The 144,179-nt window shown below is 40.9% G+C and overlaps 2 protein-coding genes across 2 annotated transcripts; both read left to right on the top strand.

Moving 5' to 3' along the window:
- The first annotated feature begins 18,192 nt into the window (after nt 1-18,192).
- LOC148015268 (chaperone protein dnaJ GFA2, mitochondrial-like) lies at nt 18,193-77,514 on the top strand. The gene is made up of 20 exons (XM_087665408.1): nt 18,193-18,300; nt 18,373-18,519; nt 18,838-19,025; nt 25,379-25,454; nt 25,538-25,624; nt 25,733-25,818; nt 25,908-25,991; nt 26,153-26,191; nt 45,926-46,033; nt 47,251-47,301; nt 47,426-47,507; nt 47,617-47,681; nt 47,792-47,866; nt 47,969-48,041; nt 48,137-48,228; nt 48,376-48,447; nt 74,450-74,506; nt 74,690-74,738; nt 76,591-76,654; nt 76,818-77,514. The coding sequence occupies exons 3-20, from the start codon at nt 18,939-18,941 to the stop codon at nt 76,906-76,908; spliced, it is 1,338 nt and encodes a 445-aa protein (XP_087521534.1). The 5' UTR covers nt 18,193-18,300; nt 18,373-18,519; nt 18,838-18,938; the 3' UTR covers nt 76,909-77,514.
- An 18,903-nt stretch (nt 77,515-96,417) lies between these two features.
- Nucleotides 96,418-98,676, top strand: LOC148015269 (protein MOTHER of FT and TFL1-like). The gene is made up of 3 exons (XM_087665495.1): nt 96,418-96,873; nt 98,308-98,390; nt 98,497-98,676. The coding sequence occupies exons 1-3, from the start codon at nt 96,453-96,455 to the stop codon at nt 98,635-98,637; spliced, it is 645 nt and encodes a 214-aa protein (XP_087521621.1). The 5' UTR covers nt 96,418-96,452; the 3' UTR covers nt 98,638-98,676.
- The last annotated feature ends 45,503 nt before the right edge of the window (nt 98,677-144,179 follow it).

Consider the following 144,179-nt stretch of genomic DNA (forward strand, 5'->3'; position numbering starts at 1 on the left):
TGGCTTAAATGAGCCCCAAAATCATATCCAAGTCATGTGGCATCATCCCCAAATGTTCAACATCCAAGAGGCATAAGTATGCATCAAGTATCCACCTCACAAGCATGATCCATGAGCATGTAACACCAGCTACAAGAAGGTAAGGCATCAATGAGCTCAATTATGCCACATCATGTTTGTCAAAATCGCAAATGATGTCTCAAGAAGCTTTCGTGTGTACTTCTCCTCAACATCAATAATTTTTTCCACCCCATTGAACCCTTGCTTCATCCACACATTGCTATGAAGAACTAGACCGGCAGTCTTCTAACTATGTAATATCTAAGTATGCACATGCACTAACATAATATCTACATCACAATCTATACACAGTTTGGGCCCTCAAGTGTAGGACATTACTCTCGACTTGCTTAGAGTTCGTCGACCTATTTGCCAAACTAATCAAACTATGTCTTGTGCACGATAAGAAGACTAGCACTACCCCTAGGGAGAGACTACATATGAGAGGTTTTTCAATCGCAGGCATTGAAGACTCCAATGAAAGTACCATCAGCTCTTCATCAACACTCAACTCTAAACTCTTATCCTTTATCATCATGCAAACCCATCAAAGAATCGTCATCTACAAAATCCCCAAAAACCAACACCTGTGACAGCCATCAGTGCAATTCCCAACAAAGAACAACCCTATCACCAACTCCAAAACCCCTACCACCAACTACGTAGGCCAACAACATGCCCCCAATGACCTTCATCTGCACCACCACCAAAACTCCTCCAAGGCAAACCACAGATGTCCCTTCCACCCACACCTTCGGTGCATGCCAAAGCCTGCTATCTATGATGGTGAGTGCCATGGGACTGGCACTCGTCTAGGGGGGGGTAATGTTAACCCTTAGATGAACAAGGTGGAGAATCCAGAAAATCTAAAGCAGAAGACAAGGCCAAGGCAAAAGTGAAACAGAAGACGAAGGCGCGCCAATAAAAATCTAGAAACACAAGAAGTGCAAAAAAGTCCTAAATCAAGGAGAAAGGCACACGAGAAAAAGCACAAGTCAATACTTTTGTAAAAAAGCGTAAGGTGCACCATGATTTACTTTAAGAGTGCCGGCCTCTCACCCGTGCAATTTGTAAAGGTAGACGGGCAGTAGGAAGGGAGCTAGGAAGATAGGAGGACAATGGGAAAAAGGGCCTAGGCCACGACTGGCCATGTAAAAAATGGGATAAGGGGATGACCACCCAAAAGGGATTTAGGGTTTTGTATATAAAGTTGAAAAGTAAATGAGAAGCTCATTCTTGTGTGTGGCCAAAAGTAGCTCTTCTCTTGTTCTTGTTCTTGTTCTTGTTCTTCTTCTTCTTACTTGCTTGAGCTTGTGCTTGAGAGAGGGAGTGTGAGAGTATGAGGGAGTGAGTGTGTGAGGGTGAGGGACCATGGTAGAGAAGCTCTCCATCTTCTCCTTTCTTCTTCTCTTCTCTTCTCTTCTCTTCTCTTTCTCCTGGCAATGGATCTTGGAGCATGGAGCTTGAGGATGGAGCTCGCTTGAAGCTTACACTTGAATCATGAAGCTATCAGAGTGCTCAGGAGAGAAGGCAACTCGATTGGGCATGGAGGTAAGCTCACTATACCCGTAGAGATGGATAGTGTGTCAGCTATGTGAGAGGTAGCCATTAGTGCTCAGCTTGAAATGTTTGAAACAATAAACGGTCCATGGGTCTCGGCGGTTGATCACCTCTACAGTTATACAACCCCTCGCCTCTATATCGTGAAAGATGGTGGATGATTAGCAAAGGATATTGCTATATCGATGCAAGTCGTCTAGCTTATCTTCAGAATAATTTGAAAATGGTAAAATGGATGGAAGATCTTAAAGTTGTCAAGATCTATCTATTTTATGAAGCCAATGTAAATTCACTTCTATATACTAGAGGCAAGAAGATCAAACTAAACCAGTATATCTATGAGAAAGTTACAAAGATCCTTCCATCCGACTCAAAAAGAACGGATTTTCTGAACTCCTTCAAAAATATAGATTCCTAGATATCTACTCTCAGAATCCAAGTTACTTCATAAAGGATATATCAGAGTATCATGCTTAGATTATAGTAGGGAATTCTCTTCTAAAAAAAATAAGTTGAACCTGTGAGCTATATGAATGATGTATTTCTTCCCATTTGATTACCTTGTACATCCATTATAATAAAGATTGATTGTTACTTTATCAATCACAAAAATAATGGAACCTTATTTTCCCTTAGAACCTCTGAAATTGCAGTTTAACTTTAGCAATGAAAAAAAAGATTTTTATTTGAAATTGTTTTAATAAATTAAGCAATAAATAATTTGAGGATCAAACTCTAATATTAATGCTATATAAATTTCCTAAAGTTTAACTTGGGAATTGTTAAACATTTCCCTGAATTTTGCACCCACAATAATTCCTAATAATGCAGCTCAATAGAAAATGAATCTTTTGAAGCAAGTCAAACCTCCAGAATTTGACAGGAAAGGAGAGAATCTGGAAGCCACTGTAGAAATTTGGATCGAATCCATGGAAGATTATTTTACTGTTGCTGAAACTGTCCCGGTCAACCAAGCCATGATAGCTAAGCTAAAATTAATTGACGACGCTCAACTCCAGTGGAAGCAATGGTAGCGATATTAAGGTATCCCTGAAAATACCATTACTTGGGATTTTCTAAAAGAAGTTGTAAGAGGAAGATATTTACCTCCAACTTATCACACCTAGAAGATGAATAAGTTCTTTAATTTGAAGCAAATGGGACTGACCTTGGAGGCATATTACTCCAAGTTTGTTTCACTTCTTAAATATGCACCCTCCATGGATATTGCTCAACAAGTGTCCAAGTTCTTCAATGGGCTAAATTCTCCTCTGAACACTTGTTTGGAATCAATGCACCCAATAGACCTCCAAGATGCTTTGATTTGAGTTGCTCCTATTGTGTAGGAAGTGCAATCAAAGCCTAAAAATAATAAGTTTTAGAGCTACAATAACTAGAGCAAAGGAGGATTCAAAGATTGAGAAAAAAGAACCCAATGCTAATTTTACCAAGGTCAAAAGAAAAAAGTAAAATTCAATGCAGTTGAAAATTTTGTTCCCACCCAGGGAAACAAGGATGGTCTTAGGTGCTTTCATTGTAATGAGCCAGGACATTTTAGGAGAGATTGTCCAAAGCTTGGTGGAAACCATTGCCAAGGCCAATTTCGAGGTCAAGGCAAAGCTACCAAAGGCCATGGTTAAGTAGCTATGGAAAGAGGAAGAATGTCAAATATTTCCCTTAAAGATATTAATAGAGAGGAAGACCCTACTATGAAAGAAGATATTGAAAAAGCAACTGTCCATGCTGCATTCCATAAGAAGAGCCCAAATCGTCAATATTCGATAATACAAACACCATCTAGTCACCAAGGTAAATCATTTAAAGTTTTGATCAATTGTGGAAGTACACACTCATTTATTTCTCCCAAGTGTGCTAAGAAGCTAAGAATAGATACAATAAATGCATCAAAACTGCTTGTGGAATTAGCAAATGGAAAAGAAGTACTTTCTACATAGCAAATTACTAAGGTAGAGTTTAACCTATGAGAAAATCTTTCAAATATGAGATTCAGAGTAATGAACTTAGGAACTTATGAATGTTTACTAAGAATGAATTGGTTGATCCCCAATGATGCTCATATCCATCGTGGAAAAGGTCAAGTCACATTTCAAGATTTGAATGGTGAAATAGCAACTACACAAGGTGAAACATGGAAACCTAAAGTTCAATTAGCAAAAGCTTCTCGAATTGTGAAAGGCTTGAAGAAAGAATTACTTGTTTACTTGAACAAGTTTAACAAGGTAAATCAAGATGGCCAAACAAAAGAAGAACCATCCTGATTAAAAGAATACACTGACATATTTCTTGAAGAGCTAACTGAGTTACCTCCGAAAAGAGAAGTCAATCATGAGATCAAACTTGTTCTAGGAGCCGCTTCAGTTGTTGCAAAAATACCTTACAAAATGTCTATTCTTGAAGCCATCAAACTAAAAGAGCAACTCAAACAACTGCAAGGGTATATTCAGCCAAGTAGTTCACCATGGGGAGCCCCAATATTATTCCAAAAGAAGAAAGATGAAATTCTCCGTCTTTATATTGACTAACTACCGAGGGCTAAACCAAGTAACAGTAAAGAATAAGTACCCGATCCCGAGGATAGACAAGCTTCTTGATTGTCTACATGGAGCAAGGATCTTTTTTAAGATCGATCTTTGGTCAAGATATTATCATATCAAAATCAAGGATGAAGATATTCCTAAAACCACTTTTAACACAAGATAAGGTCATTTCAAATTCATCGTGATGTCATTTGGATTGACAAATGCCCCAGCTACCTTCACAACAAGTTAATGCATGACATTTTTAGGCCTCATCTCAATGATTTTGTTCTTGTATTCTTTGATGACATTCTAACTTATTCTAAGGAGGAAGAAGATCGTGAACCACATCTTTGCATTGTCCTAGAGACAATGAGAACACATAAGTTGTATGCCAAGAAGAAGAAGTGTGCCTTCTTCAAAAGGAAGATTGAGTACTTTGGGATTCATAGTGTTTGTTGAAGGTCTATCAATAGATCCTGCCAAAGTAAAAAATGTTTAAGATTGGCCACCCCCAACCACTATCTAAGGAAGTGAGAAGTTTTCTAGATTTAATAGGATGGTATAGGATATTCATCAGAAACCATGCCCAAATTGTAGCACCTCTTACAGACCTACTCAAAAAGCAAGTTGCCATTATCTAGATGCCAATTGAACAATCTAGCTTTGAGAAATTAAAACATAGTTTGGTAACTACTTCTATTTTAAGGCTACTTGACTTAAGCAAGGAATTTGAAGTTGTCACAGATGCCAGCTCTCTTGCATTAGGATGCATACTAATGCAAGAAGGTCATCCTGTAGCTTACTCTTCGAGAAAATTGAAAGCCCATGAAAAGAAATATGTTACTCATGACCTAGAGTTGTTAGATGTGATTCACGCTCTCAAATTCTGGAGACATTACTTGCTTGGAAATAAGATTTCCTTATCATAAAAGTCTTAAGTGGATGAAATTATGTTCAGACCTAGTAAAGAAAATGTAGTAGCAGATGCCCTTAGTCGTAAAGCCTTCCTTAATGCTCTTATCTTGCTGAAGAACCATCTAGGGCAGAAACTCTAGCTACAATGGTATCAATGCCAACTAATCCTACCATCGAGTTGACTAAGGATAAAGCAAATAAGGACCTAGACTATCAACAATTGTTTTGGGAAGTTCAGAATAAGGAACAAGATCCCAAACTCAAGACTAAGTATCAAGAATTCTTTACAGATGCTTTGGGAAGCACATGACTCTCCTTTTTTGGGACACCTGGGATATGCAAAAACTCTTAATGCTGTCAGAAAAAGCTATTATTGGCAAAGACCCAAGGGTGATGTACTTAAGTATGTCACTGAATGTCTAAATTGCCAAAGGGTAAAATCTGAATGTGTCAAGTTACCATGAAAACTCTAGCCACTTGACATTCCCCAAATGAAATGGGAGTTTATTAGCATGAACTTTGTAGTTGGATTGCCTTCTGTGTTGCAAGGAGGATATAACTTAATAATGGCAATAGTAGACATGCTAACAAAGGTTGCTCATCTTATTCCAACATAAACCAATTATAAAGCTTCAGATATTGCAATAATTTTTGTAAAATAGATTTTTAGGTTACATGGGTTACATAAAAGGATCATCATTGATCGTGATTATCTTTTCACATCACATTTCTGGAAGAGTTTATTTGAAGCCATTGGGACCCAAATCTGTTTCAGCACTCCTTATCATCCACAAACTAATGGGCAGATAGAACAAGTTAATCAAGTAATTGAGGATATTCTATGCGCATATTGCAGCAAGGAACCTAAAAGGTGGATTTAGTATCTACCTTTAATGGAATTTGCTTATAATGCCTCCTATCATCGAAGTATTCAAATGACTCCATTTCAAGCACTATATGGTCAAGATTGTCATATGCCACTTAATTTTTCCAATCCTACTCTAAGGGTAGAAGCTTTGAGAAAAATGTTAGAAGAAATGGATGATCAAATTAAGATTATCTTACAATATATTCAAGCTACTAAGGATCGACAAAAGACATATGCTTATCTAAAAAGGTAAGAATGAATCTTCAAAGAAGGAGACATGGTCTTCGTCTGTGTCCATCCAAAGAAGATTTCTTTGTCTTTAGGAGAATTTATGCCTCCACAACCCCACTTATTGCTACTTATGCTGCCCACAAGAGACCCCAAGTCAATGGTTATTGTGGCTAGGGGAAGGCTTGGAGCAAGCCTCAACAAGTATTTGATCACTAGGAAGGAGAAGAGTACCAACTCATACCTCTCCAAACTGAGCCATGGCTGCCATTGAAGAAGAAATGTTGTAGGTATTTGAATGCAAACTAAAGCAATGTCGGGTCAGTGGGCTCGAGCTCTCGGGGAAGATGACTCTAGTACTAGTTGAAGGGAGTGATCCTTGAAGTGGAAGCATAGAGCAGAAGCAATAACTATTATGGAAGGAGCAAGAGAGAGAGAGAGAGAGAGAGAGAGAGAGAGAGAGAGAGAGAGAGAGAGAGAGAGAGAGAGAGAGAGAGAAAGAGAGAGAGAGAGAGAGAAGATGTGGGAACTTCAACATTCACAATGTGTGATCGGAATTTCCTTTATTCAAATGTCACTGAAAGAATAAAGAATGAAGTGATCGTGATGGGTGCCCGCCATCTGCAATGTACAGATGTGTAGGTAACTAATACACGGTGTGGGTACTATCAGTGCAACTAATACACATGTGGTTAGGCATAGGCACCTTTACCCCCAATAGGCACTCTTTATCACTTACTTGTATATGGGTCTATTGACCATGTTTTGGCCATGGTTGCAATATCACATATATCGTTATAGCATGGTTGCCTTGGACACATCATTAAAGGGAATGAAAATGCTTATCCTTTGTAATATCTTCTGTCCCTTGACTATAAATGTTTTGTTTCTTGTGATTATTATCTTTACAGTAAGTAGACACACAATTCACACAAAAAGTTTGGCATTACATGCATGGGTGAGCCTTTGGCTCTTATTCATTCTGATGTTTGTGTATGGCTGAGCACATGAACATGACGATTTAGGTGCAAGTCCATAATATGCTTAGCCAGGTAGGGTTATTGCAACATTTTTGGACTAAGATAGTTACTAAGGCCATACATTTGATAACTAGATTAAGGATGCATTGCTATCAGCTACTATCACGTTGCAGAGGAGGTCTAGACCATCATATACTCGTTTGCACGACTTTGGTTAAGAGACTCTCTACCAAGTTCTAAAGGACAAGCCCAATAAGCTCAATCTTAGTCAGTGAAATGCCTCTCCTTAGTTATGGGGATGCAAGTGAGATGGGCTATCACCTATGGAATCCATAGGCTCAAAAGGTTACTTGCAACCCCATGATGCTGTTTTCCATGAGGAGAAAATGCACAAGTAGCTTAAGCACATAGTTGAGGTACACAAGGCGATCTTTCAAGAGGAGCCTTCGTCTCCCGTACAACTAATTAGATAGCTTGTAGAGCAGTTGATGCTCTAATGGCCCATGACCATGATGTTAGACGGGATGTGCATGCCCCACAACCTACTTTAAGACATTCTACTAGAGATAGATATCCTCGTAACTTGTTTGAGCCCTCCATGGACTATGTTATGGTGATAGATGTTGGTGAGCCTCTTACTTATGGATGAGGCCATGTGTAGAGATGAGAGTCACTCTTGGGAGAGAGTCATGCAATCAGAGTATGACTCATTGTAAATAAATCATACGTGGAATTTGATTCTTTTGCCTAGCGAAAAGCATACTTTACCATGCAAGTGGATGTATAAGTTGAAGAGCATCCCTAGATGCCCTAAGCCGACATATATGGCTAGATTGATTGCTAAGGGTTTTAAGTAGGAGTACGGAGTTGACTTTGATGAGGTATTTTACCCTATAGTCAAGATGACTACCCTACACTTGGTACTGGCTTTGATTGCTCAATTAGATTTGGATCTTTATCAAATGGATGTAAATATGGCTTTCTTACATGGGGACTTACATGATGAGATTTATATGTAGCAGCCTAAGGGCTTTGAGGAATAAGGTAGGGAACACCTAGTATGCAAGTTGAGAAAGAGCCTTTATGGCCTTAAGCAAGCAACTAGAAAATGGTACCACAAGTTTTATGCTTTGTGTAGTTAAAGGGATATACAAGTAGTGATATGGATCCATCTTTATACAGAAAGAAGTCATGTGATGGTAGCCTTATGATTTTGATACTCTATGTGAATGATATGTTGATTTGCTGGGAGAGCTCATGATAATGAGTTGAATGCCTTGAAAAGTCAACTCAAGAAGAGCTTTGAGATGAAGGACATGAAACAAGCCTCACATATTCTTAAGATGAGCACCATGCACGATCACTCTAAGGGACTCCTTTACTTATCACAAAAGGAGTACATCCAGAAGGTCCTTGAGTTGTTTCATATATAGGATGTTAAGCCTATTGGCTATCCTTTATCTTTTCATGTGAAGGTCAATTATTCATAGTCTAATGAGCAGAAGGTCAAGATGGCCAAGGTTCCTTATGCATCTGCAATGGGCAATTTTATGTATGTCGTGATAGCCACTCGTCTTGACATAACATTTGCAGTGGCAGTTGTGGCACACTATATGGCTACACTTTGCAGGCAGCATTGGGATGCCGTGAAAGGTATCATGAGGTACCTTAAGGCAACTATAGATATGTGTATATATTATGGTGGCTAGGATATAGGAATCATGGGATACAATGACTCTGATTATGTAAAACATGCAGACAATAGGAAGTCTACCTTTGGTTATGTGTGCACTTTTGCCAGAACTATTGTTTCTTTGATATCCAAGGTGCAAAAATGCACAGCCATATCTATTATAGAGACAAAGTATGTTGTAGCTACACCACTGAGGCTCGCAAGGAGGCTATCTGGTTAGATCGTTTGGTAGCAGACCTTAATATTGCTGATGTGGTCCCTACATTACATTCAAATTCTATGAGTGCTATTAGTTGGCCAAGGATCAAGTCTTCCATGTGAAAACAAAGCACATTGTGTGTTATCATTTTATCATAAAGGTCTTTAAGGATAAGTCCATTGAGCTTGTCAAGGTTTCATCTGACCAAAATCCTATAGATCTACTCTCTAAAAGGCTCTCTACAAAATGTTTTGCCTTCCTTAGGAAGATGATGGGCATAGGATGAGATGACATCTTTCCTCACCCATGTATATTTTATATACATTTGTACTTTATCACTCTTTTTCTTGTTCTCTCCTCACTAGAAGCACATTTGTCTTTAAGTGGGAGGTTGTTAGGGGTAAAGGCAATGTGCCTATGCCACCCCTATATTTACTACACCTACAATATCCACACACTTGTACACTATAGGTAGCGGGTGCCTATCTCTATCACTTCATTCTTTATTCTTTTAGTGAAATGAATAAGGGAAGGTTGGTTACACATGGTGACTCCAGTGTAACTGTTGGAGTTTCCACATCTTGAGTCTCTCTCTCTTGCTCTCTTGGTCCATCCTCCATAGCTTCCATCTCTCTTGCTTTTGCTTTCTTGTGCTCCCACTTGGGCTTCTCCCTTCATTAGAGAGAGAGAGAGAGAGAGAGAGAGAGAGAGAGAGAGAGAGTGTGTGTGTGTGTGTGTGTGTGTGTGGAAGAGAAGAGAGTGATAGAGGAGTTCAAGGGAGATGTAGTGAGAGAGAGGAAGCTAGGCAGAGAGTATGAAGAGAAGAAGATACTCAGAAGAGAGGGAGTTAGAAAGCGATAGAGAGAAGAGAGAGAGTGGGAAGAGAGGGGAATAGGGAGAAAGATAGTACTTGGATTGTCCTTTCCTTCTAGCCTAGATACTCCCTTGCCTTGCTAGACTCATATTTGACACACCAAGCTTTACCTCAAACGCATACATGTTTGGAATGCGATGAAAAGTTAGAGCAGGACAAAAAGTTGCATATGTGAACGAAGTCCCATCTGCACCAACTTCTATATCAAGTGCCATTGAATAGATTTAATGTAATTTTGATTAAGTAAATGGATTGGTTGATTAAATTATAAGTTTATATCTAATTGACTATTCTTACTACATGTGAGAATGAAGGATAAATAGCACTTCCTATCCATCCTTGACTATTCTTATATTATTACACACTTTGGAGAGAATTACAACTTATAATTTTCTTAGAATATATAAAATAAATTGTCAATTAGATAAAGGATGGAAGTATTAAGATGGGCCCCTAATGTGAGAGGTCTCTCCATAGGGATGATGTTAAGCTATGAGACGACAAGGGTGCCAAGGGGGCTTTGGCTGTAAATTCCTTAGACATCGAGGACCACCCTTACCCCTATGAGCTTGGAATGGTCTTTGCGAAAGACCCTAATGCTAGATAAGGGCGGATTGAAGAATTATACCCATACATGCATATCCAAGTAGTTTGGATATGGGTCTCGATGTAAGAGACAAAATGCCAGTACAACATTGAAATTTGGAGAATGTATTGATAAATATATTGCTTGTTACTATTTTCAAAAGACTCTTTGAAATTTTATTTGTGTCCATACCTAATTTATGCAAATCATTATTATTTTAAAGGGTTAATTAATGAAGCTTATTCTTTTATGTCAAATTAAAGTGTGCTAGGATGAATTAGCAAACTAAAGAAAACCCTAGAGGAAAGCGGGTTGCTAGATCCCCAATGGGTTTTGCCAAAGGTAAGGTGGTCTTGTTTTGTTGAGAAGCTTTCATCACACACTTTGAGTGTTAGATTATCAAGTCTAGGAAGGACTAAACATTGACTATCCTAGCATGTCATCATTAGAAGCCAACCATTGCGTCTTTAGGTAGCTAGAGTGAGACTTTAATCTATAGGAGAGGGGTTGATGTGCATCACTCCCCCTCATTTCTCATTCTCTTTAATACCTAGTGTGGCAATGATCCACCTAGCACCAGTTGGGATGATAGTAATCACCTTAGAAGAGCTAATGCTAAATGGTTGATAAGAGACTATAGCATTTAAATTTAGATTTTCATTTTTAGATCAATCCTTGTGGGATTGAGATAGAGCTTTCCCTACAAGGTAGACTCAAGTAGCTCAAGATTATGAATGTTTGGTTATTCTAATGAGTTTAGGATATCAAGAGTCTGATTACTTCTTAATAAACTATTAAAATCAAGAAAGAGTTAGCTTAGAATAAATTATTTATGCCACTAATGCTTAATGAATTTTAGATTAGAGTGATGAACCGTAGTAAAGATTCTTAGTATTTCAAACTATATTCATGTTAGCCATGTATTCTCTAAATTTTGACAGGAGAGATTGATTCATGCTTATTTTGGATTGAATTTATAAATCATATTCGTTGTATGATTGAAGGCACTTGTGTGAAAGACATTGGACGCCTAAAGGCATACACGACATCATCAATGTTGATCATCTTGCTTGCATCCAAACAAACTTGAAGCAAATTTAGTGGATAGAAAGTCTTAAGGCTATATACTTATTTATTTTTAAAGAATTTAAATCAAACCCTACCCTCCACATAGATGGATACTAGATTCAACAAAACCACTATGTCTATGAGCAAGTGATCCAAATTATTTTGACTAATAAATTTGTTATCCTAGGCCACTCTCACCATGAAAATTGTTGTACTTCCATGGGTAAAATCTTCATAATAGAACCTCACCATGATGTAATACCTTTGGCTACTATTTTTTTTAAATAAAATATGGTTTTCTCTCTCCAATGTATACAAGAAACAATATTCCTCAAAGAAATTACGCGTATTAAACTAGCTCCTTATGTATTGAAAATCAGGATATTCTAGCCATCATTCATCCTCTCAAACTGCAAGAGAATAATTTTCGTATGAATCAGGTAAAACATCTCAAATTCAAGACTATTTTTGAGTTACAAGGACAAGCACCCCTAACCATGCCATGTTGGCTAAACTAAAACTAACAGGGGATGTGCCTCTCTGGTGGTGGAAGTAGTGGTGCAAAGATACTAGAGTCTCAAAACTACCACTACACAGGAACTCATAAAAGAATATGTGCATGGGAGGTATTTTCTGCCTTTCTATTGCACCTTGAAGATCAACGAGCTCTTTGAGCTTTGCCAACTAGGGTTGAGTTTAGAAGCATATTACTCTCGATTTGTAACTCTTCAAAAATTTACTTCAGCTATGGATATTGCCCAATAGGTGGCCATGTTTTGTAGAGGGTTAAATCCTCCCTTGGACTCTCAATTGGAATCTATGTGATCCAAGGATCTTCAGGATGCTCTTTAGAGAGCCAAAGCCTTTATCAGTTCCAATAAAGGCCATTGCTTTGGAGATAGCTACATCTCAATGTATTCCAAGGAAGACTCTGATGATCCAAAGAACTAGGGAAAGAGGTGCTACTAGTGCGTAGAGTTAGGACACATGCTGAGGAGATGCCCTACTCATTAATGTTTCCATTGCAATAAGCTAGGACATGTCTAAGAGAATTGCCCTGAAGTAGATCTAGAAGATGAGGAATGAGCAAAGAACCAAAGCCATACAAGTTCAACATTCAATACACTACAAGGATTAGATAATGATGAAGACCTAGAGGCAACTATACCCTTTGAAGATGGGTAGAAGCCCTAGAAAGATGCAATAAGCCTTATACTTGTAATAGGTCTTTCTATTTCCAAATTCAACCTCCATACTTTACAATAAATCATTCTTTGAATTCATAGTATTGCATTGAAGTACGAGTGCTTGTAGCACAAAGGAGACATGGTGGATCCTAACCCACGAGATGTATGATCCAACTTACCATAGGGAAATGATAATCCTTGTTTCTCTTGAGATGATGACATCTCGATTCCTCTAAGGGGGAAAGAATGTAATAACCATTAAATCAAAGGTTAACAAAACCCTTAATGGCATTGGATCCTCCCTCCTTACCCCATTGCCATCATTGTCAGTCAACATCTCATCATCATCTACATCATTAGTGCCAAGGTCATGATGATCATCTTTGTCAAAAAAGCTCGTAGCATGATCATTTTCGTTAATCCCAATAGCAACAAAGCTTGCAACAAGATCCATATATAAGCCTTAGAGGCTTAAGCCTATTGGGTATTATTGGTTCTTCTAGCATTGTGTTGCTCAGCATGAACAATAAGTTTATATCAAGTCAACTATTATTACTACTTGTGATGATGAAGGGTAAACAATAGTTTTTATCCATCCTTGATTATTGTTAAATTATCACACATGTAAGAGATAATTACACTTATAATGTCCTTATAATATACAAAATGAATTGTCCATTAGAAGCTAGTCTTGATTATTCCTTAAAGAATGGAACTACTAAGACCAGCCTTGGATGTGAGAGGTATCTCTATAGGGAGGATGCTAGGCTAGGAGGCGACAAGGGAAGTAGGGGGTTTCTAGCTGTAAATTCTTGGGCATCAAGGTCCAGCCTGGCCCTTAAGAGCCCAAGATGGCCTTCTCTTAAGACCCTGATGCTAGATAACAGTAGATTGGTGGATTGTGCCCATGCATGGATATCTAGGTACTTTGGATATGGATCTTGGTATAAGGGACAGCATTGCACCTTGGAGAAGGTTTTGATAAATATTTTGATTACAACAATTTTCAAAAAACTATTTGAAATTGTATTTGTGTATGTGCCTAATTTATGTGAATCAACATTGTTTTAAAGGATTGATTAATGAAGTTGATTTTTATATGTCAATTTAAAGTGGGGTGGGATTAATTAGTAGATTAAAGAAGACCCCAGATGGTAGCAAATTGCTAGATCCTCGATAGGACTTGCCAAAGGTAGGGTGGTCTCAGTTCGCCAAGACTCTTCCATCACAATCCAAGTATTAGATTAGCAAGTCTAAGAAGGGCCAAACATTGACTATCCTAGCATGTTGTCATTAGAATCCAACTAGTGCTATTTTAGGGGGTCTATCGTAGTGAAACTATATCCTATGGGGAGAGGAACCGATGCACCTTGCTCCCCCTCATTTCTCACACTCTTTGAACCTAATGTTGCAATGGTCCACTTCATCTTGAGGGATGATAGCAATCACCTCACAAGCTAAAGCTAGATGATTGATAGAAGACTCTAGTATTTAAAATTAGGTTTGTGTTTTTAGGTAGATCCTTGTGGGATTGAGGTAGAGCTTGCCCTGTGAGATAGACTCAAGTAGCTCAAGACTATGAATGTTCAATTATTCTAATGAGTTTTGGGTAGTAGTAAAAAGAAGCTGTGCATGGGAGGTATCTTGTGCCTTCCTATCACATATTGAAGATCAACGAGTTCTTTGAGCTTCGTCAGCTAGGTTGAGCCTAGAAGCATATGACTCTTGATTTGGAACTCTTCAAAAAAATGCTTTGGCTATGGATGTTGCCCAATAGGTGGCCATGTTTTGTTGAGGCTTAAATCCTCCCTTGTACTCTCAATTGGAATCTACGTGACCTAAGGATATTCAAGACACTCTTTTAAGAGCCTAATCTTTGATTGGTTCCAATAAAGGCCAATGGTTTGGAGATAGTTGCATCTCAATGTACTCTAAGGAAGACCCTGATGATCCAAATAACCAAGGAAAGAGATGCCACCAATGCATAGAGCTAGGATACATGTTGAGGAGATGCCATACTTGTTGATGTTTTCATTGCAATGAGCTATGGTATATCTAAGCAAATCACCCTAAATTGGATCAAGAAGATGAGGAAAGAGCAAAGAAGTAAAGTTGTACAAGTTTAGCATTCAATATACTACAAGATTTAGATAATGATGAAAACCTAGAGCCCATTATACCCTATGAAGATGGGTAGAAGCCCTAGAAAGATGCAATAAGCCTTATACTGGTAATGGGTCTTTCTATTTTCGAATTCAACTACCATACATTGCAATAAATCAATCTTTAAATTCATGGTATCACGTTGAAGTTTGAGTGCTTGTAGCACAATAGAGGCATGGTGGGTCCTAACGCACAAGTTGCATGATCCAACTTACCATAGGAAAATGATAACCCTAGTTTCTCTTTAGATGAGGACATCTCGATTCCTCTAAGAGGGAGAGAATGTAATAACCATAGAAAACTTAAAGGTTAACAAAACCATTAACACAGTTGGATTGTCCATCCATGCCCCATCATCATCATCACTAATTAGCATATTGTCATCATCTATGTCATCAGCTCCAATGTCACGATCATCTTTGTCAAAAAAGCTTGCAATATGATCATCCTCTTCAATCCCAAAAGCAATAAAGCTTGCAACAAGATCCACCTCCACAAAAAAGCTCATTAAAAAATAGAGAAAAGTGTGCTTGGTGATCTAGGTAGCCAAGGGCTATATAAGCCTTATTCTTTTCCAAGCTACCTCTCACAACAAAGAAATCGTTTGCCTTGGCCAAAACCATGTGGGAAGCCTGCTTCAAGTTTAAGCCATATATTTCTATCAAACAAGCCCCTAATCTCATTTTTCCATGGGCTAGCCTTGATTCCACTTGGTTCAATGTACATTGTGGAAATGTCCCTAATCAACACTTGTCAACAGCATCACATCTCTACAAGAAAGGTGTACAACTATGGGAAGATGGGACTTCCATACATGTCAAAGGTAGAACCCTGGGAGTGTTCAAAGAATGTTTCAAAGCTTCTAGGGGAAAAGTGCAACTAATTCAGGAAAGAATATCATATTGGCCAAACAACATTAATTTTGCTATATCCAACTTCAAGGAGCATTTAACTCGAGAGGCTTTTCATGGGAGAATGGGCACCCATTACTTCCTATCACTAATATTCCCCCCCCTGCTCCCAAGCTTACCTGTAAAATGAATGAGAAATGGTTTCTCAACTCGAGCCTTGACTAGTGGAACTACAAATTCTCTCACATTTGGTCCCCATGCATTGAAGCAAAAATCCACTCTTTTATGGTTAATCATTCATAAAGGTTTATGGACAAGTGAGTGTGATCATAAGCTTTCAGAGATGATTGTTGCCCAAGGTGTAAAAAGGAAGTAGAACCTATCTTGCACCTCTTCTTTAATTCTAGTTTCAACAAAGAGATTTCACAAAAGTGTCCAAAATATCAATAAAACCTTCTCCCCTCAACCTGTCAACTAGAAAGAGTGCTTAATTGGAGAAGCTAACAGTATATCTACTGAAATTTGGATGTTTATTTGGGTGATTTTCCCATGGATTGTTTAGCTACAGAGAAATGTTGTTATTTTCAAAGGAAGTTTCTTTTTTTATTAGACCTCCACTAAAGTTGATTATGTTAGGCAGACTAGTGCTAAAAGGGATGCTATAATTAATCGTATAAAGAAGAAACATCGTTTGGATAGGACACATGCTAAAGCTTAAGCCATTTTGGATACCATATCAAAGATGCTACACACAATTACTAATCCCTGCTCCCTTCCTACCCTCCTTTGCATTTGCTCATACTGCCTTTGTAGTACTCAACCTCATCTAGTCTACATAAGTGTTAAGCCTCCATCATATCTATATGTTTTCTAGCCTCCCGATTACAAAACCGTTAAGCTCACCTTTTTTGCTAAGCCCTAAGGAGTAACTAGCTTGTTGGTTCCTTAGCCATAAAAATATTTTGTCAACGAATTTTGATTGGCTACTTCTCAAATCTAGCTATACTAGCCGTATAACATCATGTAACTTTCTTAGTTGTTAATATATGTTTTTAAAATAATACAATAAGAATGTATTAAAAGGATATATACATGAATCCTCAAAGAGAGGGACACAATATAATTGAAGCAACTATTTACCCTTAAGATGTTGAGTTATAGCGTTGAACAAGGGGTCCTTTGTGCCAAGTCTTCAAAGTGCTACAAGTAATCGGTGCTTATAAGAATCCAAATCAGGGGGAGTGAGCCTAGATATACAATTAAAGACTAGCTAATTCCTATGATTCCGTAGGAACATGATAGTAACAACCCTCAAAACATTGCAAACTCTAAGAGATACTTCCTTAAGATGTCTAGATTCCCCAAACAAAATAGTTTTTGTGTCAAGCCTTCCATGAAAACTAGCTGCTTCAACTCAATCGCTCATTCTTCTCTAGAACTTCTTTACTTCTCTACAATCCTTCATCTAACCATCTCCACTACTCAAGATGCTAGACATCAAACCAACGATGAACACCTTTCGGGAATAAAGACTTTGCCATTCTTGCATTCTCATGAATTGGGGCAAAGTGATACTCAAAGGCGTTATCACAAATCTAGATCGCCAAAAGTGAGGAGTTGATTGGGATTCTAGTCAGCAACACTGATCACCGATTTCCAAGTAGCAATAGGACCCTCGATTACTTTAGAATTCTCAATTCTAGTTGTAGTGGCATTGCTTAGCAAAAGATCTTCCCAACCTAAACTAGACCACCTTTCTCCTTGGATGGAGCCTTGATCGATGAGATGTTTGCTTATAGCTATTTTAGGAGTGAGATGCTAATCAGTTGAAGCAAGTGCATTGAAGATGGAGATTGTTTCATCACATTTTCAAAGGATGAGTTGCATTATGCTCTAATGAGGATGCGAGTGGCAATGTTGGATTAATCAAAGTTATACCAAAGGGTGCAGCAAAAAGGAGGTGTTGATATCTTGTCTTCCACTGGGCATAGGAAATCACACGTAGAGTGGAAACAAGGCAGGGCTTTGAGTCACTACTACTCCCTATATAGGTGCAATCGGTAGCAACGGCATGGTATAGCTACAAAGCCTGATACCAAGTGTGATGAACCTGCACTCGTTACGCACTCAACACGGCACAGAAAGGTAACACGATATGAGCTCAAGGTATACTCTTGTATTATTCAATCCAAAAGCGGGACAACATAGACACATCCCAGGACTACACCCTTGTGACGCCGCACATAAGAGGGTTCACCACTGGGCATAGGAAATCACACGTAAAGTGAAAACAAGGCAGGGCTTTGAGTCACTACTACTCCCTATATAGGTGCAATCGGTAGCAACGGCATGGTGTAGCTACAAAGCCCTTACAACCCCCCCCCTCCCCCCGAAAAGAAAAAAAAGAGTGTGAGACCTAAAAGTGACATAGGTTTAGTTTTTAAAGTTTTATTTTCCTGTTAATTTTACAACAAAACACTCTTACGAGCACCTTGTTGCCGCTCTTGTTTGTGCGAGGGCGTCCGAAGGTACTTCTTCTCATTTTAGTCAATTCACTGTGCGCCTGAAAACTCTGATTAAGCTTTATTATGGCGCATTAGGTTCTTTGTTACCAAGAATTATTGAGATTCTCCTTCCGGAATCCGAACCTTTGCAGTGAAAAATTCTGGGTTTTTGCCATTCAATCAATCATTCACAGTGCAACTACCCTGGGCTGCTCTCCCGAAGAGGTCTTCTTCAATTTGAAGGTATTATGAAGTTCACTCAGCATTGCAAGTTAATTGAAGGATGTTGTCTCATGTTGGATTTCTGTCAGCTTGATTGTATCACACTTAACTGCCAAGCCATAACTTGATTCCCTGATCTTCTTTAAAAAACTCAATCATGAATATCCCTCTTTGATATTAGCCTGTTCTGTCTCTCCTAGATTAACCTTAATGTTTACATTATACTTGTTAACTAGCGACGGCACTGGTTTCTGTTCCTGATTGCCAAATCCAATTTATCACAGCATTACATGTTTTTTCCTTGTGTTCTCACTTTTCTTCCTTCTTTTTTCAATGCAGGGTATTGGGTTTACACTGAGCTACAAACATGTGTTTACACAGCGTCATACGATTTGTTAGCCGAAAGTAGCTTGAGGGCAAATACAAGTAATCACAAGCACATGGGCAGGGTGTCCTTGAGGAAGTACACACGTATCTTCAAGAATATTGGAGAGTATGGCTCTTCAAGGCTGTCTCATGTCCCATTAGTAAGTGCTGTAGTATGCTAGAGTTTTTGTTGTTACACTTTCATGCGAAAACCATCTACAGGTGCTGATTGCATGTTATCTCAAGTTTGTAAAAACACAAAATAAATACGTGATTGTGCTGGTTATTTAGTTTTTGAGCGTTGTTCCAGCACTTTTTGTTCTATTTTCCCCACTTGGACATTCACTGGATGACATATCATTGAGTCAAATTTAGAAGGATTGTGCTGTTTCCAAATGAAATAAGCTCCTTGTGCTTGAAAGATTCCAAACCCTTGGCAAAGGAGTTGAAGAAGGTAGAGCAGATGTAGGATTCAATGGGGTGAATGGGTGCTTCCAAGAGGTCCATTAGGATGATGAAAAACTGAACAACTAGGAGCACTTCTTTATCAAGAACTTGATGGTATTTGGTGATGAATGCTTTGAAGGTGGGCATTGGTTGTTTAGAAGAAGTATACAGACGATACCTTGTCCCCTCTCCATGTTTCATTGTCTTTTTGAAAAGGCTTGAAGAATGCAATTCTTCTAGGGATTAAAAATGGAAATGTTGAATATAAGAAGTTTGCAAAAACCTTGATTATGCATTGGAGTTAGGTCAAATGCCATGTTCTCATTTGCAAAATGCATGTGCTTTAGCGTGCATCTTGTATTTGGTGCCATCTTGTTGTTGTAATAAGTTGCATGTGTTGAGAAACCCTTCACCCTTCACCCGTAGTTTGCGTTTTTGCATTTTTGCGTTTTGCATTTAGGGTTTGCGTTTAGTGTTTGTAGTCCCAAAAAGGGGCGCCATCCTAGACTGACTGTGTCTATTTATAGGCCACTTTCTCATTCATTCCTTACGGTTGATTCATTCAGTCCGTCACCTCCTCTCGTCAACCTCTTCAACTGCCCTCACACCTCTTCAGGAGGACATTGTGGTTCGTGGTTCGTGGTTGTCTTCATCATCTTCCTTGTGCTACGACACCCTTGTTCCCTTGTATCACATTCACCCCATGATTCAGAACTTCATCATTCCATTCATTAGAGTTTATTCTCTCTTCTCTTCTCTTTTCCATGTTTACCGAGTTCACTCTGTGTTCCTCCTCGCAAACCCTACTGTCTCGTTGATACGTCATCTTTTGACATGGTATCAGAGCTGGATCTACTCAAATAGTGGCGAAGGTTCCCCACTCCAGTGACGGCAAAGACCGATGGCGGGTTCGGCATCCCCTTCTCTTCTTCTTCCACTGCATCAAAATCTCGTTTTTGTAGGATTTAGGTGTTTTCAGCTTGCTGTCCATACCCGTTTCGTGGAGGACATCACAGTCTCAGCTGTCCCTTGCTGTCATCTACAGTCTGGCGCCTGTTTCTAGCCTTCCACCCGTAGTTTGCAGGTGTTTACAGTAGAGTGATTGTTGTTGATCACTTTTCAATTAGAAAACAATCTTGTTTTTATAGATTTCAGGTATTTTAGCTTGTTGCTCACATCCCGGATGCGGAGGACATTACGGTCCAAGTTGGCCATTGTTGTCTACAACAATTTGGCACATGTTTTCAGCCTATCACACACCGTTCGGAGCTGATTTAGCAAGCTGATTGCTATTGCTGGTTTTTCTTTGCGTTTTTAGTCTCTCTCTTTCCTCACTTGCGTCTTTCTACTGGTTGCAACCTCTTACTGTTGGTTACATCCTCCTCCCACTAGCAGCTCACTTTCAGCCCTTCCACTGTCCTTCCACCCCTTGTGGTGGACATTGCGGTTCGTGCTTCACACAACTGTTACACCCTTTGAGGGAGACATTTCGGTTCATGGTTCGTGGCTGACCTCTTCCACCTTTTCCACCTCTTTCTTCTTCAGCAAGGCACACTGGTATCCATGGCTTCTTTACCAACAGATGACTAGACTAGTGGGTGTTTCTATTGTGGTATCACTGGACACACCACCAATGCTTGCCGACTTTGACATTTGCTCACCTCCTCCTAAGTATATGCGTTTTCCACCAGGCACTCCTTGTGGCACCTCTCCTTTCTGGGCCACAAAGATCGTTCTGCATCGGCTATTAGAGTACTATGCTCAATGCATTAAGACGCATTCGATGCGCACTAAGTCCTTTCGAGCACATGCAGGATCGATTGGCGCTACGACCTCTTGGAGATCGTCGCAATGCCAGCAGCAGTCTTCTCCCACCTATTTTCGGGTACAATGGCTACCACGGCCTGCGGTTCTGCAGTCCGCTCCATCGAGAGACAGTGATTGTTTGATACCGTCTCCTCATTAGTCCGCTCCTTTGAGAGATAGTGGTTGCTCAATTCCTTCCTCTTCTTTGGCTTCTCGGTCCGCTCCATTAAGAAGCAGCGACTGTTGCCCACTCATTGCTCAGTTTGAGCCCCACCCTTCACCCTTGCCTACTCAGGTTCAAGAGACCACCTTTGGGAGTTCTTCACCACCCTAGATAACTTCTTTGGTACGATTGACAGCACTTTCTTCATTCTCAGACATTTCGGAGTTCATGACCCATGAGTTTTTGGATTCCCTATTCACCTCAGAGGGAAGTTCAGAGGGGGCTGATCTTTCTTTGCCATCGGAGGGGACATCTATATCTATTGTGACTTTAGAGGGGGCTCTTATTCCTCGAGTTTCAAAGGGAATCCCCACCCCTTGCTCAATCCTTGGTACCCCTGGCAGAGGCCTTTTACCTTCTTCTTCTATCCTTGGATGGAGTGGCTTCCTTCCAGTGGTCATCTCACTTATTGATACCCAGGATCTCGAGGATCTACCTAGATCGGGGCCTTGGAGGTTTAGCCGCGACTTGGTGACGAGGCCTTCGTATTCCTTGGATGGATGCACGGAGCTAGTGGCTTCTCTCCTGAGGTTGAGTTTCAGGTTCTCTAGTTCACTCTGTCTACTGTTCTTTACTGTAGATTACCTTTCGGGTGGAAATCTTGTGGATCCTCTACATCTTCTTCCTCCTCTTCTCTTGGTTAGCATAGAGCCAACTCCTGAGATCGAGTATGGGCATATCCTTATGGTTCTTGGCACCACACAAAGTCCGACATTCCTCCTATGCATTGCATGTTTTCATCATCTTTGTACTAGGGCGCTTGGGCAAGTGAACAATTTTCCCACGCAGGACACTGTCCAAGTGGCACCTGCTGCATGAGCATTCTTCAGCATGTAGCATTCCATCTCCACCTCACTCTTCTCTTCTTCCTCTTTTTGGGCCTGAGAGGGGGTGCTGAGAAACCTTTCACCCTTCACCTGCAGTTTGTGTTTTTGCGTTTTTGCGTTTTGCGTTTAGGGTTTGCATCCCCAAAAAGGGGCGCCATCCTAGACTGACTGTGCCTATTTATAGGCTACTCTTTCATTCATTCCTTACGGCTGATTCATTGAATCCATCACCTCTTCTCTCCAGTCTCTCCAACTGCCCTCACATCCCTTCAGGAGGACATTGTGGTTTGTGGTTGTTTTCATCATCTTCTTTGTGCTACGGCACCCTTGTTCCCTTGTATCACATTCACTCCATGATTCAGAACTTCATCATTCCATTCATCAGAGTTTTTTCTCTCTTCTCTTCTCTTCTCCATGTTTGCCGAGTTCACTTCATGTTTCTCCCCGCAAACCCTAATGTCTTGTTGGTACGTCATCTTTTGACAACATGGAATCCATTGTTTCATTCACGTGTGAAGCACATTGAGGTGCACTATGATTATGTCAGGGAGAGACTTTTTATAGGAGAGATCAACTTGGTTTATGTGCCAACACAAGACAACCTTGTAGCTTTGCCTTGTTAAAAGTTCAAAGCTTTTCGTGAAGCTTTGGGCTTACTCCCCTTTTTGGATTGATCTAGTCTATTGGGCATGGCACTTTCCTATACACTACTGCTAGCTCTTGTTCATTGCATCACTCCAGGGGGGATTTGCTGCCATGTTTTAATAGTGATATATATGGACACACTCAGGATTGCTGCCGGGGCAGTTTTTTCCCTCTTTAGGAGGCTTTTCCCCCTATCCTTGAATATATGCCTATTTACTTTTAGGGTGGTTAGGAACTATGGGGAACCGACCTACCTATACTCTCTATTGTGTCTATTTTGTTGTAAGAAGAATAAAACTATCTCAACTTCAACGTTACTTTGGTGATAGAACATGCCTTTTCCGCCCAACATCATAGGCAAGCCCAAAACTAGCAAGCTTTCATGTTGTTCATACTTCTTCTTCCACTCGTTTTTCGAAGACCTCCCATGTGGGTTCATCCTTTACCAATCCTCCAAATGATACTACTTCTAAAACAAAGAGGTGTAATTATTGCCAAAAGCTAGGGCATGGCATCATTGAATGTCATAAGTGCATTGCATCGGAGAATAAGGAGTCCAATCTTGCTGTCACCGATGAGATAGTCAACTTGCCAAGCATAAGGACTACACTTTTTCATCTATTGTTTGTATAATCCTTCTATGCACAATGCTTCTTTTTCTATCATTGGTGTTTTGACTTGGTATTTTGATAGTGGTGCTTTTAAGTATATCTCATCTATTTCTCATGTACCTAAGGGATGCATTGTTATGTGTGCAAACAATGCCTCTTGTGTAGTTGAAGGCATTGCTAATGCACATGTTACTACAGTTTTTGACACTTCGATGTCATTTCGAAATGTCCTCTATATGCTAGTCATGCAGAAAAACCTACTTTCCATCTCAGCCATTGCCACTTGTAGCTATTGAGTTGTCTTCAATGGCCCTTGCTGAGTGATTTATGATGATTAGGTACCTTCTTCTATTATATTGACCAACACTCTCACATTGGGGCTTTATCATGTTGATTCTTATGATCAACAACATGTTGAAATATCTATTGATCATGCTCTTTCAGTGAGTGATCCTTTAATGGCACATGTTTCTTCAAGGCAACATATTTCAGATTTGCTGATTTTTATTACGTATATTGATGATCTACTTATTATTGGGATCAATGTTGTCTAGACTCCAAAATGCAACATTATAACATTATTTAGCAACCACTTGCTATCGTTACTTTGGGTGTACTTTGTCCTCCTTTGGCTTTCCAATTTGTCCCCATTGAGGGCAATCCTTATATTGTAGACACAATATTCAGCTTCCCAATCAAGCACGATCATTGTGGTGGGTAGTGAAGAGTGTCTTCACACGTTTCAAGGGCACCAAGGATTTAAGCCTATGTTTGTTCAGTTATTATGCATGGATTCATGGATTGTGATTGGGTTGGTTATTTAGAAGATATTTTGATAGATCTTTTTATGAAGGCTATTTCTCCATCAAAGTTTCGAGCTATTTGGCTATCTCTACATTTTATACCTTTTAAAACCTGATAGGTCATTCATTGTTTTATCATAGGCCGCTACATCCATTAGGATGAATATGTGCAACCGTGACCTTATATCTTGTTGTTATTTTATTGTCCATAGATCGGTGTGTGGCCCGTCCATTGCATGGAGGGGGGGTTGCAAGGCATCTCATGGGCTTCACATTGATGCCCTTTGATCCATGTTTTGGGCTTGCTAGGTATTTAAACTACTATTAAAATAGTTGTTAGCCTATCGCTCTATGATCCTAGTGACACTACTATCAGGGTTCCTTATGATAGTTAAGCTGTTTGGGGTTAGGTTTTTCTATAAAAAGCCACCTAGAGCAATCTTAGTGCATGAAATGTGGCATTATTCTTTGTGGTCTCTTCGAGCATTGTACTCTCATTCATCAGTACATTGGCTTCCGTTATGATTGGTAAATATTGTGCATCAATTGTCTCTTTCCCTCTCTCTCCCTCTCTCTCCCTCTTCGTCTCTCTCCTTTCTCTCTTATTTATCGACAATTTTTACTTCATACCTGGGCCAACAGGTTGGTGGCAGACCCCATAGATGAATGGACAGACTTTGAAAGTTCCTTTCCAAGGTAAGGTTCTTTGAGATAAATGGAGGACTTCCTATTGGTGCTCAGATGAATGGGGGTAAAACTGCTTGTGGGCATTGCAACCTGCATGGAAAGCAATATACATTTGTTCAAGGCATTCCGAGTTGCTTAAGTTGATGGAATATCACATTTCTGCCAACCCAAAACTTATTTGCAATCATCCCTCTAAAGTTTAGCGACATTTAATATGGGCATTGGTCCAAAACTCTTTAAATTTTTGTTCTGAACAGTATCGCAATTTAACCAGTCAGCAGTACATGCACACAAACTAGTCTCTTATGATTATGCCATCTTAGTTGTTGTTACTATTTGTTTTGGATATCCCAAGGCATCAATCCTTTTTGTGTGCAAGTTGCAGCTATGAAGGATTATATTCAAAATGTGTATTGGATATAGATTGTATGTTCTGTTTTTGAAGAGTGCCATTTCTTTGGTCAGGACACAGTCAACAGAGTGTTATCTGCTCATCAAGCTAGAGGGCGTCGAGAGTTTTGTATCTGCAGTAGTTTGCAAGGTAGCATTACTCAACAAACTAGAGTTTAGTAATAAAACTATTTTCCATGCATGAGTTTAAATTCTCAAGTTCATAATATCCAGGTTCAAATTCATCAAAGCTGCCAAGCAACCAAAGGAGATTTTCATATGTCAACTGTACTTCATCAAATCGATATTTTCATGCCACAGGTTGAGTTTCAAGATATGTGGATATTCTTGCACTTCGTGTTTTTTTTGGGGGTATACAAGGCATTATTCTTTTTGTAATTGTTTCTTATTTTTTAAATAAATGTGAAGCCATCAACCTTATTCGGGATTATTATGAAGTTCTTGGTATCAGCCGACGGGCAACTGCATCAGAAATCAAGAAAGCTTACTTTGCAGTAAGTCTGAAATGCAAAAAGTGTGTGCTGAGAAGGCCATTGCTCAGATATAATTTATATCTAAATGTGTTGCAATTATTTTGCTATAGCTGGCCAAAGTACATCACCCAGATATGAACCAAGGTGACAGCAAAGCAGAAAAGAGATTTCAAGAGATACAAAAGGCTTATGAGGTACATTGTAAATCAGGAGTGCTGTATTGCTGGTCAGTCTTTAGTCTAACTGGCTGCACTACAGTAGTTCTCTATCATAACTGAAACAACTTATGACTGGATCTGCTTGTTGGCCTGATAAAGTAGTTCTCCAGTTTTACTTACACAACTTTTGATTACAGGTTCTCAAAGATGATGAAAAACGCTCTTTGTACAATCAGGTTTGTGACTTTGAAACTGTTGAACTAGACTCTGTATATGCTACTGAGGCTGACTGAGCTCTCTATTCATACAATGAAAAGATCTCAGAGAAAGCATTTGCCACTTTTATAACCTGTCGATAAAGACTAAGTATAAAGGTTGCAACCAGCAAACATTGGTTAATATCACTGGTGGCTGAGAATGAGAGACCTGTTGAGGGCTATATTTACTTGTATTGTATTATAGTCTGGTTTCAGATGTTCTGGCTCCTGGAAATCTGTAGTTTGTGGTGAAAGTTACAAAGAGTTCTCTAGTGTTGACTCTCATATACAGAGCTCATGTTTAGCACTCAGAAGCAAGTTGTTTCGATCTCTTGGAGAAATATATCGTCTTGCCCCCCTCCTTTTTCCCTTAAAATGCTAAAGCAAGGCCAAAATCTTCTCTCTGTCCACAAAAAAATACAAATTTTAAGTCCTAGAAAACCAGGCAACACATATGTGACAACCAGTCAATGCCACAAAGAAGGAAGACTCCAACTAGCTCTTATTGAAATGTATCTATTTTTTGGGGTTTTCCCAAGTTACAAGAGATGGGGTAAAACTCTACAAACATCACAAATGCAATTAAAAGAGAGTCATAGCCTTTTGGTGATACTGTTGATGGTGATGACGTGCTGCAGCAGATCTGTTTGAAACTTCCCGTGCAGTTGCCTACCTGTCCAATCAGTCGATATCCTTGTGTTTTTGGTCGAACTGTTGCCACCTGCTGTCATCATGCTTGAGCTGCAGCTTGCAGCTGCCTCTTCCCTTGCGTTATTTCTGTGGCCTGTTGACGTGATATCAGCTGCCACCTCTTGACCTTTGACTCGATTGGTTGTCACGTGTGCCATTGCAACCACTAACTCCTTTTCACCATGTGATCTTTTGTGTTTTTATGGTAGGTGATACCTTTGATTACCTTTGTGCTTCAGAGAAGGTTCGTAGGTGTTGGTTGGGTTTGCTAGCTTGCCATTTTAGTCTGTTAGTCTGTCATCTCCTGGTTGTAAGCTCTGTTAGAGTCTGTAATGGAGACAGAGGAGCTCTGATTGTGTTTGTCATTCAGTTTTATGTGCATTTCTTCCTCCGGATCAGCCTTGTCTGATATTGATCAACTCTAGACTGCAGTGATTCTGCCCAGCAGCTGCCCCGTCATCATTTTCACTGCCTAGATAGCAGTCCGACAATGCAGTCGACTAGCTGGCAGCAGTCAGCGCTGGCGGCCAGATTTCAGCATTTATGGCTATTTATTGGCCACTGGCTGGCTGGGGTAGATCATTCTTTTCTATCTTCTATAGGTGCTTTCACAGATTGCAGCATTCTTCTCCATCTTCTCTGAGGACTGCTGGCTGCACGCTCCGTCTCTGTCATAGTCTTTGGTGCTGTTATCATTTTCCATCTTGATATAGTGCCCTCACTGATGCTTTGGGCTGCGTACAGGGACCGATCAGTTTGCCATTGTATTCAACATTTGTTTCAGATTCACTGCAGATTTCTCCTCTCTTCTTGTTGTCCTCTCTCTTCTTCTTTTCTCTCTGTGTTCATGTTCCTTTGCTGATGCGCACTCACATGGTATCATTGCCTAAGTGCAGACATGGAGGTTCCCTTCAGAGAATACCACCCTATTGCTGAAAATGCGAATTTTCAGCTTGCTATTTGTTACAGAAAGCACAAAATTTTTATGTTTTATAGGTGCTTTATGTCAGAAGTTGATGCAGTGATGGAAGCATGGAAAACTACTGTAGTAGACTGTTGAACACAAGAGATAGAGGAAAGAGAAAGAGAAACATTGCAAAAGAAAAGAACACTGCACAAAGAACTCAGAATCAAAGAGATACTTGGGAAATGGAATCCATATACCAAGATATGAGACAATACATAACGAATACGAGTCATCGGCTATGAAAGCATTGGCACCTGCTCCTCTCCCTCCACCAGAACCTACCAGATGATGAATGACAGATGATGCATGATACCAATTGTGGTGGAGTGCTTGATATAGATAGGCAAAAATAATGCCATAAATGATATCAGGTTGGCCAGCAATAAATTCTAAAATAGCCATCATAAAATGCCATATAAAAAACCTAAATAATCTAGAAATGTCCTAGTGTCCTAGCCCATTGACATGTAGAGGCGCAACCATGAATTGACATATTTGTTAACACTTTCGACAAAGGTGGGACATGTCACATCTACAATTGTTTCCTTGTAGGTGTAGCTGATTATTCTCTCTATTTGAGCTCTTCTACAAACAAACACAATGGATTTAGTGTGCTTGTAGGACTCGAGAGATGGAATATCACCGGTTCCAAGGCTTTAATGTCTCACATGAGGAGTTTCTTCATACTCTCTTTGAGAGGCGGCATGATCGTCGCGAAGATCGGAGATCCGAGCTCGGTTTTGAACAAGAATTTTTTTAACTTGTAGAAGAGTTCTCAATATTCACTAGCCTTTTGGCATCGAGAGTATGTGAGACTCTTCTTTGGGAGAAGTTAGCCCCACTTGTCCTATGTGTTTTGGAACATGACGAGCATCTTAAAGAGATAGAAGCTAGTGGATCTAGCTCCACTAAATCTTTTATTGCAGGTACAAGAGGGGGAAACAAGAAGAAGGCAAATAATAACAAGAAAAAGGATGACAAGAAGGATGAGAAGAATTCTAAGCCCAAGTGCCCATCGCATGGGAAGGGCACTCATCTCAAGGAGTAGTGTTGGTAGAAATACCCCCATTTGAAGCCAAAGGATGGTTTGAAGGACTTGAAGGCTATCCCGACGACTATGGAGTTTGTTTTTGTATATCTACTTGAGGTGGATGATACCACTCTTGCTTTCTCCATTGAAGAGAAGTCATGGCTTGTTGATTGGCTTTAGGATCTTCATTCTGTTGAGATTCAGCAATCACACTCATTGATAGCCTCTTTGTATGGAGCTTCAGGGCCAAGGACATGCAGGCTTACCTATCCCATATACACAGTGGTGCCTACTGCAGTTTCCTACTTTCCTATAAAGCATTGTACTTGCTTCCTTTTCTTAATGCAATGATAGTACTCTTTTCTTTTCAGTGAAGTGTCAATGTCATTATCCACATACACAAGATTATGTTTATGAGTCCAAGTCTCAATCTTGGAACCTAATTCACTTGTGTAACAAACAGTGTCTTTGTCTTCTCCATCATGAGTCCACACTTCTCCTTCCATCCACCATAACTCACTGCCATGTCCTAGATCCCGCATCTTTCACATGGTATCAGAGCACAGACGGGCATGGCACTGCTCCTCCAACTCCAGTTCACTCTCATCTAGCTCAGTTTGAGCTCAGTCCAGCTCAGGCCAAGTCTAGGACCTCATCTCCTACTCTTTCTTCTCACTGCCCTGCTTGGCAGCCATTGCTACATAGCACATACCCTGCTCTGAACACTTATATCTCCTCATAGAGACCATATCTCTTCACGATTCCTTCTAGGGGAATCTTCCCCAACACAAAGTCCTTCTCCCTGGCACCTCACACCTAAGCATTATACACCCTGGAGTTCAACATTGCCAATCTTCTCTGCTTCTGCTTTGGGTGCCCTCCATAGCCAACAGGACCCAGCTCACTTGGAGCTTCTTGATCTCCCTCCACAGGCAGAATTTCAACACGATTTCTTCTGGAGAAATGTTCCTTGGCTCAGGGCGTTGCCTCCTGTCACTTTAAACACCAACATTGGTGATCTACAGCTCCAGCATTGCAGAAATTCGCTATCGCTGTCCAGATCTGCGCCGTGTCTGTTCGAGCTCCCTGCGTGCGCTGTGCTGTCCGCGATCTGGACGATTTCCATGGGGCTTTGATAGCCCTTGACATAAGCTTCCTAGACATATAAATTTTTTTGAAAATGATCAACTACAAGTCCTGCAATCTGAAAAAAGCCAAGCCCCTGTCCTAGAAACCCTAATTCCACCATAGCCAAAATCTCTCAAGCTCTTTTTTTCTCTCATTTTCTCACTCTTGACACTTTACCAAGCTAAAGCTCACTCTAATCCATTGTCCCAGCATCAAATCAAGGAGGGAAAGGGCCTGAGAAGATTGAAGAACGACTGAACAAGAAGAATCAAGCTCAACATCAACACTGACATAGTGTGTTTTCTACCTGTGTCTCTTGACACATTGTAATCTGCTCTTCTACCGATAAAATCTCAGAATTCTGGAGTTGATTTGCTGCTGATCTTGCAACCTCAACATGGGAAAAGACTCTCCAAATGCTCGATTCAAGGGAGTCGGGTTTCACACTTGGCAAACCCGCATCAAGCTCATTCTGATGAAGAAGGGTCTTTGGGCCATCACAAATGGCAAAGAGAAGAAACCTCGAGATGCGGACCTTGCAGTTACTTGGCAGAAGAATGATGACAAGGCACAAGCCATCATCAAACTGGAATTGGACGACAGTTACATCCATCATGTGGATGCCTGTGACACGTCCCATGACACTTGGGATAAATTGGATACCTTATTTGGTGCACAGTCAAAGTCGTCTAAGTATGGTCTATTAATTGAATTTTTCCGACTTGATATGAAGCCTCATACATCCCTGGCATCCCATCTGAACTACATGGAAAGCCTGCTTACTCAACTTGCAGGAATAAAGCTAAAAATGGATAAAGATGTTTGTATTGGTGTCTTGTTAAAAAGTTTGCCTCCTGCTTATGATAATGTATCAACCACTCTAACCAATATGCCTGATCCTCAACTTGTTGATATTAAAGCCTCTCTGCTAGAGGAAGAAAAGAAACTTAAAAGCAAAGAAGAGCCTGGCACTTCAAAGGATAAACAAATGTTATATGTAAACAACAGATACAAAGGTAAAAAGGAACCGCTCTTCTGTGACTTCTGCAAAAGGACCGGACACACTGAGAAGTTCTGTCATGCTAGAAAGAGGTCCCAAAAGGCCTATCTTGCAACTGTGAAAGAAGAAGAAGACCATGGACCAAAAAATAAAGAAGAAGATGAAGATGAAGACCACCAGGATCAGAAGGACAAGACTCATCAGTCCTTCTACTCTCATTACTCTGATAGACTGTTTTAAAAACCTTGTATTTCCTTGCCCTAATGCTTCCTGCCATAAGCTTTGTAAACTCCTCATGTAACTTGGCATTACAGTCCCTGTACACTTTGTGAGGCCCCTGTTACAGCCTCTGGATGTGTCAGAGTGCAGCGGTGCGGAAGCGTAGGACTGAGAGAGAGAGAACGCAGAGAGAGAAGGGAGAGAAAGAGACAGTGTACACTGAAGATCTGCTGTATAAAGAATGTTGAATACAAAGATATACACGGGCGCAGTGCGCTGGACTGCGTGTCTCCACCTCGACGATGCGACCTGCTGTCCACCTCGAAGTCTGCTGCAGTCTGCACTGTCTGCTGTCTGAAATCTGCGAACAGAGACAGAGATCTGCACGGCACCGGTCTGTAATCTGCGACAGAGAATGAATACCAGACTGCTGAAAACGTCAGCAATAAATAGGCGAAAATCTGCCTAGGATGGGGCGCCAAAATAGGGCGCAGCCTGATAAACATCAGCTGCAGGCAGTCGGACTGCCACGTGGCAGTCCGACTGCACAGTCCGACTGTACAGCTGGACTGTGCAGCTGCTGCCTGCTGCTGCCTGCCTGAAACAGGCTATGATCTCTGTTGCCTGCCTGAAACAGGCTATGATCTCTGACACCCCCTCTCAGAGCCTGGACAAGGCAGAAGCCTGAGGGATCTGGAATATTGCCGAAGTAGAGCCGGAGGAAGCGCCTTCGTAAACAAATCCGCAAGATTATCCTCCGTCTTGCAATACTCCACAGTGATGGTCTCATCCAAAAGCTTTTCTCGGATGAAGTGGTACTGGATCTCAATGTGCTTCGTCCGGGCATGAAAAACAGGGTTCCTCGCCAAGGCAATGCAACTCTCATTGTCACATCGCAGCAATGTAGGACGAGTCTGGGGGCACCCAAGCTCCTCCAACAGTCTCCGAAGCCACACAACCTCGCATGTGGTGGAAGACGCGGCCCGATACTCCGCCTCAGTAGACGAAAGGGCTACCGTGGGCTGCTTCTTGCTACTCCAAGAAATAACACCTGCACCCAAAGTAAAGCAGTAACCTGTTGTAGACCGCCTGTGGTCCACGTCACCGGCCCAATCCGAGTCGCTCCAACCTGCAAGTACAAGATCTGACCCATCTGTCCCTGCGGGGTAATGAATCCCCAAATCAGACGTCCCCCTCAGATACCGAAGTATCCTCTGAGCAGCCTGCCAATGCACCGTCTTAGGTTCACTCATGAACCCTGCCAAGAGCCCAACAGCAAAACATAGATCAACCCTGGTGTTGAGAAGCCAAATCAAAGACCCTATCAACTGTCGATAGCGGGAAGCATCCGCCAAAGGAGAAGCTGAGTGGGAAGTGGCCTTCCAGTTCGGATCCATAGGAGTAGAGAGGGCCCGACAATCATCCATCTCAAAAGACACCAAGAGCTCCTGTACATATCTCTGTTGGGAGAGAAAGATCCCCCTCTGAGACTGAAAAATCTCATGTCCTAAAAAGAAATGGAGTAGCCCCAAATCCGTCATCTCGAACGTCCGATGTAAAGCTGACTTTGTCTCCTGGACCTGCTGTGCATCATCACCTGTGACAATCAAATCATCAACATATAATACAAACAGCACACAACCTTCCTCGGAAGTGTGCACATACAGCTGCGGATCGGCCTTGGACCGCCGATATCCCAACTGAGTCTGGAGGAACGAATCAATCTTCTCGTTCCAAGCTCGCGGGGCCTGCTTGAGACCATACAGGGCCTTCTTCAACCTGTAGACTTTCCCATCTGAAGAACCAAAGCCAGGAGGCTACTCAACGTAGATCTCCTCCTTCAAATCACCATTCAGGAAGGCCGACTTCACATCCAGCTGATAAACAGGCCATCTCCTATGGCCAGCCAAAGCAAGAACAGCTCTGATGGTTGCCATACGAGCTGTAGGGGCAAAGGTGTCATGACAGTCAATCCCTGGGCGCTGGGCAAAACCCTTAGCAACAAGGCGAGCCTTGTGCTTATCCAAAGTACCATCACTGAGATATTTGGTCTTGAAGACCCACTTGACTCCAATCACCTTCTTCTTCGGGGGGCGTGGCACAAGTGACCAAGTGCCATTCCTCTCAATAGCCTCCAACTCAGCTTCCATAGCTTTCTTCCATGGGGCGGACTGTAAAGCCTCCTTCATGGAGGTGGGCTCTCGATCCTGCATAACTCGGGACATCAAACAATAATTGGAGCACACAAGCTCCGAAGAATGCGCCTGGTGCCTCCGTGACCGCCGCGGACCATCCTGCGGTCCCCACTCCTCAGGAACCCCCTCGATCCCTGAATCACGGAGTGTGTCACGGGCCCAGCGAGGAGGAGGCCGAACCTCCCCTCGTCGTTCTCCATCAGTAGAAGACTCTGGAATGTCCACCAGTGGTAACTCCTCAGAAGGATCCGGTGGAACAGTAGACTCTGTGTCAGAAACAGAATCATAATCAAACGGCACAGGCTCCAGTGGAACTGTAGAAGGAGCCAAACTCTCCCCTAGATCTCCAAGAACGGGATGCTCCTCACCCGTTGAAGAAACCGGAACCTCCACAAACCGCACATCACGGCTAGTATATACATCCCGCTTGACGGGATCATACAGTCGGTAGCCTTGGGACTGGGAGCTGTAGCCAACAAATACCTGTCTGCGGGAAGCCGCTTCGAATTTGTCACGGTGAGCTTTGGGAATGTGAACATAGGCATCACACCCAAAGACCCGAAAGTAAGAAACATCTGGCTTCGTCCCAAAATACGCCTCAAATGGAGTCATCCCTTCCACGGCCGAAGTAGGAGATCGGTTAAGAATGTGGACTGCAGTAGCCACAGCCTCGGCCCACAGAACCTGGGGGGTCTGTCGGTGCTCCATCATGGTGCGCGCCATCTCGATCACACTGCGGTTCTTCCGTTCGAGAATACCATTTTCTTGTGGAGTATTCGTATTGGCAAACTCCTGGTGAATTCCTCTATCTGCACAAAACCGAGCAAATTCATTAGAGACAAATTCACCTCCCTTGTCGGATCGCAAGGTCTTCAACTTCCGGCCTGATCGGTTCTCCTCAAAGAGAAGCCAATCCTTGAAGTGCGAGAAAGCTTCTGATTTTAGTGCCAAAAAGTAGGCCCATGTCATCCTGCTATAGTCATCCACGATCAGCATGAAGTACGAGCTCCCACGCAGGGACTCATTCCTCATAGGGCCACATAGATCCGTAGATACTAACTCCATCGGTGAAGTAGACCGCCGTGAAGCGGTGTGGGGGATGGCATCCCTATGCTGCTTCCCCCTTATGCAGGAGACACATGGCTGCTGGCTCACCACTATATCCGGTAACCCTCGAACAAGCTGTCCCCGTGACGCCTTCCGAAGATAGTCATAGTTCAGGTGACCAAACCTAGCATGCCATAATTCAGACTGTGACTGTGATGTAAGAAGAATAGTAGAGAGGGCAGTGGAAGACTTCAGTTTGTAAATGCCGTTCTCCTCATATCCAGATGATAGAACCTTCCTCGATTCACGATCAAGGACTCGCACTGTAGAACTGTCAAACTCCACCAGAAGACCAAGGGAACAAATCTTATGGACTGAAAGGAGATGGTACCCCAATCCTGGTACATGCAAAACCTCTGAAGTATGGGTGCCACCTCGTCCATCCGGAATAAGCTGCATCTTACCCCGACCTGCAATAGAAACTGAAGAGCTGTCTCCAATGAGAACCTGCCCACGCGAAGGTCGCAGCTGGGCAACACCATCTGATGAAGGAGTCATGTGCCGTGAGGCACCACTATCAATAATCCACTCTCGAGATTGGGAAGCCGCCATCGCAGCATCAGAAGCATTCGGTGAAGCGTCCTCAATGACAACTAAATGTAGAAATGCAGCTGATGAGGGTGCAGCCACCGCTCCAGAATCCTTGGTGTCCTTCTTCTTGGTGTCCTTCGAGTCTTTGTCAGGGCAATCCTTCTTCCAATGGCCAGTCTTTCCACAAATATGGCATGTGGAGTCTTTGTCCTTGTCCTTCTCCTTGTCCTGCTTGGACTTGTTATCCCCCTTCTTCTTCTTTTGGTCCTTCCCCTTCTTCTGAGAGGCTTGACCTGTCAATGCCTCCGTCTTGGAAGCATTCTGTCCCTTTAACTGTTCCTCTTGGTCCAAGACCATAGGAACCAACTCCTCCCACCGAAGAGTAGACTCTCGCCCCGAAGCAATAAGGGCAGAGTAAAATGTACTGAATCGTGGCGGCAACTGGGACAAGAGTGTAATCGCCATGTCTTCGGAGGAGATCGGCTTCCCCGCATTCTGAACCTGCATCTGTAGCTGCCTTAGCTTGTTAATGTGTTCCCTTAGCGAAGAAGACTTATTGACGGACAAGGTCCGCATCTGTACCTCCAAAGAAACCCTCTTCATCAGGGTCATCCGATTGTACATTTGATCAAGCTCCAGCCATATCTCACGAGCCACCGTCAAGTGCTCGATGTGAGCGATCACGGCTGTAGTGCATGATAGAAAGAGAAAGGATCGAATCTTGGCATTCAGTTTGTCCCAATGAGACTGGGCCCTGGCCAACTCCGCACGAGCATCGGAAGAGAGTTTGGACTCATCTCTTACCGAAGGCCGGTCAATATCTTCCTGTACCAACTCCGCCAAATCATAGGACTCCAGAATGGCCAACATCATAACGCGCCAAATGCGGTAGTTGTCGCCGTCGAGCTTCTGATCTGTAGGAAGAGCCAGTAGGACAGGCACCTTCCGGTCCATAATCGCCTGGAACTCCAAGTCCATCTCTGTAGACATCTTCACCTGCAATGCCTTCTCAAACGCAAAAGCAGCCCCCTCTGACTGAGTAGACTCAGCCTGCTAAGGCTCTTCAGCGTCCCGAAGCTCCTTCACCCGCCGGAGGCGATGAAAAAGCAAAACCTGCACTTTTAGGTTGAAAACTCAAACTTTCTCCGCGACAAACAGCAGTAAACAGCAGCAAATCCACCACCTGTACTCCTTTCCTGTGCGCCCACACTCGTTTCAGCCTTGTTCCAAGGCGCAGCCCTCCTGTCTGCCCTTGAACGCAAAAAACGCAAATTTGTGTCGCGATGGAAACTCCTCTTCAGGTTGATTCTGCGCTCAGTCAGCCCTCAAACACTGCTCTGATACCATGTCAGAGTGCAGCGGTGCGGAAGCGTAGGACTGAGAGAGAGAGAACGCAGAGAGAGAAGGGAGAGAAAGAGACAGTGTACACTGAAGATCTGCTGTATAAAGAATGCTGAATACAAAGATATACACGGGCGCAGTGCGCTGGACTGCGTGTCTCCACCTCGACGATGCGACCTGCTGTCCACCTTGAAGTCTGCTGCAGTCTGCACTGTCTGCTGTCTGAAATCTGCGAACAGAGACAGAGATCTGCACGGCACTGGTCTGTAATCTGCGACAGAGAATGAATACCAGACTGTTGAAAACGTCAACAATAAATAGGCGAAAATCTGCCTAGGATGGGGCGCCAAAATAGGGCGCAGCCTGATAAACATCAGCTGCAGGCAGTCGGACTGCCACGTGGCAGTCCGACTGCACAGTCCGACTGTACAGCTGGACTGTGCAGCTGCTGCCTGCTGCTGCCTGCCTGAAACAGGCTATGATCTCTGCTGCCTGCCTGAAACAGGCTATGATCTCTGACAGGATGTCCATCATGTTTTGGTGCCCACACTTAGCCTTTTCTGCGACAGCCTCTGGTGTCTACCATGTTTGTGGTGTGCCCACACTTTGCAGGTGGTTCTCATTACAGCCTCTACACACTTTGTGCCTTTCTAGTTGTGATTGAGGAGGGATGTTGAGATTCAGCAATCACACTCATTGACAGCCTCTTTGTATGGAGCTTCAGGGCCAAGGACATGCAGGCTTACCTATCCCATATGCACAGTGGTGCCTACTGCAGTTTCCTACTTTCCTATAAAGCATTGTACTTGCTTTCTTTTCTTAATGCAATGATAGTACTCTTTTCTTTTCAGTGAAGTGTCAATGTCATTGTCCACATACACAAGCTTGTGTTTATGAGTCCAAGTCTCAATCTTGGAACCTAATTCACTTGTGTAACAAACAATGACTTTGTCTTCTCCATCATGAGTCCACACTTCTCCTTCTATCCACCATAACTCACTGCCATGTCCTAGATCCCGCATCTTTCACACATTCGAGTGATCGAATGGTGACAATTCTCACATCAGAGTCACTATCTATGGAACAATACAAGGGAGATGAGGAAATAGATAGCTTTTGTAGAGTATGGGTTCACAATAGTTAGTGTTTCTTAGTGGAGCGGACTGTGGAGTTGAAGAAGAGGAAGGAGTCAAACAGTCTCTATCTCTTGAAGGAGTCGATTGACAAGAAGACGGTATTCAACAATCACTGTCTCTCAGTGGAGCGGATTGTAGAACCGTAGGATGAGAATTCCATTGCACTCGAAAATGGGTTGGGAAAGCCTCTATAGCGCATTGTGACAGTCTCTAGGAGGTCATGGCACTTGCCGATTCTCCTTTTGCTTGTACGGACTTAGTGTGTATCAGATGTATCTTATTGCCTCGAGCGTAATACTCTAATAGCCAATGGAGAACAATCTCTATGGCATAGAAGAGAGATGTGGCACAAGGATTGTTGGGTGGTAGACGTTGTCATGGGGATGTGAAATTTTGAGATGCTTTAATCTTGTTGATAACATTTCATTAAGTTATTAATCAAATGTGCAAGGTTGTTTTAAGCACATGTGATGCACATGGCAGTAATTTCATGGTAATAGGCCAAGGACCCTAAGGATGTAGTGGGTGTCAAAGGCAAAAGTTGTGATAAGTTATGCTAGTTGGGCTTTGGGGTCAGTTGGTATCAGTTTTAGCCTTAGGACAATTATTTGGCTAATAAGTGTCGGTGGTGACACTAGGGACTAGCATTAATTAATGAATTAATTAGTGCCAATCTAAGGGTCAACAAAGGTTGGGGATCACTCCAGGTTGCAAATGGCCTAGTCAATTTAATTGTGGATGGGCAGGTTTAATTTTGGGCAGGATCAAAAGGCTGAAATTAATTTTTAGGATTATTTAATTTTGAAAATTAATTGAATGGCTGGATAATGCTGATAAATGGATTTAGAAGGCTGCCACTTGGCAAAAATGCCCATGTAAGTGGGAAAAACATTTTTAGGGGCTGGTGGAGTCTATTCCAAACATTGTGAGAGAAGAGGAGGTTGTTAGAGAGAGGAAATATTGTTGATGCGATTTTAGCCACCATGGACCAATCCTATAGTAAGTGACAGCAATTTGGAGCCCTCCAGTAGTAGGTGACAACGGCCCAAGGTTCTTTTGGTGGAGGCAACAACCTTTTGAGTGGCCCTAAGCTATAGGTGACAACTTCCATGGATATTTGAGCAGGGCAGCAGTAGTTTTTCAGCATTTCTCGTGATGAAACTCTTGAAATTTCTCTCTCTATAGCATTCTCTCACATCCCCCAGCCACATCACTCAAGTTATCTCAGCATTTTCCAGCAGTTTTAGCCATGAGAGGAAGAGATTTCAGTCAATCTTTGTTGTAAGCCCTATTTTACAGCAAAAAGCAGGGTCTTGATAGCTTCCTCGGGATACGTGCTTAGGATTGAGGGCCTAGGACTTGAATTCTAGCAGCTGAAATTGAGGAATTTCAGGGAGATTATAGAGGCCAGCTAACCAAATTTGGGGCTGAATTTGTATTTCAAGGAGTAGGGTGAAAGCCAACCCCAAGTAAACCAAGGGGCAAATTGGTTTGGATGCTTGCTAGTCAGTTTGGACAGCAAGAGACACTTGGATTAGTGGAGGAGATCTACTCCTTCCATTTGCAATATGGGATAAAGAAATATTGCAAGGGGTGCTAGTTTTGGGGCCAATTGGGTGTCCAATGTCCAAGATTAAAGTGTGCATTTTCAGTTTATGTGAAATTTATGCATGCTGTAATTAGTGTTAAATCCAGTTATTTACCACCCTATCTGCGAATGAAGTCTAGTTTCAGATGCACACACCTCGGTGGTGTGGAGGAAAGATCAAAGTTGATAGTCTTTGGTGGTATGACCGTTCTTGCCGTAGTAGGAGCACCTAGTAGACTTTCCATTTGTTGAGGGAAAAGCCATGGTATTGGTGTGTCAACCTAGACAAGGGAGGGTAGGAGGAAGAAGAAGAGAAGGGTATTTCTTGGTGATGTACCGAGCCGAATTCGCTACTTGTCTTTGCCTTCTTTGATGTAGAGGATCTTTGTGGCTCTTCTAGCACCTTTGGCTCTGTTACCATGTCAAGAAAATGCAGTATGCTCTGATACCATGTTAAGAAATGATTGTTGTGAAAGCAAACCAGAGAGATAGTAGGGTTTGTGGAAAGAAACATAGTGTGTCTATGACAAACATTGAGAGAGGAGAAATTCAAAAAAGACAGAGTAAAAAACTGACAAAGCACTAAATCATGCTAAGTAAACAAAGCTGATACAACGGAGTTGAAGCTTTGAAGATGACTGCAGAGTCCTATTTGAATCAAGCGGTAGCACTTGAAGGAAGCTTGCATTGTAGAGGGGGCGAAATGCAATCCTCTAGCAGTAGGATGTTGAAGATGTATGTTAAAGGTGAAGGATAACTGTCAAGGGAGCGGAATGTAGTTCTCAGATGCTGTTGAAGTCGAGGAAGGAGATCACTAGCTATAAACGTGTACTTTGAAAGATGAGAATCAATAGGACGGCCTACTAGATGAGAAGATCCAACTCTTGATGGAGCCGGAACTGCCAAAATGCAAGTATTTGAGGTAGCATTGCTTGCTGGAGCTGTTGCTGATACCATGGATGTGTTAGATTGTGAAACATAGCTTGAGAGGCTGATGCCAGGTTGAGAGCATTTTCGCTAGGTAGAGAGGGGTGATTTGGCAACAAAAACGGAGGTGATTGCTGATGCCAAATGGAGATGATGGTCGCTAGGTGGAGGAAGAGAATCTATAGCCAAAAACGTAGGTACAATTTGACGCTAGGTGGTAGAGATGGCTGCTAGGTGGAGGAAGAGAATTTGTAGCCCAAAACACAGCTTGGAAGAAGATAGGTCGCTTTGTGTAGGGAGAGATGAAGACCATGAAATGCAATGTGCTTTGGGTGGTGTGTGAGCAACAATGGAGTGGAAGAGAGTGATAGAATGTCGAAAGAAATTAATATGGATGAAGTAAGTGCCATATGTATATGCATAAGACTGTGTAGAGTATCGCCCACTGAAGTCTCTTGGGTGGTGCTCCAACTCTCTCGGAAGGTGCCCAGCAAGCCTTTTTGGGGCTGTAAATGGAAACCAAAATAGGAATGAAGGAGGTGAAAATGTATTGAATGATTGGGTTTCTCAATAATGTGGACCTTTAGGCATGGTCTCCCTTGGGAAGGCCAAGTATTTGATGCTAATTGTTGATGCTTTCAACAAATGTGTGGTCGTACTTCTTGGTGTATAAGAGTGAGGTGCACTCCAATTTTTGTGAGTGGAAGGTGTTTACTAAAACACAAATGTCTTTCATGGATTGAGTTGTATGAGCTTGACCATGGTGGTGGGTTTTACTCTAATGTATTTTATAAGTTTTGCAAGAATTATGGCATTTGGATGGAGTTTCCCCGTTTGAACTCACCATCCGAGAATGGTGTGGTGGAGTGCGCCAATTGGACCATGCTCGAGATGGCTTGGATCCATGTTGGAGCATTGGAGTCTGCCTTTTCCCCTTTGGGGTGAGGCGGTTGCTACAATGGTGCATATCCGCAATAGGTCTGTGACTTCTGCATTACGAGACACGATTCCATACGAGGCTTTCTTTGGGGAGAAGCCTTCTTTATCCCACTTTCTCATCTTTGGATGTGACGCTTAGGTCCATGTGGACAAGAAGAAGTGAGACAACAAACTTTACCCAAAGTCAAAGAAGCTTATCTTCGTGGTTTATAGCACTACCACAAAGGGCTATAGGCTCTATGACCCATTTGACACGAAAGATTGATGTGAGCGGTGATATTATCTTTGATGAGGCTTTAGCCTTTGGATGATCCCATTGATGGTGATGCATGTGTAGATGGTTCTTCACACACACATGCACGCACGCACGCACACATACCCCCCCCGAACCCTATTTGCACCCCTTCTTTGTTTTTGACTCCTCCCTCTTCATCCTGTCCTTCTCTCCCTTTTACTTCCCTTCTACCCTTGCTAGCTTCTTCTATTCCTTTTTGATTGAGTGTTTCTACTCCTTTCCCATCTCCACAAGTGTGTTCTGGGAGACTTGAGTTATTCGAGGAGTCCTCTTCTTCTGATGAGGGGGATGTACTTTTACCCATTGAAGGGGAGTTCCTTTCCTAGACAAGTGCTTTATAGGTACTGGAGGCCTGTTGGTGTCCTCGTAGCAAGATGAGCCTATCACTATCTCAGTGGTATTGATGGCTCATGGACAATGCAGGTGTTACTAAATTTCCTGTGACCCCTTTAGGCCTACGTAGATTAGCTAGGATATGGGCCCAATGGGATAGTTCACTCTTTGTGAACTCTGCTCTAATGTCCCAGATTCTTCAGGATCATGAGCTTGCTACAATTAATGAGGCTCTTGGATAGGATATATGGTGCCATGCTATGTAGGAGGAGCTCGATTCTTTTGAGCTAAAATAAACTTGGGATTTGGTTCCGTGTCCACAAAAGTGGAAGGTGATCGGTGTGAAGTGGGTCTTTAAGACCGAGTACTTGGCTGATGGATCCTTGGACATGCATAAAGCTAGGCTTGTTGCCAAGGGATTTGCTTAGAGGGTAGGGTTGGATTATTTAGAGACTTTTGCACCTATGGCTTAGATGTCTACTATTTGAGCTATTTTGACTCTTGCAACCCTTTGCCGCTAGCATGTCTTTAGATAGATATCAAGTTTGCCTTTTTGAACGGCATCCTATAGGAGGAGATTCATGTTTCATAGCTTCTTGGTGTTCTTGTGTAGGGGAAGGAGGATCATGTCTACAAATTGCGTAAGGCCCTCTATGGCCTGAAGCAAGCTCCTCAGGCTTGGTACCAAAGGATTGATCGATTCTTCTTATAGAGTGGCTTCCATTGATCGGATCATGACCCCAACCTTTATTACAAAGTTGTGGGTGACAGGAGTGTTTTAGTCATCTTGTATGTGGATGACTTGATTATCATAGGGAGTGACTCACAGAAGGTTGATCAAACTTGTGAGATCTTGCAGTAGGACTCGGTACGTTGCTAGCTCCTATGCTCGGGGATGAGCCCATTTAGCTCTATGGTTGGGAGGTGAGTCTAATGGTCTGATGTCTAGTCCTATATGCTTGTGGATATAGCTTGTGTTGTCTCTCGTGTGTAGGTTGGATCCTAGGTGGATGTTTCAGCTTGTGTGCCAACCTTTGTAGTTGGTTGGCTCATCAATGTACAAATAGGGATCTGTTAGTGCAACAACCACCAATTGGAGCAAAGTGTGATGAAGAAAATTGCTGAAAATGCAAAAACAACCTGCTATAGATGAAAATGCAGATCAAGCTGATGCTAGGAAGTGCACAAAAACTGAAAATGCAGCAACTGGCAGCTAGAATGATGATGTGGCGGTCAGGGCAGCCTGATCAGCAGTTACTAGAAGTAGGCCAACAGCTCGACGAAGCTGGAAAGTGTAAACACAGCAGCCTAGTTTGTTCATAGCAAAAGGTTGCACAAGTGACCACTGGACCAGATAGCTCTGGGATGAAGCAAACACAACAATAGAGGACCTCCGAGGGCTATCGATAGTAGGTTGGCCTACTCAAGACAATAAATGTAATAGTGTGAAGGATGGCGACAATAGCTGGAGTGTGTTGAATAGGCACTAAAGTAGTCGTTGAGGCTGATGGAGATGACGATGAAGCATGTCAGAAGGGATTTTGGATATGCAAAGTGGATGACGCACATTGACATCTCCCTCAGCCCATTCCCAACAAGAGTCATCAGCTTTTGGATTGCTCTACCCTTGAGCATTCTGTATATTCAGTCATTTACATTCAGCATTCGTTTAATTTCATGAGATTCCACTCTCCCCTATTTTTGCATTTTTTGCATTATAGTCTAAGTTATTGTGCTCTAGTTGTGTTTGCATATTCTACGTTTTCTCAATGCAAACCCTAACATATCTCCATAGTCTTGGTATGGACTGAAGATGTCCTTGTCCTATAGTAGTGGGAGTAGAGCCCCTCGTGTACCCCTAGGTCAAGAGAGGGATGAGTCTGAGAAGGTAGAGGTAGAGCATGTTGATTCTTGCCATACTTGGTGGACCTTGAGGGAGGATATCTATGTGCATCATAGTTTGGCAATGTAAATCTGACTTTCAAGTCCATCATGGGAAGTTTGGATAGTGAGCAGTGTTTGCTCCTAGCGTTCTCACCAAGGGGGACATTTTGGTAGTTTGGCTGAAGGCGGGGAATCCATGGTCATAGTGTTTTTTTTTGCGGGTTTTTGTGACAGACATACATATTTGTCTATTTTTGTGAGCACACTTTCATTGCTGCATCCACTTTTGACATGGTATCAGATTGCAGGATCTAGGTTCCTGTTGCTTGCTGTTTTTCTGCTGATCACAGGTCTTTCTTACCTCTTTTAATAAGCCGATTGATTTCATCGTGTTTGTGGTCTCTGCCAGCGTCTTTTGCACAAGAATTTGCATTTTCAGCCTGCATCGGCATTCAGCCCTATTTTTGTCAGTTTCCTTTATTTATTGCTTAATTCAGCCCGTGTTTTGGTTTTCTAACCTTGATTGCTGGTTAGGCGATTGTGCATACAGGTCATTTTTACTGTTTCAGGCATTTTTTGGTGTATTTTTACCTTCTTGCAAAAGTCAACCTTATCCTTTGATCAGATTTTGGTTTCCACCACATGTGAATTCTCATTTTGTGTAGTCTTTGCTATTAGTTCGATTGTCTTCTCTCTTTGTCCACCTTCTATCCTATATCTTCTCTTCCTATCCTCTCTAGATAATGAAAAACCCTAAAATGGGGAGCGGTTTGAGAAAGTTAAAATAGGGAGAGGTTTTGGGTCTTGAAACTTTCTATAAATAGGCAAGTTGCCCTCCATTCAGCCCAATCTCGTTTTTGTAGATTTCAGACCATCTAGCTTCACTGCCCACCCCCTGTTCGTGGAGGACATCTCAATCGAAGCTGCCGGGCATTGTCTACATCCATTTGGGACCTGTTTCCAGCCTTCATCGTGCAGTCTACACCATCTACTATTGTTGTCAAGCCTCGACGACTGCTGCTGATCACTTGCCTTGCTGCTGCCACGTGGCAACAATTGCCGTGTTTACACCTGCTGGCTACTGCCTTTCCCCAGTCGGCTGCAGATTTGCTGTGTTTTCCTCTGCTGGCTGGTGTACAGGCTGCCACATCATCACCTGCAATTGCATTGACTGTTTTTTTTCTCCTTTGCGCGTCATTGATCTGGTACATCATTTGCTGTGTTTGCTGTTGTCCAACATCTTGGAGGCTGCCTTGCTGTGAGTCGGGATCTATCAAGAGTGCGACACACTTTGCAACTCATTACCTCTACCTTTGTCCTCAAGACACGAGAGTTCAGGGTATAGTTTTCATTCCTTGCATAGTTTGTTTGTTGCATGGGCATCTTATTAGATTTATTCATTCATTCAGATCTTCACAATGTTCATTGTCTCCGACTCACCCTAACCCTAACTGTGTTCTATTAAGTTTATGCTTTGTTGTATGCTTTCATTTATGTTTTTGCATTAGGGTATTTCTTTACAGGTAAAGGTTTCTAACAGATCATTGTTGTGGTATGGTACATGGTGACGGTTCCTAGGGGGTGGTTGTTCCCCATCATTGTAATTTTATTGTATTGACCACCACCCATGATTTGAGAGAGGGTGTTAGGATGTACATTTCATGGGTGTTAGGCTATTTATTAGGCTTCATATTGGGTATCTCTATGGGCAGTTGGGCAGCCCATTTAGGGCTAGCTCATTTGTCTCAGGTTTCGTTCTAGAGCCTATATATACTTCACTCCCCCATTCTTGTTGTATTGAATCACATTTGCTTGGAGAGACAGGGATTAGCAGTACAACTGGTCACCGCACGTCACTCACTTGTGGTTTGTATGCTAAAATCTCATGTATTGTGTTATGGATTCCACTGTTCAGCAGTTGTGATCTTTATTCTTCTGTTGCTCATTCTCACAGATGCTTTCCCAAGCAAATAATTTATTGACATATGGCACACTGCAAATATCTATAAGAAGCGGGTGTTCACACGCAATTGACAAAGTGATTAGTTTGCACAAAGGTGCAATTATGCTGTAGAAGTTCCAAATTCCTGACAAATGCCTTTAAAACATAATGTGTCATAAAAGACCCAAGATCTGCCCAGTTTTTTGTAATCTTGCAGGTAGATATATGATGTTATGTTTTTATTATTGAAGTCTGATCAGCTCTGACTTAAACCTAGCATATAACAAGTTTGGGCACTTATGAAATATCCAAATTGTGCTTGGGGTTCAAGTTAAGTGCACACTAAAAAATATAAATTTATATTCTGTGCATACTGTTTTTTTTTTTTGGGAGAGGAATTTGTATTTTCTTTAATGATATTTGATTAGTCCAGGTATAAAATTTGACATTGGCTGTTCCAGCTTGGACCAGATGCCTATGAGCAAGGAGGGTCTTGTCGAGGGGAAGGACCATTTGGGGAGGAAGGTTTTGGTGGTTCATTTTCAGATTTTGGTGACATGTTTAGCTCGGTAAGTTTAGGTAATTTTTCAAGAGGGAACCTCTATTTTGAAGGTATGCCGAGTGTTTAATCCAGGCTGCATGTAAGTTATTTTCTTCATACAAACTCACAACTTTCTTTGGGGGTAATTTTATAAGCAGGGCTTTGATGAAATGTGCTTCAGATTGACCGTTTCAAACTTTTTGTCCCATGTCATAGTGGCAATGCTGAGCGTGATTCTTACAGTCATTATGGCTAGCATGTAGCATGGGTCATAATTTTCTTGTGAAGCCTTGAATGCGCTGTGGTTCTTTACAATAACTTGTCACAGATCTTGATAAGTATTTATACATATTTATTTTCAATGGCATAAATTCAAAGTTGGTTCTTATTTCATGTGAAAGTCAAGAAGATGGGCTTAGTTTGAAACATTTTTAAATTTTAACAAATTTTGCACTTAATCTCCATGGGAGAGATTTCATGAAGTTTCGAAAATGACAATGCAAATCGCTTTTCACATGTGCATGTTCATGCATATACCATGTGAAAGCAAGTGTGCATTTCTTCAGTTGTGTATTATATTTACCATGTGTATATGATAATGTGTATGCATATAATGTCTCTAGATACTCGTCTTTAAGCTCTTGTTTGATGATGCTTCTGGCCTCTATGGCTTTGCTCCAGATTGACATGTATTGCTTATAGTATGCATGTTGTAAATAGAAGAGGATGACCCACACTTAAATCAGTTCTTAAGAAGGCAATGCCCTTATAATGTGAGTTAGGCATTCCTCCTTACACTGCTTTCAAGCACATCTGATTTTTGATCAATGGATCCTTTTGCACCCTTGGGGAGGAGCATAAGAAAAGGATGCACTAGAAAATGCTTTCTTTTGCTGCTAAAGGAGGAGATATGAAGGGAACACAAGGCCAGTTGTATAGCATACACATGCAATAACCTCTTAAAGAAAAGTGATATCTCCAAGTACCACAGTTCTTGATCCTGTATTCTCTTCCTGGCTGCCTATTCATATGCCAGTTACAAATTTCTATTCTGTTCATTTTCAAGCTGAGTTCTCCTTTGTTAGTGTAATGGAAAAGGTGCTTTCTCAGTTTCTAAACTTAAAATTGCTGTTCATATGAATGCAATTTACTTCCTTAACAATTCTTGACTGTATGATATCTTAGTTTTGAGATTTGCAAATTAGTATGAGCCTAATGCTAAGATTCTCTTTGCAACATTTGCAGTTTATGAAGGATAATTTTGATCCTGAATCTTCTGAGGATGTCGAACTATCGGTACTGAGGCTTTTACGATGAGATTAGGATCCAGCTAGTCCTCTTTGTCAGTAGACATTTGCATGCTTTCCTTGACAGAAGGGATAAGCAGTATTTTAAGGACAGCTATGCCTTTGAGTTGCAGGTGCAACTTTCTTTTATGGAATCAGTTAAGGGCTGCACAAAGGGATTGCAATTTGAAACAACAGTGCGATGTTCTACATGCAGTATGTTCTGTTTGATTGTTGTTTTTTCTGAACTACAAATCCCTCAAAACTTTTATGCTCCTATGCTGTAATCTTGAGAAGGATTTCTAAATCTTTCTGTTATCTGCAGAGGGCAGTGGCGCTGCACCCGGAGCAAAAGCTCAATCTTGTAGAGCATGTAAAGGCCGCGGAAAGGTTTGTGGAATCTAGCAGAGGTTTTGGTGTTTGCCAAGTGTAATTTTTTTGTTGTTAATATTGATCCAGTCTGCATTGATATTTTCAACTTGCTTGTTTGTGTATGACAGACATACTTCAAACAGGGATTTTTTCAACTGGAAACCATCTGTGCAACATGTGGAGGAGAGGGTCAACTAATAAAGGTATCTGGCTGCATCTCTCATGCTGTGATTGTGCATGTGGATGCGGATTGGCCTGATGAGTTTTGTGCTCTACCTTCACGAGTTATTATGGTCTTATTGTAGGAGAAATGCAAATCATGTGCTGGTGCTGGTACAGTTCAAAAGCTGAAAGAACTGGAGGTTGAGTTTCCTCCTGGTAGGTATTGGTGTCACAGTGGCAGGCTTTACACTTGAGTGTTCAATGTCATTTTTGAAAGGAAGAACAAACCTCTCTATGATTGAAATACATAGGTGTTAAAAACGGAGACACTATCAAGCTCCCTGGGGAAGGTGGGGCTGGTCCTCGTGGACACGCACCTGGACATTTATTTGTGATTCTTCAGGTAGATTAAAGTTACAATGTGTTTTATATTGTATGGCATAGTCTCGTAGCTAAGAATAACAGTTGTGAGAAAAGTGTGTATAGGAATATTTTTTTTTCAATCTTGTCTTTCATAGCAGTTTAAGGAATATCATACACTTATGCACAGGTGTTGCCAGATCCTGTTTTTAGAAGGCATGGATTAAATATTCATGTGGATTCAGTCATTAGCTTCACCCAGGCAAGTTTTCCTTTATTTGAGTAATGCACATAAGTGTTTATCAAAGTAAACAAGAATAAAAACTGTAAGATCACACACTAAGCATTTCATAACTTAAATTTTTTAATGTATCGTGGTAACTGCAGCCAAAGCTCTAACAAACTGGCAGGAGTTCTTGTATCAGAATGTGGTCTGAAAGAGACATTCTTTGCTTTTTCCATTGGGCTCTGTATGTATGGTGTAACCATAATTTGCACAAAATCAGGTCTACTCCCTCCGAATTAATACCGTCGAAAGCCAAAGTATGGCTTCTATTGTATATGAATCCATTGACAATACCTCACTTCCTCATCCCAATTTACTATATAAGCATACCTCTTAACACGTATCTAGGTTGCAGGGATTCCCTCTCTCCACTCATTTGTACTTGACATAATTGTGAGAACTGCAAGGCTACAGTGTACATGTGTGCTATTAGTGATCAATACGCCTTAGGTGTAAGTTTCTGCATGATGAAAGACTTTAAAAATCCAAACTGATCTGGGCACTCTCTGTTTGTATGCCTCATTTGAGACACTTAGAGACATAGCCCTCTCTGATTAACCTATGATCTAATGTCCACAAACCTGTTGGGTGTGAAGTAATCTGTTTTCCCACACGTCCACTTCTTCTTAAAGTTTGGTATTGTTGTGAACAGAGAAAATTGACAAATGACTAGGTAGGTCATTTGACATATCTGAACTGCTACGAACAACCTTTGAAAGTTGGAGTTCTTAAGAGCTCAAGGCTGCATTGTTGTCATTCAGTTGTGGTGGGTGCCATGAGGTCATGTATTTTTGCAAGGCTCACTTAACACGTGAATTAATTTTTAATCACATGTTTAAGTAAATGGTGTAATTGAGGTTAGTGTAAATTAATGAGCTTGTCTTGAGGGAATCTATGGATGTCAAGGGCAAAAGTTGCAATTAGTTATGTCGCATAGATACTAGGTAGTATTTGGTGCTAGTTAGTGGCCTAAGTCATTTATTTGGCCATAAGTGTCAGTTGGTGACACTAGAGATGCGGCGTTTACTAGTGCTTATCGCCGTTTTGATTGTCAAAAATAGCACAAGGACATTGGGGAGATGAAGTGGCCTAGCCAATTTAATTACTGGATGGTTAGACTATTGTTTTGGGCCCCAAAATAATTATTATATTAAATCTCAGTAATTTTAGACTGAAAATTAATATAATAATGTGAATGATGTTGGAAATTCATTCGGAAAGGTTCCCACTTGATAAATTTTCCAAAGGGAGATTGGGAAAAAGACGGGGAAGGTTGGAAGAGCAAAAACGAAGGTTGAGAGAGAGAGAGAGAGAGAGAGAGAGAGAGAGAGAGAGAGAGAGAGAATCATTCATTCTTGCTGGAAACACATCGTGAGGAATTGGAGCAGCCATTGTGAGCTGAGTTTTAGCCATTACCAGCAAGTGTTTGCAGATTTGGAGCAGTTGATATCTGTACAAGATCTATGCAGCTGGGCGATAGCCCTAGGTTGAAGGCATCAATAGATTTTGGATCACCAGTGTCAAAAGATGACGTACCAGCGAGACAGTAGGGTTGACAAGGAGGAACACAGAGTGAACTTGGCAAACATGGAGAAGAGAAGAGAAGAGAGAAGAAACTCTGATGAATGGAATTATGAAGTTTTGAATCATGGAGTGAATGTGATACAAGGGACCAAGGGCACCGTAGCACAAGGAAGATGATGAAGATAGCCACAAACCACGGACGGCAATGTCCTCTTGAAGGGGTGTGAGGGTAGTGGAGAGGCTGGAGAGAAGAGGTGATGGATTGAATGAATTAGCCGTAAGAAATGAATGAGAGAGTGGTCTATAAATGGGCACAGTCAGTCTAGGATGACGCCCCTTTTTGGGGCTGCAAACCCTAAACGCAAAACACAGAAAGGTAAAAACGCAAACTGCGGGTGAAGGGTTTCTCAACAGCTAGGTGCAAGCGACAACATTTATTGCTGTTGGGACAGGGTAGCAACTGCATTTGACTGATTGTCAGTGATTTCTCGTGACAAACCTATGGATTTTCTCTCCTCTCAGCATTTTCTCTCATTCCGAGGTATTTCATAGCCTTGCTTCAAAGATCTCAGCAATTGGACCCTTGGAGGTTAAGGGATTTCAGTTTTCTCTACTATAAACCCTAATTTATAGCAAAAATTAGGGTTTAGTAGCTATCTCGAGAAGTGTGTCAAACATTGAAGACTTCAAGACATGAATTATTCAGGGTGAAGGCGATTTGCAGTTGATATTAAGTATAGGTTGATCCAGCCATCAAATTTGGGGCATTTTCACTCGAAGGCCAATTGACTATTCGAATCAAGGGGCAAACCAGATTGATGACCTTGGATAGCAAGGGGGAGTTTGGATTGCAAATGGAGAATCCCATTGTAAATCAACTTCTACTTCAATAAAGCTAAAGAATATCGAAAGGGGCGCCAATTTTGGGGCCAATCGGGAGTCCATTGTCCAGAGATTAGTAGGTAAATTTGTATTTTTAGTTTTGCAATAAAATGAATAGACTAGATCCTCAATTTTACAAGCATCGGATTTTCCTTAAGCTGGATGCTATGCTAGTTTACATATAGAAGTGCTGTAATTAAGTTGTAATTAAGGAATTACTACCCATCCATTGAAGGAAGGTTGGTTTCATGGTTCCATTGTGGAGATATTATCAAATCCTTTGAATTGTTGGGCCCATGATACTTGGTTGCAACTTGGGATCATTGCAATCTTGTTGAAATTGTTCTCATTAGTGAATTATAGCAAGCATGTGAGGGGGAAATGCAATGACTGATGTTTGGACATGGTTCTTAGCATGGATAGCAAGCTGAAAATGTGAGAGGTGACCCAAACATTGGCTCTTCTACGCATCAAGAGGTTGATGACCAGTAAGAGGTTACAGAATTTGACGATAGCTTCAAGGATTAGATGCGAATAGCAGCAAAACTCTTTACTGAATTGGCAAAGGATCCCCAATTTGTTTGATTTTTGAATGCAATACTATCCAATTTTTGCAATCCTTGGAATCCAACAGATTCCATATTGTCATAATGTCTACTTTAAAGGTACTTGCCAATCAATTTAAAATAAATATTTGCTTAAACTTGATCCAAGTGGTAGGTGCCTTTCCCTAAATGAGAAGTGTAGACCCATTGTAACGCATTTCCCTTCAAGAATATGATTGCCTTGTGTGTATTAGATGCCTCCATAAAGTTGTCTCTAAAATAGGCTATATCAAACTGCTAAATAAAAGTAAGTGCTTTCAGTCCATCTTGTGCACCACTAAAAGGCTCATACTTCACATTCTTGCCATCTTCGTCATAGTCCTTTGGCGGCCCTATGGGTGTCAATTTATCATAAATAGGTTGCTGCAAAAAGGATGCATTAGCTATATTTACATAAAAACCAACACTATCAAATGCACTTACATAACCAGCACCAAACCCTTGTGCTCCAAGGTATGAGGTTTATTGCTTAGACTCTCTCAAGTCCACTTTGCAACGGAAGGTCTTGATCGTCCCCACAAAAATCAACTTTAATTTTGGGATTCTAAGTAAACTAAGGTCACCTATTAGCTTAACTAGTGTTGGTCTTTATGTATTTGCTTGTGTCAGATTGCTTGAACCAAAGCCGTAGTTGGTTCAAGAAGAGTGAGAAATGAGGGGGAGTATGGGTACATCGACCCCTCTATCTGTAGGGCAAAGTCTTACTCTGTTTTCCTAAAACGACATGGAGTCAAGGTACTAACTGACTCTATGTGGCTAATGTTACCCATACTATAATGTGTCGAACTGTGTAGAAGCTCTTAGCTTACCGAGACTACCTTGCCTTATGGTAGATTCGTCGAGAATCTCGCTCTCCCACTTCTCCTAGTTGGATAGTTTTAGTTAACTAATTACCTAACACATTTATGTTGCACAAATAAAATTAGCTTTTAAAGTCACAATGTTTGTTTACGTATGTCACGAGGACGTGAAAATTTGATGCTTTGCTTATGTTTAATTGACATTTGATTAAAGGATTAATCAAATGTGCAATTAAAAGATGCACATGTGTTGCACATGTGAGGTGCAAGTTACTTTTTCACAGTTGAAGGCCGAAGGACCCTATGAAAAAGATGGGTGTCAAAGGCAAAAGTTGTAACAAGTTACACTTGTTAGATTCTAGGTGAATTTTGGTGTCAGTTTGTTCCTAGGACCATTAATTGGCCATTAAATGTTAGTGGTGACACTAGGGACTAGGCATTAATTAATGAATTAATGCTTATCCAAGGGTCAATTAATGCATGGGACCACTTTGGGTTGCAAATGGCCTAGCCAATTAATTTTTGGATGGGCAAGGTTAATTTTTTGGGCATGGATTAAGGGCTGAATTAATTTTCAGAAAATTAATTAAATGATTGAAAATTACTGAAAATGGATTAAGAAAGTTGCCACTTGGCAAAACTTTCCCATGCAAGTGGGGGAAAGGCTAAATAGGGCTGAAGGGAGAGGCAAATCTCGTTTTTTCATTTTGGAGCTGTTGGGAAGAGGTGTTGGACTTGCTGCCAGCTTTTGGGGCCATTTCTCAGCCATTGGAGACCATTTTGGTGATGGAGATTGCATGTTCTTGACCTTGGGAAGCTGGCAATTGCTGCTGATGCACTTTCTCCTGAAGATCACAGTCTCTAATGCTCCTATTGTTGTTGGTGCATCCGCTTGGGGCTGGTACAGTAGGGCAGCAGCAGATTTTGATCAGTTCTTCGTGACAAATCTCAGAATTTTCTCTCTCTACAGCATTCTCTCATCTCCTTCAGCCTATGCTTAGCCATTCTCAGCAATTCTTAGCCATTTGGAGGAGATCTCAGTCATTTTTGGTGGGCTGATCTGTAATTTCTGCAGTAAACCCTAATTTACAGCAGAAATTATTGTTTAGCAGCCACCTTGGGATCTATGCCAGAGATTGAAGGCTCAAGGGACTGAAATCAGCAGCTGATAATTGAAGATTATCAAGGGATTGCATGAGCCAGTCCATCCTAAATTGATTTGGGGCAGCATTTGGCCAGCCAAGGGTCAAATTGTAGAAGAAGTCTTGGGTGAATCAAGGGGCAAATGACCCAAAAGGCTTGCTGATCATTCATGACAGCAAGAGCAATTGGTTAGCAGGAGGAGATTGAAGAATCTCAAGTTGTACTCCTTCCAATTGAATGAAAGCTAAATAAATACCGCAAGGGGCACCAGTTTTGGGGCCAACAGGGAGTCTTCTGTCCAAGAATGTTATGGTAAAGTGTGTATTTCATTTTATGTGCATTTATTTATTGTGGTAATTAACTCTTAAATCAGGTTATCACCACCCATTCCAAGAAGGAAGGCTGGTTTCAAGGTAACTTAAGTCACAACACACAAACAATGAAAACAATCCTTTGGAATACAATTTCTTTATTTATTAAAAAATCTTATACAAGTGTTCATCTTTCACCCTTATGGAAGAATGACCCGAAGGCCTTTATTTTACCAAGATTTCTTCCCTAACTATAGTCTTTTATGAGTTTTATTCTAATTACCCTTGGTTTTTGATAGCTAGGAATGCAATTTAATAATTTCATCTTGACTAGCATGTAACTTAATAATTTCATCTTAGCTTAACGACTAAGTACACAATTTAATAATTCCAACTTAACTAATAACGAGTGTGTTTTACTCTTAAAAAAGTACATTCCATTTAATTAGTTTAAATTAGTAACCAATTTAACGAACTTTGTTTAACTACCTTAATCACTTTTCCCTATGACGATATGGTTCATATACTAAAAAATATAATTTTTGATGCAATTGCATGGTCCCTATCTATTGCTAAATAATTTGTTGTAGATTTCCTACTTAACCTTTTCGAATTAAATCTATTTGAGGCACTTTGTTTATATGCAGCTAAATGAATGAGTCTATTCGATGTATTGCGATGATATGCAATTATCCTTTCTTTCAAAATTAATATTTCTTGCTCCATTCCAACATTCCTTTTTCGTTAAAATTTTAACTTGCTCAACTTGTTAATTGTAAAATTTCCATTTAAAATTAGGAAGAGCTTTCGATATGCCCATGAAGAAACTTGGGATTGTGTTGTGAGAGATGGTGCATTGTCTACGCTCGTAGCTCCGTTTGCAGCTCCCATGCTTCCTGCTCCAGAGTATTGTATCTTCGGAGCCATTGTAGATAGGGAGTCCTTATACACTAGCCTTTTGAGCTTCATTTGTCTTGAAGGGTATGATTGGGAGCCTTAATTCAAGACGAAGATCTTGTAGAGATGGAGATGTTTGTAGATGCTATAGTTGAGGTGAGTGAAGTTTTGTCGAAGATAGTGGTTCCGAAGATAGTGGTTCTTGGACTGATAATCTTGACCCTCTTTTCCTTTGCAATTCTCCTGTTACCTCTCTCTACTACTTCATCCTCTTCTTCTTCTTTCCTTCCCTTCCTTTCCTATCTCTTCATCTCCATTCTGCTTCTCTCTTCCTACTTCTCTCACTCCTCCTTTACCCTTCTCTATCGCTTTTTTTTAAAATATTGAAATTTTTTTGCTTTTTCTCCCTATAGTTCTTCCCTTCTTTTTTTTATTCCTTTTCTTCCTCCTCCTACTCTTCTTTTTCTTCTTCTATTCTCCTTTCTTACTCTCCCCTTTCTTCTTCTCACTCCTATTTTCCTATCTTTCTCTCTCTCTCTCTCTCTCTCTACAAGTAGCAACTGGCAGGTAGATAAATTTTTCTTAGCTAACCTAAGCTAAAGCTTTTATAAGCCTTATAAGCCTTAGTTAAAGGCTAAGTGCTTATTGTTTCATATGCTCCGCTTCGATAGGATCACGTGATGTGTGATGGCATGGCAAGTTGGCGAGATGACGAGTGATGATTGCGAGGTTCATTCTTGATGCAGAATTTTTATGCTTGAGTTACCATTGCATGGATGGAAATGAGGATGATGGCATCAAGCTTGAGGGAAGGTGGCAGTGTTCGATTTGATGATGGTAGTGTAGTTCGATTGGTCTAATATTACTAAGGTTTTTTGTTAAAAAAAAAGCGCACCCCCTCCTAGATCCAAGTTCGCACAGAGGGTGGTGTGGAAAAAGAGAGAAACGTTACAATGAGTAGGTGGAGAATCATGTTTGTAGTTTGCCAAAGGGTATATGCGATTTTTGCATAAAGTCCACTATCTCTAGCATGTTTTAGCTCATAGAAATTTCTACTACAGCTTATGCATTGTTGCATGGAAAAGATGTGGGGTTCCAAGACATTGATGCCAAGTCACATGTCAAAGAGGCTAAGGTTGAGAAAAGGGCAGATCTGAAATAAAGGCTGAAAATCACGGCAAATCTAAAAATAGGGTTGGAGAGAGGGAGAGATGGTAGATAGGAGAAATTATGCATAGCATAAGGAATTTAAGGCTACAAATAAATGCTTTATTTGTGAGCAGGAAGGGTACTTGGCAAGGAGTTGTACTAATAGGTAGCAAGCTGAAAAAGATGATAATAGAGGAAAGAAAGGCAAAAACACTATTGGTTTAGTGTTTGATACTATGGTAGATCAGCCCAATGATGATAGTATTGAACTTTGTAGGACATGGGGCAAAATTAGAGATCAGCATGCATTGATTTTTCTTGACTAGGGGTACGATCAAATTTCATTTCTCTTGATATGGCAGTGTGTTTAGGCATTAAGCAACATGAGATGGGGCCTATGGGTGAGATTGGTGTGGCATACAAGGGACATGCAGAGCCGGTCACTCCTATAATTGGAAAGTTTCGTTTTCACATTTAGAGTTATGTGGAAAACAAAGAGTTCTTTATTGCTCCTTTGGAAGGATATGATGTCTTGCTTGGTATGCCTTGGTGTCATCGTGTGCATGCAATGATTGATACTCATGATAAGACTGTGACCCTCTTTCATAGAGGCAAAGTTCATACTTTGGATGTAAAGTTGAAAGGGGAATCTATGCTTGTTGTATCAACTTCTACTATTTCCAAAGTAATGAAAAATCATCTTTCAGCCTACTTGGTTTCCACTAAGGATAAGAGTCATAATGAAAATGTTGGAAATGTGACTTGTTTGGATAAAGATCGCATGTCATTTTTGTAAATGTATGCTGATTGCTTTTCTCAGTTACTTCTTGGATACTTGCCACCTGAAAGGCATGATGATTATGGCATAGATCTAATCCGTGGGAGTAGCCCTCCTAATAAGCCACCTTACAAAGTTGGTGCAGCCTAGCAAGAGGAGATAGAGTTAGGTTAATGAGTTGTTAGAGAAAGGACTGATTCAGTCAGTGCATCTCCGTTTTGTTCTTCAATGCTTCTTGTGCAGAAGAAGGATGGGTCATGGTGCATGTGCATTGATTATCATGCTTTGAACAAAATCACGATAAATAACTGATTTTCGATCCCTAGGATTGAGGATACGGTCATGGTGCATGTGCATTGATTATCATGCTTTGAACAAAATCACGATAAATAACTGATTTTCGATCCCTAGGATTGAGGATATCTTGGATAGATTGTAGGGGACGATCATTTTTAGTAGCATAGATTTTGAAAATTGGTTACCATTAGATTCAGACTAGACTTGAGGATGTATCTAAGACGGCCTTCCTAACATCTTTTGGTTTGTATGAGTTTGTTGTTATGCCATTTGGGCCTACGAATGCTTTTGCCACGTTCAATAGAATGATGGATCGCACCTTTCGGTAGCATAGGGAACTTGTGGGCACTTTCTTTGATGACATGATTGTCTTTTCGAAGAATGAGACCGAGTATCACAAGCATTTGGTAATAGTATTTTGTGAGATATGCGGACATTAGTTGTTGAGTAATGATAAGGAAAGTGAATTCTTGCAGGATCCATATGAATCAACTGATACAATATGACTCAAAAAGGAAATCTCATGCAAAGTGTAATTGTTTATGAGACTCATGTTCTCCATGGTGTAGAGAGAAATTTGTAGGTCTATGAGAAAGAGCCCTTAGTTGCAATTCATGCAATTTTCACATAGAAACACTATCTTTTAAGGGCTGATTTCATAGTGCAGACAAATCAACAAACTTTATGCTACTTTTTGATTCAGATGAAGTTATCTGAGAAGCATATGAGATGGGTAAACTTCTTGTCTATGTTTCACTTTTAGATTGTGCACATAGATGTCAAAAAGATTGTAGTAGTTGATGCATTGTCTCGTAAGCCTCAGTATCGACTGTTAGCATGGCCTATCACATTGAGTTGGATGCTATGAAAGATCAATATACTACTGATTCAGAATTTGGAAATTTATATGATTAACTTTGCAATAGCCAGAGGTATGATTACTTTGTATTTTGAGAGGGCTTTCTAATGATACATGGATGATTGTATGCCACAAAATATTTAAGGCCCAAGGTGATGACTGAGAGTAATGCTTTTCCTTATGCAAGTTATAGAGGTATTGATGCCACAGTTAAGGTAGTAGAGTGCTTCTTTTTCTTAGTTGGCTTTGAGACATGATGTCGAGCAGTTTGTCAGGACATGTATAGTATGCAAGAAAGTCAAGTATGATAGGCAAAAAATGTTTGGTTTATTGCAGCCCTTGCCTATTCTTGATAGGCCTTGGTAGAGCACAGGGTTGTCAGGTTTGATGGCGTCTGATTAGTAGAGTCTGATGCTACAATTCAAGTCAAAAGTAAGTAATAAAGAGAGTTGAAACAAGACTCAAGAGTATAGCATGAATAATGAGACCAACAACTTTATCATGAGCCAAATGTATAATCTCACACAAAAAGTATAAAAAAATGAATTGAGATTAAAGCCATCATCCATGGCTCAATCCGAATCAAGATACATGATTACTCTAGGTGCTCATATCACTCTTCGCATCGAAGAGCCATCACCCTCCTCAACAAAATCACCCTTACTAATAATGACGTTGTCCTCGTCATCATACTCGGGCTCTCTAAGCTCTATGTAAGAGGCAATGATAGGTATATTATCCTGGGCCGAACTAGGAGTACTTCTCGAGTCACTTCCATATCTCGTGTAGCATCTAAAGGCCCCATGAGCATCACGGGCAGGCAATGTGGATGCTCAATCGCTACCGGTGTGAGGGTGAATAACAACATGGGCATGGCATGCACGAGTGTGAGAGACCCGTCGGTCTATCTTCTCGAGCTCCAAGTAAAGCTTCCTAAATATTTGCTCCTCATCCAAGTCTCTTGCGAGTCACACTTTTAAGTGTGCTAGCGGAGAGCTTGAGTAAACCCACATTTATCTATATATTTAAAGGACTTTATTTTATAATCTATGAATAAAGTTATGAACTAAAAAGTATAAAAATTAGGTATACGATACCTGTCTTGCCATAGACATCTCATGCATGTTATGTATTATATGTAAATTGGAGCGACAATAAATTAGTCGCTCCAATTGCCATGTGCCAAGCTTATTACGAATTTTTGTGTGTACGAGGGAATAGATAAACCAATTCCTCTCACATGCATGCGATGAACAATCCTAAACCACGTGAAGAGAAAGTAAGTTTAAACTTTAAACTTATAAGTTGTAACGAGAATTAAATGAAAAAAGAGGAGATTTTCAAACCTGTGTAAGAATGCGTGAGGCTACTCTTTGGAGGTGGGGTAGTGGGTAGCCAAATGACTTTAAAAAAAAAGGGGGCTTCACCAATGATTCCCGTTTTCAATAAATGGTAGATGCAAAAGCAGTGACCCTTTGGTCACTATAATTGATGAGCTCTTGGAGGAAGGCACTATGGTGCTTTTCTGCTAAAGCCTCTGGAAAAAGGGCATCGCGATCGGCAAGGACATTGGCATCCATGAAGAGAGAGGGTTTTTTGAAGGTGGAATGTAAGAGTGCCGCAAATCCATGTATGGATTATTTCATCCACTCCCATCTCTTTTTCGTAAAAAAGAAAATATAATCCCTTTTAGGGGATGGTATCCAAGATATTACTACAATAGATGTAAGAGGATAGGGATCTAGCGGGGGATTTAGAGGTGAAATTTGAAAAGAAAGAGAGTTAGACAATATGAATTATAAACAAAACTAAAATGAAACATGAATCATTAAAAAAAAAAAATCATGAAAAAAAGGCCTTCCCATCCAAGATGCTTGATGATTGTATCTCCTTCATTGCATTCGCCATAAGATGATAGAGGAGGCCAATACTAGCTCGTGATTGCACGAGAGGTTTTTAAATTGCAAGTAGTACTGGAGATCCCAAGGAGTAATGTGCCACCTCCATGTTCGTCATACGAAGCACCTTATAGATGGGAGTAAGAGCAATGTCAATGCCTCTCTCATCCATTCAAATTCCTTCTTTAAGCAGTGCTTTTGAATGGCCTTTGCTTCCACTTGGCTTGATGCGGACTCCCCTTCAAACCACTCCTTAAACTCATTTGACACGGCCATTTTTTGTTTGCGAACGTCATAAGACGCTCAAGAAGAAGCCATATAACTGCAAACTGAGTCTTCGGTCTGAGTATAAGCAATAAATCGCAAAAACTCAAACCTTGGAGTTAACAAAGCCAATGATTGTGTAAGCATCGTTGATAATCTTCACTACCCACTTCAACTTGCCTATATTTTCCATAAGAAGATCTAGACAATGTATATCGCATGGTATCCATACTATGGAGGGTCTCAAGTTTTTGCCCCATAGATGTACAATTCGAGGCATTGTCTGTGACAACTTGTACCACATTTTGCGGCCCAAACTACAATATTACACACGATGAAGTTAGAATAAATTTGGGAGGTTAAAAGAAAAGAGAGATTCAAACTAATGGATTTAGAAGTATTACCTCAATGATGGCTTGTGTCATGAGGACATGTATTTTTGAAACCTCACTTAATATGTGGATTAATTTTTAATCACATGATTAAGTAAATGTTGCACATGTGAGGTGCAATTGGGGTCAAAGTAAATTTATGAGCCCAGGACTTAACTTCCAAGGAAATCACGGGGTGTCAAAAGCAAAAGTTGCTTTAAGTTATGTCGCACAGGTACTTGGTGGTATCTGATGCTAGTTGTTGGTCTAGGTCATTTATTTGGCCATAAGTGTCAGTTGGTGACACTAGAGAAGTGGCGTTTAATGGTACCTGACGCCAATCCGATGGTTAAAGATGGCGCAGAGACACTCGGGAGTGGAAGATACCTAGCCAATTTAATTATTGGCCAATCAGATTATTTTTGAGGGCATTGAAATAATTATTAGATTAATTTTTAGTATTTAAAGACTGAAAATTAATATTTAATTATAGCTAATGCTGGAAAAACCATTTGGGAAGGTTGCCACTTGTCAAAAATGGCCATGCAAGATTGAAAAACGTCTTTAGAGGCATCAAGATTTAGCTACGTCTACTCTCTGTGGTCAAGGATAAGTATGGTCAATATCGATATCAATGTCTTTTTGATGCATCCTGGTGGTGGCTTGATCACCCACTACTTGAGTATCCATAGTCCTATTTGATTGTCATTGTATGTACTATGGTGGGTTTTTTATATTTGAATGTTTTTTTGTACTTATAACCCATGATTTGAGATAGGGTGTTAGTGATGTACATATCCTGGGTGTATAGATTAATAGTTTAAGTATTTCATTTTTGAGGGAGACACAATTTTGAGTTGAGTAAGTTGTTTTTTTGGCCCTAATTAATGTTCTCTGACTTGCTATTTATTTTGTATTGTTTTTGCCAATTTAAGGCAGCCCCTTTTCCATCTCTTATTCATATTCATTTGATACAAGCACAATGCATCCTATTGGAGAGGGGGAGATCATGAGCACTTTGCTGGTTGCCCACAGCTTGTGCCTTTGTACACATTTGTGTTTTGGTATATGGATTCCATTTCTAGACTTCGAAGTTCATATATTATTGTTCTTGAGTTCAATTCTTTGTGTTTACAACAGCTCTATCTTTTTGATTCTGTCGCTCCACATCATGCTAACAAGCTTGTCCTAACACAATGGCTTCAACTTTGTGTACTAGCATTCTTGGGAACATAGCTACTCTTTTTGATTCTGTTGCTTCACATAATACTAATAATCTTGTCATAACACAAGGGCTTTAACTTGTATACTACCATTCTTGGGAACATAGCTACATCCACAAATATATAAATCTTTTGTTCTACCTTAGGTTTCAAACGATGTTTCAAATGAACAACATATTGCTATTTAGTAGATGAGGATGGGTAAACCTCTCTGCTTCATCAAACCTTCGATTGTGTTGATCATAATAATCCCTACTTAGGTAATAAATAAGGATTTATGCTTGAGCTTGAGAAGAAGAGTTATCTACTTTTGTTCAATATAGAGGCTTAGTAGTGTACATACATAGTTTAGAAAAATGTAGGTTGCTCATCTTGTAAACTTGGGAGCCCAAAATTGATGAGGCTCACTTGATGTTAACTATAAGGACCCCCCTTTTGTCACATGATGATAGTCTATTCCAAACAATGCCAAAGCCAGTTGGCCTACTCCAAGGTCAAGTTTCAATTTGCAATGCGAGATGATGTGAAAGGGATATAGATGATTACAATTTGGAATCTTTCCTTGGCTTGGCTTTGTTTTGAGTCTTTACGATCTAATCATGCCTTCTATAGATCATGTTTCTCTTTTATAGATAGTAGATGTGCTTTTGAGTTTTGAAATTTTGAGTTTGTGTGGAGTATAACATAGTAAAAAGCAAGTGTAGATATTATTGGATCTTAAAATGAGCAAGTATTGGTAATTTTGTGAATCGAACACCTACATTATCCCAAGTTTATTATATTTGAGGGTTGTTAGAATAGTTGTGATTTTATTTGGTTTCACTGAAGTGTTGGATATCTAAATCTTGCTTTGTAATATCATCGCGATGAGTACTTCTCTTGAAGGCCAAAATGAGGTAAGGCCAAAATGGTGAATGCAATTTATCCATGGTATATCTTTGAATGGGATAAACAAAGTAAACAACAATAGAGTGATACATGCATATAAGAGGTCATAGCTATCTTGCTAGAGTATGTAAGATGGAATTTTTATGGAGGGGTCTCCATACATCTATATGTGATGGATCTGGTTATTTGCGTGTTTAATTGAGATATGTAGGTTCTGAGCAGCCCACACATATAAATAAGGTTGATTCTTAAATAAATCAAGCCTAGCTCTAGGGTGGGCTATGTGTGTTTGTGTATGGATATAGGTATATCTACACATCCTCTGTTCATGAAGGAGGTGTGGGCATGCAAATAGAGTATATACTATTGCTTTGTTGATTTTCTGCAAGAAACATGACCACATGTTAGGCTCTTACATGGAGTCTAAGCCATAGAAGTACCACTGGAGATGATTGGGGGATCTTTGCACTACATGTATTGATGGTAGGCATGATACAAGTGCCAAGTGGTATATTTGACATAGTCAAAGAATGATGGGCATGAACTATGATTGCCCTCTCTTGCCCAAACTCTTCGGACTGAACATTGATGAGATTGTTGATATTATAGACAGGATTGGAGGTGGAGGCCTCTTGATCCCAATCTTGCAATATGTAGATGACATTGTTGTTGAGAATAGCAAATGGTGCCTAATATAGAGGCTTGCCCATAAGTGGTTTTGTATGAGAGAGATGACAAAGATGTATGCTCTAGAAGTTCTAGGAATAGATGTCCAAAATCCCATAAGCACAGAGAGAAAAAGCGATACTATCCGAAAAGCTATAATGGCATGTACTGACACTTATTTCAATGTAATGGTACTATCAGGTTGAGTCACTCAAGGTTGTGTTTATGAGTCTAAGCTAATCTATCTTGGAACCTAATTCACTTGAGTTACAATTCCTCATTCAGATAATGTATTGTGTGTTTGACTTGCGTCTACCATAGCTGATCTAGCTCTAGATCCGTGTTTCGTGACAATTGTGTTGGTATTATATTCTTGGAACTTGTCATTTTCAGCAGATACTTGTCTTTTTTAGCCTCTACTTTCCTCTTTTGACCACCCAAGTGAAACTAGCCTTCGTTCTTAGAGAGGGTGGTAATAACCCGATTTAACAATAATTACAACAAGTAAATAAATCACATAAACTGAAACACACATTTTACCACTTTAATCTTGGACAATGAACAGCTTGATAGTCCCAAAAGTGGGTATTTCTTTATCTTTAATTGCAAGTGGATGGAGTACAATAGAGATTTACTAATCTCCTCTACTAATCCAAGTGCCTCTTGTTGTCATAAATAACTAGTAAGCCTTCAAACCAATTTGCTCCTTGGTTTGCTCAGGGATTGACCTTCACCTTGCTTCTTACGAGACAAATTTAGCCCCAAATTTGATATTGGTTAGTAGACCTCTTGAATCTTCTTGAAATGTTTAAATTTCAACTCTTGGAATTCAAGTCCTAGGTCCTTAATTTTGAGCACACATCCGGAGGCAACTATCAAATCCTAATTTCTGCTGTAGATTAGAGTTTATTGCAGAGATTAACCAAAATCTCCACCTTTGATGACTCCAATGGCCAGATTTTGTTGAGATAACTTTTTCTTGGAGGGTCTCTTGCTAGCTGGAAATGACTTGTCAATTGTTGTAGTAGCAATGGCAGCTTTCCTCTCTCTCTCTCTCTCTCCTCAAAATCTCAAAACTTTTTTCCACTTGCATGGGCAAGTTTTGGCCAAGTGGCAACCTTCTAATTCCATTTTCTAGTATTATCTAGCTTATCAAACTAATTTTCAAAATTTTAATACTGAAAATTAAGTTAATAATGATTTTAGTACCCAAAAAATAGTTTTACTAGCCAATAATTAAATTGGCTTGATCAATTCGTCTTCCAAGTATTCTTTAGCAGTTATTGATCCTTAGACTAACATTAATGAATGAATTAATTAATGCCTAATCTCTAATATCACCTTTGACATTAGTGGCCAATAAATTGGTCTAGGCCCAAAATTGACATTGGGTACCACCTAGTATCTGGCAGGCATAACATATTACAACTTTTATCTTGGGCGCCAATTGATATCTTGGGTCCTAGGTTCCACATGACAAAATAATTAACTTGCACCTCACATGTCAAGTCACTTTTGTATGTTTGATCAAATTTTAATCAAATGCTAAGCAAAGCATTAAGATTTCACGTCCTCTTGATACCCAAGCCTCACAACTATATATTGGAGGTCTCTCTTTTCACTCTCATAAGCTCTAATGCTGAAATTTCAGCCACATGCTTTGTATACTCCTATCGAATACTCATCCAAGAAGCACTTCCTATGCAGTGTCATCAAATCAAAGCACAAAAGAAAAGAGTTAGCTTGCTGCCCAGAGTATCCAGAAATTAGGGTCTAAAAACCCTAAATTTCAGTTTTGTAGTGAATCAGCCCTATTGTGTATGGTTTGGGCACTTTGCGCCCATGGTTTGTTTCAATGAAATTCTATAAAGTGGGAGAGGTAGATTCCCCTATCATTGTGTTGTTCTCTCTCTCTCTATATATATATATGTGTGTGTGTGTGTGTGTGTTTCTCTCTCTTTTTGTCTCTATCTTTTAATTTCATGTTGATAATTGGTCAAGTTGGATAGATCAAAGTATTTTAAATCTCGCATTCTTTGCAGCATTTACATCTCTTCATCTTTCTTTTGTTAATTGATTGGTTCTTCTAGATTTTGAACTTTCTTCTTTGTTTTTGTTAGATTCTCTTTCAACACATTTTTTCTTGTTATACTTGTCGGACCATATCTAGTAGTAAGTATTGGTACAAGGGGAAGAAGGCTTGGTGGCAGGCTGCTTCAATGGGGTTATAGTCAGCACCTTGGAGAAGTTCAGTCTGGTTGCCATATCTGCTTGTAAGTGGAAATAGGGATTGGATTGAGGGGCTGTCATTGCTGTATATCTTGGCCATCCAAGTGACAATCCCTTGTCCTTTCGAGCTACATTGAACTAATCCGTTTCGTGCCGTTCTAGTCCATAACAAATAGCCCGTCCTGTCACATGACATTGGGGTGGTTGCCACCTTATATACATGGCATTTGATATCCCCTTCATATTACAACTTTTACATAAATAATGAAATAAAAAGAGCTTCCTTACGCTTACCTAAGTAATACTTTGTTCCTATTATGAAAATGCATTGTGTTAAGATTTACCATAAAAAACTAATTACAATCATATCTTGGAAGTCCCCAAACCACATGAAATTATTGTAATCTCAAAGGCATCTCCTAATTCAATTGGGAATGCTGAATCAACAATAGAGAACTTTTGTGGTTAAAAATGCATAAATATACGGAATGAGAACAAATCTGGAAGATCTTTTCCGACTCAAGAAGTGATGTTACACTTATCATATTCCCTCTAAATTTTGTTGTGTAGACTTCCTTATCTATGGGCATTTTTACCTTATAGCTAGAGAAGGGTTTTTTCCCTGTGTGAACACCTGTTAGTGGGTGTGGTACTCAGTACCTTAGAGATTGTACTTTCATATCATTTTCACATAGTGGATGTGACATTCCATCACTCTCCGCTCTTGCTATTCATTCGTTCCCTATGAGTATGTGTGATGTTGAACCCTAACCTAACTGTAGTATCAGAGCGTACCTCTTCTCAATCATTGTAGTTGCCACTACTACCATTGAGCCTCGGGCTCAACTACTCTCATATATTAGTTGTTGCTTTAGGTCCAACATGGCTAAGTACTAGCTCCAATTCTTCCCTTCAGTTTGTGCAGTCTCCTTTGTTGCTAGGCCCAGGACAACATCATCGCTGTCTCAAACCATTGCGTTCTGTTTGTCTTTGTCAGTCGCCTAGCAGAAGCTGAAACTCGCCTTGACTCAGTATGCTGGCACATGCTGTGTTGGATCTTTGTTTGCTTGTGACCTACACGTTTGTCCCAATCATGTCTGCCTTGTGTGCGCTTGACCGCCCAGCTCCATTTGCCCTATTGGTGCTCGTCTGTCCCATTTTGCATGCCCGCAACTTGCATCAGTAGTGCAAGGTCAGGCTTGCATTGATAGTCACGTGTGCGGACTTGTTGTGCTTGTCAACCACCGTGGAGATTGCTTCGTCCTTGCCATGTCAAATTGCATTTGACAGCCTGTTGACTGCTTGCACATGTGCTTCATCAGTCGTCTTTAGAAACAACATGGAAATATTCTTTGCCTCCAGCCTTAATCAGCATTAGCAACATAAATACACATGTATTCTTGCGCAACCCTCTTAGCAAGCACAAATTTGGGGATTTTCTCAGCCGAATCTAATTTCCACTCAATTTCATCAAAGTAGCACACTGCCATGTATATATGAGAGGGGCGATTTGTATGTATCTAGATCCACATGAAACGCGTCTTCTCATCTCTCCTCATGACCTATACCATATCCTATAGCTCCTACCTATATAGCACAAGCTACTCCTTTAGATCCTTTGGTTCCCCCTCATGATCGGGCTCTTGGGTGGCATGCCGTCTCCCACCTATACCCTCTCATCTTTGGCAAGTGCATGCCGACTTTGGTGCGTCACTATATATAGGATGATGTCCTTGTGACGGAAGGTCTCCTGGAATAGCCTTGCATATGTCCTCATGGCTCCATTATGGTTCCACATTGCGAACTTCATGTGTTTCATAGGCCACGCCCCATCATTGGCACCTATTTGTGATAATGATGGGCTGGCCTCTGTATATTGCCCATTTGCTTGCTTTGCGGGCCTCTATAATTTGCAACATGCACTCCTTGTGGTGGGCTACTTGGGCTAGTATGAGAAGAAATGATTGATGCTACTCCATGGCCTCCATTAATAGGTGAAAACTGACAAGACGTTCAGCAGCAAGAATGGCTTATTTAGGGGCTGTGACAGCAGCAAAACCTCTCATTTCTTCTTCCCCCTTTGTGGTAGTTGGTTTCAGCTTTCATTTGAGACCTTCTATGGTGCAGTTTCACCTTGCTACAAATGAGAAACCTCAGGTCCCCGATTTGAGTCTACAAAAAGCTCAAGGAGATATTATTCTCTTCTATGCAGCCATTCTTGACAAATGTATGGCCATGTGTTGCATTCAAGACATGGCATGCATGCCATTCTAGAACTGAGGTGTATATTCTTTTTTACTTCAATAACTTGAGATAGGAATGGGATTTCATGCCACATGAAAAGTCTACAAAATAGCAATTGATAATTTGTTGTGTCGCTCCCCTGTCATATGGTGGATAGAGTCATCCTTTTTCCACTTTGTTTTCAGGTAAATAAGCCTTGGAAGTGCTAAGATGGATAGAGCCATCTTGCAGTTTTTAAAAAAAATAAATAAACAGTCTTAGTTATTCTCTAATTTGATGTGTACTCTCTATTTTTTATACCCAAATTCTGTTTGTTGCATCTTGTAATTTGTTGCCCATTTTATCACAACTCCCTAGTAACAATAGGGTAGGATATATCTAGGAGGTAGGGTAGGATATTTTGAAAAGATGGGGGAGAATTAGGGAGCTTGAGCTTTTGCAAGTCACAATACACAAAGTAATGGAGCTTGATGGAGCTGAGAGTGAACGCGACGGATAACACACACACAGAGTAGAGAGTAGTAGAAAGAAGAGTGAGCATGACACTTGATGTTTAGTACAATGACTAGTGTACCTCTTTAGGTTTTTGGATAGATATATATAAAAGTACAAATGTGCTAAGGGTGTGTTCACACCTGTGCACATATAAAGGCACGATGGCCCTTTATTCCCAACAACCTCCCACCTAAAGGCAATGTGCCTTAAGAGGAGAAAAGAATTAGCTAAGTCTAGGTATGTACAAAGCTGAAATACATATATCTATCCAACTCCCATCATCTGTCGGCAATGAGCAAACTGCTCTGTTGGAAGACCCTTCGTGAGAAGATCTGCAGGATTATCATCTGTATGCACTTTGACAAGCTCAATGCTCTTGCTGTCAAGTACATCTCTAATGAAGTGATACTTGTATATGCTTCGTCTTTGCATGAAAGGCAAGATTCCGTGCTAGCATGATAGCACTCTGACTATCACTATGGAGAACATGTAACTCTGTATGCCAAGCTCTCCTACCAGACGTAAAAGCCATAAAGCCTCCTTGCATGCCTCAGGGGAGCCGCATACTCTTTCTCTATAGTAGATAATGCAACACATTTTTGTAGCCTAGAGTCCAAGAGACTGCTCCTCTTGTGAAGGTAAACACATATCCAGAAGTGGACTTTTTGCAGTCCATATGACCAGCATAGTCTGTATCTGTAAAGCCAACGATAGATGTCTTTTGCTTTCCAAAGCAGATGCACAAATCCTTTGTGCCTTTGAAGTATCTCATAATATCTTTCACTGCTTCCCAATACTTTTTACCAGGGTTTGCCATGTATCTGCTAACCACTCCCACTGCAAAGGCAATGTCAGGACGTGTAGCAATCATAGCATACATCAAACTACCAAGGGCTGAAGCATATGGTATCTTGGCCATTTTCAGCCTTCTCATCATCAGATGTAGGGCTGTCCTCTACACTGAGTTTTACATATGGAGGCAATGGAACCCCAATTGTTTTTCCCCCCTCCATATTGAAACGCTACAAAACCTTGGAGATATACTCTTGCCGAGATAGATAGAGTAACTCTTGCCGAGATAGATAGAGTAATCCTTTTGACCTATCTTTGAGTATTCACATGCCAAGAATGTGATTTGCATCACCAAGATCCTTCATGTCAAAGCTGCCATGAAGACTTTGCTCTAGTGAGTCCAAGGCATGAGTATCCTTGCCAGCAATCAACATGTCATCAGCATACAAAACCAAGATAATCAGGTTGTCATCTGCTGTCTTCTTGGTGTATAAGCAGTGATCCACTTGACTTCTATGAAAATCTTGAGACTGCATAAATGTATCAAACTTATGATACCATTCTCTTGGTGCTTGTTTCAGTCCATACAAACTTCTTTTAAGTTTATATACTATCTTCTCTTTTCCTTTTGCCACAAACCCTTTAGGTTGCTGCATATATATGTCTTCATGCAGATCACCACGTAAGAATGTAGTCCTTACATCCATCTGTATGAGCTTTATATCTTCAGTTGTAACCAAGTCCAAAATGGTTCTCAATGTAGTCATCTTGGCTGCACGAGAGAAGATCTCATCAAAATCAACTCCATGTTCCTACTTGTACCCCTTCGCAATCAATCTTGCTTTGTACTTTGGCGAGGAACCAGAAGTGACCATCTTGTAAACCTATTTGCATGGAAGGGTTTTTTGCCCTTTAGGCAACTGCACCAAGTTCCAAGTGCCATTTTTTTCAAGAGATTCCATCTCTGACAACATGGCTTATACCATTTCTTACTGTCCTATCTGTCTAGTGCTTCCTTGAAGCAAGACGGTTCACCACAGTCTATCAACATGACATAATCAGCCACATTGTTTGCACCAAGAACGAATCTATTAGGTTGTCTAGTAGCCCTATACGATCTCCTAATCCAATGATCATTGTTTGCTGGTTGTTGAGGCTACAAATTTCCATTTTCAGCTTGCTGTCTTGGCATTTCAGCTTGTAAATTAGCATTAACAGCTTGCTATCTTGGCTGTTCGTGCACATCCAGTGGCTCATCATTACGGGCAATGGCTGGCTGATCATTTCTAGTATTATTTTTTGTATTTGTAGGTTCATTTACAACAAGTATTTATTACTGTACAGCAGTCACGTTTTGCTGTCCAAAAGGTATTTCTTCTCGGAATACAACCCTAGGACTTTCTCTATTCTTTCGGGCTGTTTGTGCATGCGATCTTCCCGGAAGATAACATCATTGTTGCATACTACTTTTCTTTCTCGAGATCCCATAATCTATAGCCCATTTCACCTTCATCACTATATCCTAGGAAAATACATTTACAGGACTTTGGCTTAAGTTTGCTACGATCTTCCTTACGTATGTGCACAAATGCTTCGCAACCAAACACTTTTAAGTGTGCATACGAAGGTGGCTTGCCCGACCACACTTCTTGGAGAACTCCCCTCCCTCCCTTCCCCCCAAAGACCTGTTTGGTGATCGATTAATCAAGTGTACAACTGTCATAACAACCTCTGCCCAAAAACCATGAGGTAAAGCAGCATGTGACAACATTGTACGGACCTTATCCTGTATGGTCCGATTCATACGCTCTGCAGCTCCATTTTGGGGTGGATTATAAGGGACAGTGAGCTTCCTCTTTATCCCTTTGTTGTTACAAAATGCCTGAAAGACCTTGGACATATATTCCCCACCATTGTCAGAGCGAATACACTTAAGTGTCTTATCAGTCTGATTTTCAACCATTGCCAAGAATTTTTGAAACTTGTCAAGCACTTCGTCCTTGCTTCGAATAGGGTAAATCCATATCTTCCGTGTAGCATCATCGACAAAGGTGACAAAGTATTTCTTTCCCTCTAAAGATAACCCTAGCATTTGACATAGATCCGAATGTACTAACTCTAGAGGAGAAGATTTCAGCAAAAGAGACTTCTTATGAAATGTCTGTGCATGTTTACCATAAAAACAATGATCACAATGCTCAAAATTAGCATAATGAAGACAAGGCAAGTAACCCAAACGAGAAAGCACTTTCATTCCAATTTGACTCTTGTATCCCAACCGGCCATGCCACAAAGAAACACTTGGTTGCTCGGTCACGGTAACAACATGGTCACACACACTAGATACATGGAGAGGATACAAGGTATTACTTTTACAACCTCTGGCAATCACTCTAGATTCCTTACAGATCTTCCATTTCCCATCACCAAAGGTGGTATGAAATCCATCATCATTTAGCCGCCCTGTGCTAATCAAGCTCATCTTGAGCTGAGGTACATGCTGTACATGTTGAAGTGTGAATACAGAATCATGTTGAAACTGCAACTGTACACTGCAAATACTTGTAATGTCATATGCATAGTTGTCCCGAAGATGGACAACTCCATGTTGACCCCGTGTATAGTCAGAAAACCACTCACGATGAGGGGTGATATGAAAGGAAGCACCTGAATCTAAAATCCAAGTGTGTATGTCATCATCCGTATCTGCAAGTAAAGCATGTGTACTAAAGTGTGAAGAGACAAAGAGCACGTTATTCCCACTGCCACTGTCATGAGTGACTACATTCACCTCTTCAATTTTGACACTGCTCTTTTTAGGCTGACTCTCTTTCTTCTCTTCCTTGCTATCATCTGTCTTCTTGCCCTTTTCTTTCTCTTTCTTCCATTTGTAGCAGTCACATTTAAAGTGACCCTTCTTGCCACAATGATGGCATTCAACATCCTTACCATGTGATTTATTGCGTCCCTTGCTATCAGATTTACCTTTCTGCTGTGATCTGCCCTAGTATGCAAAGCACTGGAAGACTTACTGGATGCATTGTTTTGCCGATTCATTTTTTCCATGAGTAGAGCACTCTCTACATCAGCATATAGAAGTATCACATTAGAATTGCTTATAGCAGTATTGAATGTATCCCAACTCTCTAGCAGAGTGCAAAGCAAGAACGTAGCCTTAAATTCTTCATCAATCAAGAACTTCAAGGCAACCAGCTGGCTGAAAATGGAGTTAAACTCACTTAAGTGAGTAGACATTGTTGTACCCTCTTTCATACGCAAATCCATAAGCTTTTTCAACAAGTAAACTTTGCTTGTGGCACTCTTCTAGGCATACAGTTCTTCCAGTTGAGTCCAAATAGAATAGGCAGAATCCAAACCTTCAATGTTAAATAGTAAGGCATCAGAATTTGATAGCTCGATGGTTGAGCGTGCAAGCTCATTTAACTCATCCCAGTCTTCTTGTTCCATATCTGTGGGCTTTGCCCCTTTGGTCTTAATCGGCCTTGCGTGCTTCTTCTGCAACAGGATATTATAGCATTGTTTTTGCCAGATTGCAAAGTTATGTGCTCCTTAAAGCTTCTTAATGTGCATGAGATGACTGCTGTCACTGCTGCCAGCCATGATTTTCAGCCCAAATGTGACAAAAAAATTCAGCAAATGCTGGCCCAAACTGTCACACAAGTGACCAAGGTACAAACAAGTACCAACCAGCAATAAATGACCACGTAAAAGAAGAAATTTCAGATCTGCAATTAAATTTTTAGAAGTACTATACCTTGTGCTACAGCACTCCACAACTGATTACAGCTATTCCAAGGACAAATACATCACATTACATGAGAAGTCCCAAAATTTAGCTTCAATTTCTGTTGTACATGTACCACGGGCACAAAATTTGACAATTTTTATGCTCAAATCATCAACCATACATCTGCACTGTTTCTGATATGCATAGAATAGGTCAATTTTGCCAAAATAGAGCAATTTCAGCAAAACCCCCAAATTTTTTCAAGTGCTAGATGTCCAAATTGCATGGAATTAAACCCGCATGTACATAAAATGACCAAATGGCGCACAAATTTCGCCCAAACAGCAAAAGCCCCAAATTTCACAGGGTCCAATGTGCATCAATGTCGAGAAATTGGGTAAATTTCAGCCCAATTCTTGCATGTACATGAAAAGCCCCAAATGTCAGAGGCAAAATGTCACAAATTCTTGCAATTTCTGAGACAAATATCACTGTTGTGTCTTGCTCGCATCAAATCTGGACAAATCCCCGAATTTCTCAGGATCCAATGTCAAGAAATTTTACTCAAAAGAGCAAAATTTTGACAGATTTGGCAAAATCCCCAAAATGCACACAAGATAGGAAGATGAGAACCCTAGTCTTTCTTCTTCTTCTTCTTCTTTTTCTTTTTCTTCTTCTTCTCCACTTATGGTATTTTGATCAAATCATTTCGTTTGTTTCTTCAATAGAGAGAAGAAAATGCCTCGCATTGTACTTTATTCTAGAAATGTAAGTTTATGGTTTGAAGTAGATTTACACCTTGTACCATAGAGGAGATAGGTAAACAAACAACACACGATGCTTGCCATCACGCTACTTATTGTGCTTTGTTTCTAAGAGGAGATTCACCAGTTCCATTGCTTTGGAAATGTTTCCTTGGGAACATTTTCAAACATCTTTCACCCTCACAAGGGTTAGAATGTTGACTACCTCCTATGCGTCGGTTTAGTCAAGTCCTTTTCTTACTTCCCATGAAAAGATTTAGGCCAAATATTTACCACCCACGTTAGATATATTTTGTTAATCAATATAAGTGTCTATTGTAAAAAGAAACAGTCAAGAGTTGCGCTTACTGCCAATCACCCTGCACTTTGTCTTATGTTCAGATGTTCCTTATACTCGTAAATCCTATGCACTGACACTTGCACTTGCAAAAGAAGCTCAAGCAATATCTGTATGCCAAGAACAACGGATACAAATAGCTGATCAAGCACTCATACAGGAATGGATAAAAACAACTGCAACCTTTGAGAAGGCCCCCCTTCAATATCTCAAATTGTGTGTTAAACCGTTGTTTGTTCAGAGGGTTACACATTGGTTATTATATACACTCTCTTAATTATCTTGCTACACATGAATATTCTTTCTGAGTCATTTTCTACCATGATCTATTTTTCATAGGATCATTGTTTCTCGGTAGTCTGTAATTAGAAGATTTTTTTCTGCCCAAAATCTGGCTTTGCAGATACTTTTTCAAAAGTCAGCACACTATTCCATGAATAGCTCAGTTAGATTGTGTTACAATATTTTTGGAAATTACAATGCAGCTTCATCTGTATTGAGCAACTGAGGGAGGCATCAGTAGCCTTGCCCTGCTTTAAACTTGCTACAAAGATGTGATAGTGAAGGAATTTGCGCAGTCTGCTATTTGTCTTTCAAGCATTATGCGACCTTATGTTTGATTTCTTTTAAGTATGATGAAATACTGCCAGGGCTGGTAGTAGGAAAAGTCCTTTTTATTCAGGTTTTTGGAAGTTGTAACTATCTTGGAAACTGCCAGGGCTGGTAGTATGAAAAATTCCTTTGTATTCAGATATTTTGAAGTTGTGACTATCTAGGAAGGGCCAACTTCTAAGTTTGATTCCATTTGATACAGGCTATTCTTGGTGGAACAATTCAAGTACCAACCCTGACTGGGCATGCTGTGCTAAAGGCACGTATTGTGTTTTCTTATGTGCTGATTTTATGTGCTGCAATGACCAGCTGAGACATTGCAACATCTGAGATGTCACCTGTAGAAAAGTGGCAGTGTTTACTACAGAATTTCTTTTGTTCTCAAAACAAATTTTTAAAAGATATGTTTAACGGAACACTGATTTTTATGTATACCTTGCAGGTTCGCCCAGGAACACAACCCGGTCAAAAACTGTGCTTGAGAGGAAAAGGTATAGTACTAAATTGTGTAAATGGCTTGAATGCCCTTAAAGTTGAACTATTCACAGTGGTAGAAACCTTGTTTGTTATCTAGAAAATAAATAGTTGTGCTCCCTTATTTGTTTGGGAGAACTTATGGATGGAGGGTTTTTTTCCCAAGCCATCCAATCACTTCACATCATGTGGTTGGTAACTTGTATTTCCAACTTGTTTGAACCACTCCAAAATTTGTTTGAGTATGAACACATTGATGCAAATAGACTAGGAGCTTTCTATATTAATTTTTTAGCATTACTATGACATTGATGAAAATCAACCAGGAAAATTGTATGTTATTGAAACCTTGTGACATTAGTTGAAACGTTGGTGATTTATTGAGAAGTTCAAGCAATGTATGGACATATTTATAGATCCATGAGCACAGCACTAGTTGATAACAGAAGTTATGGTGGGGTGCTTGATGAGTGAGAGGTTAGCTTGCTCTAGAGTAAAAGGGATGAATCTAGCTGCTATGAGAAATAGCTGCATGTGTGCCTCTTCTCCTCGTTAGCCAGTAAAATGCATGCACTTGCCTCAGTCAGGAGGAGGATTTAGTTTCCTGGTTTTGAGATGTTTGGGAAACTACTCAGCCAGTGAAATGCATGCACTTGCCTCAAGTCAGGAGGAGGATTTTATTTGTTTTGAGGCTTTTGAGAAAGTACTTTCACTTTGGAGGACCATACATTTTTGACATTATCCTAGTTTCAGAACGAGAGTTGCTATCAGTGCTTGGAGTTTGATGATTTTCCAGAGGCAACAACAGTGGTCAATGAGAGAATTGGGGGCTTATCGAGAGGAAGCTATTGCTACAAAAAACATACACACCAGAAGAGGAGATGAAATGTGGGCTCCAATTATTGCACACTCTAGAAATGTTTGAAGTTACACAATGAATGAGGTTGCTTGATCTCCTCATCCAAGATTGCTGCACATAAAAGCCAATAGATTTGTGATGCTGCTCAATGCTGAGGTTAGGCCTTGTACATTTTTTCCCCAAGGGGGATATGTCAGTATGCTGTCTTTCTAGGAGCTGAACTTCTGCGATGTCAGTGTACTCAGGTGGCTGTACCTTCACCTAAAGTGCAATGCTTTCTCTGCTAACAAGTGTGGCAAATGTGTAATGAAGGAACCTGCACACATTTGACACAGAATAAAGTGTAATTCAGGTGATCTTGTGCTTTTTACTGAAATACAAAATTGTAAATGTTAGCTGTACTAAGGTAAGGAGTTGCCCACTGAATGGTTGCATGACCCAGACAGTGATGCGAATAGGCTACAAGCTGTCTGATTTTCTGTAACATGTTTTCAACCCAGCAGCACTCTGGATCTATTACTTGGGAGTTGATAACTAGGAAGGATATTGGAGGTTATGGGGGCACGTTTGAAAAGGAAGAGGATTTCCTGATCTGGACTTTGGAGAAAGAGAGGAATGATGCTGCGTGAAAGTGGCAGAGTAAGCCAATGGGATGCATGGAACCCTTACCTGAATCAGGAGATCTATCTCCATAGTTTTGGGGTCATCAGCAAAATGGAGAAGTCATGTTAGGTGGTTCTTGCTGGGATTGTCAAACATAACATAATATGTCAAATGGTAACATAATAAAATGTTGCTGGTGATGCGTTCTGGGTCTTGTTTATGATGATAGGTACATGGATAGGGTACTCTTGAGAAATTGGCTGTTATTTGTGTGTAAAAGATGAAATACCTCGTTATTACTTGCTTGTAAGAGAGAATGTGCTGATTGAAATTCTGTTTGAATTTATTTTACATGCTTTATTTTTGCACATGACCATTCTAATGCTGTTTTGTCTTGTATAATACAGGAATTCGAGCTCCAAATAAACCTCCTGGTGATCAACTAGTTAATATTTGTGTGGAGATGCCGAAGTAAGCTTCTAACCAACTTCATCATGCTTCAGTGAAAATGGTTTAATAGGAAGTCAACAGACCACTCGTGTTCCTACTTGTTTGCAACAAAGAAGTTCGAACGTTTGTAACAGCATTCCTTTTTGAACTTCCTTCAATCTGTTATTATTGTGTGATCATTCAGGAATCTGACTCGCCGTCAAAGGTTGATAATTGAAGAGTTGGAAAAAGAGGAAAGGGAGATGGAAAACATGGCTGCAACAGGTACTGGGTAGTGCTACTAACAACCAAGGGGGACTGCTTACAAACCTTTTGTAAGTCTCTTCCATTTTTAGAATGTTGGCATGCCATTCTTTCTTGTTCAATCTCTAGATTTGGTCCTTATCAAGGATGTGAGGCTGTAAGGCAATGGGAACAAATGTCTCTGTTTTGAGATCTGGTGGTGTTGTCCATAGCCACAAAGATGTCTTAAGAGCAGGTCAAAGTGAGCTGTTCCGGCTATAGTGCAGAGATTTGAGTGATAGTCTGGTGGATAGAACTATTGAGATTTAGCTTCATTCCAGCTAGAGTGTTTTGAGTTGTAGCTTTTGACTCCATTAAAATTTGATTCATATATAAGGTCTTTAACTTGAGCAGCCTTCATTAAGCTTGAGATGGAGAGCATTTCTAAAAGGACTTGACCAATGAGTTGCAAAGTTGTTGATCGAAAATCAATTGTGTTTGTGGAACCTTGATTATTCCCAAGATATTCATGTAGGATGTTCGAATTAAATATTTCATCTACATGACATAAGAATTTAGTGTTGTCTCTATTGTAAACATAAAGCAACAGAGTGTTTTGCAAATGTATACAAGGACCATTGTTATACACAGAAGAGACTTTTGCACACTGAGTGTTCCTAAGCAAGGGGATATCTCTTCAAGCCACTCACCAAACCCCGAACCCCAAAGCCTGCGCATGCATGCATGTGCATTTTCTTCAGCAGTCTTTGTTTGATCGTCTCTTTCTTCGTAAGATTGTTGACCGTATCTATGCCCTCTTTTCTCAGTGCTTTTGATGTGTGTGTTCTTCATGCCTGCAAGCATGTGCATGCATGTGCTCGTGGTTGCACGTGCACGTGTGCATGGTGTGTGCAATCCTTGTTTTAGCCATGGCGAGTGCACATTTGTTAGCCCTGTGTAAATTGGAACCCCTTTGAACCCATCAACACTTTGAAAGGGTTTTGAGCTGTTTTGAAGCTTGTTGAGGTTTCAGGCTGGTCAAATTTTGCATGTAAAATCTTTTGCAACAGGTCTGCAACTCTTAAGTAGTTGGGATTGTGTAATAATGGGCTGCAAATAAGTTGATGTAATCACAAGGGCTTGCGTCGATAAGAGTAGAGTTAGGTTCAAAGACTGCCCTAAGATAAGGGGATGATCTAATTATCTACAGAACGGAATGTGGAATCATTGACATGACTATACCATAGCTTTGACATGGCCAAAGTATTCTTAGAATCTATTGTGAAAATAAAGTATTGGCCCATTTTGAGAACAATGCACGTTTTAAGAACCAAATAATATCCTAAGATAGAGCTTCAGAGTGGGTCTAACCACTCCAACCAAACTAAACAAAAAGACAACATAGAAATCTACCATGCAAGTTACATTTGTATGCATTTGCATATATGAATGGTGAGCATACGTTCTGAATGTTAAGGGTATTTTGGGAAGATAGAAAATGTGAATGGTTTGATTTAATTCTATATGGACTTAGGACCAAAAGGATGTTCAAAGTTAATGGATGATCAATAAGCGCTAGTGTAGGTATGCGTGTAGGCATATTGTGCATGGATATATGAAGTAATCTAATGCGGTAATTCCTAATGTATGTACACTTTGTGAGACATTTTCATATTTGTTTATATATACACATGATTATGTGCATGTTAATATTAGTGTGAGAAAAACTAGTTTTGTTTACATGAATTATGAGGTTGAAAATGTGTACTTGTATGTTTAGACTAGGGCAGACATGCTAGTAAAAAGAGCATCATCAATGAGGTTAATCTAAGTTGGTCTATCTTCATGCATACAAGTTTTTATTGAAAGGTCAACTCCAAAACTCCAATTGCATCATTGATCATATATCTTATTATATAAGTATTTGTGTTATTTTGTCTTTTGAAAGATCCTAAAATATTGCTAATTAGATTATCAATATTAGGCTCATTTTTATCAAATTATTATATCTCTCACCATTTATAAATAGTTGAAAATCTTACATGTGCATAATGAATCCAAAAAATAAAGTAGTTTTGTGAGCTTGTGAATTTGATAGCAAATGCATGCAACATTGGTTTCTATTGAAATAAATTGTTTGTTTGAAAGGAAAAGGCTTGATATTTGCACATGGCAAAAAGGGTACACACACACACACACACATATTGAAGAAAGAAAGAAAGTTGTGTTAATTTCTACAAAAGGTCATTGACAAATATAGATACATTTGAAGTTTAAGGAACTATCATGCTTGCGAATTAGAAAAAGAAACAGTAATCTAAAAGGAAACATTCACCTAGAAAGTAACGAATAATTGAAAATGCTTAAAAAGCAGGAGGGATCTAATATAATAAGAAACTACTATGGGGATCAAAGTGTCACGATAGAGCTCCTCAATGATGTTTCAACATTGTATGCATCCATTGTAGTGCCTTGAGTGGGGAGGAGGTGGATTGGGAGGCCGTGGATGGTGTACTTTGCATCTCTTAGTGGCTCTATCCAGGTTCTTATGCTAGAACCATGGGTTGGTTTGAAATATACTCGAAGGTATTAGGTGTAGTTGTAGCTCTAAAAAAGTTAGTAATGGGTGCTTTGTGGTGAATCCTCAAGGTATCGTCATTTGGGATTGTAAGAGATGAGAGGAAGGTTGAGAGGAGGGCGAGTATGAGGGAAATGCATGGTAGCTGTTGAGGTATGGAGTGTAGAAGCAACTTATGTTGTGAACTGCTCCAAGGCTATGTATGGGTCCACGTCTTACAAGGTCCAACATAGTTTGGAGTAGGCACTTGCTGTCTCTTTGGTAAAATGGTATATGGGGTATTGTTGAGAACATCTTCACAGTGGGATCGAATCATATTGGTAGGTGATGTTGAAATGGAGGTAGGCATGATTTGTAGCTATTGCAATGGGACATGGGAAGATGGTAATAAACTTAATACTTGGAATGAGTTAAGGTGCTCTTAACCATCTAGATGCGTGCTTTTGTGAAAAGTATGTGACAACATCCAATCTGGCCATCTAGCTAGGCTATTAAGAATGGCTAGTCCATGCGCACCTCTTAGAGCCAAGATATGGTCTCCATTGTTTGTGCACTTTGTAGTGTTGTGTCCCACTTGCTTTGATGCTAGCTCTCTGAATATAGGATCCTTGCTATCAAAGAATGTGACCTATCTTCGTGACTTGTGTGCATTACAATCCTTGGCTAAAAAACATCCATTGTGCTAGAGTAATGCACAATATCCTCATAAAGTGATAGGTAGGGTGACTCCCCATTGAGTAGCAGAGAGCGCTCTATTGAAAGAGAAAGTTAATAGAAAGAACATTGATGCATCCCCACTTCTCATGCATTGGTTATTAGAGGTAGAAATGTTAGTAATGGCAATAATAATCATGGTAGAGACTCACAACCTAATAGGGACATCTCTCAATCTTATGGGTAATCTTGCAATAAGTCCCATGGATGTAAGTCCTCTTTGACATGTCATTATTTTGGGTAGTAGAGCTATAGTGCCATAAAATTTGCAATGATAGGCATAATGAAAAAGGCAAAGGGAAAGTGCAAGATAATGCAAAGTTCGATGATCATAACAGTATCTCTAGTAAGTCCAACAATGTGAAGATTAAATATATAAATGTAGTGCAAATTGAGTTTGATGATGACTATATCTTAGTTGCTTTGTCTCTTGATGCTATTCAGTTGACCAGTGCTTCATCTACTTATTGTTAGTGTTGCTTGCTTGATTCAAGGACTTATTTTCATGTTATCCTACATTGTGATTAGTTTTATACCTCTTGAAGCATTACAAGCTCTATGAGATCGGAAAATGATATTGCATTGTATATCATTGGCATTTGAGATGTTAGATTGCAAATTGCTTCAAGTTGCTCTTTTGTTTTGCATAATGTACATCATGTACTAACTTTGACCAAAAGCTTACTCTCTATTAGATTGTTGGATGATATAGGTTATCATGTGTCTTTTGGTGATTTTGCATGGAGAAATCCCTTTTTTCGAGCAAGAATTCCGAGCAAGAAAAAAAAAACCAAGAGCCTATGGGTGATAAGGTAGGGTGACTTCCCTTGGGTGGCATATGTAGAGCCTATGTGGGCAAAGTAGCACGTTGTAATGTATGCATCACATGGATGATCTTTGTGTATCCAAATCCACATGAAGTGAGCCTTCTCATCTCTCCTCATGACCTACACAATGTGTTGTAGCTCCATGTATATAACTACCACCCCTCTTGACCCCTTTGGTCCTACCTCATGATTGTGTTGGAGAGGATGGTTTCCCATTTGTAACCTCTCACCTCCAGTAGGTGGGCACTTGGGATGTGGTGGGTCTTTGTGTACAAAATCACATCCCTGTTTGCGAAGGTCTCTTGAAATAGACATACATTAGTCCTCATGGCTGCATTATAGTTAAGCCACTGAACTGCAAGATATTGGGGAGTGTCTAGTAGATTTTGGTGAACCAAAAGAAGAGTTAGAGGCCTGTAGTGAAATAAAAGATTTATGTAAGATTGATGCAACCTCTCTACTATCTTGGTATGTAGCTATTTTACCCTACTTTTTAATAGGGAAAACTTCCCTTGATCTTCAAAGTTGGAAAAGTTAAAGATCAAACAGTAGGCACTTAAGTTTTCATCAATTGTGGGAAACTATATCACAAAAGTGTGAATGATATCTATCGCCAATGTATTGTAGTGGATGAGCTCCCATTCGCTCTTGAAGAATACTATGATTCTAAATGCGTGGTGGCTGTTTTGTTGCCTATTTGACTATGAAAAAGGCTTTGGAATCCAATTACTAGTGGTCTGTGATATCCCAAGTTTCATTTTCACATTTGAAAATATGTGATGTATGTTAGAGGCATGACTCTAGTGAGAATCAAAATAGCCTCGAACCCTATTGTGGTTACGCCCAAATTCAAGATATGGGGATTGATTTTGTAGTGCAAATTCATCCCTCATCCTCATCAAGGAACATTACATTATAGTAGCTAGTGATTATTTCACAAAATTATAAAGAGTAAGGGCAATTGAGAAGCTAAATACACTGTTAGCTTATTCTTGAGCAAATAGCATGCCTCTTTGGTCTACTTGGAGAGCTTCTATCAATCGAGGCTATTAGTATTAAAAACACAAAAACAAGACACGTGGTAATACCCAAGTAAAAATGGACATATAGATAGTATGAATATTTAGCTTGTGGGTATATATTATCTAAGACTATTTCAAAGGGTAAAGAGAGGTTGGATAAGAATGTTCTATGTGGAAGTGCAAGTGAATAACTTTCAAGGAGCCATTAGCCAAATCCCTATTAGGTTGTTTAATGTCGAGGAATGTGGTGTTTACCAACTTATATAGGGGAAAAGGGCACTTTTGCAAAAGGTCTAGTTGTGTCAAACAAAGAGTATTACATGCTTATGATATGTTTGTGTTGTAGCTTGTATTTAAGCATTGGGTTTTTCATAAGACACATGCATTCCAAATTATTGTGAGTAAAGATATGGGAAAACTTGGAAGGATCTGGAGAATATAAAGTACAAGAAAAGTAGTCTAAAAACTTTGAAACATATGTTCAAGGTTTCAAAGGATGTCAATTCTAAGTGCCCATGTTTATATTATATGTGTAGGCGAAGGTGCTTGATAATAAAAACTAGAAGAAGATACTCCATAGGTAATACTCTTATTTCAATCACATTCTAGGTATCCCATTATCAAGAGTTTATATCTATACAATGCATGACATGTGTATAATCATTGAAAAAGATTTGTTGTTATACATATGTTTTCCATGGACTCTATTGCCTAACTCAAGAAGGATTAAGCCAATCATAACATTCGAAAAGGATTTGTGAGACATTTGTTTGCGTAGTGGAATGTGAAGATGGAACAAGATGAGAGGAGGTTCAAAGATAATAGTCTCCCATTGAGAGGAGGTTCAAAGATACACTCTATGTATGCACAGTGTTGGCTCTTGGACTCAGGTGCATCCTTTTATGTGACACCTTGTTGAGAGTGGTTCCATTCATACCGTTCCGTTTCGGGTTCTGTGCGCTTGGGTGATGATCGGTCTCTTGAGATTGTTGGCATTGGTGATGTTAGGTTGCAGTTTCCTTTTGGCAACAGTTTTGTTATGCACGATGTACGTCATGTGCCTTCATTGACACACAGTCTCATGTCTGCTGGATAGCTTGATGGCACAGGATATCATGTATCTTTTGGAGACTCTGCATGGAAGATTATTCATGGCAAGCTTGTGCTTATGAGAGGTGCCAAGGCTGTAATAGGCTAATTTGAATGCTCGGATTGCCACTATTGGCATGTTGTAGGTATCAAAATCCTTGAGGTACTCTAGGTAAGTGTATTTTAGGGTTAGCCTATCCAAGAGTCACCCCCCTTTTTCTCCACAGCTTATGGGATCCTAGTAGTTATTTCGATCGGTTGTCCCCTTTTTCGCCTATCCAACTTGCATGTGTTAGGCACAAGGTTCTAGAGTAATTGAGGTTAGGATTGAGCTTATTGCTTTGATTGTAGTGCACTAGGGAGTGAATTGCATTTTGTGAGAAACCACCTAGCATCATGGGCGCGAGATAGATAGTATTGAAGCCCAACCCTAGCGACCATGTCCCTCCAAGGAGGAGAATGGTTGAGTATTAGGTTTGGAAGCATTACTAACTAGTTGGTTGCCTTACCAACTACATTGGATGAGGTGTCCGATCCCTAAAGTGTAAACACAACAATGGATTGGAAGACCCATGGTGGACTTATTGACTAGAACCTAGCTTATTAGTAGTTTCATTTTCCTAGTGGTGATTGGCAATTTTTGTGAAAGTGTATTACATTAATACATATTTATTTAGTTATTATAGAAGGATTCTTTATGCATCTTTATTTGATCAATGATATGATTTTATTGAACTAGTGCTAAGGATGTAACAAAAGAACATGTATCTTAAACATAATGTCATATTAATTAAATAACTAAAGAATGATGTATGAGTGAATGAAAAGTGAGAGCATAGAAGTCTTGACGACCCCATCCTAAGATGAATGGGCCCAATTAGTTAGGTGGATTTTTGCATTATTTTTAGGATTAGAGTTGAGAGATTGTAACAAGCTACAATATTTAAATAGAAGCAAAATAAAACTACTTTAATTACTTGGATACATAAGTATGCTATGTAAGAGGGGTTGACACTTAGCTCCCCTAGTTTCACACTCTCTTTGAACCATGCATAGTGTTGCCTACTCTCATCTCTAATTGGTTGCAAACTAGCCCTTCTTAGATGGATGCCAAATTTTTGTTAGCATGATTTTTGATATTCTCTATTAAGTAGAAAAAGAACTCCCATGTTAAACTAAGTCTTCCATTCTTAGAAGGGGGATTGGATTTGTTTATGGAACCAAGAGAATAGGTTTGTACTGCTAAAAAGACCCTTCCAAAAGGTTTGAATGAGGGTACTTTATGATCCGGATTTTTTACAAATCGGATTTCTACCACAAAATTTGGCCAAAACCCCTATCAAGAGCCTTACCATATCACTTTGGGTTTACTCTTCAAGCACTAGGTATGCTACATTGCTTCTTGATTATGATAACTCTAGCAAATGGGGGGAACAAGTTCTTAGGAGGGATGTCAATGTAAAGGTTAAAAGGGATGGTTATCTTAGTGAAGATGGAAATGGATTACACCTGGGAGTTGAGTGAGTGCATAGATTTTTCAAAGGACTAGCTTCCAACTACATGTGGGTTCCGCCTACATCACTAAGTTTTGGAATCTATCACCATCATTAGAGGACACCTCATCCTATTACACAAGTCAATATCCACATCATGGTATCATTTGGATCTTATACAAAAGCTTATAAGCATGGACCCCTTCTGTCACATGCTTATACGTATTAATATATATATGGAGGACTAAAGTCAAAGCAGCATTTGGAAGCCGTTTTTTATAATCTCAATAACTCCCAAGAAAAAGCAAATTTCAAGAAAATTCCCACACTACCCGATTGGTTTTGACCTGGACTACAAAGTTGCAGAAGAAACTTTTTTCAGATTCTTCACTGATTTGAAGTTACGAAGGCGCAGACTGTTGGCTACATGCAATTTTCTTCTCTCTTTCACCACATTAACTTTCCATTCTATCCTTCTTGTAAATATATTATAATAGTGTGCTTTGGGCACCCACCTCTTGTAATCTGGATCCATTTCTCTATTTTGTCTACCATCACCCTTGGCTTCTTGCATGATGACCAAGGTGGAGACTTGTCCCATCTACTATTCTCCATATTTTCAAAGATGCCATACATAATCTAGAATTATGTTAATCAAGAAGATTAGCTTAATCTAATCCCTCATGGAGGCTATATAAGGAGCCCATGGAGATGTAAAGAAGGAGAATGACAATGATAAGTACATGAGAGTACTCTAGAATACCCTCATGCTAGTCCATCTCTTTGAGGTAAGCTATGAGTGAATTCTTTTATTATGTAGCATAATGGCAAGTTTCCTCTACCTCTTCTCCTAATGGAAAGCTTTCTCTACCTCTTCTCCTCTTGTCTCCCTCTCTTCTCATATTCTCATTCCATGAATACATAATGGCAAGCTTCCTCTCCCTCTTCTCCTCTTGTCTCCCTCTCCTCTCCTCTCCTCTCTCTCTCTCTCTCATATTCTAATATGGTGCCTAGTACATATATTCTCTCTTGTGAAGTTGTGTCTTGGTTCTTTTGATTCTCTTTGAGAAAAGGGATGTCCTAGCTCATCCTCGCTTTGGCTAGGTGGTGCCCCTCTTTAGTTCTCTTAGTGAGGATTGGAGGTTGGATGGGTAAGAGGCAACCCATTCATCATTTCAGCCCTCACTTTACATGTGGTATTAAAGCAAAAAAAGAAGAAGAAAATCTATTGACTTCAGCACCTTGAGTTTACATAGGAGTTAAGGTTTAAAAAAATTATAGTATTTATAATAAGAAAGGATAGTTGAAGATGTTGAGAACAATCTCATTGTTAAATATGTAGAGAAAACTTGGGTTAACATTTCACTTGATCAAGTATTCATCCAACTAGTTTGGAGATTTAAGGATTTAAGGACCTTTTTGGGATAGAGATTGCAAGTCTCTTATCCAGTCTAGGAAAAAAATTCGTCTAATAAAATAAGAAAGTTGACGTTTCCAACAATGAAGAATTGTTTATAAAAAAATTTGATTTGGAAAAAAAGTTGTGATGCTTTACTTGAGATGAGACCAAGCATCTTTTTAGACAAGTGTATTAGGTTGACTAGACATGAATGGAATAGAAACAGGGTTGTGATAATATGTTGGTTCTTGTTAAGATGAGGACATCTCGATGTTTATACGACAAGTGGATCTAATGTACTCACCTTTCTACCTCAAATGCAATGTTAGTTTGATTCTAGAGTAATAATGTTTATGTATTTTCAGAAACCTTGTGTTTGTTAATTTTCTAGCAATGGTAGAAACTTCTGATGGCAAGGTACATTGAGATTAAGTTTTGGATTTTTTTCAAATTTACTCAAGCACTTCATATGAAGTGGTAAGATCTTAGGCTCATTGCCACGATTCCAACATCGTGATCACATCTAAATTTGGAATTTTGAATAAAAAAATTATGGAACTTTGAAGTTTTATCCCGCATTCAGATTTTTTCACAAATGCTAAAAGTGAACATGAAAAACATATTTTTTGAATAAAATTCTTGCACCATTTTTGATAGGAAAAAGCCTTGCTTTTGTTCCCTCTTAAATTTTGTTAAGATTTCTAATAGTAATCCCTCAAAAAATACATAAGGGACCTTTGGGGTCAATATTGTAATACATCTTCTCTTGACCAAGCACCTTATAGGTGTTATTGACATCCATCCTTAAGAGCCTCATGAAATGAAAGCTTGAGTGTGAGTTACATAAGGCTAATAAGAGAAGAAATAGGAGTTTTATCCAAGTTTTTTAGATATCTTACAAAACCTTTGTGGAAAATTAGATGGAGTCTTTTATTTTTTCATAGAAGAACCTCCCACTCAAAGGCAAATGTGCTCCCAGTGAAGGAGAGCAAGGAAAAAGCGACAAAGTACAAATGTACATAAAGTACAATAGGATGAAGAAAGACATAAGCTCATCCAACACCCATCATCTTCCTAAGGAAGGTAAAACGCTTCATTGACAGACTTTTAATGAGCGTATTGACAAGATTTTGGTCTATTGTAAGCTTGATGGACTTGTTCTCAATGACCTCTTTGTTGATAAAGTGGCAATGCATCTCAAAATGCTTTGTTTTTGCATGGAAGACCAAATTCTTAGCCAACTGAATAGTACTCATAGAATCCAAATATATTGCAGGGACCACATTAGTGATACTAAGATCTACTATTAGATAGTCTAACCAGAGAGCCTCCTTACAAGCCTTAGTGGTTGCAACATACCCAACCTCTGTAGTAGATAGAGCCGTGCATTTCTGCGTGTTGGACATCCAAGAAACAACACCTCCATCAAAGCTAAAGACATAGTCAGAGATGGACTTCCTGTTGCCTATATGTCTTGTATAATCAGAGTTAGTGTATCCCATGACTCCAGTATCTTGGCCACGATAACATATGCACATATTTGAAGTGCCCTTAAGGTACCTCATGATACCCTTCATGACATCCCAATGTTTCTTTCAGGTGTAGCCATATAGCATGCCACAACTCCCACTACAAATGCTATGTCAGGACAAATGGCTATCATGGCGTACATCAAACAGCCCACTGCGGATGCTAAAAGGATCTTGGCCATCTTGACCTTCTGCTCATTAGATTGCAAATAATTGGCCCAAATAACCTTCACATTTAAAGGTAAAGGATATCCAATAGGCTTAAGGTCTTGAATATTAAACTGCTCAAGGACCTTCTAGATATACTCCTTTAGTGACAAGTAAAGGAGCCCCAAAGAGTGATCACACATGATGTGCATCCAAAAATATGTGAGGCTTGTATCATATCTTTCATCTCAAAGCTCTTTTTGAGTTGATTTTTCAAGGCATCTAGCTCATCATGAGTAGTCCCAACAATCAACATATCATCACAGAGAGCACCAAAATCATAAGGCTGCTATCATGGACCTTCTTTGTGTGTTGGCCAAATAAACAACCACTAGATTGATTGTGTTTGTACAATTAGGAGCACTGTTTGTATTCATTGCTCAAGGAACTAAAAGATGGAAAAATAAATAATGCTTCAGGTTGAAGGCCTGGAGAGAGAGGCAGCATAAGTTACCCATGACTGCCTGCCTGACCCTATCCAAGGGGGTTGTTAGCCGCGCCTGGTACGTGGACCGAACCTGCCGCGAGAGGTCTCTTCGTGGGTGCTACTTGGAGTAGGAGGACGCCTGGGTACCGGAGGGGCTATGGCCGTAAATCCCTTGCCTCCGGGTCCTGCCCAAGAGGCCGACGTGACTCGAGATTGGATCTCGAGGCCCACGTACTAGTCTACAGGCGGAAACTTGGATTAGTAATCCCTGAGGATTGCTCGATTGCCTTCGGGCGGATTATGGATTGCCTTTGGGTGGATTATGGATTAGCCTACGGCTGGATTATATGATGTATTCAAAAACTGATAAATAAGATAAATTGTTGAAAAGGAACTTGTTTGACACTGTTTTCTATGTTAGTGCTAAGATTACGTGAAGGAATCGGTGACTAATTGGCTAATTAAGAAAGCTGTTTTTGCGTGTCAAACTAAATATGGTAGATAATTAGATAACTAAAGCAACCCTTGAGGAAAGTGCGGTGGATATGGCCATGGGTCCGTCCTACGGAAGGGTGGTCCCGGTTGGCCGAAAGCTTTTCTCAACAGAATTGACAGCAAGGAACGATGACCTAGAATCTAGGAAGCTAGAAATCCGATTTATGCTGTTTTAGGGGAACGGAATGGGACTATGCCTTATGGGCAGAGAGATTGAGCTTTGCATCCCTCTCGTTTTCCATTCTCCTTGAATCCGCTTCTACCCCCACGTTTCTGCGTAAAGTAGTTCACGTGGGGTTCGACACTAGCTACCGTTTTAGGAATTTGACCACTAGGGAAACCTTGATTTAGGTCGGTCCTAAGTGGGAACGGCCGGAATGCTTCCGCTTCGGTCCTAAGTGGGAACGGCCGGAATGCTTCCGCTTCGTGACAGACTTGGAAAGACCTAGATCGCAAACCCCATGACATTCCGTGGGAGTGCCAGGTGACGCTTTCTAGACTCTCTTCCTGATGGGCTGCTAAGACGTGTTCTATAAGTGAATAGGTGGACACGTTACTCATGAAATCAAGCTAGTGCCAGGAGCTGCACCAATCGCAAAGAGACCATATAGGATGTCCATCCCGGAAGCGATTGAGTTGAAGGAGCAACTCAAGCAACTGTTAGAACAAGGTTACATTCGTCCTAGTAGTTCACCATGGGGAGCTTCAGTGCTGTTCCAAAAGAAGAAGGACGGAATACTTCGGCTATGTATTGATTACAGAGGGTTGAATCAATCAACCATTAAGAACAAGTATCCCATTCCAAGAATAGATGAACTTCTTGACCATCTTCAAGGTGCGAAGATCTTCTCCAAGATTGATCTCAGGTCTGGATATTATCAGATAAGGATCAAGGAAGAAGATATCCCAAAGACGGCATTTAGCACAAAATATGGACACTTTGAGTTCCTAGTCATGTCATTCGGGTTGACAAATGCACCTGCTACCTTCAATGGGTTAATGCAGGACATTTTTAGGCCATATCTTGATGACTTCGTACGCGTCTTCTTCGACGATACCCTAGTCTACTCCAAACAGGAAGAAGATCATGAACCCCAGCTTTGCATTATCCTTGAAACAATGAGAGCACACAAGCTTTATGCCAAGAAGAAGAAGTGTGTATTTTTCAAGCGACAGATTGAATATCTGGGATTCATTGTATCAGCGGAAGGAATCTCAATGGATCCGACTAAGGTCAGAGATGTTCTAGAGTGGCCAACATCAACAACTGTCAAAGAAATACGTAGTTTTCTTGGATTGAAAGGATGGTACAGGGCCTTTATAAAAAACTATGCTTTGATTGCAGCGCCTCTGACGAATCTACTGAAGAAGCAATCATCAATTGTATGGTCAACTGCTGAATAATCTAGCTTTAATAAACTAAAACAAAGCTTGGTATCAACACTTATCCTGAAACTTCCAGACCTTAGTAAGGAATTTGAAGTGATAACTGATGCTAGAACACTTGCCTTAGGATGTGTGCTTATGCAAGAAGGTCATCCTATAGCATACTCTTTGAGGAAATTAAAGAGCTATGAAAGGAACTATGCTACCCATGATCTGGAGCTGTTAGCTGTCATCCATGCTCTCAAGCTTTGGAGACACTACTTGCTGGGTAACAAGTTTACCTTAGTGACGGATCATAAAAGTATCAAATGGATCTTTATCCAAAATGAGCTCAACATGAGGCAACGTCGATGGATTGAAGTGCTGGAGGAATATGATTTTGAAATCAAATACCGGCCTGGAAAGTAGAATGTAGGTTCTGATGCACTTAGTCGCAAAGCATTTTTGAATTCTCTAATCTTGCAAGATCCATCAATAGCTAGATCTCTAGCCACAAAGGTATCCATGCCAAACAATCCAATTCTTGAGTTAGCTAAAGAAGAGGCATGCCATGATCCAACCTATCAGAAGTTGCTAAAGGAGATCCCTATCAAGGATCAAGACCTGAAGCTACAGGCAAAGTATCTAGAATTCTCTATCAACGGTGGACTTGTCTACTATAGAACGAGATTATGTATACCGGCAAGCCAGTCACTCAAGCAGAAAATACTTTGGGAAGCTCATGGCTCCCCTTTTTCAGGACATCTTGGCTATGCCAAGACCCTCAATGTAGTCAGAAAGAGCTATTATTGGGAGAGGCTTAAAGGTGACGTTCTCAAATATGTCACCGAATGTTTGTCTTGTCAATGCATTCAGGCCGAACATGTCAAAATGCTAGGGAATTTGCAACCCGACATTCCCCAAATGAAAGGAATTCATTAGTATGGATTTTATTGTTGGCCTACCCCAAGTTCAGGGAGGATACAACTCCATTATGGTCATGGTGGATATGCTCACCAAGGTTGCACATCTTATTCCTGTTAAGACAAACTATAAAGCCTCAGACATTGCAAGGTTATTTATCAAGGAGATATTCAAACTGCATGGGTTACCCAGAAGAATCATTAGTGATCGTGACTCTCTCTTCACATCACATTTCTGGAGGGCTATCTTCGAAGCCATTGGGACTCAACTCTGTTTCAGTACAGCTTACCATCCCCAAATTGATGGCCAAACGGAGCGAATCAACCAAGTCATTGAGGATATGCTAAGAGCACACTGTTGTCGCAAACCTAAGAAGTGGATCCAATATTTGCCACTGGTTGCGTTTGCCTATAATACTTCCTACCAATAAAGCATTCAAATGACTCCTTTCCAAGCATTGTATGGGCACGATTGTCGAAGTTCTTTAAACTTTTCGGATCCAACATTGAGGGTTGAAGCCTCAAAGCGGATGTTGGAAGATATGGATGACCAAATCAAGTCAATAAGACAGGACATCTAAGCTGCCAAGGATAGACAAAAGGCTTATGCAGACTTGAAACGTCAAGACAGATCCTTCGTTGAAGGTGACATGGTCTTCATTCGCGTACATCCAAAGAAGAGTTCCCTATCCTTAGGTGAATGCAAGAAGCTAAGTCCAAGGTATTGTGGACCCTACAAGATCCTCAAGTGCCTAGGGCCTAATGCTTACAGACTTCAACTCCACAGAGAACCTAAAAGTTCATAATGTATTCCATATCAGTCTACTGAAGAAGTATGTACCTAACCCTAGTCATGTGCTTGATGATCAACAAGTTGTAATGCCTAGCCAAGGAGTCCTTGAGCTACGGCCTGACAGGATCTTAGATGTTAGGGAGAGACATTTGAGATCCAGAACCTTGAGAGAATACCTCGTCCAATGGAAAGATTATCCTGAAGAGGATGCCACTTGGATGGATGAAAGTACTCTCAACCAACAATGCCCCCAGTTCTTCTCAAGATGAGGACATCTCGATTCCTCTAAGGGGGAGAGAATGTAATATTTCCGCACGAAATATTAAAGAATTTTGACCACTACATGCTCGCGAAAAAGTAGTGCTAAGTCATCTCCCACAATGGAATAATGTCAGTGGCTAAGCCCTTACCCCGCATGCATGATAATAAACCCCAACCGCGTTGTGCAAATAAGGCTGAGGCTAAAACCCGCAAGACCGCACGAGAACACCCTTCACAGGAAGGGCAAAGGGATAATGGTTAGAATTTTGGCAATTTTTTTAATTAATTACCTCCTCCCCTCAGCCGATGCATGGCATGGAGAGGGAGTGTGAGAGGAATGGCGTAGTGGTGGAGTGCATGGGGGAAGGGAGGAGGCATGCAAGCCATCCATGTGATGGCTATCTCTCCCCCGATCCCCCCCCCCCTTTAGCCTATATAAACTCCCCCTTGGAGCTTGGGGAGAAGGGAGGGAGCGCCGTGCTGACAAAGGAGAAGGAGGAATTAGATGCCGTGCTGCAGTCGCCATCGCTGCCATGCTGCGCCACGCAGTCCGCTTGCAGTTGCCCTGCTGTCGTCCACTCCATCGCCATCATCATCACCTTCATAATCATCATCTTCGTCGTCATCTTTCCTCCTTCCCAATCATTTCCTCCTCTCACGTCATCCCTGTACCTCAGAAGTATAGAAGCTTCTAAAACAAGGCTTCTATAAGCCTTATTCATCCTCACCATTACGGGTTTTGCCTAAAACCACATTCTGTAAGGGTCGTGTCCCACGTAGAATAGAAGATCCCGGGTAGAGAAGGATCGATACGCAAAGGTAACCCAAGGAAAGTTGCTGAACAAAGTGTCTACACCATCGATGGCCCCCAAACAAAAGACGTAAGGTGCTCACGCGGGAGCCTCCAACCCAAGTTTACACGTGGACATCGCTACGAGTCCTCATACCCAGGTTATTATAAGTTTCATTCCGCATAAAAGGAATGCATTGGGCACGTTTAATTTTCATGGGGAAGTTATGATTGCAAATTACTCATTCGTCTTACGAGTTTTAGTTGCATGTTGCTCTTTGCTTGCATTTTCAAAGTGACAATCCTAAACGCATATTGCATAGGTTAAAAGGATGAAAATTTGTTTAAATGTATACTTGTCTTCCTCGCAAGAAATAACAAGTGCATAATGCATTTAGGCAATGATTTCCTAGATATCATTCGTAGGAAATAATCGTTAACATCCGTTAGAATATTGTCCAAAGAATTACATTGCATGAAAATGAAACCACGAGCTTACCTGTTGCATGCGAGGATGCTTGCATTTTTAAGTCGGGTTAAGTGCCGCTGAATGGATTAAGTCAACAATAGTCTTATGACATTCGTCATGCGTGAACTTCTTTATCGAAGTTGTTTTAGAAAAAGATGCATTTCATATTAAATTCAATGCATCGGACAAAGGGTTATAGATATGATTCTTGTTGAAACTCAACGTAGGTTTTTATATGAGCTAGCCGTGAATTGTCTATCATTATAGATTAGGCAAGAAAAGGAAATGGTCATTGTAAACTTAATAGTTGCATAGAAGGAAAAAGTCAATGAATCGCATATTTGCACGTAATGTGATGTCTTGCAACTATTTACACCTTTTAGGACAAATATTAGCGTCTCTAAGAAAAGATAGTTTCTTGTTGCAAGACAAGTAGACCAATTTAGCTAAATCACTTGTAATGATATAATCCACATGGGATTCTTAAAAGCATAAACAGTTAGTACAACAAACACCTCAAAGTGCTAGCTGGGGTTTAGTCATGTTAAAAATTTTACCTAGTATCGTACTTGGGATACCAAGTCAAGACTTTTGATCCCAAAGGTCCTACCCACGTTCACGGAACGTTAAGGTTAGCTAAACGCCCATGCAACAACGATCTAGGGTTTTACCCTAAGGATCGAATGACCTAATACTAGACTTCCGATTGAGTTTAGAAACCCTAGGGCCAAACGTTGTCGGCCTAGTATGGTTAGGGTTGGGTTGGGTCAAGAGGACTCCTAAACCCTACATCTTGACTAAACATATTTCTTGACCAAGGAATGTCGTTTGATGGGAGAAACAATTCCACAAGTCAGATGCGACTCCTATGCAACAAGTTGCAACGCCGCATGGTTTTGTGTTAAATCACAAAATAGAGTTGCCACTCCTTAGAACGGGGTTGGCAAGTCTTAAGTTCAAGTCAAACTATATTGAGGATGAGTAGTCATCCTGCTACATCACCCTTCTATGAGGCTGAGTTGCCAAGATAGGGTAGCTATGAATTGCCTAGCAAGCAATTGACAAATCAAGTTAGGGTGACAAGGTTGCCCAGGATTTACTGTCTTAGTTTAAGGAACCTAAGGTATTTGTTAAATTGGGTTAACAGAGTATAAACCCTAACCGAAGGATAAAAGGGTAAACAAACAACAAAACCCTTGGGATCTTGCTAAGTCACAATTGATCCTGGATTGAATGCTAGATGCATTCGGAGATAAGGAATATACCTTAGCAATTGGCCAAATAAACAACCACTGGATTGATTGTGTTTGTACAATTAGGAGCACTGTTTGTATTCATTGCTCAAGGAACTAAAAGATGGAAAAATAATTAATGCTTCAGATTGAAGGCTTGGAGGGAGAGGTAGCATCAGTTACGCCCGACTGTCCGCCTTCTGCCTGACCCTATTCAAGGGGGTTGTTAGTTGCGCCGGGTACGTGGACCGTACCCGCCGTGAGAGGTCTCTCCGTGGGTGCTACTTGGAGCAGGAGGATGCTTGGGTGCTAGGGGGGGCTCTGGCCGTAAATCCCTTGCCTCCAGGTCCTGCACAAGAGGCCGACGTGACTCGGGATTGGATCTCGAGGCCCGCATACTAGTCTACGAGCGGAAACTTGGATTAGTAATCCGTGAGGATTGCTCAATTGCCTTCGGGCGGATTATGGATTAGCCTACGGGCTGGATTATATGATGTATTCAAAAACTAATAAATAAGATAAATTGTTGAAAAGGAACTTGTTTGACACTGTTTTCTATGTTAGTGCTAAGATTACGTGAAGGAATCGATGACTAATTGGCTAATTAAGGAAGCTATTTTTACGTGTCAAACTAAATGTGATAAATAATTAGATAACTAAAGCAACCCTTGAGGAAAGTACGGTGGATGTGACCATGGGTCCGTCCTACGGAAGGTTGGTCCTGGTTGGCCAGAAACTTTTCTCAACAGAATTGACATCAAGGAACGATGACCTAGAATCTAGGAAGCTAGAAACCCGATTTATGCTAATTTTAGGGGAACGGAATGGGACTATGCCTTACGGGCAGAGAGGTCGAGCTTTGCATCCCTCTCGTTTCCCATTTTCCTTGAACCAAGTGTAGCATGAATCCGCTTCGACCCCGATGTTTTTGCGTAAAGTAGTTGGCCTGGGGTTCGACGCTAGCTAACGTTCTAGGAAATTGATCACTAGGGAAACCTTGATTCAGGTCGGTCCTGAGTGGGAATGGCCGGAATGCTTCCGCTTCATGGCATACTTGGGAAGACCTAGATTTAAAACCCCGTGACATTCTGTGGGAGTGTCGAGCAGCGCTTTCTAGACTCTCTTCTCGATGGGCTGCTAAAACATGTCCTACAAGTGAATAGGTGGACACGTTACACTTGCCTTGAATGGGAGAGAATTTATAATTCACCCATTTACTATCACTCTTGTTGTGGCATTGCCAAGAAAGTATCCCTATGTATTTGATAATAAGCCCATGGCGATGTGTAGATTGATGAGAATAAAAATGGGAAATCCATCTTGGACCAATCACATTGTAGAAGAGTTAGACGCACTTAGCTTTACTCTAGGATATGGTGGGTTAGCACATCACATCGACTATATGAAAGGAGGCATCTCAAAGCCATGATCTATGTTGATGTTATGCAAAATACAATAAACTACACTCAATTTAGGCATAGTATATATGTTGTTTGGATTGGGAATGACCCCATGTAGAACATGCCATGAAGCCATCTACGAGGCCAATAAGTCATCCAAGAGTCCTCTACGAGGCTCTCAAGTGGCCATCAACGTTGTCCATGTGAGAAATTTTTTGGCGAGCTTGTTGGGGTGAGATTTTTCAATTAATTAAATTTTTGGTGAGCTTTTGTACGAAGGTTTACATCGATGTCGTCATTGTGGATGCTAAGGTTCACATATACCATTGATCTTTACCATAGACTCGTTGGATGAAGGCAAATGTCCACGTCCGGCTGGACTAACCCCAATGGCGAGTTCTACGAAGTGAAGTTTGTCTTATTAAAGGATAGATTGAATAATCTCACGTTATTTATTTATTTTACACGCATTGATGGGTATGCATCCATAACGTGCATGGATAGCACATCCATTTATAGCGGCCTTAAGAGGTCGATGAATGAGAGAGAGAGAGAGAGAGAGAGAGAGAGAGAGAGAGAGAGATATGGCGGCCCACAAGCTCGCAGCCATGTCTTTGCAGGTGCTGCTCTCTGCAGTGCTGCTGATTATCACACTCCTGACCAGCGCAAGATCATCACCATCACCATCCTCATCATCATATTCTGGTGGTTATCCTTCCGAGAATGCCCCATGTGAGGCCCTCTCCCCATGGATGGATGCCTTTGGAGCCCCCACCTGCAACCTCACCCTCTTCTTCCGCGGCACCCGCGTGCTGGAGGGCCAGCTCCTGCCCCTCAACCACACGCAGGAACGCCCGCGTGTGCGCCTCGACCTCCCCCAAGCCCACTTCCCTAAGGGTGGGTTCACGCTGCTCATGGTCGACCCCGACGCCCACTGCCCGTCCTACCCGGATATCCGCAATTACCTCCACTGGATCGTCGCCAACATCTCTCTCGGTGTCAAAGGCAAGTATTCCTTTCCCCCCCCTTCACAAACAAGTGTCTAGGGCAAACTACAACATCTCTATTGGTGTCCAATGTAAGTAGCCCTCCTCGTCGCATAAGCAAGTGTCTAGGGGGGGCGGCAAAGCTACAAGTTCAGCACTTCTATGGTTTACTCTCTTTCAGAGGTGCCTCTAGGCCTGGGGGACATCATGCAAGTTTAATATCAAGCATCATGAAAATAAGGGCTTAATTGTTTGGTTTGCTTTGTTTAATATCAAGTAGGGCAAAAATTAAGGGCTCAATTATTTCATAAGAGTATAGTCTAGCAAACCTACTATGTACGTAATTGCAGTCCCTAAGATATTACACTAAAGGTATTGCATATGTTATGTAGTTATTCTGTTTTATTCAAAAATTAGAAAAAGTGGTTGAATTTGTCAATTTCTTTATGGCAATATCACCTTCAATTTATTGGGACTTTCAATTAGGAACTCTAGGCTACATTTAGTAGAAACTATCTTTAGTATAAACCTTCAATAGAAACTATGTCAAATGCTTTATGCCATTAGGACCTTCAATCTCCTAAGACTTTCAACTAGGGTGTCTAGCATAAACCTTTAGTACAAACTATGTCAACCAATAGGACTAGTTATGACATAGCCCATGTTATTAGAAACCCAATATGGCAGTACAAATTAGTCCTTAAATGCTATTATTCCTATGTAAATATTAGGACTTTGCAAATGTGTCTATCTTTTCAAGGTTTTCACTTAGGTTCATGTGATCTTCGCATATTCAATCAAGTGGTTGCACTTGGTTTCTTTTTTATTTACTCCTCTTACATGCAAAGGCTTTATTTACCGACTTCCTTTTCAATTTGGTGCCCTCACATTGTATAGGCTCTATCATCTCTTCATAGTTACCTCATATTAACAATTTCAATGACTTTATTGTGATACAATTGTCAGTGCATGAAACTACTTTTCAAGTCTTACTCAACTTAGGTACAAAACTTGGAATGTGTGGATATGTCTTGTAGCAACCTTTGTTCATTCCCACCATGTAAGAACTCACTTCTTCCCATGTGTGTGTGTGTGTGGACCAGAACCCATTCATGGCCTTGTTTGTGGTACACAACATAGCTATTTTATTAATTTCACCTTTTGATTACCTTTTCAATTCGAGTATAGGAGTCTCTAGCATTTCATGCTACTTTTGCAATGGCAAACCAACATAATTCAAAATAAAATAATAGTTTTCTATTAGTTTTGAACCTTAATATTTAAAGATTACCAAAAGGGTTATTTTTTGTTGCTCCTAAAAAAATGCTAGGATTGTCATCTTATAAGCTTTCAAATGTTTGATTTATCAATAGTAAAACATGTAGTTCTTCTGCAATGATTTGGTAGCCTTTCATTGCTATAAATATATACTTCCCTATAACCTTTTTTGCAGACAAAGATGATGAAGTTGTAACTTACCAACCACCTAATCCCCCATGTGGAACACATCGATACTACATCTTGATTTTGAAACAAGTAAGTTAGTAGTTAGTTTTGCTTGCCATAAACATGATTTACATTATGTATTTGGGACAATGCAAAATGGCTATGGTTACTAACATTGATACACCTAAATTTTCAGAATGAGGACGTATATTTGAAGGCTCCTCAAAATCGTACCAACTTTAGTGTTAGGGAATATGCAAACGACTATCAATTGCAATACCCACTATGTGGGGCATGCTTTAGAGTTAGTGCACTAACAAAGAAAACATATGCTTAATGTGTATCCAAAGAGGTTTAAAATGTCATGGTGAAGTAACAAATACTTCTCCTGGATGTTTATGTGCTTTCTCCAATATTGAAGAATGGTTGCAATTTTACTCAAATCAAGATTACTCTTGCTTGTGATATACTCTACATGCTTATGTGAGGGTGTTGTGGAATAATTAAATGTTTGGTGATACTTGCATTAAATGATTGTACGTACTCTTCTTTAAAATTGAAAAACAATTGCAATTTCCTTCGCTCACTCAAATTAAGTTGACCTTTGGCTTGTTCTATGTACTGCATGCATTATGTCAAGGTGTTTAACATGTTTAAATTTCCTATAATGTCATGTAATGTATAGGGTAGAATCCACAATAGATATTTATATTTCCAAGTTGTTTCACTTATGTTCATCTAGTTTCTCTCCTATTCAATAATTTGTAGCTGGAGAAACACTAGATTCTCTAATATTAGAATACCCAGCAACAAAATTGAAAGAATACAATGAGATTTCTTCTTTTTACTAACAATTTAAAACATTTAATAAGGGGACCTTCGCCTTGTTCGTTTTCTAATAAATGCATTTCAAACTTACCTTCACTTTTTTTCTTTGACATCCAAGTGTGTCCATCTCCTTGATTCACATTCCAAAGGTGATTGTCCCATTCCTTTTTAACTCAAAATTTTTAGCACATTAGATGCAATGAGACACTTTAAATGTTAGTTCACACTAATCTCATAATTTCTACAAGAGGATTTTTTGCATATTGCCTTTGGATTTGATGCTTGCAAATCTAACCTTCCAAGTCAAACCCTAAAACATTGTCTTCCATTCAAAAATACATTTCTATGGCAATGCCCAATGTCCTCCACCATTATGTTATAACGATTCCCAATCACAACATTTTCAAGGTCTCTTAGGTTTAGGGCCAATTCTTAGTTTTTGAATTTGGCTACCTAAAAATTTTCTTGAACTTCAAGAATATAAGGTTGAATCTATTCTCTTTTCAAAAATAATATGGATCACTTAGGTCATAATACATTCTTTTCTATGTAACTTTAGCCAACCTGGACTTAGTAGAATATATAATCACAAATATCCATCCATTTTGCATAAACATTCACAATTCGAAAAGCAAAGCACATTGAACATTAGCACCAATACATTGAGCAAGATGTTTTACAAAGGGTCCTTATACTTGGCCTAAAGGCAAAGAAACTTAGGCATTGGTTTCTTGATGGGGCTAGGGTCAAGAAGGATACCAAAGATTGGGGAGAGTGTCATCTAGCCTTTGTTTGGCTTTTAAAGAGCTTGAGAGAGGGATGAAGCTTAGTTGTTATGCTATGCAACATCGATTTATGGATAAGTTGAAGAAATCAAGTTCTTTTGGATAGAATAGCGATTCAAAGTTTCAATCAACTTTATTTTCTTACTTCAATGCCAATATTGGTTTTGTCATGACTTTCCAAGGCATCTACCACTCAATATGATGCAAGAGGAAGGAGAATATGTGACACACCATACAAGTTCCAACTTGATGTTTCACATACAATTGCTAGCTAAGATGATGTGGTGGATATGTTTATTATGGATGAGAGTTCATATACTATATTCTTAAGCTTCATATGATGTAGTTGATGTTGCAAGTGGCCTACATTTTACACAAGGGATGCTTCTAAATACTTTGGAATTACAACAAAGTTCTTGTGAGCATACCTTGCATTGTCAACTTCAAAGGGCCTTGTATCAAGGGGTTTTCATCCCTTGTACCTCAGCATTTAAGAAAAAATCATGGAAGAAATTCATTTGAGTTCATTTCATTGAGTTGCTTTACAACAATACTACATGTGTTAGCATTGCCTGAATCTTGTCGCTCTATCTACCTTGAATGTTTTCAGCTTCAAAAACTAAGAAATAAAATCAATATAATGAATGTGGTATCCACAATTGTCTATGTAATAACCTATAAAGCCTATTTTGTCAACTATTCTTACATATACAGTTTATGTTCATCTTCATTTCTTCTCTAGCTTTGGTTTCTATAATATCTCTCTTCACACTTCTCTATCTCATATTAATACTAATTCTTCTCTATATTTTTTTCTCTCACAAGAAAAATAACTCTATTTAAGGAGGATTTCCATTTTATTGAGGACAAACATTTTTGTGCATCATTAGACACATTATTGTTATTATCACATTCTTGCTAGATAACACTTAAATGTATGATTAGCTATATTGATCCTTAAAGAAAATTATTACCACATCATCAAAGGATACCATCTCATTGATTTGCTTGCATGTTTGGTTTGCTTTATAACACTCCCAACCCCAAGTGTTGAATGATAACAACTCTCTACATCAATGGACAACAAATAGCTACTTATTGCACCTTATGTGAAGTAAACCATTACTCATGGTTTAAATTGAATCAAGAGTAGAGGATGCTCAAGTGGTAGAGCATTGAAGCAATGACCACTAAATGACTCCCACTACAAAACAATTTAAGAGCAAAGAATGCTCAAATGGCTCCACGTGTGCAACCACCACCATGTCAATAGGACTACCTTAATATGAAAATACGAGTTCTATAAAGAATGGGCACCTTTTATAAAATGCACAGATGCTCAACTTGCCCATTAACATAAGTGTAAGGATGCAACTAGGTAAATTATATTTTATAATAGGCACATGCTTGGGCAACATATAAGTTATTTTTAATAACAAGCCCCTCATTTGTCGACCATGCTTTTCCACTTATTGTGAAGCTGGTTGTGCCTCTTTTAACTTTTTTGTCTGGAAATTATGCAATCTATTCTATCAAAAGATGCATCTCTTTAACCTATGTAACGATATGCAAAATCAAACAATTTGAAGAGCCAATAATCCATAGTTTTCAATACTCAAATTGACTATTAACAATCATCATAACATTCAGAAGGAAAACAACACACCTTTCAAGGAATCCTAAAAAAATTAATATAAAAGAATTCTAAATGCAAAAACATAATTGAATTGCAATAATTAGAAGTTGAATGCCAAAACAAAAGCATGTAAACCAAGCAAAAGTTAAGCACAAGAAAAGCAACATAGCAAATGAATCAATTTAATAAAGTGCATCTAAGAAATCCTTCTTTTTTGCAAATATGCTTTAGTAAAAAGCATTGATGCATCTATGACATTGTGCATGAAATATTTGTTTGTGTTTTATTTTGTATGTGAGTAGTCCCTATATTTAGCACTATATTGGGGGGTTCATAAAGTGGCAACCATTTTATAGGACATCTTAATCTATGTGATATGTGTTTCAATTTTATAGTAAGTTACGAATCAATTCAGTGGGCTAGAAGCCTTAAAACCTTTGAGTTAGAAAATATGAATTGGCAACCATTTATCAAGACTTTACGTAAATCAATGCCTAATTTATATCAAGAATCATTGAGGTAGAAATGATGAATTGGCAATTATTTATCAAGACTTACATAAACCAATACCTCATAGATAGCAAGAAGGTAGGGCAATTACCAAGGAAAAAACTTATGAACATAATATAAGCATAAAATTTTAAGTGCTTTTCAATGATTGCATGTTTCATTGACAAATGAAGGTCCATTTAGATACTTCTAAGTTAAAACTATCAAACTGTCAGATAGATGGTTCATTTTACCTAGCAATCAAGTGACTCAATTCTTATTTAAAATCATAAAGATTTTAGCAAAGTTAGTAGATAATTTATCATCATATGAATCAATCAAGCAAACATACCAAAAGAGACCACAATTAAGGCTTTCATCAATGGAGCAACTTTGACATATATCCTATAGGGAAAAGTCAAGTTTGCTATGTTGGGGAAGTGTACAATTAATTCTCAGAAGGAAGGCCTCTAATAAGGGCATGTGTGGGGTGTAAAGTTGTGTGTAGAGTGCATCTAAAGAGGTGTCTCCTTGTGCAACTATATTGATAGATGGCAAAATTCAAGTTAACACATGACCCTAAGAGGGTTAGGATTTGGAATGATCAAAATACTATGATGGTGACCTCCATCCTAGGACAGCTTCACAGATGAATTCACACACATTGTTGGCCCCCTCAAAGGAGAGAGAGAGAGAGAGAGAGAGAGAGAGAGAGAGAGAGAGAGAGAGAGAGAGAGAGAGAGAGAGAGAGAGAGAGAGAGAGAGAGAGAGAGAGAGAGAGAGAGAGAGAGAGAGAGAGAGAGAGAGAGAGAGAGAGAGAGAGAGAGAGAGAGAGAGAGAGAGAGAGAGAGAGAGAGAGAGAGAGAGAGAGAGAGAGAGAGAGAGAGAGAGAGAGAGAGAGTATTGCTTTGATTTATCAGGGCATCAATTTGCTAGTACTATAGTTTAGCATCCATCCATTGAAGGAGCCATTGAATTGACCAGATAATTCCCATGGGTGAGCTAGACTTCTATCAATACAATCCACTCCTCCACATACCATGCCACAATTGCATGGGGCTACATGTCAACACTAATCAATTATGAGCATGCTACAAAGCGTGCTAAAGCATACAGAGTAACCTTTATAGAGGGTATTTATAATTAGAAAATGCTCTTTAGAAGCACCACATATAGAACTTTTAAAATAAAGTACATGGTGCGCACACATGCATGCGCTCACATGCACACACGCATGCATGCGCGCGCGCACACACACACGCACGCACGCACGCACGCACGCATGCACACACACACACACACACACACACACACACACACACACACGCACGCACGCACACACGCACGCACGCACACACACAGAGAAACATCAAGATTTTCGAATACTTTTGATACATTTGGTTTGTACATCATTATTTGTCTCAAAAGATAAGGACAAATTGTGTCCAATTTGGTACTTGTGTTTGAATATTGCACAATAATAAATATTACATATGGATTAGGAACCCTTTGAAGTCACATAAATATTGATTGAATAGTTCTAATAATGTGTCTAGAATGTCTCCAACTAAGACTTTGAAACCAAACACTTTACAAACTCAAATGCCAATTTCGAAGACTCATAAGCTTAGATTTAGATTTCTAAACTCTTTCATCTACTATAAAAGTCTACCAAAATCCGCTAAGCAAATGAAAACTAAAATCTATTAAGATTCCTCACATAATAAATTAAAAAAGTAAAAACCATAATATACAAAAAGTTGTGAGAATAAGGCATGTTGCATGTGTGTGTGTGTGTGTGTGTGCGCGCGCGCGCGCATGTGCATGTGCGTGCGTGTGTGTGCATGTGTGTGCGTGCGTGCGTGCATGCGTGTGTGCGCTCACGCTATCTCTTAGGCGCCTTACACATAGTAGGGCGAGGAGCCATGCAAATAGGAGGTGGATAACCAAGCATTTATAGATACACAAGTGTATTTATCAACCTTGTTTTGGTTTTTTCAATGCAATCAATTGTAATAGTTCATCTGGAAGGTATTTTATCTATAAGCCTCAAGCCATTATTTCAATTCCTTCAGCATGTGGTTGTGTGCCTATTATTTTCTTTGGGTGGCTAATATTCCTTAGATGGCTTGAAGAGTACGGTTTAAATCCCTCTAAATGTGGTTAAGCACTTGTTATTTTCTTGGGGTGGCTGATATTCCCCACATGGCTTGAAGAGTAATGTCATTTTATCGAGCTATAGAATTTCAAACACATGTCTTGTGGACATCTGCCTTTGTGGATGTCTGCTATGTTTGTAAGGGCCCTTCTTGTGGGATCTCTAAACCAAGAACATGACTTATGTGGCAACCACCAACCCTATATGGTAGCTAATCCCCACATGGTAAAATAAAGGAAGATGGAAATTTGAAAAAAGAAGAAGGAAAATGAGAGATTCAAAAAAAAAAAACTTGATGAGTTGTACCTCAATCATTGGGAAGAGTAGTGAGGGTAAGTATGGCCACTTGCATTATTTATGTCCATGTTCATCATGCCTTTTTTTTTTGAAATGTTCTTTCCCTCTGTGTGTGTGTGTGCACACGCACGTGCAAGTGTGTATATGTGTGTGTGCTTGCATGTGTTGGGAGTAAAGGCACTTGTGCCTAGTTGTCCATATATTAGTTACAATGACAGTACACGCACTAGGTATTACTTATCTGCACACATGTACACTGCAGATGGCAGGTGCCCATCACTGTCACTTCATTATTTATTCTTTCAGTGACATTTGAATAAAGGGAAGGCTGATCACACATTGTGATGATTGGAGTTCCCACATCTTATGTCTCTCTCTCTTGCTCTTGCTTCTTTAACTATAGCTCTTGCTTCTGCTCTCCTACTTCCACTTAGGGCTCACTCCCTTCAATTGATATAAGATCCATCTTCCCCAAGAGCTCAAGTCCATTGCTTTAGCTTCCATTCAAGTTACCTATAGCAATGTTTCACCATTGGCAACCATAGCTCCACTCCTTGAGGTTCATATCAATTGCTTCTTTCTTGGGCATTCATCAAGCCCTATTGGGGCTTGGCCAAGGTATTCATAAGTCTATATTGAGCTCATTTCAATGAGGTCTTTTAGCTCAGTAGTTCATTCTTTAGGAGTAGCCATGGCTATAGCTTGATATTGAAGTCTAACTTGCTTCAAATCTTTCTTGAGCTTGTGTAAAGGCTTCCTTGGGTTCTCCTAGTGCCCCCTACCCTCGCCAATCATCATAGCAACCACACATGGAACCTCAAGACTAGTAGCATCATCACAAAATTTGCACATGTTTTTAGGTGGGGGCAACACAATAGTCTTCTTCAGCTTCTACTTGTCAGCGGTAGCTCATTGAGCACTTGAAAACACTCTTAGATGCTAAGCATTGAGACTTGCAATGTTCTTTGGCATTGTATTTTGGATTTGAGCAACATATACTCAGTCCTTGGTTAGAATAAATAGGTAGTTCATGGGTTGATATAGGGCATCCCCCTTTCTTGGATTCTTATTAATCTTGGACACGTACTATGAGTTTTGGATGTTATGCTAATGCATATCAGTGTTCTTCCATGCTTGGTTATGCTCTTTACATGCTCTTGACCTAAGATTGGAGCTTGGACATTGGGTATCATTCACTGTTATGTATGGTCATTGGAGGCTACAGTAAGAGCTTTGCCGACTACATTGGTTTTGATGCTCTTGATATCTGCTACTTAGATCTAGGATGTATGGATGCTACTCACATGAGGTTTTGAGCTTTGCTTGCTTATCTAGCATTTGAATTTTGTTCCAATGGGAGCCATTACTTGACACTTGGATGTGCTACAGAGCTTTTGGTTATATAGTTGAGCTTGAGCTTATTACAATGAGATAGTGAGACTCACTGTGACATGCATATGCCCTCTTGACACTCATTGGATGCAGTTATCCTATCATGGACTGATTTGATCCTTTGTCTTGGACCTGCACTTATGTCTGTCAAAGTGTTGCCAATGGTATTCATATGCTTTTGGGTTATGTATCGAGCCTTGCTCAGTGGGTTATGCATCTAGAAGTTCTCGTAATTTATATTGAGACCTACACTATGCATGACATCTATGCCTCCAGCATATATGGTTGCTAACACATTCTAGTTGTGATAGTCTTCAGTGCCAGTTGTTCCTAGCTTTTCTTTTCTTGGTTGCTCACAATCGATTGTTTGCATATTTCTGCAATTTATTATAAAAACCTATCATTTCAGTTCTATGCATTCTATTTTAGGGAAACCAGTTGGGTTTGACAATTTCTTGCCTATAGTTTGTGAAAAGCTCATTATTTTGGCAATATCCCCTTGTTTTTAGCTTGATTTGGTAGTGGTTTTGGGGCTGATTTGCAGATTATTATAGCAACTTATTTTGCCATTTTGTGCACTTGCTTGGTCCCATTATGGATAGTGGTAAATGGTAGGAGCGGTAATGATTGCCATGAGAGAGACTGTTAGCAGTCTTGTTCTCAATCACATGGACAATCACAGTAAGTTTGGTGGGTCAGAAGTCCTCATTGACTTGTCATTATAGTGGGAAAGCAAGATATATTCAGCCATAGTGCCATAAAATGTGTGAGGACAAGTGCAACGAAAAGGGCAAGGGTCAAGTATAAGACAAAAATGATGATTGCAGGCTATGTTGTCTCCTTTGGTGATTCCTCGTGGAAGATTACCCGTGGGAATCGTGTCATTGCACATGGTGCTAAGTGTAATAATCTCTACCCCTTACTTGTATCCAAGTTAGTTGATTATGTTTTGGTAGTGGATGTAGTTCCACATGTATCTCTTTGGCATTGTCTCCTTGGGCACATGTCATTGAAAGGAATGAAAATGCTTGCTCGTTTTTTGTAGTATCTTCTATCCCTTGACTATAAGTGTTTTAAGTATTGTGATCATTTTTTATACGGTAGGTAGACATGTACACATAAAAAGTATGGTATAACATGCATGGGTGAGACTTTGGCTCTTATTCTTTTGGAAATATGTAGTTCCATGCCCTGCAAGTCATTGGGTGGTGTGAAATATTTAATTGCCTTCATTGATGACTATATACATAAGGTCTGGGCATACCCTATTAAGCAAAAATCACAAGTCTTGGCTACATTTCAATAGTGGCTTGCTTTGGTAGAGAACTAGTATGAGTATAGGCTAAAATACTTGTGCTCAAATAATGGGGGTGAGTATGTCTCTAAATCCTTTGAGCAGTTTTGTGACAATAGGGGTATTAAGTGTTAGTTGATTGCCCCATACACCCCACATCAAAATGGTATGGTTGAGGGCATAAATAACACAATTCAGGAGCAAGTCTGCTTAGCCAAGTAAAATTACCACATCATTTTTAGGTTGAGGTAGTTACTACTACCATACACTTGATTAATATGTCCCCCATGTACTACTCTTGACTATCATAGGTAGCAAAGTTATGGTTTGAAAAACATCCACCATATGCTCATCTATGTGTCTTTAGTTGTGAGGCCTTCTACCATGTTCCCTAGGTCAAGTGCAATAAGCTAGATCCTAAGTCTATGAAATGCACCTTTCTTGGTTATGGAGATGCAGGTGAGATGGGATATTGCCTATGGCCTATGGGATCCATAGGCTCGAAAGGTTATCCGCACCCATGGTGTTGTTTTTCATGAGGAGAAAATGCATAAGAATCCTGAGCATGTTATTGAGGTATGCAAGGTGATCTTTCAAGAGGAGCCTCTTGCTACTTTACAACCAACTAGACAACCTCCACAGCATCACTCATGCTCCAATGGTCCATGTCCCTAATGCTTCATAGGATGTACAGGCCCCACATTCTGTTTTAAAGCAATCTACTAGAGATAGAAAACAACTTGAGTAGTTTGTGTCCTTTATGGATTATGTTTTGGTGACAGATGTTGGTGAGCCTCTTACTTATGATGAGGCAATGCATAGATATGATAGTCACTCTTGGAAGAGAGCCATGCAATCAGAGTATGACTCACTATAGAAAAATCACACGTGGGATTTGGTTCCTTTGCCTAGTGGAAAGTGTGTTTTGCCATGCAAGTGGGTGTACAAGTTGAAAAGTACCCCTACACGCCCAAGCCGATATATAAGGCTAGATTGATTGCTAAGGGTTTTAGTATGAGAATGGTGTGGACTTTGATAAAGTCTTTTTTCTTGTTGTAAAGATGACTATCCTACACTTGGTACTGACTCTGATGGTTGCTTAGCTTGACTTGGATCTTTATGAGATGGATGTCAAGATGGCTTTTCTTCATGGAGGGGACTTGCATGATGAGTTCCACATGGAACAATCTAAGAGCTTTGTAGAACTTGGCAGGAACCACCTACTATGTAGATTGAGAAAGAGCCTTTATGGCCTTAAGCAAGAACCTAGGGAATGGTACAAGTTTGATGCTTTTATGCATTCACAAGGATATTCCCATAGTGATATGGATCTGTATTTATACACGAAGAAGGCTCATGATGGTAGCTTTATGATTTCGATACTCTATGGATGATATGTTGATTGTTGGAGTGCTCATGATAAGCTCAATGACTTGAAAGGTTAGCTCAAGAAGAGATTTGCGATGAAGGACATGGGACATGCCTCACATATTCTTGGGATGTTTATTATGCGCAATCTCTCTAAGGGGCTCCTTTACTTGTCACAAAAGGAGTACATCCAAAAGGTCCTTGAGCGGTTTCATCTATAGGATGTTGAGCCTATTGGCTATCCTTTACCTTCTCATGTGAAGGTTAAGTCAGTTGATTGTTCATAGTTTGATGAGCAGAAGGCTGAGATGGCCAAGATACATTATGCATTTGTAGTGGACAGTTTGACATATGACATGATAGCCACTCGCCCTAACATAGCATTTGTAGTGGGAGTTGTAGCACACTATATGGCTACACTTATGGTAGAGACATTGGGATGCCATCAAGGGTATCATGAGATACCTGAAGGGCACAACAACTATGTACATTTGTTATGGTGGCTAGGATACAGAAGTCATGGGGTACACTGACTCTGATTATGTAGGACATGTAGACATTAGGAATGTAAAGATAAAGTTGTGGATAAGGATAAAAGTTTGGATAAGATACGGACAAGTCAGTATGTGGAAAAAAGGATCCCATAGATATCCACTTTGTAAATATCTAAGATATTTAGAGATGAAGCTCACCTACCTCATTTAATGTACCATGTATATATACAACTACTAGCAATTAAATGTTCAACTATAGTTTACTCCATTTCTATATTGCCTCTATCTCTTTCCCATATTGTGTACATTATTCTCTTATCTACAAGTTCTTGGTTTTCACTACATGGTATCAGAGCACTAGGTCCTATCTTTCTAGCTTATCATATTCTCCTCAAAATCACAAACCACTAGTCCTCCTTTACTCTCATTCTTCCAATGGCTCTCATCAATGCTACTACCTTCTACAACCGACACATCAAGTTTGACAAACTCAATGGAAGCAACTATCAAGTGTGGAACCTAAGGATGGAACTTTACCTATCTCATGTAAACCTATGGAATATTATCAATGTCAAGGAAGACTGCCATGAACAAGAAGGAGTAGATAAGGAAGATTGGACGCAAAGAGATGCAACTACAAAAATGGAAATACTTGTCCATTGTGGAGATCAACAAGTACAACTAGTAAGAACAATACCCACTACAAAAGGTATTTGGGATTTCTTCAACAATACATATGAACACATAGATATTGTTTATCAAATGACCATGTTTAGAAAACTATCTACTGCCACTATACATGAAGATCAATCTGCCACTAAGTTCTTAGAACACTGGCGATCTTTGCTAGATGAAACCATAATATCTTGTTTAGTCATCTCAGAAGAATTACAAGCCATGTTTCTCCTATCTTCCTTGCATCTATCTTGGAGAGCCTTTATTACTACTCAAACCTCCAATGATAAACTCAAGCTTTAGCAACTAATTAATCGAATCAAGCAAGAGCAAGTCATGAGAGATACTCTTTCTAATTCTTCAAATCAAGAATCCAAGGCTCTAGCTGTAACTGCTTACAACCCAAAACATCTTCACAAAAGAGCTCAACACCTTCAACAAAAGCCCAAGTTTTCTTATCGGTCTAACTTCAAAGGGATTCTTGGTAATCCTCAACATAAGCCTAACTCTTACAAGCCTTTTCAATCCCTATCCTTAACAAGAAACCCTCATTATCATCTCATATGTAATGTTTGCAAACAAAAAGGTCATATTGAAAAGGAATTTCTTCAAAAAATTAGATTCAACAAACATCAATCAAAAGGTCAAGCTCACTTTGTTAGCATCGGCAATTATGACATAGAGGAGCAACCAAAAACTATCATCAACCTAACCACAAGTGTTTGGGCACCTTCCTCAAACTCCAAAGAAGAATATACATGGTTTCTAGATTCTGGATCTACTCATCATATGAATTTTCACAAGGAACGGTTAGTCGACTTCAAAGAGATCTCCACTCCACTCAGTGTTGCCATAGGGGACAACAACATTCAACAAGATCAAGGCTACGGCACCATTCAAGTAAAGCTTTCCTCCAATCATATAATCAAGGTACATAAAGTCTATTATGTTCCCAATCTCAAGAAAAAACTATTAAGTATCAGTGAGCTCACTTCTCAATCCTCTCTCATTGCTCACTTCTACAAAGACCACTACATCTTACAACTGCTCTCACCTTCTCTCAAACTTATGTGCCCCAAACTAGGTTGGCTTTATACACTTGGGTATTCACTTATACAACCTTCTTCAAATGCTTCAACTAACTCCACTTGACTCACAAGTACACCACATAACACACTCCTATGGCACTCTATACTTGGTCATGCCTCTCAAAATGTTCTCCAACAACTTATTCACAAGAAACTTGTCTACAGCATTCCACCTTCCCTCTGTCAACTTCCATTATGTCAAGCTTGTGCTCTCAATAAAGATACAAATCTTTCTTATCCCAAATATTATTCCATTATGACTCAACCTCTTCAATTACTACACTTCGACATTTGTGGTCCAATAAATCATGTATCTCTCACTGGAGCAAAATACTTTATGGTGCTTATTGATGATTATTCAAGATACACAGTTGTATATTTTCTCACAAGGAAGCCACAAGTCTTCTCCAAGTTCCAAGAATACAAGGAATCATTTGAAAATAAGCACGAGCTATGACTCAAAGCTCTTCTTACAGAAAATGGAGGAGAATATATTTCAAATGAGTTTGAAGATTATTGCAAAGCCTTTGACATTCAACATGAGCTTACCATACCACACCATCCATAGCAAAATGGAGTTGTTGAATGCAAGAATTGTACTCTACTAAATGCCACAAGAGCCATGCTATCACTAGCTTGTCTAGGAAAATAATATTGGGAGGAAGCAATTTCTACAGCAACATATCTTCAAAACAAGTTGTACTTAAAACTCTCTATACAATAACACTCCTTACGGATTGTGGTATGGTCACCCTCCTGACCTATCACATCTAAAGGTCTTTGGATGCATAGCCTTTCTTATCAACTTAGATCACAAATCCAAATTCTCTCCCAGAGCCACACAATTAATTTTTACAAGATATGGTGAGCTACATGGTCACAAAGCCTATCGATTTTATGATCCAAATGGCAAGGTCTTTATTTATAGTAGAAGTGCCATATTTCATGAAATTAATATTCTTCCCATAGACACCACACACTCTCAACCTCTCACACTTCATCCTGTTGTTCCTTATAACACACAATACCAACATTCAATATGGCTCAAGCAGGACCCACCATATCTTCTACATAATCCTCTCTTCCTATTTCTATCCATAGATTATCTTCTCCATTACCATTGTCCTTATCTCATCCAAAAGGGCCAAGATTAGCTGGTTCATATGAACAAGCCTCAAACCCAAAAGAATCTATCATTAATGAGTCACATTACAGCTTATCAAAAAATCCAAGTGATCTAAATATGATGACTAAGTTGGCCACACCAATCACACCAATTGAGGCAGCCAAAATAGTCCACATGGTGCCATTAATTTCTACAATGACACATCCATTCCACATGGCGACTTTAATCCTTGCCACGCAACAGCAAACAGTGACATATGTTTGCTGCCAGGTCACCTAATCATCCTCCATGCCACCAAACAGCCACGGTAAATAGCCGCCATATTCAGACTTCACCGTAGCTTGATGCTCTCTCTCTTCCTACAAAGCATTCCAGCTCATTATCCATAGTTGAAACTCTATTTAAATAGAGAGCTCCTGTTCCTTCACTCCCATAAGCTCAATATCCTCAAGAAAATTTTGATATTCTCAACAACTCCTCTCAAAAATTACCTCCATCCTCTTCCACTGAAGGACACAAACTTTGAAGGTCTACTCGCATAGCAGCAATGTCTTCAACTTCAAGCAATTCTTCCCCTACTGCTCTCATTGTTACCACTCTACAGCCTCCATCTCCAACTTCTCCATCAATGCCCATAACTCTATTCAGCACTTCTGACTCCAACACTGAAGAGGTACAATCACAACCAAATCCTTGCTTCAAAAGTGTACATGACTTTCATTTTCAAGTTAACATTGCCCTAGGACAAGCTTTGAAATTCGCCTCCAATCACTATTCCCAAGCCCCCAATCTGCCCTTCTGTCACTCAAGCACTTCAAAGTCCTGAAGCCTCTCAATTGCAAGCTGCAGTGCTCGATGAATACAAAGCTCTTCTTCACGACAACACCTGGACATTGGTTCCCTTCCTCCTAGAGAATTTGCAATTAGCTGCAAATGGGTACTTCGCAAAAAGCTCAAACCAGATGGCTCCATTGACAAGTACAAAGCTCTACTTGTAGCTTGTGGTTTCGAAGAAATTGAAGGCCTCCATTACAGAAGTACTTTCTCTCTCGTACTATCTTTAACCTCCTTACGGGTATTACTCTCCATAGCTGCTCATTTCAAATTAATTCTTCACCATATTGATGTCAAAACTGCCTTTCTTACATGGTCACTTAGAACAAAAAATCTATATGTCTCAACCACCAAACTTAGTTGATCCAAAATTTCCTACACATGTCTATCTACTGCATAAATCTCTTTATGGCCTAAAATAGGCACCAAGGCAGTGGTACACTCATATTCATTCTCACTTAATACACCATGGCTTTTGACATCTAGAAATAGATCATAACATTTATACTCTTCTTCAGGGCAACACCGTCATTATCTTAGGTCTCTATGTTGATGACATTACTATTCTTGCCAACTCTACTCATGCAATGTCCAAAGCCAAATCTATCATATCTTCATAGTTTGCTATCACAGACTATGGTCTTATGCATTACTGTATTGGCATTGAAATTGAACAGTCGCCCACATCCATCAAAATGCATCAATATACCTACATTATGTCTATTCTCTCCCATTACTCCATGCTAAAATGTAATCCCATGGTCACTCCACTTGCCCAAAATCTCTAATTGAATCCATCCTCATCCCATTCTCTTTCAACCGACTAGGCTCGTGAAATGGAGACTATTCCTTATGTGGAAGCACTTGGATATTTGCGATATCTAATTACTTGTGCTCGTCTAGATTTATCTTATGCAGGACAAATTCTCTCCAAGACCATGCATCAACCCACTTATGAACATTGGAAGCATCTCAAATGGGTCTTATGATATCTAAAGACAACATCAAATGTGGGGATATGTTTTACAAAAGATAGCAATGATGTTCTTTTAAGAGCATATTCTGATGCACATTGGAGTGGTGACCTTGCTACCCAAAGATCTCTCACTAGTTTTATCATTACTGTAGGAGGAGGTCCCATCTCTTAGAGCACCAAACAACAATACTCCATAGCACTTTCTACCACTGAAGCCGAATATGTGGCATGTAGCATGGCTACCAAAGAAATAATTTACTTGAAGAAACTCCTAGAAGATATCAGTTTTGGATATCAGTCTCAGCAAATTCCAATCTTCACCGACAATACAGCATCGATCTCTGTCATTCAAGGCCCAAAATTAAGTCTTAAACTCCATCATATTGATATGAGATACAGTTTTTACGTGAATTAGTTGAAAATTCCCATATCATCCTTTAATATGTACCATCTTGTGATAATGCTGTTGATTTCCTCACCAAATCAATTCCCCACTTGAAGCACAAAATTGCCATGCAAATCCTTTGCTTGATCTGATGGGGAGGGGAAAAAATTCTCGCTAAATTGATGAATTGAATGTAATATTTTATTTCTCCACAAATACCTATGGAATCCTTTTGAGGGGGGATGTAAAGATAAAGTTGTGGATAAGGATAAAAGTTTGGATAAGATAATGACAAGTTAGTATGTGGAAAAAAGGATCCCATAGATATCCACTTTGTAAATATCTCAAATATTTAGAGATGAAGCTCACCTACCTCATTTAATGTACCATGTATATATACAACTACTAGCAATGAAATGTTCAACTGCAGTTCAATCCATTTCTATATTGCCTCTATCTCTTATCCCTTATTCTGCATAGTATTCTCTTATCTACAAGTTCTTGGTTTTCACTACAAGGAATTCCACCTGTGACTATGTCTGAAGGTGCTATTTCTTGTCTGTCCAGTGTGTAGAACTACACGGCCCTATCTACTACAAAGGTAGAGTAGGTTGCATCCACTTAGGCTTGCAAGGAGGCTCTTTGGTTAGGCCTTCACACCTTAGCATTACTAATGCGTTAAATCCATTTCTATATTCCCTCTATCTCTTTCCCTTATTGTGCACAATATTCTCTTATCTACAAGTTCTTGGTTTTCCCTACAAGGAATTCCACATGTGGCTATGCCTTCACCTTTGTTGAAGGTGCTATTTCTTGGATGTCCAGCATGTAGAATTGCACGGCCCTATCTGCTACTATAGAGGTAGAGTAGGTTGCATCCACTTAGGCTCGCAAGGAGGCTCTTTGGTTAGGCCTTCACACCTTAGCATTAGTAATGTGGTCCCTACACTGCATTCGGATTCTATGAGTGCTATTCAGTTAGCCAAGAATTTGATCTTCCATGCAAAGATGAAGCACATTGAGGTGCATTACCACTTTATTAGAGAGGTCGTTGAGGACAAGTTCATTAAGCTTGTCAAGATCTCAATTGACCAAAATCCTACAAATTTGCTCACTAAAAGTCTCTCAAGGGAGCATTTTTTCTTCCTTAGGAAGTTGATGGGCATTGGATGAGATGACATCTTTCCTCATCCTGATGTACTCTATGTACACTTGAATATTGTCACTTTTTTCTTGTTCTCTCCTCACTAGGGACACATTCACCTTTAAGTGGGAGGTTGTTGAGGATAAAGACACCTATGCCTAGCCGCCTATGTATTAGTTACATTGACAGTACCTACATTGTGTACTAGTTACCCGCACACCTCTACACTACAGGTGGTAGGTGCCCATCACTATCACTTCATTCTTTATTCTTTCAATGAATATGAATAAAGGGAATGCCGATCGCACATTGTGACTGTTAGAGTTCCCACATCTTGTGTGTGTGTCTCTCTCTTGCTCTTGCTCCTTCAACCATAGCTCTTGCTTTTTCTCACATGCTTCCATTTATGACAGTTCACTCCCTTCAGCACGTACGTCTAGCTATTAAAATTTCATATACTAGGCCATTGGAAATGTTCATGGTGAGTTGTGACTATTGATGGGAAGGCACAATGTGGTGTAGGTGCTATTGGTGTAGAACTAATAAGAGGGTATAAATACATGGTGATGCTCTTCATTGTCACTGATACCATTTCTATGGTCTTTAACTTCCTTCTCGACACCCAATCCACATGGGGGCCTTCCTTAACGATAAGAAAGACATAATCTACCTTGCTTATGGGATGATGTCTACCATGTGTTTGATGCTAGCTTAATATGATGAAGTTTCTTGGTGTCCTTCTATTACTATAGAGTAAGCTTAACATCATCAACATGAGTGCATGTCTTTTATTGTTGCAAAGAATAGAGAACTTTGTAGATGGTGGGATGGATAGGGCAGTGCGTGGATGGTTGGATAGCAAAGTAGCTAATGTAGGTTGACCGTCACATGTAATGTGAGTGCTTGCTTGTCTATTCTAAGGTTAGACATGCCAAGAAAATGATTGCCTATGCTAGATGGAGCTATAGAAGTAGTAGATTAGGGCCCTCTACATCAATTGAAGCTTTGTTGCATCACATCATCTCCTACCTCACATAGTCCATCCTCCACTCAAAGATGGATTCAACGATGGAGAGATGATATGGAATTCAAGATAAATATGGCACCTCCCCCCCTCCCCCTCCAACATCTTCTGTGTGTTCCTCAAAGGAGGGTGAAGTCTAATGAAGCACTTGCATTGCCACATGTAAGATTGTTGTGTAGGTCAAGTTCTTTGCCTAGGAAATCACCTCAAGATTTTTTGCAAGGGTTGTTACATTGTGGCACTCCTATCATTCCACATGTCTTTTGTCACTACCATTTGTCTTGAACCACACGAATAAACTCTTTAAAGCCCATCTTCATAGGCCTCGCACATGACCTCCTACGAGCCTAAATAGCTTACCATGGTGATCACTTTTCTAATGTGGCAGCGTTGAACTATTAACTCCCCTAGAGTCTCTAACCATGGGGAAATCGTGTGTTTTCTATTAAACCATAGTTCAACTACCATGGTAAGAGTACATGTTGGATTTTGGTTGGTTATGGATCATGGTAGTCTATGATGAGGTTGACTTTTGTCCTTGTTCATGTGCACAAACTTTGTCTATTTATTTACTTTGGTTAGAACTTTTTTCCTCTACTATGGTTGATCTTGAAGGCCTCATGTGTGAAGCATATCAAGGATCTATGCACATCACATACATAAAAACCTACAGAGATTACATGCATGTCTTTGTATTTGAAAACCCATATCAATGAGTAAGGTGTTACTCACATGTCTTCATATTTGAAAACCCATATCAACGAGTAAGGTGTTACTCATAATTTGGCTTTTAGCATAGGAGACATGTTATCTTTAATGACAAAGATCGCAAAACAAAACCCCTTGAAAATGTAATGCCAATTTAGTAATGTGTTTTTGGTTGTTTACATGTGCAAACAATCTAATATTGTATTTCACTATCTCAACCATATTGTTCATGGAAAATATAGGTTTAATGTTAAATAGATTGTAAAAATCTCAAAAATCCTGTTAAAATTCAAAGAAGAAAAATTAGAACCTTCTCTGTAGAGATTATTAGTATAAAAAATAGCAATGACTCTTTGGTGTTGTGTTTGACTCATTTGCATTTGCCTTACCATGCATTTGATACACAATTGGTAATTTGAGTAGTTGCATGTATGTAGTGTTGGGGGTAAAGGTGCCTCTACCTAGTCATCCGTGTATTACTACACTGACAGTCACCGCCACTGCACACTGCAGGTGGCGGGCGCCCATCACCATCACTTTATTCTTTATTCTTTTAGTGACAATTTGAATAAAGGAAGGCCCGGTCACACATTGTGACTGTTGGAGTTCCCATTTCTAGTCTCTCCCTTTCTTGCTCTTGCTCTCCCGCCATAGCTCTCAAGTCCAACCTTCGATCCGTAGCTCCCTTTTAACTGGTTTCAGAGCTTTGCTTTCTGACTCTTGAGATTGGTTCATGTCATTCTCAGCATCCCATCGACTCCCTACTTGCATTGGGTCTCCTTCCTGGCAACCATATTTGACTCCTTCGAGCTCCCGTCACTCCCTGGCTTCCCGAGCACCTTCCCAGCATTGTTGGGCACCTTCAAGGAATTACATCAGAGGTATTTGATCATTTTCTTCAGGGTTTACTTCAATTCTCAGGTCTCATAAGCTGTAAACAAGATGGGGGCAGCCACCATTGAAGCTCCCTTGCTTCATATCTCACTTGCCTTTGAATAAGACTTGATGGAGCTTGTTTGAGGCCTTCCTTGGCTTTAACCGGATCCCTCCGAAGCTTGGCCACCATTTTTTGTAGCCCCAGGACCAGCATTTATAGTTGGCGGAATCGCGTAGCCCTCCCATATGTGTCTTCAGCATTGACAGTCACAACAGCAGCTCTCCCCCTCCATTGGCACTTGGAAAGGCTCCATTTCAAGCATATGAACATGCTTTGATGCTTGGTTTTGATGGTTGATGTGTTGGCATAGCATTTGGACTGATTTAACACTATTTTGGGACTGTCATAACAGTCCACAGGCAATTTATGATAGTGTTACACTAACATTTGATGCTACAGCTTGTTTGGCATTATCATTTGATGCCTGGTTGGTTCCGTTTGATGCGTGGATGTTAGGGGAATGTATGCCTATTGTTTGACAACCATTTGGAGCTGATTTTGGTGCTGAAATTCTCGGTTTTGAATAGTAAATCATTGATGTACAGAGTTGGGCTGAAATCATTTTACTCATGTATACTTATGCCTATGCTTTTCGGGCTATGTTTCAGACATATATGGTGATGTATTGACACCACTTGGGGCTCGACATAGAGCTTGGTTTTGATTCGGGATCATTGGTTGAGCTTGAACTTGCTTTGCAAAGCATTTGGATGCTCCGTCTTGGATGTACTTATGGCATGTATGTTGCTTATGTCTGACCGGTCTTGACATGCTTAGCCTTTGCCATTACTACATGCTAGTTACATTGTTTGGAGCCTATTGCTACTGGAGCTAGGTCTTGGCTTGACCTTGGATTCTCAGAGATTACTTGAGCTATTTATTGGCTTGCCAGAGTTGTATCTTGGGATGTACTTGATGTCTTACATGCTTATGGATGCTACATACGGATGCTCTACCGCTTCCATGTTTGGGATGTACTATTGATGTATTGTCTTGGACTTATGTCATTGGCACTATGTCTTGCCTTAGCTTAAGCTCTTGAGCTCGTACATACGACTTTTGTGCCAGTGGGAGCATTCTTGAATGCTTATCAGACATTGAGCAGGTGGTACTTTTATGCATTGAGCTGTTATGTGCTATTGAGCAGTTACAGACACTTGAGACTTTGGGACTTCTTACCTTTTGGGATGATACATCATATGTCTTGGTTCACTGTATGCTTATGAGCTAAGTCTCAGTTTTGGATCCATATCTTTGTTTACTGACACCTACTTGTGTCAAGTTTTGGTAGTGGCAGGAACACTTTGCCTCGTTCCTAGGGGGTGTGCCTACTCACTAGCAGATGTTTGTATGACATACTTGGGTGTTGGATTCATGCTTATCGACCATCATATGCTTGTGCTATGCCCGCATGATGCCGGCTTTGGTCTTGGCAGTATCTGATTGCCTTGGGATCCGATTTTGGCACTGTTAGCTCTCTTTTACTGAAGTCTTAAATTTATTACAACAAGCATATATGTATGGACTGACATGGATTTTTCATGTGAAACACTCTGAAATGATGTACTTTCACTAGTACTTGGTGGGCAGCAGCTTTGGTTCCACCTCCTTCGCCATTTTTCCTCGATTTTGGTGATTTTTTGGTCATTTTTTGCAGACAGCAAGCAATTTTGAGCTGTCTACAGTCTTCCAGCCTACATTATGGCGAGTTCGTCCACTGATCATGCTATTTTCAACATCACTAAGCTTGATGGTATGAATTACTCTTACTGGAATAGCCAGATTTGGCAGGTGTTGGTGCAGAAATCGCAGATCAAACCTTTGAGGTTAAGCGGGCATCCGCCTACAACTATGCCAGATGAGGAATGGCTTGAGCTTGATGAGTTATGCAAGTTCACTATTGTATTGTCTCTCACAGAACAGGTTCACTATAATGTCTTTGAGGAAGAACAGAGTGCATGGCCGTTGTGGGAAAAGATCAAAAATCTCTATCACAAGTAAAGTCCAGCGAGTTAGATGTATTGGCTGAAGCAGCTTATGGATCTACGCATGAAGGAGAATGTGACTATGTCTACTCACTTGAGCTAGTTCCATGCTATACTCAAGAACTTGACTTCACAGGACATCACTTTTGTAGAGGATGTCACTCCTCTTTTCTTGCTTGGTACTCTTAATGAGTCATGGGGTGTATTCCACACTGCATTATGTGCCTCTACTGCTACCTTGAAATTATCTGATGTTGAGAGTGCTCTTGGAGGGGAGCTTCGAGCTCTACCCCGAGACCTACGGACCACTTATTGCTCAAGTGTTTTGAACCGAGCGACCATGGCTACCTCTCACACAGCCGACGTGCAATGCCTACCTTACAGGTGTAGTGAGCTTACCTTGATGCTCAATTGAGTACCCTCCTCTTTCTTGCACACCGATAGCTCCACGATCCTTGAGGAAAGCTCAAACAACCTCAATCCCTCTCCCATGAGCTTCATCCTCCATAGCCACGCGCGAGACAAGAGAAGAGAAGAGAGGAGGAGAAGATGAAGAGAGAAGATGGAGAGCTTCTTCTCCAAGATCCCTCACTCTCACACAATCACTCCCTCACACTCTCTCAATCCCTCTCTCAAGCACAAGCAATAAGGCAAGAAACAAGAGAAGAAGAAGAAGAAGCTTTGGCCACACACAAGAATTAGCTTCCCATTCACTTTTCAACTTTATATACATGCCCTATTTTTCATGGGCGGTCATCCTCCTTTTTTACATGGCCGGCCATTAGCTTAGGCCCATTTTCTCATTTCCCACCATTCTAGTCTATCCTATCCGCAACTAATGCATACAATTTTCACAGGAGTGAGCGTGGCGCTCTCTTACAAGGTTTTGGAAGTGTTTTCGCACTTAATGGTGCACTTTTTATTCTTTTACTCTCCTTGGGTGACTCTAAGACTTCTTGAGGATTGTGCCCGTGCATTTAATTTTTTCTAGGGTCTAGTTGCCAGTTAAGGCGCCTTTTCCTTTTTTTCTCTTTTTTCCATTTCCCGCTCCTCTATGCTGCGGTAAACATTACCCCCCTCCTAGCCAAGTGCCAGTCCCATGGCACTGTGGTGGGAAGTAGTGGGATAGATGATGCTATTGCTAGGTGGAATTGGTGGGTAGATGACACTAATGCTGGTGAATGAGAGGTGATGGAGTTTGATGACGATGACCAGGAGAGATTCCGGCATGCTTTAGGCTCCATGAAGATACTTGGCATCCTTCACACTGTTATGGCGCCCCTTATGTAGCCGGTCATCTTTTGAGTATCTGAAACGCTTGAAGCAATAAGCAATCCCTTAGGAGGATGGTATTGGAGGGATTTATTCTAGAGAAACCCCCCCCGAACGTTGTTTGCCTTGGAAAGCCGTGGCCTTGGCTGAAAATCCTTGTCTTTGAGTAAAGGGTCTTTACTTTTGAGTTGAAGGTCTTCAGGCTTGTGGAATTAATAAGCTATCCGTAGATCTTGAGGCATTGGGCATGGATCATTGGACGATGATGTTCCAAGATCTATGCCAATGGTAGATCCATCACTGGGTTTTCCTTCTGCTGGATTGGGTTCAGTCATGGCAGCCATTAGTAGGCAGATGATTGGCAACATGAAATCTGTTGAGCCATTTAAACCTTCGCAGCGAAGCTCCTGAAGTTGCAGTAATGGAGTCATGTCCAACTCATGGAAAAATTCCTTGTCATTGGAGGATGTAGGAGATGATCTTCTTCAGCCAAGCAGCCAGTTCTTGAAACACGAATATAACCTGCAAGAAAAGTTGTGCACTTCCTAGGGGGTGTGTCTGTCTCACTGTGTAGTGCATGGTGCCCATGCCAGTGGAACTGGGAGATGGGTCTAACCTTGGGCAAGCCCTTGGTAATGTCCCACACTTGAGGACATAGTTCGTGCGGCGTTGGAGGTGCGGTGCAAAACTTAGGGTGATAGGTTTGAAAGTCCTGCCCTTGATGTGCCCTAAGTGTGAAGTGGGGGAGGGGCTAGAGAGGACTCTAGATGCAGTGAGTGTGATGCACAATAATAGTGAAGGAAGATTGCAAGCACATGGGAAGTGTCCTCCCTATCAACCTGTTTAGTAGTGAATTCGTCTTTCGGCTTTTTTTTTTTAGAATGGGAGAGAGTACATTTGGCAAGGTATATGGCACCGATTTAGTCACGGGGCGGTCGCAGGCATTGTGATAAGAATGTGCGACTTTGTAGGTACTCTTTAATACCAGCTTTAGCTCTCAGAGGAGTGGTGGACAAGAAGGGGTGATTACACCTTGCAAAGCGGGTGTCACTCATATTTTCTAAGAGCTCTAGACAAAAGGCAGGGAGGAGAGTAGCGCGCATCATCAACCTAGTCATGGCTCTACTATCTATTCCTAGGTTAATATAAAAAAAGAGTGGGGGGAGATGGGCTTCCTCTACTGCAGGTTTCTGCAGTAGCAGGAATTTGATAAGTCGGAGGTAATTACAAGTGGTCAAAAATGCTGGATCAAGGCAGGAAGAAAAGTCTACAAGAAAACGATTTATGGAGGGAAGTATGTCTTCTACCCTAAACACTAAGCACTCCTCAGGGCTCCTAGCATTTACATTATATATTTTCGAGAAGTCAAAATCCCCATGTAAATCTCTATTATAGTCCACTCCATGCCTACGGGGGTAGGGCATGTGAGAGCAGAATTTTGATGCCGAGAAGTGCTTAAAAATAGCTAAAAATTATGGATATCAAGGGAAAAATATTCAACGTCGAAGGCGGCGGCTCGATCTAGGACGATTTTAAGCGTCAAAGTGCTTTAAAGGCACCCGAGCGACACTTGTTGATTTTTCATAATTTTTCAGACTGACGTGCAGGTTGTCAAGAGTTACCGGCCAATGCGGGATGTCAAGCCGGACGCCCATGACTTTTCAGAGCTCAATTCGGAGACCGGACGGGGAAGGAGCCAAGAAACCGGGTAAGATACGAAGAGGTGGACAAAAGTTTGGCCAAATGAGTGGTGACCTTTGGGGGCTAGGGGGCATTTTATGCCAACATTTGAGTTAGCATGAAATCATGGAGAGAGAGGAGGATGGTGGCAGCACGCTGGCACATTTTGCGCCCACATCTTGATGAGCATGATCTCCAGCCTCAATGCAACCCCCCCAATGATTATTGGCAGTGAATCCCCTCTGGATGCTGGTCTTATTGCCGCCCTTCATCGTCAAATGGTGGTCTCTAGGAAGATCTCTGATTTCAGTCTTTCTCTCTCTTCCCTCTCTCTCCTCTAAGGGCAGATTCACGCGGTGAAGAAGAAGAAGAAGAAGAAGAAGAAGAATGGATGACAGATGCTTGTCCAACTGAGATGGGATTGCTCCGTGATACAAGAGGAGGGTAGATTGTTGATTCTGGACTGTCATGGACATTAATGGCTGCTGGAAATCAGTCCCGAGATATGGCAAATAAAAACCTGCAACCCACAAAGAATGGTAATTTCATTTTTACAAAGGGCATTGATGTTTTATGCAATTTGCTTCATGAATATTTGTTCCCATGGGATGATTATGCCTTATGTTGTTGTTTGCTATGAGTTTTATCAGTTTATGCTCAGAAAATTAGAAAATCATAAGTGTTATGACTGAAATTAATGGTGTAAAACATGTAAAACACACGAAATATGAAAAAAGTAGGTATTTTTGATACATGAATGGAAAATATAATAAGACACACCAACTAAATTTGTGTTTTTACTGCAAATGAACCTAAGGCCCACAGCCCACAACTCATTTTGTATTTTTAGTTATTTAATATTGTAAAAAATACAATAAAAATAGGGGAAATGGGTAAAAATAAGGAAAAAATAGGTTTTGAGTGTGCGAAAAATACTAAAAAATAAGATTCATATTTGTGTATGTATGGGGGGTCTGAAGTATGAGGTTTAGCCTTAGTTCAGCCCTACCTTTATGTTTTAGTGAGTTTTTATTGCTTTTCATACAACAAAAAACATGGAAAAATATTACCCTAAACCTATGCATCGTGCACAATCTAAACGGCGAGGGGGTAAAAAGAATGAGAGTGGTGTTTAAGTGCTGAGAGAAAGAAAAGGCTGATTGTTTTCATCTATGCATATCATATAGATCGATCGTTAATTTAAAATAAGGATCTAGTAGCACGAGGTCTCCTCGGTGCTAGGTTCGTGCAACGTAGCAATTACGCGTCAGAGAAATTCATTGAAAGAATGCTTTTGCACTAAGCACAATGCTGATTTTTCTTTGTTTGAGCACATGGACATTCACAATTTGCATAAAGCATAAAATGATAAAAGGTATCAGACAATACCTCCTAGATGCATAGCACCTGTATTCTCTAGATAGTGACCAACGTTGAGTGAGTAAGGTTGTCCCAAGCTGTAGGCTAGGCGTTGGGTCTGAGGGGGAAAGTAAAGTGAGGTATGGTACATCTTGGAATGAAATAATTGATACCTTGAGAGAACTATGTGCGAAATGTTATATATGTTTAGCGACGCATCGAGGGGCTAATCCCCAAGATGTAGGAGAGTCGCAGTGAGGTAGCGGCAGTCAGCCGTGGGAGGACCTCCTATGTTTGCACTTTGTGCCATTTGGAAATGTGTTGGGACTCCCTCTGAGGAGTATTAATTGGGTTAGAGTTGGACTACGAGACGTGATACAAACACAAGATGTTTAGGAAGGCAGTGTATGATGTATGTGTCATCAACGCTCCTGGCCGCGAGGCCGTGGGGTTGTTGAGCGCATGATAGAGGTCCGGCTAGTGCATGAGCCAGTACTGGCCCGTTTTAGGTCCCATCAGTGGTGCATCTGCCGGGAGCCACTTATAAGTGGTGGTTTTTGGATCTAGGGTTTCTGGGGACCAAAAGGAAGTTGGTTTATGTTCTCTGACAAGGACCGTCAAGCCGAAATTCAAAAAGCCGAACGTGCTGAGAGGGCTAGACGGCGGTTAGAGATCGTAAGCCATTATTCTCCTCAAAGGAGTAGTCCAGTACGTATATGAAGCAGTGGTCTTAGTCACTTAACTGCTCCACCTATTCCATTAGGGGCAGGAGGAAGCATAAGTTCTTCCTCTTCTCCACCAAGTCTACCCACTTTAAGTGGGGGTGTGAATCCGTCACTTCAAGCTCCTATTGCTAATCCGATAGTCACCATGGCACAACCTATTGCGATTCCTGCAAGGACACTGGATTTACCAGCCTTAGAAGTTCCCTTGCCCATTTTTAATGGGTTAGCGGAAGAGGATGTAGAATTTCACATTTGTGAATTTCAGAGATTGATGTTCAATTATCGCATCCAAGATGAGGGACATCTCATGATGTTCTTCAATATGACATTAAAAGGAAGGGCTGCGGTATGGTATCACAGCATAGAGTCTGGAACCATAACCACCATTGATCAATTCTATGCAGCTTTCCGAACGGAATATGCCCCTAAAAGAGGTGGCCAATATTGGTTGCGGGTCTTGAATGTGACACGTCAAGATCCTCACGAGAATGTAAAAGCATATGCCAAGAAGTTGAAGGAAGTATTCCGTAAGTTGCAAACTTACATTCCCATTCCACCAGCTGCCCAATTGCAATACTTTTTGCATGTGTTGGACTTTAATATCCAAGTACAATTGAGCAGTGTGGCCTTAGCAGATATAGACTCCGCTATTACGCGGGCAGAGGTAGTAGAAGCACGATTAAAAATGGCCTACTCCTCTCGAATGAATGTTAATGGGGGTTTAGTACCTAGTGGCAATCTAGCATTGACGAATGGAAGTCAAGGGATGCCTATGACTAACCCTATTGGGAGAGGGAGTGTGGTCTCGAATATACCTTTACTACCAGCTCCTCCTAGTGTGACTATGCCTATGGCAAGTCAATTGGCTCCACCAAATGTTGGAGGCCAACTTTCAAATTCGAATGTTGTTCCTGTAGGTCAACAGCCATTGCCAAATCAGATTGTTAGGCCAATGGAATGACGGGTCGACGATCGAGGCTACGAGTTGAGTGCATCTAATGTCCTTGGCAAAGTTAAGGACATGATGAAGCATTATACCGATATGATTTTCGAACAATATCGACAAATAGCCGTCGACGTTAATTTCTTGAAGAAGCAACAAAATTTGATAGGGAGTCGACGCCCTGAGGAGGGTGGACCCTCTAGATTTAGTTGTAAATGGTGTGGTGGACAGCACTTCCCCAGAAACTGTCCAAATGTGAAATGTGACATTTGTGAGAAGTCGGGCCATCTAGCTGCTACATGCTGGAGCAAGATTAGTTCTCTCCAACAAGGCAGTAAACAACCGGGCCCAGTGAATCAAAGAGCGCAAGGAAATAACTTGCAGCAAAATGATGCACCAAGGCAAATATTACAGAGGAGAAAAACAAATATAGAAGAGTTGCCACAAGGCAACGGAGTCAGCCTTATTGAGGCTGTACGAGTCCATGATGCTAAAACCTCTAACTTAAGAGTCCAGGAAAAGAGTTGGAATTTGTTCGTGGATGCTCAACAGCAGGATACATGGGATGCTTGGTGTACTGATAATCTTCTATTTGTTCAATTAGCAACCCACTGGAAGTTGGCAGACAGAGTGTTTTTCACAACATACACTGTTGAAACCATCAGAAGCTGGCATTACTATGATGATGGCACCACCACAATGCTCAGACGTATGCATTTTGACACCTTCAGAACCGAATACCTTCCTCTGTGCAGTGGAATGAAAGCAGAATTTAGGGACGTTGAAAAGAAAGAAGTAGAAGAAATGTTGGCAAGAGAGTCCTCCCGAGACTGAAGCCTTCTGTTAACCCTCTGTGGAGCACTAACAACATAGTGGAGCCAACCCCCTAATGAATGACGCAATAAAGAGGCAAGCGTTAGAACGAGTCCAGAGGTACGTGAGAAGAGAGAAAGCAAAAATCAAGGCTGAGAACGAGCTCGCAACAGAAGCCACCTTTGACGCCCTTGCGGAACTCTTTACAGAAGTCCCAATGGCACATCAAGCCCTTGCTCCTCCTGCTGGAGGTCCACTTCCAAGCCAAATCCGTCCTGGAAATATTGATGACAGGCCAGCGAATGTAGTCCCATTGCCAGTCTTTAAGGGAGAGTACAATGAAGACCCTGATCTTCATGTAGCAGAGTTTATGGTAGCATGTGTGGCTAACAATGCTAGAACCCCTGAGCATTGGTTAGCAATATTCCCCGTCACTTTCAAGGGCGCAGCTTTTCAGTGGTATGAGAGACAAGCAGCAGGAACTTTTGGCAAATGGGATGACCTGAAGTTGGCCTTCCTCACTAAATTCAGGCGTGAAGGTTTTGAAGAGCGGATGAGAGAGGAATTCATGAACCTAAGTCAGTCCTCTGGAGAAAGAGTAGAAGCTTATGTCTCACGAATGGAATCCATCCTGAAGAGATGGACTAACCATAATCTAGATGATGGCATTCAGAAGGGGGTGTTTCTCAGAGGATTACAACTAGAAGTCCGTAAGTTTGTGGAGCTGCAAAGACCAGCCACCCTGTAAGCTGCAACAGAAGGTGCAAGATTGTACGATGAAGTGGAAGCTAGATTAGCGATGAATACAGGAAGAGGAGTCCTACCTCCTCTGATGCTAGGAATGATGTATCCGCCAAATGCAGTTCCTGGGATTGTTCCCTATCCCTACCAACAGATGCCCCCGGTATCACAGTACAGTGCACCAAATCCACAGTGGCCACAATCCATGCCTCAAATGGTGGTTCAACCTCAACAACAATGGTCCCAACCAATTTCCTCCATGCCAAATCAGTAGCAATAGTGGAACCCTACCAACTGGAGCCAACATCCAACAGTTCAAACAGGAGCTCTGAATCAGAACCAGAACAGAGACCCCTCTGTACCAGCCCAACCCGTTTATGCAGTGATTACCGAGACTCCTCAAATCCCTCTTGCCAGTACGTCTGGAGGAGAAAGCTTGAAGGACTACTTATCTAACTCAGTTGCCAACATAAAAAAGGAGTTGATGGATGTGATTACAGAACAACTACAGACGCTGAAAGTGAATACCGCTAGCATATCCAACGTTGTAGGAGCAGGAAGAGATGTGATGCGGTCAAATACTTGGTGTGGTAAGTGTCATCAAGCAGGCCATTTAGCCACTGAATGTACACAAAAACTAACTATTCCTGGGGCCTTCTGTTCCTATTGTTTGCGGAAGAACCATACAGAGGACATTTGCTCTCTGAAGGAGATGCATGATAGGAGAAGGAAGGAAGAAGACGCAAGATTCAACTTGCTGGAATCCAAAATGACAACACAGGATATTGGACCCAAGCCTAGAGAGTTTGGTCCTAATTTCGGACCCAGAAGATTTCCCTCTCAAAGTTACAGAGGAAGACAGTCTGGCGGTGGTCAGAGAACAGAAGTGGAGTGTTACAGATGCGGGGAAAAGGGACACATCTCACCAAATTGTCCAAATCCTCGGAGATCAGTGGATTACAAGCCCTTATGCAGTCGATGCAAAGGAGAAGGCCACACTGCAAAGGACTGTCCAAGGCCAGCCCCAGTGAAAAACAGTGCTATTGATAGTCCGGCCAAGGCCCAGGAGCCTACCTCCAATTTGGTGGAATTGGAAGTTGCTGCCATCACGCGTGCAAAGCAGAAGGAACCACCTATCCAGAAAGAAAATAACCCTCCTGCCAGAACAATGAAGTTTAATCTTCCACCAGAAGAACAGAACAGAACAGAGCCTAACAGTGCCGTACAGAGCCCTACAGTGCCACAGAGAGTTACAGAGACAGTTACAGAGACAGGACCAGAGGTCCAGGAGATAGAAGAAGAGGAAGTGCCATAAGTGGCAGAAGAAGTTCCTGTAATTCCTCTGTTGGAGGAAAGAGGGAAAATGAAAATGGGTGTTGCCCCATTCCCTAACCGATTAGAGAAGCCAGTGGATCCTATTAAGGAATACGATCTGGTCAGAGATCTAGACACCTTTAGACCAAATCTCACATTCCGACAATTATTGATGTTGTCTCCCAGTTGCCGAAAAAGGTTCAAAAGTATACTGACAAGAAGACGTGGTTTAAGGATTGCTCCCTCAACAGCAACAAAGTCCAACAAGGCTCCAGAGCCTGTAAAAGAAGTGGACGTAGCTAACGCCTTTCTAGATCCGGGTACTCCAGAGACTGGCGTGTGGATAGAAGGATGCTTCATTGCAAATGCACTGATTGATGGTGATTCATCAGTGAACATTATGACGGATGTGACAATGAAGGATCTAGGCTTACAAGGTGTGCAACCAACCCAATGGCTCATCAGACTGGCGGATCAGAGCAGGATCAAGCCTTTGGGCATTCTCCCATATGTGAAGACTACAGTGGTTGGAAAGGATTATTGGCTAACCTATCTGGTGGTGAAGCCAAACTCTTATGGTACATCCTATCCTCTGTATTACTGGGCAGACCATGGCTTTTTGAAGCTCGAGCAAGGACGGATTGGTTCAAAGGAACCTTGACCTTGGGTAGAGGACCCAACAAAGTGGTGCTGAAACTGTATGGTTCTCAAAAAGGACATGGATCCACCTCCTTGGAATTATCTTCTGACTCCCCTAATGAGGCTACAGATGGAACATCAGCAGACGAAGATGCTGTCAAACAGATCCTTCCTAAGAAAATAGTGGCACGTTCCTTAACAGTGGATACTGTAAGCCGCCTTCCAAAAGATGCAAAGCCATTATCAATGGGTGAATACTTCCTGCATGAACCAGGAATGACTTCTGAAATCACTTCTGACAGTGAGATAGAAGCATGGATGTACTGCTCTCCCTATTACCTGGCCATAGCAGAGACAGAGATAGAGGCAGAAGATGAAATAGAAAACCTGTTCTTCTGTTACAGAGCGCCTACAGAGACAGAAGCAGAAGCAGAAGTAGAGACAGAGACAGAGACAGAAGAGGATGGATATGATATGGACAAAGAAGGTTATGAAAGTGAGCCAGAAGAATCTATCCCACCTGAAGAGGATATATATGAAGAAGAAGTTCCAGAAGCATCAGAAGCAGACGAGCTCATGCTATGGGACAGAATGGCGATGGTACCATTTGGTCTGGTAAATGGATCTTCTTATATGCAAAATTCTTATAAGACGTGGGTTAAGAAGAACAAGCTGTCTGTCAGCAGTGGCTCATGCCGCCCTCACCCATCCTTGCCAAAGAAAGATGATGATGATGCACCGTGCCAACAAGCACCAGTCCCACCAACCCAACAGGCATCAGAGGGTCCCTGTTATGTGACCTTCCTGGATGTGTTATCTTCAGAAGAGGAGTCTTCAAGCCAAGAGGTAATTAATTTTGAAACCAAACCCAAAACGGCCCTAATTCCATTTCAACATCTCAAGGAGCAACCTAAGTCTCCACCAAAAGAAGAAGTTGGTTCTAGTGGGACATCAGAAGAGGACACCACTCCCTTGAAGGAGTCGGATCTATATCCAGAAGCAGTCCGTGGGACCTTCATCCGTGAAGTAGAAGGTGAAAGGCAGTTAACTTTTGTGGATGCAGAAGGCACTGAACGCCACTTGAAGGTGGGTAGCAACTTGTACAACTTGTTGAAAGAAAATTTGTTGAAAGAACACCTTGTACAACTTGTTGAAAGAAAATTTGGACGTGTTTGCATGGTCTTACAAAGACCTAAAGGGGATTGGTCCCACAATATGTCAACATCATATTGACTTGGAGCCTAATGCCAAGCCAGTACGGCAACGACAGAGGCGAATGAACTCGAATGATTCCACATTGGTGAAAGCGGAGCTGCTGAAGCTTCTGGAAGCCGAGTTCATCTATCCAGTGGCAAATAGTGAATGGGTTTCACCCATCGTGGTTGTACCCAAGAAGAATGGCAAATTGCGAATATGTGTGGATTTCTGAAAGCTTAATTCCAAGACAAAGAAGGATCACTTTCCTATCCCTTTCACAGACCAACTGTTGGACACAGTGGCAGGACATGAGCTTTATTCCCTTCTGGATGGATTCAACGGATACAACCAAGTCCAAATCGCAGAAGAAGACCAGTCCAAAACAACCTTCACCACAGAATGGGGGACCTACGCTTACCGAGTGATGCCATTTGGGCTCTGCAATGCCCTTGCTACTTTCCAACGAGTCATGATGGCCACATTTCAGAATCATCTGCACGACTTTATTGAGGTATATTTGGATGACTTCTGTGTCTATAGTTTGATCCGTGAACACTGGGAACACTTGGAACAATGCTTTGACCGATGCCGGGAGTATGGGATTTCCCTCAACCTCGACAAATGCATCTTTGGGGTCTCTTCTGGAGTCCTGTTGGGCCACATTGTCTCTACACAAGGGATATCAACGGACCCTGCAAAGATCAAAAAGATCGCAGCTCTGACGGCACCCACTAACCTCAAACAGTTGAGGGGATTCTTAGGCCATGTGGGTTACTACAGAAGGTTCATAGCCCATTTTGCAACAAAGGCAACCTCCTTGCACAAGCTTCTGAGGAAAGATGCAGAGTTTACTTGGACGGAAGAATGTGACAAAGCCTTCCACACTCTGAAGCAGCGTCTGATAGAGGCACCCATTCTGCAACCTCCTGATTGGATGAAAGAGTTCCATGTACACACTGATGCATCAATTGAAGGCTTAGGTGCTGTCCTGTGTCAAAAGGGTTCCTCGAAGCTGGATCAACCGATCTATTACGCAAGCCGAAAATTCACTGATAGGGAACGGAACTATACAGTGACAGAGCTTGAGTGCTTGGCAATGGTGTTTGCCCTAGAGAAGTTTCGCCATTACCTCCTATCCACCCACTTTAAATTTTATGTGGATCATGAGGCCCTATCCTTCCTGATGAACAAAGCAGATGTGAAAGGACGAATGATGAGATGGCTCCTTTTATTCCAGGAGTTCGACTTTGAGGTGATTACTAAGCCTGGTTGTTCCCATGTTCTGGCTGATCATCTGTCGCGTATCCCACAAACTGCAGATGAGGAGCAGGATGACCCAGACCTCCCTGATGCTTCCCTATTCTTGGTAGAAACTGTAACTCCCTGGTATGCAGACATTGCCAATCTGCTGGCAACCCAATAGTATCCTCCTAGTATTTCTAGTCGGGAGAGGAAGAGGCTTATGCTGGAATCAGCCCCCTACACTCTGCTAGGTGGTGCACTGTACAAGAAAGGCAAAGATGAAGTGCTCAGAAGATATGTTGCAGGAGATGAGATTGGGATTGTTTTGAAGGCTTGCCATGACGAGCCATGTGGAGGTCACTTTGCAGGGGAAGCTATAGCTAGGAAGGCTCTGCTAGCAGGTTACTGGTGGCCTACCATTCATAAGGATGCCTATGATTACTGTAAAAGATATGATGCTTGTCAGAGAATGGGGAAACCCACCAAGACAAGTGCCATGCCACTATAACTTATCCTTCCCCTAAAGCCGTTTGAGAAGTGGGGCATCGACTTCGTAGGTCCGATCGATCCTCCCACCAGAAGGAAACAAAACCGATACATCCTTGTATGTACGGATTATGTCACAAAGTGGTGTGAAGCTAAAGCCCTAAAGCGAGACGATGGTAACAGCGTGGCCCTGTTCATGTACGAGAATATCATTACCCATTTTGGCAGTCCCTTAGAGCTGGTAAGTGACAGAGGCACTCATTTCATTAACAAAGTCATGGAAGAGTTGACAGAGTTGTATAAGATCCGCCATCGCAAGTCCACTCCTTATTACCCTAGAGCCAACGGCCAAGTCGAAGTCACCAATCACATCCTCTGCTCGATTCTGACAAGAACGATTACCGCACATCATCGTGATTGGGATGATGGACTTACAGAGGCCCTCTCGGTGTACAGAACCTCCCATAAAGCAGTAACAGGACAAACACCCTTCCAGCTGGTGTATGGTACAGAAGCTGTTTTTCTTGTTGAATTGGAATTACCCTCTTTGAGAGTGGCTATCAGCGAGCGTTTGGGGGACGATGATTCACTGCAACGCTGTTTCCTGCACTTGGAATGTTTGGACGAAATTCATAGGATGTCTCTACACTGCATGGAAGCCACGCAAGCTCGACGTAAGGCTTACCATGACAGCTTCATCAAGCACAAGGAGTTCAAAGAAGGTGATTTGGTCCTAGCCTATGATTCACGATTTGCCAAGTTTCCTGGCAAGCTCCAACAGCGGTGGATGGGCCCCTATAAGGTACTTGCCATCAACCCTAATGGCTCTGTCCAAGTGCAGACCGTTGATGCTTCTGATGATCCCTTTCTGATCAATGGATATCGCCTAAAGAAGTACTTCCCTCCTTGGGGATCTTGACAATTACGGTCACTTGATCCTTTCCCTCGTTGGCACGGCACTGTACTTCTTATGATGCTACTTTTGATAGCCGTTCTTTAGTCACTCCTGATGAAGTGGACGCAACCCTCTGTTCCCTCAAACCCCCTTCCAGCCTTGATCTCTTATCCTCTATTTTCCACTAGCGACACTGGCGAGGTTGGTTCTGACAAATGGTCTTTCTACTATTTCCTTGCTCAATTTGAAGAAAAAAAAAAGAAAGAAAGAAAAAAAAAAGAAAAAAAAACATATCGGTCATGGGAGAAAAGGACTTAGGTCCCTGTCATGCCGACCTATTCTTCGAGAAAAGGTGGAAACACCCTCGGGAATAGGGGAAACTAAAAGAAAAGAAAAAGAAAAAAAATAAGAAAAACAAATCTGTTATGAGAGAAAAGGAAGCAATTCCTTGTCATAGCAGGCCTCGTTCCAAGAAAAGGTGGTAAACACCCTTGGGCGAGAAGTTGGTTGTGGAAAAGGTGGCAACACCCAGCAGTCCAGAAAGTGGATTCATTACTTGAAATTTCCAGGATCCAATTCCGAAGCTACCTCCCTTGGTACGCTGTGTCCTGGGTCTTTCTGCAGAGTGTCTAACTGTCCTCTCGTAGACGACATATTCATGTCCAATACAACATTCGATTTGAGGGCTACCTCCCTGGGTACGCCTCTTCAACACAACTGATGACGCGATCTTCATCGACAAACAATCGAGTGACGTGAGCTTTCATCCTAACCGGATGGGGAGGTGAGTATGGGTTGCCCTCTGTAACTATCAATAGAGAGTGAGAGAGAGGGTGGGGCGAGAGACCAGTCTTTTCCTTTCAAATCAAATGAGAGGTGAGTAGTGTGAATGAAGTGTTGCACCCACAGGATGGGCCTCTCAATGCACAAAGCACAATTTGTTCTGTGCACTGCACTATAAGGCTCCCTGGCCTTCCTTCTCGCACCGTATGCCGGCACAGGGCGGGATGCACCATTGCACCATCAAGTGCGCACAAGGCATACAATCTTTGCACAAGTGACTGTGAGGATTATATCAATGGGTTTCAGGAAAAGGCTGCCCTCCTGTATCTCTCGACAGCGAGTGAGACAGAGGGTGGGCTGAGTGTGGCTGGAGTTTTTTTAATCAATTACCGAGAGGTGAGATTGAGGGACGTTACGACACTTGGAGTCAGGTATGTTCCCGTTTCCCTATGCACCCACGGGATGGGTCTTTGCCGTCATCACAAGACACGTCACCCTGTTCTGTACACTGCACTGTAAGGCTCCCTTGCCTTCCTCCTTGCACTTATGCCAGACGGGTTGGACGCACTAATGCACCCTCAATTGTGCACCCTGGCATACTCCTTCTGCACCATTCCCCCCCTTGTCGATTCCTCAACCGGGTATGAGATATGGGTTTCAATCCTTATTCCTCGAGTGATATTAGTCATGGGGCGAGTGACTGTTCTTTCATTTCATTTGAGTGACTGTGAGTTGACTGCAACATTCCTCATCATCGACAACGCATTTTCTGCGATTCCTTCCATCAGCTACATTCTTGGGTGCTGCCGCGTGGTACCTGCCATGACGGACGTGTGCCGAGAAGATGCCTTGGTACCTCCAGAAGCCGACTACAACACTAGACGTGCCATCGACACTCAACCTTGCTTCTTGACAAAATGGGCCAAGTTTTTCTAACCCTCCCACTTTGGTTTCTTCGTGACAGTCATGTTTTAAGTGTGGGGACGTTAGTGGATGGTCTGTGGCGTGGTCCTAGGTCCCTGTTGCTCGGTTAACCCTATCCATTGAGGTCTTAAGTGTGGGGATGCATCCCTGCGCGTCTACATTGTATATCCTCTGCATATGCCTTAACCTGCTCATGCATGTATGCCATGACTTGCTTTTACCCTAATGGGATCCCTTCCCAACCACCCGTTCATTTTCCACCCACCTTTGGGGCTGTTCCCTTGCAGTTTTTCGTTATTCCTTGATTTTGAGGTCCTGTCATGTGAACGCACCCTACGTTCACCGACGTCCCAATCCAACCGTATCGCCCTGTTCCTCCCTTTGAACTGTTATTAATTTTTGAAGCATTTTGCGCCAATTAGCCGGTTTTCCATATGAACGGGTTTTTCTTGCTTCGGAACCATGATTTGATGTCATAGCCCTGCCACCCACTTTTTCCTTGACATTTTCCCTTTTTACTCCGAGTCATTCCGCTACACGATTTGTCCAATATTAATTTTCTGGTTTTTTACACATTTTTCGTGCGTCTTTTTGACATTTTTCCATGTGAACCTGCCCTGTTTGCATCGGAATTCCAATTTGATTTGACAGCCGTGTCCCTTGTGTCTTCCCCCACCTTTTTCCTTTTTCCTCCACCCTTTTTCGACTTTCTAATTTTTACTTATTAATTTTTAAATAAGTTTTTGGGAGTATTTTTGGAGTTTTTTGCATGTGAACCCCTCCTACTTCCACCGAAACTGCGGTTTAACGTGATAACCCAGTGCCACTCCTTCCTGCGGACATTTTTCCTTCTTACTGCATGTCATTCCGGCGAACGGTTCGTCCGATATTAATTTTTGATCCCATTTTCGGGTTTGTTGTTTGGGTTTTTTCCATGTGAACGCATCTTATCTCAGTCGGAATTATGTTTTGATATGATAGGATTGTCGGGCACGTCTTTCTGCACAGTTTTCCTTTTTTCTCCACCTCGTTTCGATGCATGGATCTCCCGATATTAATTTTTCATTGCGTTTTTTGGTTCATTTTTTGTGTTTTTTGCACGTGACCGCCCTTTACCCCTCTCGGAACCTCCGTTGCCTATTTTTCATGTCTTTCCCCTATCGTCCTGCCCACTTTTTGTTTTTACGCCATTTCGTTTTGATGATCCGATTGGAGCTATTAATTTTTCTTTATTTTTATGTGTTTTTACTCGCGCCGTCCCACGCGTGAACGCGCTCGTTTTCCCTTTTACGCGTCTTAACGCGCCTCGATCGCCTCCACGTTCCCCGTCGCGACGTTCCGGTGCCTTTTTACTCCCGTCACGGCAAATTTTTTTACCCCGCTCCGCGCACGCGCGCGGAACGGGGTATGCCTCCTTCTTGGGCCCCTACCCCGCCCATTTCCCCCACCCCTACCCCTACCCACCCCAACCCTTCCCCTTCCCCTATGCCCACCCCCATCCTCTGGGCCCTGCCCATCCCCTCCCACCCTTTCCACCCCCCCCACCCTTCCCTATCCCACCCTCCCCCTTCCCCGGCCCCTCCCTACCCTAACCGCCTCCTTCCCTTCCTCTTCCCTCTCCGTGCGTGTACCCCCCTCCCCTCTTCCTCCATTCCCTCCTCCTCCTCTGCTCCCCTCTTCTTCCCCTTCCCTTCCCTCTTCTCCCGCCTACCCTCCCTCCCTGTTCTTCTCCCCTCCGTCCGCTCCCTCTTCCTCCATGTCGTTCGCTGGCCGCCGTGGCCGCCCGCGCCCTCCCCTTCCTCACCGTGATGCCGCTTGCGCCACCGTCCTTGCCCCCTGTCCCTGAGCCGTTGTGGACGTCGCCTCCCACCCGCGGACGCCTGAAGCGCCAGCCCTGTGCCCTCTGTCCTCTCCGCCGCCTGACGCACCTGAGTCCGCTGCCCCGCCACGTGGCGCCCCCGTGTGCCGCCTGACGTGCCTGAGCCCGCCGCCTCCAACCCGTGTGCCTGACGCCGCCGCCCTCTGCTTCGCTCCACCTCCCCTCCGTGCCTCCCTGCCCTCCAGCCCTGTGACGCTGCCTCGCCTCCCGCCCCGAGCCGCCTGCCCTGAGCCCGCCATCGCCCGTTGGTCGCCTGCCTCGCCGCCACGTGTACCTGCACGGCCCCCCTGTCACCCTTTTTTCCCCCCTCCCATTACACCCCCCCCTAGCCCCCCTTCCCACCCCCTAAACCCACCCCCCCACTAACCCCCCTTTCCTTTCCACCTATACACACACACCCCCAAACCCCCTTTCACACACCACTAAACAACCCCCCCCCCCCCCCCCCCCCCCCCCCCCTTTCTACCCCTCATTCCTCCCATAACCATCCCTCAAATCCATTCGCACCCCACCCCCCTTAACCAGCTTTCCCCCCAATCCCCGTTGGCTTCACCTCCCCTCCCCCGACAGTCGTTCATGTGCGCGCCAGTGTATGTGTGTTGTTCGCGCGGGAGTATCTTTTAGCTACTGTTCACACGCGGGACGTGCGTTTGGATTTGCTGATTGAGGTGGTGCGTGCTGGTTCATGCATGCGCAGCTGTCACGACTGTCCGGGTATTCCTTTTGGCATCTCGAATATCATTTTTTTAAACATCCACACCCCCATTAAACACACTTACAATTAAAAAAAACTCATCATACACGAATTTGACAAACATTTTGCAATTTTATTAAAAATTCCTGACACCTTTTTCCACCATTATATATATATATATTTATAGCCTGAAATTTCCTATTCCACAATTCGAAACAATTCCATATTTTCCAAATTTATTCAACATTCCCTGCAAAAAAAAAGAGAACAAAAAAAAAAAACCAAACAAACAACAAACAAAAACTCATTTTAAATTAGTCAAAAATACCCCAAACAATTCTAAAAAAAATTCTCCGAAATTCCTCTCACCCCGCCTTGACCTTTTTTTTCCATTCCTTTTTCACTTTACAATATTTTTTACACATGGAACCCATATTTACCACCAATTAATTAATTTACAAAAAAAAAAACACACACAAAACACAAAATACAAAAACATTGACAAATACAAAACAAATCATTACAAACTCCTTTCAATTCTGAAAAAAATCCAAAAAAATCTAGAAAACTTTCCTTTTATTTTTGCAACCCATGGCCATATTTTTCTAAACCTGTAAATTTCAGAAAAATTATTTTTGCTTATTTTCAAATTCCAAAATCTTTCAAAATACCCAAAAATATGATCAAAATTCATTCAAAATGCTAAAAAATTCCAAATTAATTTCTGAAAAATTCCTGACACTTCCCTTACCATTTTTATTTATCTTTGGCATATTTTTCTTAGCTGTTATAATATTTCCTTTCACACCTAAATTCCTCACAAATTAAAAAAATAATAATAATATAAACAACACATTTTTCCTCCACACACCAACTAACCGTCTAGAAAAAAAATCCAGATATTTTTGGATTGAGGAGAGCGCATTCTTTGCATTTTCATACACACTACCAGGTATTTCCCTTTTATTCGTTTTTTTAATACACAAAAAACACATGCTCTCCCACAACCCACGGTTAATATTAAAAAAAAAAACAACAAAAAAAAACACATAAACAAACAAACCAATATTTAACATAAATCAAACCTAAGTACCACCATGGCACGCACATTCACGCTCAATACCCACACACATATTTTTAATTAAAATAAACCTGCCGTTCACTTAGCACGTGCTACGTGCGCTACAGAGGCACTTTAATTTTTAATTCAAATGAACCAGCCGTCACATGAGCATGCGCTGGCAAAAAAGCGCTCCACATCACCTTAATTTATAATCAATGAACTTGCATTTAGAGACCGAGTCTGGGTATCGCAGTCCGGGATTCAAAGTAAAGCACCGTTTTCACCTAATAATTGGTAATTAAATTTATAATAAGGAACCGTCGTTTTCTTGCTAAGGTTCATCACCTAATAAAACTTCACCCATTCTTAATAATTTCTTTAAATCAACCATTCAGTAAATTAATTCCCCCTCACTGCACTTAATTCTCCTTTTTAATGAACCGTTTCGTGGGATGGGTATGCGCAGTCATTAGAGTTATTTCCATGGTCCCTTACTAGTTTATCAATGATGTAGTCTTGATATGTGTCGGATGTGGTATTATTTTGGTTTACTGTCTTTGTTACGGTTACGGGTACGGTATGCAGCTTTTTCTTTTATTGCCTGATACGGGGTTCTGGGTGTTTGTCTGATGCATAGCATGAAGCTTTCGGTCGCATATGTCTCAAGGTCATGTCGAATTTTTTTTCTAGGTTGTGGTTTGCTTGGGGTTAGTCGGTTGAGTCACGTTTTATTGTTTTGGTTGTTCTCTTATCCTTGGTTTTTTGTCTGTTGCTTTGCAGGCATTCTACTTGATTGTCTGTGTTTGTGGTGTGTGTGTAACCATCTGAATGGCGCCTTCTCATGCTCCTCCCCCTATCCAGTACGTCCCATTAGTTAGTAGGGATTACTCTTCCCTACTTACTTTTGAGCCTCTCACGAAGGCGGGCCTTGCTGCTTTTGTGGCTACTTCTTTTCCATTGCTTCCCGAGGATCCGTCATTATGTGATGAGTTTCTGGCCTCTTACAGCGAGAAGACAGGACTAGTCCAGGGAATTTCTATGACTTTGACACCTCGAGGCTTAGGGAAGGCTCTGTCTCTTCCCTCCAAAGGTGAACCTTTTGTTACCACTCGTTAGCTTTTCTCTAATGAAGAGATTCTCAAGCTGTTGCAAAAGCAGACAAGGGAAATGCTGGATGTTAAGAAGGTGATCAACTCTTCAGGAGTTTCATTTTCTATGATCAGTGATCCCGTCTGGAAGACGATCTGTCAGTTTCTCCAGGACATATTTATGCCTGCCAAAACGCCATCCCAGTACTTGTCCAAAGAGCTTTTTACAGCTTCCAGGATGGTGTTGAAAGGAGTTGCTATTGATTGGAGCACTTACCTCCTCACTAAAATGGATCAGCATTTCGTCAAAGTCACCAGGGGTAATGTTACCAATGTCACATATGGATCATATTTGTCTGCCTTCTTGACCTATTCAGGTTTACAGAAGACTGTGCCTCCACCTCCTCCATCAGATCCAGTACCTCCTCCTCCACCTTCAGATGAGTCAGAACCTATTGACATAGAGGATGATGATTCTCCGCCTCCCCTGGTCATACAGCGCAAACACTTGAAGCGGGTAGCGGATAAAGCTCCTTCAGTACTTCCTTCAGTGTCCATTCCCGCTATCTCTGGTAGTGATCTTCCTGGGTATCTCACTTGTAATAACCTATTCAGAGCACATCGAGAAGGATCATTGGACATATCAGTTCCCTCCCTGCACAGTCTAGTCTCAGGAGATGCAATTCCTTTCCTCTGTAAAGACATTCAAAGTTCCATTGAGTTGTCAGTAACAGCCTGTGTTCAACAGCTGTACGCGTCTTTTTATGAAGAGCTCATGCAGTCTAAGGACCAGTTGCATAAGGCAACATCTGAGTTAGCTTCTGCTAAGGATACCCTAGCAGATTTGTTTAAACAAATGGAACAACAAACTCAACTGGTTACCACCCAAAGAGATGAGATCTCTTCTTTGAAGATCCAGTTACTAGAGGCTCAATCACAGGTTACTAGCCTTTCAGAGGAGAAGGAGCGGATGTCCAGAGAAGCACAGGAATTCCAAGCTATCTTAGATGACAAACTTTCAGCTTTACACATTGCTCATGACACAGTGGCATCCCAAGCCTCCCAAATCCAGCAGTTGCAAGATCAACTGGTCAAGTCACGCTCTGTTCCTCCAAGCCCTAATGTTCCCTTGATTCCTTCTCTTTCCCAGCAGGACTTGGCTGTTCTTCAGAGACAGGCTACTTTGTGCCCTCTATTCCAAGATAAAGTGGAAAGATTGCAGTCCAGAATGGACTTGTTATGGTCTACCTTTGAGCAGTTTCAGGAATATGTCTCACCAGACCATTCTTTCTTTGTCCACTACCACTTACAGAAGTTGGTCTTCTACATGAAGCTTTCCACGATGGATTTACCTCTTCCAGAGGATGGCTGGAGTGGGGCTTGGTCTGTTGAATTGCTGAACAAAGGTAGTAAGAATGGTGTTTGAAGATTTTGTCATGCCAGATACCATGTTGATGTCATACATGTATCTACGAGGAGACTTGTTAATTCCAGATGAGGTGGATATGGCATGGTACGTGGGGGATGTGGTATTACAGGCTGTTTTGTATGTCAACCATTTGGAGTTGCGCATAGCCGACATGTTCCAGAGTTATTCCTCCAAAGTGGCTGATTGTCATGATAATTCGTGGCATCCCATGATTGATTCTGTGGCTCTGAATCAACGACAAAACACAGCTCCTACCTTTGCCCAGAGTACTAATCAACTAAGGATGGATCTCTTAGCCTATCTTTCAAAACATAATCCATTTGATGCTACCTTCTTTGATGCCTATCATCGACGATCTCTCTTAGGACCTTCTGTTCCTACCCTCCTTTATTACCAACAAATGACTCACCGATATGCTATATATCTTTCCCTTTGTCAATCTAATTCCACCACTATTTTACCCCTTCTTTTCCAACCTTCATCTTTTCCCTCAAATTCCCATTTTTACATACTATTCCTTTATTGAGAATAGGGTATTTTCCCCTTCTCCACCCTGTCCTTCTCCATCCATTCATGTACCCTCCACATTTCCTATTTATCAGTTAACACCCTTGCTTAGTGATTCCCTCCAAATTTCTGCCACTCATTCTTTAACCTTTTCTTCCTTTTATGATTTTTCTTATCCCTCACTTCATCCACTTTTCCTTATTCCACTACCCTCTCCTAACACTTCTATATCTCAACCACCTCAGTTGGTTAGTGACTGTGACGGGTTTGATAATCAGATTTCCAGAAGAAGGGGATGGAGTTCGGATGATTCCCTTACCGGACCTCAGATCAATTGGCCAGTAATTCCAGGAGAATGGACAGCTTCCAGTCAAGCTTATCAGAACTATGTTCATTTTGCTCAGCAGTATTCACAGTCTGCAGATCCCTCAGTGAGATTAACTGCTCACTTTGCTTGGTACCTGGCGTATATGCATAGGCACTCTCATAATGATTCCAAGCCTATTCCAAAGTTGTGCATGAATGTCAATGTCAGTATTGATTCCCAGCAGCTGGATATATTGTATTTTCATGCCCTTTGTTTACCTAGCAGATACCTGGTCCTGTTGGAAAGGATGTACTGTCTCTAGTTTTTTCAAAATCCTCCTAAAAACTTTGTAGATGAATCCTTGTCTATGGATCGTTTCCGACAACATCAATCTTTTAAGAGGGATCATCTTCATTGATACCTTTCCAATGTATGGTGGATGCTTTTTAATAAAAATATCTCTTTTTGGAGGAGTCATTCAGATGGTTGTGTTGTGTTGTGAGTTCATTTATGTAAAACGAACGTGGTGGTTTCCTATTGGATTGGATTTCGTGTACGAGCTACAATTTGGAGAATTGTGGTGATGGAGTCGTGGATGGAGAGTTGAAGCTGATGCTGATGAAGAAGAAGCAAACTCTTATATCCTTTACAAATTTGTTGTGATTTTTAGTTTGATCAGAAGTGTTAATGTATAAAGGGTTTTCCTTTCTTTGTATTTTTATATCAGCTACAGGTTATAAGTTGGGGTCGTGGTGGATGAATTCTTTTTGAAGAGATATTGACGATCAAAGTTGCGATTTTAAATGCACTTGTATTCCCTTTTTCCTGGGTCGCGAGGACGCTTCCTTATTAAGTGTGGGGATATGTTGAGTGTTAAAATGACTTGTTTTTTGGCTGATTTTTGTTGTTTTTGAGAGCTGAATGGTTGATTTTATGAGATGATTGATTGGTTTAGAAGTGGTTTGAGAGTGTTTTGGATGATATTGATTGAGTTTTGGAAGATCATGATGTTTATTGGTGGTTCTGTGATGTTCTGATAGGTTCTGATTGGTTCTGTATACCTTCTGTTTTGCTATGTTTTGGTCTGTTTTGTTCTGATTATCTTCTGTAAGGAAGGATGGAGTATTGATTGATGAAGATTGAGATCTTGTGAAAGTTTATTGAATGGTTTGTGAGAGTTTGGAATGGTTTGAGAATGAGTTATGTGGTTTTGTTGATCTTCTGTAACCTTCTGTAGGTCTTCTGTAGAGCTTCTGTCTCTGTTCTGTTCTGTTCTGTTCTGTACTGTAGCTATTCTGGTACTGTTCTGTATGCTTCTGTATGTGTTCTGATGGATGAGAGTGTAGCTTGGGAAAGTTTTCTAGCCTTGGAAAGAGGTGAATACAAGTGCAAAAGAGCTGGAAGAAGTGGAAGAAGTAGCTGCTGAAGACTCAAGTGAAGACTAGAGTGAAGTGACAGTAGTGAGCTATGAAAAGACACTGTAGTGGCTCTGGTGACTCTTCATATCAGACATACCTCTTGGGAGGGGTATCCATGACCTAAGAAGGATTATTGAGTGTGATTTTGAGAGATTGTAGTGAGGATATGATGTATTATTGATGGAGTGAGAGAGAGAGAGTCAGAGATAGCCAATTTTACTGAAACAGAGTGATTGTATATGAGAGATTGAGAGAGAAGACTATGAAGATATTGAAGATGAATACTATGTGATGTATTTCCATTCAAAGATGGTGTACTCCTTTGCTTTCTTTGTTCTATTGATGGATTTTGTGAAGATATTGAAGAATATGGTTGATTTTATCAAATCCGTGGGAGATCTACATGATGCTGTATGAAGATTTGTTGTGCCTGGTGTTCTTTTCTTCATTGTGATCATATGAAACATGATAAACAAGCTTGTTGATGTTACAAGATAGATTTTCTTGCAAGAGAATTCCCTTTTCCTTGGTGTTCCTCTTGGGGCTCCAGACTTGCTCTTGCCTATGACCACTGGAGCTGCTTCCACACTTGCACTGGCTTCAGCTTTATGGCGGGGGCTTACGGGTTCGAGTTCTCCGTCCCCATGGGTCTCTTCCACAGATCTTCGTGTAGCTTCCGCCAATTCGGCCAGTTCCTTGAGTTGCTGCTCTTTGGCTTCTTCTCCCGCCCTTCTTTTCCTGTCCTCTTCTGCCTTCTTCGACTCCTCTCTTATCCTTGCAAGCTCCTCCTCCTCTTTCCTCCTCCTTTCTTCCTCAGCTCTTCGAGACTCTCTTTGAGCCCTTTTGATGTCAGCCCAT

The sequence above is a fragment of the Lygodium microphyllum genome, chromosome 24 (genome assembly GCF_053477565.2).
Source record: "Lygodium microphyllum isolate KBCC chromosome 24, Lygodium_microphyllum_v1.1.10, whole genome shotgun sequence".
NCBI classification, from domain to species: domain Eukaryota; kingdom Viridiplantae; phylum Streptophyta; class Polypodiopsida; order Schizaeales; family Lygodiaceae; genus Lygodium; species Lygodium microphyllum.

Excerpts from the sequence above, each read along its gene's own strand:
- LOC148015268 (XM_087665408.1), top strand. The coding sequence starts at position 18,939 with ATGGGCAGGGTGTCCTTGAGGAAGTACACACGTATCTTCAAGAATATT. Across the intron at positions 25,819-25,907 it reads TCAAGAAAGCTTACTTTGCA|CTGGCCAAAGTACATCACCC; the intron begins GTAAGTCTGAAA and ends ATTTTGCTATAG. Across the intron at positions 74,507-74,689 it reads CTGGGCATGCTGTGCTAAAG|GTTCGCCCAGGAACACAACC; the intron begins GCACGTATTGTG and ends TATACCTTGCAG.
- LOC148015269 (XM_087665495.1), top strand. The coding sequence starts at position 96,453 with ATGGCGGCCCACAAGCTCGCAGCCATGTCTTTGCAGGTGCTGCTCTCT. Across the intron at positions 96,874-98,307 it reads CATCTCTCTCGGTGTCAAAG|ACAAAGATGATGAAGTTGTA; the intron begins GCAAGTATTCCT and ends CCTTTTTTGCAG. Across the intron at positions 98,391-98,496 it reads ACATCTTGATTTTGAAACAA|AATGAGGACGTATATTTGAA; the intron begins GTAAGTTAGTAG and ends CTAAATTTTCAG.